Source organism: Eubalaena glacialis, chromosome 2, assembly GCF_028564815.1.
Source record: "Eubalaena glacialis isolate mEubGla1 chromosome 2, mEubGla1.1.hap2.+ XY, whole genome shotgun sequence".
Lineage (NCBI taxonomy): Eukaryota > Metazoa > Chordata > Mammalia > Artiodactyla > Balaenidae > Eubalaena > Eubalaena glacialis.
The window spans coordinates 166,704,004-166,826,005 of NC_083717.1; the positions used below are offsets into that span (position 1 = coordinate 166,704,004).

Consider the following 122,002-nt stretch of genomic DNA (forward strand, 5'->3'; position numbering starts at 1 on the left):
CCTCTGGGCATGTTCCCAGGTGTTTCCAGATTTGTGCACAGAAAGGCTCAAAGCAGAAGTTGCTGGGAAAGTTCTGTGAGGTTAAAGGAGAGGTGTATAGCAACATCAAGTTCCTCTTCCTGTCACTCTTGTCTCTTCTTCTTCTAACTCTGTGTTTCCTCTGTGTTTGAGAAAGGGGAGAATTATAAATAAGGCTCAGTACCGCTCAGCAGCCAGAGAAGATCTCTGTCTGCTGTTTTGCAGGATGGCCAATTATAGAAGGGAAAAAAGGGCTGAGGAGATGAGGACTTGCCCCCAGGAAGTCTGCCTACACAATAGGGATGGTGTGTTTATTTATTCAGCCTTTTCCTACAGGCAGCCAGAGCAACAGCCATTTCATTTTGCCCTCAGGAAGTGTATTTAGTGGTAGGCTTTCTTTCTTTTCCTGTTAGTTTCCTGCAAAAGGACATCAGTGTCTTCTCAGAGCAGCAGCTGATAAGAAGCATATTGTTGCTCAAGTGAAGGCAGACAAACATATTTCCTGAGGCAGACCCAGCTCATCCCAAGGGCACGGAGAACTGAGCCTGGGTGTGGAAATAGAAGAACCTGATTTTCACACCTATTTCCCTCGTGCCATCTTCCTCCCTGAAATAGTCTCTCTAATGGGATACAATAATTACATCTTCCACTTGTGTAGAATTTCACACTTTCCCAAAGTATCGTCACACTGTACAGAAGCAGACTCCGAGGCACTGTATTTGAAGGAGCCTGGGAGTTACTTTGGAGGGTTGATATAAGGAGGCAGCTTTGGGTTTAACTCCACATTCTGGGGAAATTATACCAATAGTATAGGTTTACCCTAAGTTAGATTCCATTTACTAGCTGCTACTCATCCTACAGATCTCACCTTCAAAGTCACTACTACAGTGGAGCCTGCTGACACCTCCTCTCCCAGCCACCACTGGGTTGGATGCCCCTCTTATACACACTGCACTTCTGTGTGGAATACACACATCCCATGTGTAAACTTGCATAGTGCCTATCTCTCCTGCAGCATTGTAATACCAGGAAACTCATCCATCCTGCTCACAGCTCCTAGCACGAGGCCTGACCCAAAGTAGCTCACTAAATGTTTAGTGAATGAATGAGTCAGGAGTTGTCTCTAGGAGCAGCCTTCCCACTCTACACCATCATTTATTTTGGGGTGGTGCTATGGGAATTATAAAAAAAGGCATGTGCTAATTATCATATAATGATCACTAGTGGTTACAGTAATTAGTAGGTAAAAGCACAGTGGGGGGATATGACTAAATAAAGCCTTCTACCAGTGTGTACAGGGCCTTCCCTGCATTATGAATTTGAAATCTCATTGCCTGTCTCTGTTGGACTCCCATAGAGAGACAGGGTCATTCCTTCAGTTGCCAACAGTGGGGAGAGGGAGAACTCAGTTTCCTCTGACTCAGTGAAACTGTTCTGGTCTGAAAATTAAATTAAAATGCTGGGCTGGTGGTGGCCCTCTGCTACTTCCCTCTCAGGCTCTGGGATGGATTTCCCCATCAAGGGTCTGCACTGAGTCATTCCTGCTCCAGATAAAAAACAAAAAAATTTAACTCCCTCAGGATGAGTGATGCAAGCAAAAACTCATCCTGCTAATCCTCCCGTTGGGGGTCATTGTTCATGGCCTCGGCCTCCTCCTTGGGAACAAGAGGATAAACTGAGAGAAAAGACAAAACTTTTCCTTCCCATTCCTTCCTACCTCAAAAGCTCTTGGTCTGTGGTTTCCTCTTCTTCTGCAGAGGGGAAGTGAGGATGGAAATAGAGAAGGAGGAAGGACACACCACAGGACACAGCACTCTGATGGCCCTGAGATTGTGGGGGAGTTGTGAATTGGGATGAAGGATGACAAGACATGAAGAATCCCTAGAGATCCTTCAACAGGTCTCACATTCCAAACAACCAAGGCACAGCCCACTTGCCAGGACACAGGGAATCAGAAATGCAGTCAGTGGGAAGTGATGACAGCAAAGAAGCAGGCAGATCTGACACACAGGCCCTATGAAGAACTATGCCCCATGGGAGCACAGATTGCTGCAGATTGGGTAGTAAAGAGAGGGAGTGAGTGTTGAGTGTGAGGTCTTGGATCAGGAGGCCCACACTCTATTTCCTGCTCAGCCATCAGTTGATGGAAGGACCCCACGCAAAAGATGATTGTCAGAGATGTGGCTTAATCAGCTACCCAAGGAATGGGCAGATGTTTGTGAAATGCTTTGAAATCTCTAGATGAAAAGAAATGCCAGGTAAAGTTATTATTATTTTGATTGTTGATTCATAGAGGACCCGGAGCATCTTTGAGCTCCTGTATTGGAATCAGAGGCCACAGTATTTTCATCTTGGGTGGACCAGTCCCTGGAGATCTGTTTTCTAATAACCTCAGTTGAGAACATGTTCATTGCCGAGGTCTGTAAGGAATACAACCAAAAATCCCCATCATTGGAGTATTACAAATTTCCAACCAAGCACCAGTAAGTTTTCTGTGCAACAGATCCTGGCCAGGCCTAATTTGTGTGGAGGGATGTGTAGGCTGTGACCTGGTAACACTTCTCCCTCTCTCTCTCTCTCCTAAGCCCTCTCTCTCCTCTCCTCTTTTTTACGTGTGTAAGGCTACTTAGAAACTTTGACTTATCAAAGGATATTTGGAGACTCCAAAATGATCACCCCAATTGTGGCTCTCCATCTCCCCCCACTTAGCCCTTTTTTTTTTTAAGGAAGTGGTTAAACCAGACCCTTTTTCATTCTATTTGACAGGTATGTGACCCTGGTATTCTACTTCTCTATTCACTCCCTTGTATACTTTGCTATAAATGCTCCTGCCCCACTACCTCTTCTGGTCTCTGTTCCACAAACCAACCAGATTGTCATTCCAAAGTGATATGTTAGTCATTGAGTTCTTAAGTGAAAGTATATTCCCCTTCCTGGTGTCTCCAAAGCTAACAGGCTGACTAGACTCATAACAGGACTTTAACCTGAGCCTACAACAAGTACTTACCTGTCCTGAATGACCTAAGCAGTAACAATCCCAGGTCACAATCATCACAGGAACAGATATTATTTTTCTGCTATTGCACAAAGTAGACAAAGGTTGTCTAACTGATGCAGAATGGATCACTTAATAAAGCCAGAGCTGCTTGTAAACCAAGAAAAATCTCAAGAATGGGCATGTGACTGCTAGGCATGCTTTAGGGGGAGAGCTGAGCTAACTCTATAGTATCACAAACAGCATGGGTAAGATCAACATGAACTCTGCTCTCAAATCCCCAAATCCTAGGATTATAACATCATTGACAAACTTCCAGTAGAGTTAAGATGAGAACTGGTAAAAAAAAAAAGAATACTTTAAGGTGTAGGTAATAAATGCATGGAACTCTTCATCCAGGGAGGGAATATAGTCAGAATACAGAAATGATTAGAGCAAATTTATGAATTGCAGAGCCATACATGAATGAACCAGTCATTTTTCAACCCCAGTCCTACTGCAGAGTCCCAGATCCCTTTCCTAGTTCCAGGGGTTCCACTTCATTAGGTTGGAGTAGGGTCCAGGGATCTGTACTTTATTTTTGCAAAGCTCCACCAAGTGATTCTGATTCATAACCAGGTTTAAGAACCACTACTTGAATAACCTTTCGTCCAAGGTAAGAGAATATTAAATGGACTATAGGTCTGTCTCAACCTGGTAATCCTTATGGTCCTAACTGTCAAACTGCTTGGTTAGTGAATGACAACTCAGAGACATAACAGCTGGTATCTTTGTGATATGGAACAAACTCCAGAGTAGCCATTAGACTCTGGATCCACTGGTCAAATGTAGTAATATAATAATTCTCTGGCCCCTGGCTCATTTAGAACCTTCTGCAAGATCTGTGAGACTTTCCCACCTCAGGGATGAATCAACTGGAGCTTTTTAGAACAACCTTTGGAAGGAAATATTCAAATCTGCTTACCAGAATACAGTGCAGACTTCTTTAAACATTTCCCTTGTGACTCTTCATGTGCAGTGCTTAGAATACTAGGCATTCACTCATTCAGTAAATATCCATTGACTAAAAATTAGACACTTACTCTATGCTAATAGTTTGCTGCTGAGGGTGTAAATAAGCAAATAAGACAGTGGTAAAACAGATGTGGTCCCTAGCTTCATAAGTAACTAATAGGCTCTCAAATTCTTTTTATTTTTTTATAATGGCTGGGTACAGTGGAACAGCCATCCCAGGAAATTCTATGAGGGCCATTCTACCCTCTTAGGGACATAGCATTTGAGTTCTAGATATAGCTCGCCTGAGGCCAAGAACAACTGTAAAATGAGATGCCCCCCCCTTTTTTTTCCAAATGTACCTACAAGTAAAGGATAAAATGTGCTTCCAGAAGATAAGAACTATACTTTGTTCACCTTTGGATCCACAATTCCATGTATAGTACCTTGTGCATAGTAAGGTTCAGTGTTTTTGAATGAGTGAATGAATGAATGAAGCTTGAATCTAAGTTCTGCTGCTTACTGTGCATCCTGTACAAGTCACGGAATCTTTCTGACCCTCTGCTTCCTCATGATAGAGGCAATAACTACCTTACCTACCTGTCATACGATTAGAAATCACATGGTCACTAGCACTGTAGCTGGCATAAGGCAGGCAGGTACTCAACAAATGGTTGTGGGGATGGCACATGGCTGTTACTGTGAGAACAGGTAAACAGAAGCTTCCAGGAACCAACTTGTATGGTCAGACTGACACCTGGTGGTGCAATCTTAGAACCTATGCCAAAAGTATAGTCAATTGCTGGATTGAAATTTAAGTTAGGGAGTAACTAGGAACTATAAGACGGGCTTTACCCAAGTAACAATTTTTTTTTTTTTACACAAGTAATATTATTTAATCCTCACCAGTGATTTTCAATCCTGACTGTATATTAGAATAATCTACAGAGCTTATATAATCTACTGCTATCTGGATCTCACCCTCAGAGATTCTGACTTAATTTGTAGAACAGGCTGCCACATTTTTTTTTTTAATTAAAAAAATTTTTTTTGATGTGGACCATTTTTAAAATTTTTATTGAATTTGTTTCTGTCTTTTTTTTTTTTTGGCTGTGCTGGGTCTTCGAGAAATGTGCGTGGGTTTCCTCTAGTTGTGGTGAGCGGGAGCTACTCTTTGTTGCGGTGCCCGGGCTTCTCATTGTCGTGGCTTCTCTTGTTGTGGAGCACGGGCTCTGGGCGTGCAGGCTTCAGTAGTTGTGGCATGTGGGTTCAGTAGCTGTGGCTTGTGGGCTCTAGAGCTCAGGCTAAGTAGTTGTGGTGCACGGGCTTAGTTGCTCCATGGCATGTGGAATCTTCCCAGACCAGGGCTCGAACCCATGTCCCCTGCATTGGCAGGTGGATTCTTAACCACTGCGCCACCAGAGAAGCCCACTTCTGTCTTATGTTTTGGTTTTTTTTTTTTGGCTGTGACGCCTGTGGGATCTTAGATCCCCAACCATGGATCAAACCTGCACCCTCTGCATTGGAAGGTGAAATCTCAACCACTGGACCACCAGGGAAGTCCCAGGCTGCCACATTTTAAAAAGCAATGTTAATGTGCAACCAGGTTGAGAACCACTGCAAAAGACCTGTGAGATAATTATCATTTTTCCCATTTTACAAATGATGAAAGTAAAACTCAGAATGATAAAGTACTTTTCACAGAGTCACATAGTTATTCGTAGCAGAAGGGAGTTTGAACGCGACTCTGCCATTTTTCTCTATATCACATTGTCTTTTTTTTTTTTAACATCTTTATTGGAGTATAATTGCTTTACAATGGTGTGTTAGTTTCTGCTTTATAACAAAATGAATCAACTATACGTATACATATATCCCCATATCTCCTCCCTGTTGCGTCTCCCTCCCACCCTCCCTATCCCACCGCTCTGGGTGGTCACAAAGCACCGAGCTGATCTCCCTGTGCTATGCGGCTGCTTCCCACTAGCTAGCTATTTTACATTTGGTAGTGTATATATGTCCATGCCACTCTCCCACTTTGTCACAGCTTACCCTTCCCCCTCCCCATATCCTCAAGTCCATTCTCTAGTAGGTCTGAGTCTTTATTCCCGTCTTGCCCCTAGGTTCTTCATGACCATTTTTTTGTTTTGTTTTTTAGATTCCATATATATGTGTTAGCATACGGTATTTGTTTTTCTCTTTCTGACTTACTTCACTCTGTATGACAGACTCTAGGTCCATCCACCTCACTACAAATAACTTAATTTCGTTTCTTTTCATGGCTGAGTAATATTCCAGTGTATATATGTGCCACATCTTCTTTATCCATTCATCTGTTGATGGACACTTAGGTTGCTTCCATGTCCTGGCCATTGTAAATAGAGCTGCAGTGAACATTGTGGTACGTGACTCTTTTTGAATTATGGTTTTCTCAGGGTATATGCCCAGTAGTGGGATTGCTGGGTCGTATGGTAGTTCTATTTTTAGTTTTTTAAGGAACCTCCATACTGTTATCCATAGTGGCTGTATCAATTTACATTCCCACCAACAGTGCAAGAGGGTTCCCTTTTCTCCACACCCTCTCCAGCATTTATTGTTTGTAGATTTTTTGATGATGGCCATTCTGACCGGTGTGAGATGATATCTCATTGTAGTTTTGATTTGCATTTCTCTAATGATGAATGATGTTGAGCATTCTTTCATGTGTTTGTTGGCAATCTGTATATCTTCTTTGGAGAAATGTCTATTTAGGTCTTCTGCCCATTTTTGGATTGGGTTGTTTGTTTTTTTGATATTGAGCTGCATGAGCTGCTCGTAAATTTTGGAGATTAATCCTTTGTCAGTTGCTTCATTTGCAGATATTTTCTCCCATTCTGAGGGTTGTCTTTTCATCTTGTTTATGGTTTCCTTTGCTGTGCAAAAGCTTTTAAGTTTCATTAGGTCCCATTTGTTTATTTTTGTCTTTATTTCCATTTCTCTAGGAGGTGGGTCAAAAAGGATCTTGCTGTGATTTATGTCAAGAGTGTTCTGCCTATGTTTTCCTCTAAGAGTTTTATAGTGTCTGGCCTTACATTTAGGTCTTTGATCCATTTTGAGTTTATTTTTGTGTATGGTGTTAGGGAGTGTTCTAATTTCATTCTTTTACTTGTAACTGTCCAGTTTTCCCAGCACCACTTATTGAAGAGGCTGTCTTTTCTCCACTGTATATTCTTACCTACTTTATCAAAGGTATGGTATCACATTGTCTTGGTAGAGGCTTTTGGAAGTCTGATGTGCTCCACCTAGCTTCTGCCTGTGAAAGTCTCAAACTCAGAGGCACTGGAGAATTCCATGACCCTATGGGGTGAAGTACTCCAAACAGCATTTTGGTGTTGAGAGGGTAATATGGCCTAATGAAGGCACTGACTTCCTGAATTCTCTCTATAGAATCCCTCTTCCCAGAGCTTTAAACTCTGCTGCTCTGTTGATGGATAAATGAGCAATGTAAATTTGTTCGACTCTGAATTGAATAGCTACAAGATATATTTAAAGCTTTTTTTTTTCTTTTCTGAGATCTGGGATATGTTAGAAAACTAAAACAGATTAATTAACCATTATTGAGTTCCAGGAAACAGCCTCCTATACAACTAGTGCACACTTATATGTTTGGCCAAAAACAATTGAGGTGACAGGTGTCAGCAGATAAAGAAGACTGAAAGGGCTAAATCCTAACATCTGAGACTGTGTCTTAAATTGGCCTCCCAAAGAGATTCTCAGAGGACAGATGATTTTGAAAGGCATGGGAAGCACAAGTGCCTTCCAAACCTACCCTGTAGAAAGTGCCAGCTCAGCCCAGGCATGGAAAATGAATGGTGCCTCATTGGGTCATTGAGGAAGCCTGCAGCATCTTATAGAGATGGGCCTGAGATCCAGGCCACTGCCTAGCTCAATTACTTGCTAGGACGATTTCCCTGAATTTTATGAGGAATTTTTCTTTGGTTGGTGCTGGGCAGCACATGGGAACAGGCTGAGGGTGCTGAGGTTCAGCCAAGTGAGCAATAGCCTAGAAACTCACCATCTGAAAAGCCTGTATCAGGGGTCACAAACTCTCAGCCCAAGGGCAAAATTTGGCTCACAGATGTATTTTGCACAGTGTTAGTTTTCAGTGTTTTTAATATTTTTAAAGTAATTGCCAATGTTTTACAGTGGACAAGTTTCATGTAAAACTCTAGATTTTTTTGCATGAGTTATAATGTAGAGAGCCTTGACTATCCTGGTCACTGCTGTATCCCAGAACCTAGAACAGTTCCTGGAATGTAATAACTCTTTAATAAATATTTTTTGAATCAATGTTTTAAAAAAAAAAACAAAAAACCCAGTCCTATGAAGTAGGAATTATTGTCACCATTTTACAGTGAATAAAAGAAATCTCAGGGCTTCCCTGGTGGCACAGTGGTTAATAATCTGCCTGCCAATTCAGGGGACACAGGTTCGAGCCCTGGTCCAGGAAGATCCCACATGCCGCGGAGTAACTAAGCCCGTGTGCCACAACTACTGAGCCTGCACTCTAGAGCCTGCAAGCCACAACTACGGAGCCCATGTGCCACAACTACTGAAGCCCGTGCACCTAGAGCCCATGCTCCACAACAAGAGAAGACACTGCAATGAGAAGCCCACGCACCACAACGAAGAATAGCCCTCACTTGCCGCAACTAGAGAAAGTCCGCACGCGACAACGAAGACCCAATGCAGCCAAAAATAAATAAATAAAATAAATTTATTTTTAAAAAAAAGAAATCTCAGAGAATTTAAGTCACTCACCTAAGGTCACATAATTAATAAGCAGCAAAATATTTGGACTCAAGCATGTTGACTTGCAAAGCCAGTGTTCTGTTCACTACTCCACACTGCACAGCATCCTACACTTGTGGGCCTTTCACAGTCACAAAAGCCTTTCGATTTAGATTTTTTTAAAACAGCTGAATTGAGGTACAGTTAACATACTATACAATTCACCCATTTAAAGTATATGATGCAATGTTTTTTCATTATATTCACAAGGTTGAACAATCATCACCACAATCTAATTTTAGAACATATCTGTTGCTCCAAAAGAAACCCCATTAACAGTCAATTCCTATTCCCCTCTCCAACTCTCCCTCCCCCATTCCCACCTCTCCCAGCCCTAAGCAGTCACTAATCTACTTTCTGTTTACATAAATTTGATATTCTGTAATCTACTGCAAAGGAGGCAAGAATATACAACGGAGAAAAGAGAGTCTCTTTAGCAAGTGGTGTTGGAAAAGCTGGACAGCTACATGTAAAATAATGAAATTAGAACACTCCCTCACACCATATACAAAAATAAACTCAAAATGGTTAAAATACCTAAATATAAGACATAACACCATAAACTCCTAGAAGAGAACATAGGCAAAACATTCTCTGACCTAAATCGTAGCAATATTTTTTTGGACCTGTCTCCTAAGGCAAAGGAAACAAAAGCAAAAATAAACAAATGGGACCTAATCAAACTTATAAGCTTTTGCATAGCAAAGGAAACTATCAACAAAATTAAAAGACAACCTATGGACTGGGAGAAAATATTTGTACATGATGCAATTGACAAGAGGTTAATATCCAAAATGTACAAACAGCTTATACAACTCAGTATCAAAAAAAAACCCAACCCAATCAAAAAATGGGCAGAAGACCTAAACAGACATTTCTCCAAAGAAGACATTCAGATGGCCAACAGGCACATGAAAAAAATGCTCAACACCACTAATTGTTAGAGAAATGCAAATCAAAACCACAATTGGGCATTACCTCATACCGATCAGAATGGCTATCATCAAAAAGTCTATATAAAGATGTTAAAAAAAGAAAAAGTCTATAAAAAACAAATGCTGGAGAGGGTGTCGAGAAAAGGGAACCCTCCTACACTGTTGATGGGAATGTAAATTGGTGCAGCCACTATGGAGAACAGTATGCAGGTTCCTCAAAAAACTAAAAATAGAGCTATCATATATCCAGCAATTCCACTCCTGGGCATATATCTGGAAAAGTTGAAAACTCCAATTTGAAAAGACACATGCGCTCCAATGTTCATAGCAGCACTATTTACAATAGCCAAGACGTGGAAATAACCCAAGTGCGCATCAACAGACGATTAGTTTAAGAAGGAACAGACAAATAAAAAAATTTGTCTATTCTGGAAATTTCATATAAATGAAGTCATACAATATGTGATCTTTGGTAACTGGCTTCCTTCACTTAGCATAGTGTTTTCAAGGTTCAGCCACGTTGTAGCATTTATCAGTACTTCAGTATATTGATTTATAATGTGTTAGTTTCATGTATACAGCAAAGTGATTCAGTTATACATATATATTCTTTTTCAGATTCTTTTCCATTATAGGTTATTACAAGATATTGAATATAGTTCCCTGTGCTATACAGTAGGTCTTTGTTGTTTATCTATTTTGTATGTAGTAGTGTGTATCTGCTAATCCCAAACTCCTAATTTATTCCTCCCCACCCCTTTTCCCCTTTGGTTACCATAAGTTTGTTTTCAACATCTGTGAGTCTATTTTGTAAATAAGTTCATTTGTACCATTTTTTTAGATTCTACATATAAGTGATATCATATAATATTTGTCTTTCTCTGTCTGACTTACTTCACTTAGTATGATAATCTCTAGGTCCACCCATGTTGCTGCAAAAGGCATTATTTCATTCTTTTTTATGGCTGAGTAGTATTTCCATTGTATATGTGGGTATACATGTATATGTGTGTATATGTATATACATGTATGTATATATATATATAAAATCACATTTTCTTTATCCTTTCATCTGTCGATGGACTAGTACTTCATTACTTTTTATTGACAAGTAGTATTTTATTGTATGGATACACCAAAGTTTATTTATCCATCCATCAGTTGATGGACATTTGGGTTGTTTCCACTTCTTGGCTATTATGAATAATATTGCTATGAACATTCATGTTAATTTAGATTTTTGACATTGTTTCAAAAGTTAGTCATTGTAATTTTTTGTGTTAAAAGCAATAATTTAAGTGTATACATTAAAAACCTACTGTATTTTTAAAAATTTCATTTTGGCACTTCGTTTTTAAAAATATAGCTGAAGTCTCAAAAAAGTCAGAGTATCCAGCTCACTCTTGACCTCTGAGAGGCCCTGATGCTGCTGCCTCCAACAAATGAGCCCCTTTTATCCAGTAAGAAAACAAACTCCTCAGAGTCAGAAAAACTGTCTTACACTTCCTGGCCCAGCCATGATGCCTAAATATAATACATGCATTTGGTAACTATTTGCTGACAGTATAGCTCTTCCAGAAAGGATGCGATGGAGTGGGAGGATTAAGTGATAACCAATGGGAGGTTGTGGGATGGGAGAGAATAAATTCTAATGCAGGTGTTTTCCTTCTGACCCACTGTCCCCTCTTTGCTGTTAGTCTGGTCAGGAAGATTTCTGTTCATGTAGTTCACTAAGGGATGCTAACTTAGATGGACTATGTAAACTAATAAGGACATGAATCTTTGTTGAAAATGGAAAATTTCTCTAGATCTCAACCAAGAGAAGGTCAGCATAGTGTTTCTCCCACAAGCTGGGCCAAACAGGAGCTTCCTTTTAAAGTAGGATAGACAGCAATCCCTTGTCTAATCAATGTGTGGAGTTAGCGAATGTCTGTGGCAGAAGAAAGGAGACGAAAAATGGAAAGAGGAGCAATGGCAAGGAGACAGCCGAAACATTCTGTGCGGGAAGACTCTCCTACAACTGCCTCAGTCTGGTAGGACAGGTAAGGATCTCTGGAATATTTTGTCATTATAACAGTTTATTAATATGAATAGATACAGCTAGAAAGCACAAGGGCAAGGAGAATGGATGACCTGCTTCTTTATTGTGAAGCAATAAGTGAACCGATATGAAAACACAAGAGGAAAATGGAGCTGTCGTGGAGCCCTGCTGAGTTCCGTCCTCCAGCTTTTCTCCTGTCCTTGCCCCCACCTGGAAGATCTTCCCTCCTCCCCTCACTCTATCTAAGGCTCGTGCTATCCCTGAGACCCATGACTACTCCAGCGCCCTTCTCCCCTGGACTCCTACAACACATCTGCTGTGTACCCCACAATTCCTACTAGATTAAGCGTACTGTCTTTCAAATGTTCTTATATGTGTGTTTTATAGAACCCTTTGTACACTCCTCAAAGACAAGGGCCATTTCTGCTGCTTCTGCTACATCTCCCAGAGTGCCGAAGGCCTAATAGACCCTCTGTTTGGCCTTGCTGACTGACTGAAGGGTTCCGTTCAGGCTTCTTGTTCCTGCCAGTGATGCAGAGAGCACAATAAAGTCCTTTCATTATGAAATGACAAAGTCAAAGATAGAGGGGCTGAGAAAGTACTCATACAGAATTATTTATTGTCTCAAATGTCTCATGGCAGCCAGATCTCAGAATCTTCAGACTTGATAGATGTGGAAATAATTTTGATGTATGTGATGGTGCTTTTTGGATTAGTATTTAACTTGGATGAAGTGTGTAAATTAATAAATTAAAACATGGGTTACATGAGTCAGGAAAAGGGAAGATTTTCTTTTACATACTTAACTGATATCCCTCAAAGTTCTTTTTTCCCCCATGTTCAATAGCTGCTAGGTGTTCATAGTGGAAATTATTGCTTTTTATATTTCTGATCATAACAGTGCAACCAGAAGAGAGGATCTGATTAGGGGGAGAAAAATGGAGAGAGATATTCATATTGGCTTTATTTTAATCACTGAATGTCCCAAAGCTATTTAGGGTGTAAACAGCAATTAATATTTAGGAAAGAAAGCTGGATGCACACTACTATGAGTTCTGGATCTTTCCTCTTCCATGGCAATTTTTTTGGTATTGTGTGCTCTTACAGGATCCCAGCTTAGGATAGAGATACAGTTGGTAACTCTCCCATGATGCCATAATCTTTTAAGCATTAAGTAACATTAACATTAAGGAGGCTCGTGAGAATTGCTAATCAGCCTTGTGAAACTGCAGCAATGCTTCCTAGGGATCTAAAAGTGTTCACACCCACCCACGCAGTACAAGGTGGAAAATACTGTACTAGCTCTGTTTTCTTGTAACAGTCCAGTGACTTGGCTTCCTTATTGCCTTCTGGGCTGCAGTTAAAGAACTTGCTCTAGAACAAGACTAGACTTGTAGATAGAAAACATCACTTAAGATTTTCTTTCCTAGACTAATGGGATTCTAGTTTGGGTTTCAAAGGGCTCTTTGTATAGCTTACAAAAGATTCTGGGTCTTTGAATATTTCTATTCTAGTAAACTTTGGAGTTCTGACCTATATTTAGTATATGACTTTTCTGGGTTATGGAAAAATATGGACTGTCACTTAATGTGATGTCAATTTTCTTTAACCCTCTGTGTAAATGGTGCACATTAAAGAGCCAGGTTTACTGTTAATCAGATTTTTCTTTATAAATATAATGACAAAGAGATTACACAACATCAGTTAAAGAGAAGAATGTGACTAGGTCCACGGCTGCCTGTGTCTTGGAGAAAGAGAAGGGCTCATCCTAGAAATAATTACCTTTCCTTCTAGGGGAAGAGGACATGACCCTGGAAAAAACTTGAGTTTTTACTTAGCTAGAGATCTTGGTTGTCAGATCCAAATGGTCCCATCGCAATCCTTTTTTCCCGGGCAGTGCGTAGATCTTTGACAAGTGATGAATGACCTTTGCTTCTTGTGTTTAGGCCCGGGACTGGACTCTGTGACCAGGGATTTGGTGTGCGGGGCCTCACAGGCTGCAGAGAGATATTAACATGTGAGCGCATGTGCAAAATGTTGTCTCATGTGACAGATCCAAAGAGAAAGCCTCTTCAGCCATGGTTTTATCAGAATAGCTCTGTGAACTACCATAATAAATAAGACAATAGAATCTATGAGTCCAAGACCTGCGTCTTTTGATTGCAGTCAGCAGCCTAATGTGGAGAATATGCCTGAATTTCCCACCCAAGGCTTGGACCTCCACATGGTGATCTTTGGGGTTAGCCTGTGTTTTCTATGTCTTTATTAATATGTAGTAGTAGCAGCAGCTATGGGAACTGTAGTAGCAATGACTAAAGAGCTTTATTCTTCATGTGTGCTAAGGTGGATTCACTCAGGGTGAACAGCCCCTGGGGACACAGCGCTGCTCTATTTTCACCTTATAAACCAAAGTAGTGATGGCCACGGTTGAGTTTGTACCTAGGTTAAAGTGTTCGCAGGAATCTAGGCTGTTCTAATGTTAATCTAGGTTTCTGTATTACTCTATGGAATAGTAAGAGAGTTATCTATCTCATTCCCAAATGTATTCTTAGCTTAGGGCCAAAGTACAAATGGAATCCCATTTACTTAACGTCTAAATATTTAAATGTTACAAATCAAGCTAGTGGGGATTTCCCTGGTGGTCCAGTGGCTAAGACTCCCAATGCAGGGGACCCGGTTTGATCCCTGGTCAGGGAACTAGATCCCACATGCCGCAACTAAAAGATCCCGCGTGCCGCAGGATCTTCTAAGACTGGGCGCGGCCAAATAAATAAATAAATATTTTTTAAAAATCAAGCTAACAAACTGTTTTTTTAAAAAAAATCTATATTTATTGACTTGGCCAAACCGGGTCTTAGTTGTGGCATGCGGGATCTATTTCCCTGACCAGGGATCGAACCGGGGATTCTTGCATTGGGAGCACGGAGTCTTAACCACTGGACCACCAGGGAAGTCCCCAAACTGTTAACTAAAATACATACTATCACCTACATTGACAAAAAGACCAGGTTTGAATTTGGAATTTTTGCAGTCTTTGGAGCTCCTTACCAGAATGTGGTGGTGCAGGAAAACTGCATTATAAATAAATGCACAATGTTTTTCTTTTGTGATAGGAATCAAGCAAAATAGAATACATCAGAATTGTGTATTTGCAGGGAGCAAACCTGTAGTGGTACTACAAATGGTGAATTTTTTAAAAATTTAATTTAATTAATTTATTTTGGGGCCATGCTGTGAAGCATGCAGGATCTTATTTCCCCAACAAGGGATGAAACCTGTGCCTCCTGCAGTGGAAGCATGGAGTCTTAACCACTGGACCACCAGGGAAGTCCCTTGTGTATGTATATATCTTCCTCCTTCATTAAATAAATAGGAAAAATTTTATTATGATGTCTAATGAATTTAATGGGATTATTTCTGATTTTTTATATCGGGTAGGCCAAAAAGTTCATTCGGGTTTTTCCCATAAGATGCTACAAAAACCCAAATGAACTTTTTGGCCAACCCATACTTGACTATTCTTTAATTAATCTCAAAAGCCTAACCCCAAAGTTTGATATATGCCCACTTACATATATGCAGAAAGAACACCACGCCTTGTATAATATTTCTTATTTCACAAATAACTTACAATTTCAGCTACATATTATATTGTACTTTTGCTATTTAAGTAATAAGAACCAACACATTATTTATTATCTTGTTTTTCATTGCTTAAAAAATTGAATAAATCAATTGTGACGGGCCATATCATTTTAACTTTTAATTTTGACTTTCAAGATGTATTTCTCTGTCAATTACTTGTATTATATTCTTTGAATATTATACTTGAAATGAAAAATGAAGTCATAATAAAAAGTAAGTCTCACCTGCACATGAATGTTTGTAGCAACTTTATTCATAATCATTAAAAACTAGAATCAACCTTCAGTAGGTGAAATGAAAAACAAACTGTGGTACATCCATACAATGAAATATTATTCACAGACAAGAAATAAGCTCTCAAGCCACAAAAGACTTGGGTGAACCTCCTTGAATATGTATTGCTAAGTGAAACAAGTTAGCCTGAAAAGGCTACATATGTATGATTTGAATTATATGACATTCTGGAAAAGGCAGAACTACAGAGATAATAAGATCATTGATTGTCAGTTGTTTGCGGGGAGGAAGAGAGGATGGAAAAGAGGAAGTACAGAAGATTTTTAGCGTGGTTAAACTATTCTGCATGATACTGAAATGGTGGATACATGGCATTATGCATTTGTGAAAACCTGTAGAACTATACAGCACAAGAATGAAACTTAATGAATACAAATAAAAAAAAAATCATTTAGGAGGTCAGGGAATCCCAGGAAAAACCCAGACTATGACAAGAGAATATAACTGTAACCTCAATTTAAATACATATTTTTGTTACAGACAGTGTTATGATGATGAAAAATATTTTCAAGCATAAACATATAGTATATTAGAATAAAATTCTGTCTGGAAGTTATTTCAAAATGGAAATGTAAGCTTAAAAAAAGATATTAAATTTTCAACTTCAAAGAAGAGCTTGTTTATTTTATAATTTTTTTAAATGGATGATGGTAGGTATCAAACTGTTATAGATTTTGTTGGATGCATTTTAAAGTGATGTAACAGTTTTAATTCAAACTATCAATATATATAAATGCTGGACTATGTAGATGTTAGAAATTAGACGCTTTGTGTCTATTTAAACTTAAAAAAATGTTTGATGTCAATGAAAAAAGGTGAAGAGGTGACATAGCTTTTCACAATTCTTTTAGAGGGTCCATGAGCAAAAGAGTTGGAAGTTCAACATCCTAGACAGCATCTTACATGACGTACTGCAGGACTTGGCAGACTTCTGTGAAGGGCCAAATATTAATAGTATATATTTTAGGCTTTGTGGGCCTGATGGCCTGTGTCAAAACTGCTCAGCTCTGCTATTGTAGTATGAGAGTAGCCACAGACAGTTTGTAATGAATGAGTGTGGTTGTATTCCAATAAAATTTATCTGTGGGCACTGAAATTTGAGTTTTGTACAAATTTTATTTCAGAAAATATTATTCTTCTTTTGATTTTTTTCAACCATTTAAAAATATGAAAATCATTCTTAGTCCACAGGGTGTGTAAAAACAGGAGTCAGGCCAGATTTGGCCTGAGAGTTATAATTTGTTGATCCCTAATTTACAGTAATTTGGTAAAACAGTTTTACAAATTAGTGAGTCAGTAGTCTCAAAGTTAGACTGTAATCTGTCTCACATTTGCCAAAGCAAAGTCCTATATCCTTGAGGTCTTAAGCAAAATTATTCAGAAATGCATAAAGTTAAACATGAAAGTTCTTCTATTGCCAATAATGCCATTCCCCAGGGGCAACCTCTGACTTCAGATATTCGACTGTGCAGTCACACACACAAATACAACATATGTGGTTTTAAAGAAACTATATATAAATGCATATGGATTTTTTAAAAAAGGGACAACATATATATTGTTCTGCAATTTGATTTTTCAGTTTACAATATATTTTCAACATTTTTCCTAGTTATTATTTTTAACAAGAATTCTTGAAACTTAGTCGACATTTGAGTCATTTCCAATTTTGAAATGATAAGCAATGAGCATCTGTATATATCTCTGTCTCTATCTCTCTCTCTATCTCTATATCTATATATGTTTGTACACATGGGTGAATATTTTTGTAGGATAGATTCCTAGAAGCAGTATTACTGGATCAAAGATATTCACATTTTTATGTTGATGAAGTCAACCAAAAGTTTATCCTAGGGTTTCTCAACCTTGGTACATTTAGGGCCGGATAATTCTTTGTTGTGGGGCTGTACTGCACATTGTAGGATGTTTAGCAGCATCTCTGGCCTCTACGCATTAGATGCCAGTAGCATCTCCCCTGTTGTGACAACCAAAACTGCCTCTTGATATTGCCAAATGTCCCCTGGAAGGGAGGGGGGGGCAAAATCATCTTGGGCTGAGAACCACTACCCTGGACACTTGTTTTCCTTTTTTCTTTAATTTCTTTTTCTCCCTATCCCCCTTTCAACAACTTATCATGTTATCCTTCCTTCAAAAAGGAAAAGTGGGGGCTTCCCTGGTGGCGCAGTGGTTGAGAATCTGCCTGCTAATGCAGGGGACACGGGTTCGAGCCCTGGTCTGGGAAGATCCCACATGCCACGGAGCAACTAGGCCCGTGAGCCACAACTACTGAGCCTGCGCGTCTGGAGCCTGTGCTCCGCAACAAGAGAGGCCGCGATAGTGAAGAGGCCCGCGCACCGCGATGAAGAGTGGCCCCCAGTTGCCGCAACTAGAGGAAGCCCTCGCACAGAAACGAAGACCCAACACAGCCAAAAATAAATATAATAAATAAATAAATAAAAGATTACTATTAAAAAAAAGAAATTCTTTAAAAAAAAAAGGAAAAGTGCTTAAAGGAATTTGTGACTTAGTATATATCACCCCTCTGTTATGGGATAAATTGTGTCTCCCAAAATTCATGTGTTGAAGTTCTAACCCCCAGTACCTCAGAATGTGACTGTATTTGAAGATAGGGTCTTTAAAGAGGTTATTAAGTTAAAATGAGATTGTAAGAATGGACCCTAATCTAATATGACTGATGTTCTTATAAAAAGGAGAAATTTTAACACAGAATTGTACAGAGGGAAGACCATATAAAGATTGGGAGAAGGCAGTCATCCACAAGCCAAGGAGAGAGGCCCCAGAAAACAGCCCTGCCAATACCTTGATCTCGGACTTCTAGCCTCCAGAAATTGTTGTCTGAAAATAAACTTCTGTTGTTCAAGTCAGCCAGTCTGTGGTACTTTGTTATGGCAGCCCTGGCAAATTAATACACCTTCCCAGTGTATTTGAATTTTAAATAAAGAATGAATGAAAAAGGCAATGACTTATCCAAAGGTATAACTATCTAACAACGGGATTTGGTGGGGGAGATAACTTTTCTGAGAGGATTCAGATCATTCTATGTAGATTTAAACATGGGATTGGCTCTATTCAACCTCTTTTCTACAGCAGCTTCTCTGATGAACAATTAGTAACTTCTATAATCTCAATGTCAAATTTCTTTCATTAAACAAAGATAATATCAATTCAAAAAAATAAGAGCAAGGCAAGCAATGATTAGCGATCAGAAGAAATGAAATGAATTAGGGAGAGTGAAGTTTGTTGTTTAAAAAAACACTATATATGTTTTTCTTTTTTTTTTGGCCATGCCCCGCAGCTTGCGGGATCTTAGTTCCCCAACCAGGGATGGAACCCATGCCCCTGCAGTGGAAGCACAGAGTCCTAACCACTGGATTGCTAGGGAATTTAAAAAAAAACACTATATTTTTAATTGCACAAATGATATGTACAATGTAGAAAACCCAGACCATGCAAATATGCAAAGAAGAAGAAAATAAAAATCACCTGGAATCCCACCATCCAAAGACGATCACTGTTAAATATTGTGGCATAAAAACTCCCAAACTTTTTTCAGTAGTACGTATATATGGATGGATGTATAGATAGATAGATAGAAATACACATACATATCGACACACACATATATATCTCCCAAATGGGATCCTACCGTAATACTTATTTTGTCTGCTTTTTTTTCTTATTCGATGATATATTGAGAACATTATTCCATGTCAGTAAATATTTTTCTTTTTCTTTTTCTTTATTTTTTTTGGCTGTGTTGGGTCTTCGTTGCTGTGCGCGGGCTTTCTCTAGTTGCAGCGAGGAGCGGGGGCTACTCTTTGATGCGGTGCGCAGGCTTCTCATTGCGGTGGCTTCTCTTGTTGCGGAGCACGGGCTCTAGGTGCGCAGGCTCAGTAGTTGTGGCTTGCGGGCTCTAGAGCGCAGGCTCAGTAGTTGTGGCGCTTGGGCTTAGTTGCCCTGTGGCATGTGGGATCTTCCTGGATAAGGGATCGAACCTGTGTCCCCTGCATTGGCAGGTGGATTCTTAACCACTGCGCCACCAGGGAAGTCCCAGTAAATATATTTCTGAAAATGGTTATTAATAGCTGCTTTTGTTGAACTAAGTAGAGCCACAGGAAAATGATGAAATTAAAAGTAAGTCAGTCTCCAAAAGGTGTCTCCAAGTCACAAGGGAAACTAGAAGACAGATAGCAACAACATTCTGTACTTGAGGAAATCACGAAATGTTGAAAAAAGAAAAGGATGAGGTCACAGGAAAGACTAAGAGGAGGAGATACTTGTACAGGATGTGGAAAAGACAAATTTACAGCTCTCGTCTAGCTAAGCCCAGTGTTTCCCAGCTTTGCCAGCAGAGAAGCATAGCTCATCCCCCCAGTTCACTACAGGATGTGTCCACTGTCTATTGAAAACCGCTCCCTTTGAAAAAGAAATGAAACCTCCCAGTGACATCCTTGACCTGCCCTTTGCAATATTTCCCTGGGGAATCTGATATCAGGGTCTGGCCAGCACACACAGCCTGTATGTCAATTAGGAAGAGGGCTCCCCCTCTGCTGGCCCTTCCTCCAGACACTGCAGCCCTAGAGTAGGGCACAGTACTTTCGAGGATAACATCGGTTGGTTTCAGACCCTACTCTGGCCCTTGGCCAGGTAACTTTGTGCAGAGCGATACCTCACACGATGGCCTTGTCTGAAACGGTCCCACTGACCCATTTAAACTTCCACAGGGCACAGGCAAAAATAATCTTAATCTTCCCATCCCATGCTGTCATCCTGGCCAATTTAAGAACTTCTCTGACTCCCCCACTCCTAGTTTCTCTGAACTAGGCCAGAGGCACAAAAGCCATCATACAGGTCCTTGCTCCATAATAATAAATTATAGCTACAATTTTTTAAGTGTTTAGATCTGTACCAGATCGTGTGCTAAGTGCCTTGCATGCATTATTTTATGCTCACAACAAAACATTATTTTCTCCATACATCTATGAAGAAGTATGTTCAATGACTATTCCTACTTTACAGATGAGATCACCGAGACCTGAGAGAGTAACTTGACTGAGCTAATGCCACAGATAATGAGTAGCAGGGACTCAGTTCTGGTTGGTCTGCTTCCCACAAACATTTCCTGTGCATCTTCTCTGTGAAGAGCAGTGTGCTAAAAGCAAGAGAAAGAGGCATACGGAAGTCCTTTGCTTGAAGGAGTTTACAGTTTAGGAAGTTTAAGAAGGAATCTGACAAATATATAATACACCAATACATGCACAATGTGCTAAAGCGATGTGAAAGGGCCAAAGTTCTCCTGTGACTAGGGAGATGGGAGAACCTTTGGGGAGGAGATGGAATGTGAAATGGGCTTTAATAAGGGTATTTTTTTATTTAAGATTTTTTTGATGTGGACCATTTTTTTTTTTTTAATCACAAACATTTATTACTTTCCCCAAAGCAGTTTGCAAAACATTTGGGAGGCAATGTAGAAGGCCCACTAGGTAGAATTAAAAGGCTTCTTTCTTTCCTTTTTTTTTTTTGAAATATAGTTGATTTACAAGGTTGTGCTAGTTTCTGGTGTACAGCAAAGTGATTCTGATATATACATATTCTTTTTCAGATTCTTTTCCATTATAGGTTATTACAGGTATTGAATATAATTCCCTAATTCCCTGTGCTAAACAGTAGGACTTTGGTGTTTGTCTATTTTATATACAGTAATGTGTATATTAATCTTAATCTCAAGATCCTAATTTATCCCTCTTCCCCCCTTTCCCCTTTGGTAACCATATGTTTGTTTTCTATGTCTGTGAGTCTATTTCTGTTTTGTAAATAAGTTCCTTTGTATCATTTTTTTTAGATTCCACATATAAGTGATATATGATATTTGTCTTTGTCTGACTTACTTCACTTAGTATGATAATCTCTAGGTCCATCCATGTTACTCCAAATGGCATAATTTCATTCTTTTTTATGGCATATATATATATATATATATATATATATATATACACACCACATATTCTTTATCCATTCATTTGTTTTTGGACACTTAGGTTGCTTCCATGTCTTGGCTATTGCAAATAGTGCTGCTATGAACATTGAGGTGAATGTATCTTTTCGAAATAGAGTTTTTGTCTTTTCTGGATATATGCCCAGGAGTGGGATTCCTGGATCATATGGTAGCTCTATTTTTAGGTTTTTAAGGACCCTCCATACTGTTCTCCATAGTGGCTGCACCAACTTATAGTCCCTCCTACAGTGTAGGAGGGTTCCCTTTTCTCCACACCCTCTCCAGCATTTATTATTCGTAGACTTTTTGATGATGGCCATTCTGACTGGTGTGAGGTGATACCTCATTGTAGTTTTGATTTGCATTTCTCTAATAATTAGTGATGTTGAACACCTGTTCATGTGCCTTTTGGCCATCTGTATGTCTTCTTTGGAGAAATATCTATTTAGGTGTTCTGCCCATTTTATTTTAAAGATTTATTTATTTTTATTTATTTATTTTGGCTGCACTGGGTCTTAGTTGCAGCACACGGGATCTTCGTTGCAGCATGTGGGATCTTTTAGTTGCGGCATGTGGACTTCTTAGTTGTGGCATGCATGCAGGATCTAGTTCCCCGACCAGGGATCGAACCCAGGCCCCCTGCATTGGGAGTGCTGAGTCTTACCCACTGGACGACTAGGGAAGTCCCTCTGCCCATTTTTTGATTGGGTTTTTTGTTTTTTTAATATTTAGCTGTATGAGCTGTTTGTATATTTTGGAAATTAAGCCCTTGTTGGTCACATCACTTGCAAATATTTTCTCCCATTCCGTAGGTTGTCTTTTCATTTTGTTTATGGTCTCCTTTGCTGTGCAAAAGCTTTTATACGTTTGATTAGGTCAAAAGGCTTCTTTCTTGAACTTAAGTTTCTCTCCTATTCTTGATCAGGTCTCTTGTTTTGAGTTCCAGAGAATACAGCAGGGGAAACCAGCAACATTGTTTCCCATCAAGGCCCAGTATAAGCCCATATGTTGAGCTGCCTGGAGAGTTTGCAATTTCTTTTTTTTTTTTTTCTCTTAATCATTATCGGAGTATAGTTGCTTTACAGTGTTGTGTTAGTTTTTACTGTACAGCAAAGTGAATCACCTATATGTATACATATATCCCCTCTTTTTTGGATTTCCTTCCCCTTTAGGTCACCACAGAGCATTGAGTAGAGTTCCCTGTGCTATACAGTAGGTTCTCATTAGTTATCTATTTTATACATAGTATCAGTAGTGTATATATGTCAATCCCAATCTCCCAGTTCATCCCAACCCCCCCCCCCATTTCCCCCTTGGTATCCATAGGTTTGTTCTCTATGTCTGTGTCTCTATGTCTGCTTTGTAAATAAGATCGTCTATACCAATTTTTTCAGATTCCACATATATGTGTTAACATACGATATTTCAAAGTGTTCCCTGGGGAGGCAAAATTGCCCCCACTTGAGGACCACTGTAATAGACCATATGAGAAATTAAAAGGGTAGATGTGACACCTGGGTAGGGGTAAAATCTAAATGCTTTCTCAAGGGTTTGGATAGGAATGTGAGGAAGAGGATTGAGAGATCAAACAGAACCACAGAAAAGGCCCTAGAGGCCATGTAGTCTAACCTGCTTATAATTGCTTGCAAGGTTGTAAACTCTTTGGGAGGGAGTTTGGTAAAACCTATAATAATCACAAAAATTATCTTGCCCTATAATAATCACAAAAATTATCTTGACCCAGCAATTCCATTCCTGGTAATCTATCATAAATGATTCAAATGAAGACAAGTAATCTTTATGTATAAAGCAACAATAGTTACATGGGGACAGTGACCACGTTCTCGACAGTTGCACCCTCATGCCTACCACAGTGCCTGTTAATGAGAGGCCCAGATTTAAGAAGTCGATTTAAGGTTCAGAGGAGGAGAGTTTGAAGATTCTGGAGAGGGAAGTTGTAGCTAATAAAACAAAATCCCAGAGGGGGTGGGAAGGGCAGTTATCAAGAATACAAGAATGGCCCCGATTCCCCTGAGGAGGCGCAGGTCAGCCCCCTCCCCACCCCTGCCGCCAGAGTGAACTGGCTTGACGAGGGACCAAAGTTCCCCTGGACCAAGACGCTGCACGCAGCTCTTCCTAAACAGCATGGGCAGCTCGGAGAGAACACGTGGGACTCAGAGTTGGTCTCCCGCAGCAGCTTGGGGACGCAGGAAATTTCTTGGATGGATGCTCAACTGCCACCAAAAACAGTGAGGATATCGCTCACCTCTGCATTCCCGGTGTCTACAAGAGCGCCTGGCATACGGTCACCTCTCAAGACCTTCTGAAGTAGGATAACACTAGACGTGGACTCTAAAAATAATCTTAGGCAGCCTGTCTGTATAGTGAAGCTCCTTTGAGTCACTTTGACTGGAGAAACTTGGGTCACTTGGTTAAGCACAAGCCAATCATTGTGGCCTTAGGATACGGGATTCCACTGATGCTCCAGGCCTTCCACAGTCTGGGAGCATTCACTGTGCTCCGCAGCACTTCTGGAGACCAAGTGGAGCCCCAGCACAGGATGGTTTTCCAAAGGAAATTCAGTGTCTTTCTTGGGGGTGGGGGCGGGGAGGGGATGGCCGGGATGGATGCTGGGCAGGTAGAGTCAGCATATGTTCATTGAATATGGAATTATTAAGTCAGAAAATATTCCTTTCCAGTTTAATTAAGAAGTAGCCTTGGAGATGAACTTGAAGTTTGAGCTGGATTGAACTAGCAAAGATGAAGGGAAGAAAAAGGAAAGTGTGCATTTCCTTGCAGGTTGATCGTGTCCTCTGAAACGTTAAGTCTCATGAAGGCAGGTGATAGTCTGTTTCGTTGTCTTGTTTATGATTGTTACCCCGATGCCATCGCAATGTCTGTCACTTAGTAGTCAGAAAACATTTGTTAAATTAAAAATAAAAATAAAAAAAGAATACAAGTAGAAAAGTCTGTAGCTTCATTTTCAGAGAGAGAGAGCAATGACTGAAAATTTGTAATGGAGAGAGGAGGAAGGGAAGTTACGGGGAGGAATTTAGGGCTTCAATCAGTCTGTAAAGAGACTCCGGTGGACCGAAGTTTGAACCTAGAACTTTGCCTGAGGACATTCCTTGAAACCAAGAATTGTGTGCTTCCTCATGCAAAGCTGCTGGGGAACGTGTTTTTCAGAAACGGGGACCTCCCGAGGAACACTGCAATTTGCAGACACTAGAAGGAAAAAGTTCAGTAGCTAACTTTCTTTCTCCTGGAGTCCCTGGCAACTTGATTTGTAAACTGCCCCCTAAATATGGAATCCGTGTTAATTTGGCAGGGACTCCGCCGCTCTAGGGGGAAGCCATGCATTGAATTAACATTTTCTAACGGGGCCAGCCGGAGGCGCCGGCGGAAGAATGGTGGGCGGGGACAACCCAGAGGCGGCTGGAGGCCCACCCCCTTCCCAGAGTACACTGCGGAAGCCGCCTGCCTGAGCCGGTTTCTCGCCATCTCCCGCTGGGCTCGGGAGAGGGTAGGACTATGGACGGGCTCCGGGCTAGCGCTGGGCTGCTGAGGCGCGGGCGGTTGAGGCGCCGGCGCCAGCCACAGCCACATAGCGGGTCGGTCCTGGCCCTGCCCCTGAGGCCCAGAAAGATCCGAAGGCAGCTGAGGAGAAGTGTCGCGTCCCGGATGGCCGCGCTGAGGTCCCAGGCGCTGCCGAGCGAGGACACGGAGGACTCGAAGGACTCGAGGGTGGAGTCGATGGTCGACGATCCCAGGGACCCGCTGGCTGGAGGGGCGGCGGCCCTCTCGGATGTGACCCGGCGGGAGCCGTACGGCCACCTTGGGCCCGCGGAGCTGTTAGAGGCCTCGCCCGCGTCCCGCTCCCTGCAGACTCCCCGCGCCCTGGTGGAGGCGCAGACCCCGCCGACGCGCCTGGTGGAGGCATCCGCCCTGCCGGCACGCCTGGTGCAGGCCTCGGGCCCCCCGCCGCGCTTGGTGGAGGCCTCGGCCGTGCTGTGCTCTGCCCAGCACTTGGCGGCCGCCCCGCCGTCCGTGGCTCCAGCGACGCTGTCGGGGCCGCAGGGGGAAAGCGCGGGCGGGGAGCTGCCCTGGGACTCCCCGCTGCAGCGCGTCTTGGCTGAGCTGAACCGCGTCCCCAGCAGCCGGCGGCGGGCGGCGCGCCTCTTCGAGTGGCTCATCGCGCCCATGCCGCCCGACCATTTCTACCGGCGCCTATGGGAGCGCGAGGCTGTGCTGGTGCGGCGGCAGGACCACACCTACTACCAGGGTCTTTTCTCTACCGCCGACCTGGACTCAATGCTGCGCAACGAGGAGGTGCAGTTCGGGCAGCACCTGGACGCCGCGCGCTACATCAGTGGGCGGCGCGAAACCCTGAACCCACCCGGCCGCGCCCTGCCCGCCGCCGCGTGGTCCCTGTACAGGGCCGGCTGCTCCCTGCGCCTCCTCTGTCCGCAGGCTTTCTCCACCACCGTGTGGCAGTTTTTGGCTGTGCTCCAGGAGCAGTTTGGAAGCATGGCAGGCTCCAACGTTTACCTCACGCCCCCCAACTCGCAGGGCTTTGCCCCCCACTACGACGATATCGAGGCTTTTGTGCTGCAGCTGGAAGGTAGGAAACTCTGGCGGGTCTACCGACCGCGGGTTCCGACCGAGGAACTAGCCCTGACATCCAGCCCCAACTTCAGTCAGGAAGACCTAGGAGAGCCGGTGCTACAGACAGTGCTGGAACCTGGAGATTTGCTCTATTTTCCCCGAGGCTTCATTCACCAAGCCGAATGCCAGGATGGAGTGCACTCTCTGCACCTGACCTTGTCCACATACCAGCGCAATACCTGGGGCGACTTCCTGGAGGCTGTACTGCCTCTGGCAGTGCAGGCTGCAATGGAGGAAAATGTGGAGTTTCGTAGGGGACTGCCCCGAGACTTTATGGATTACATGGGGGCCCAGCATTCGGAGTCTAAGGATCCGCGAAGAACTGCTTTCATGGAGAAAGTGCGGGTCTTGGTTGCCCGCTTGGGACACTTTGCCCCTGTCGATGCTGTGGCTGACCAGAGAGCCAAAGACTTCATCCACGATTCTCTGCCCCCTGTGTTGACTGATAGGGAGAGGGCACTAAGCGTTTATGGGCTCCCAATTCGCTGGGAGACTGGGGAACCTGTAAACGTGGGGGCCCAGTTGACAACAGAAACAGAAGTGCACATGCTTCAGGATGGTATAGCTCGGCTGGTGGGTGAGGGAGGCCATTTGTTTCTCTATTATACAGTGGAAAACTCCCGAGTTTATCATCTGGAAGAGCCCAAGTGCTTGGAGATATACCCCCAGCAAGCTGATGCCATGGAACTCCTGCTCCGCTCCTACCCAGAGTTTGTGAGGGTAGCGGACTTGCCCTGCGACAGTGTGGAGGACCAGCTTTCCTTGGCGACCATGTTATATGACAAGGGGCTGCTGCTCACCAAGATGCCTCTAACCTGAACTAGTTACTCCTTGATTGCCAGAAACAAGACAGTAGTGATTCTCTCCTACCACCACCACTTTTTTGGGGGGAAAAATTCGTTCTTACCTTAATAACTATCACTGTGCTTACATTTACCTTTATGACTGCTTCAATGTCACAGAACTCAGACGGTCTTCTAGGAAACACCACCTCATCTAGGCACAAAAGTAAAAGCAGAAGTTGGAGGTGGAAGAAGGAGCTTTTTCTGAAGTAACCTTGATTCCTGATCGTTTGAGAGTACCAACTTCATCATCACCCTCAGGCTTCCGTGTACTGTGTGGCATTTGCTGTGTTACTCTGCTTGAGACATTAGAAGTTTTTATTTGGAATTTGCATCCTTCATTTGAGTTCTCTTTCATCAGTCTGGGGGGAGGGTTGGGGTCAGTATCCTGTTTGTTACTGTGAGTTTGTGTGAATGTTAGAAAAGTTATTAAAGTGCCAGAGAATGTTTTCCTTTTTCTAGGGCTAAATTATTATGTGGCATGGTTTGAAGAAATGTGGGAGGAGGGAGGTCGATAGGGAAAATCAACAGCTGAGGTGAAAGGTAACTTGGGGCGGTTGTAGGATTGGGGCCAATTCTGCAACTTTGGGGGTAATTTATTCATTTTAATCATGTTACTTGAACCCCAAACAGCACAATCCTATTAGAAAAGTTATGAGTATATTATGTTTTTAAAAGTGTATTATGGTTTTGCTCAGTGTTTGCTTGCATCAGTGGCTGGCACTGCTCCCAGAGAGACAGAATGTCACCTAGTTGTGCTGTCATAGGCCTCAGTCAGCCAACTTGTAGCAAGCTGGCCAGGAGGGAAGGCTGGTGTTCAAGTTACTTTCCACTCTCATTTTTTTCTGGCAGTTGGAAGAAACTTCCCCAAATCTGGCAAGTGAATATTCTCATGGTTGGTGGAAAAGAGCCTGGTGTACCAGAGAGAGCACTGGACTTGGAACCAGAAGACCTGGGTTTGGGGTGGTGGCTGGTGGGCAGTTGGCTGAATGACCTGAGGCTGCTGCTACGCCTGGGCACACTGATTTTGTAAGTATGTTTTGGTACAGCTTGATGTCTACACCTCATCATTTAGGTTGTATCTGGAACTTTTAAGATCCTTTCACCGTAACTGATAGGTTGAGTTATATAAAGCTGAGAACTTTATGAAATCTTTTTTTTTTTAAGTTGCAAAAGCGTAGATGTACGTATAATCTCACTTTCCAGAGGTAATATTACTATTCAAGGTTAAGCTTCAAGGCTTTTTCTGAGTGCTTAACCAGACATACACACGGCAGTTTTTTGTTTTGTTTTTCTAAGGCGTCCTTTTTTTGACCTAACTTTTCAAATTGGTTCAGATCGAATTACATCATTCTTTTTTTAAGGGGCAGATAGCAAATCAGAGCCTGGGGGAGGGGGACAAGGAAAAGATAACCGAAGGACTGAGAGGATGGTGGCCAAGAAGAAAAGAAAGTGTCCTTTCCTGGCTCTCATCCTACAGGGCTCACAACTAAGTCCCCAAACATCCAATCCTGAAAAAGACTTGTTAAAGGAGTCAAGGCATAGGATTCACCCCTAGAAAACTTACCCTGAAAAGTTTCTTGGAGAAAAGTATGTAATTTCAGTGGTTTTTGCCCCTGTTTGGGTTGCATGTAAACACGTTTTGCTTCCTCCTTCACTTTTCCTATGACTGTCTCAATCTTGAATATTTTCTGTATCAACAGTTCCTTTTGGCTTAGTGTTTGAATCTGAATCAGAACAAATGTTGATAAAAACAACTATACTAGGCTGTAAATCATCAAAAAGCGTTAATAAAGTAGCATTGTATCATGCTTATTAGTATTAGGTGGTACGTAAATGCCTGAGAACATTGTTCCCTGGTGATATTGGTTGGACATGTTTCACATCTGTTATTGAAAAATTTACTTTAGCTTTTTGGGCATGATGAAAGGAATCTGCTAAGAAATGCTTGCTTGATGTGAAATTGGTTTTGTGAATTATATGAAGAATCTTTTGCCTTTTTAAAGTCTTTTTCCCTCTATTCATCTCTAACAGCTTTGAAAAATTAGAACCACCTGTTCAGCTAGAGTTCCTTTGGTGAAAGAGCCCAGATTAGGAATTAAGGAAAGTTTAGAAGGAAAAAGAAAATCTAGGGACTTCCCTGGTGGCGCAGTGGTTAAGAATCCGCCTGCCAATGCAGGGGACATGGGTTCGAGCCCTTGTCTGGGAATATCCCACACGCCGCGGAGCAACTAAGCCCGTGCGCCGCAACTAAGCCCGTGCGCCACAACTACTGAGCCTGTGCTCTAGAGCCGGCGAGCCACAACTACTGAAGCCCATGCGCCTAGAGCCCATGCTCCTCAACAAGAGAAGCCACTGCAATGAGAAGCCCGTGCGCCGCAACGAAGAGTAGCCCCCACTTGCAGCAACTAGAGAAAGCCTTGCGCAGCAATGAAGACCTAACGCAGCCAAAAAAAATTAATTAATTAAAAAAAAAAAAAAATCTAGGGGGCCAATTCCAGTCCCTCATTCCTTCTTTATGCCTATCTGCAAAAAAGAAAGAACTTGGGTTTAGAGGATGGTGGGGAAAAAAAGGGAAGGAAAGGAAACAATATTTCAGAAACAACTGATTTTGAGGACTAAGGGGATTTTTGCTTTGTTTTACTTTTTACTAGTAGGATTTTATAATCCTATCGCACACAGATGTATTTTGTATCTTCAAGTGAGATATTGTATCTGGGGCTGTAGAAAGTATTTCTGTGTTGGGGAAGAGGGTACGTACATGCTTAGGGGGGAAAAGGGCCTGAGAAACTCTTGAGAGCCCTGAATTTTTTCTTGAAAACATAGCTTGTACTTATCTACCCTGTTCTTGATCTCCTGAAGCATTTCTTGGTTTCCTTCATTTTCTAAGTTGAGTATCTTCATTGCATGGTGAATTTCTCTGAAAGGTAAGAAGAACTTCTTAGGTTGTTCTTCCTATCCTTAAAGCATGGAGGTGGAAAATACAGGACTTGGAATCAGACAAGAATCCTAAGTTCCAATCCTAACTGTGCAGTTTTGCTGAGCTTTATGTGCAAAAAATGGTATGATGCTTAGCTTGTAGGGATGTTCTGTAGTTTTTGAGATGATATACTTGAAGGTACTAGATATTATTTATTGAACACCTTTATGACAGGTACTAACATGTTATCTCATTAATCATCACCACAGACCCATAAGGCAGACTGCCGTCTGCATTTGATACATGAAAAAATGGGCTCAGAGAATTTAAGTAACTTACCCAGACTCACAGAGCTAGCACATGTCTGAGCTGGGGTTCAAATCCTGGTCTTTTTGACGCTAAAGCCTATTGTCACTAAGTAGGCACTTGATAAATGTTAGTTGAATAAAAAAACCCACCTGGGATGATGAACAAGTACGTAAACTACATGAGCTTGACTTTTAATCTAATTCAGGCCAGTTTTTCTGTTACCCACTTGCTAAGTAGATGAATGGCCCAGGTGAGCCTGTGCTTTTTACAGCCATTAAGCAGCCTGGAAAGGCAGGCACATACTCTGTTAACAAGGTTGGGAGAGTTGGCAGTACAAGAGGTCATGGCAGGAACCAGAGGGTTAGTGCTTACTTTAGGACAGCATCATGGTTCTCTAGGAGCAGCACGTCTAGGAAGGTGTCCCTGACTCGGTCTCCTTGAAGTTTGAGGGCTAGGATGCTACGGCAAGCCTCTAGTCGTACACCTGGTGATTCTTCGTAGTGGATAGCCCAGAGCAGGAGGTCTGTCAGTTGGGGACTCACGTGGCCAATTTGTCCCAAAGCTGCAGAGATTAGAGGGCAGTGTGTTCCACTGTCACTTAAGATTGAGTTTGCTATATCCTAGCATCCAGAAATGGCCTTATTAATAAATAATAATAATAATAAGGTATAGGCAACCACTTGCTAAATTAAATATTGCAAATGCTAAACTAAGTATTTTGTCTTTACCTTCCCTTTAGATGACAATTACCATTCGAATTTTAGGAATGGGTTAGAATAGGACATTATCCCCAGAGAATTCCCAGAAGGGGGGTATTCCATGCCATCCTTGTCCATTAGGATGTGAGAATATACTAATTTACCTATTTATCTAGGAATGAGATATGGGATAGATAACTCAGAAGACCAACCTAGTCAAGGCAGGGTAATGGGGAAAGAAGGCACAATTACTTCGCAGCTTAACCCAGGGCTGATTCTTAAAGGGACCTGCCAGACTGTCAGAGAGAAACAATGCCAAAAATCCCTAAAAAGAAACTCTAGGAAATTTGAGGGCAGGATTTTAGGTTTGTAGCAGTCTTGAATCTGGTCTGACTTTTACAGAGTCCTATGGTTGAAACCTACAGAGAAAGCAAGTATATCCAACAGTGGATACCTGCTTGGAACTCATACCTAATTCTGTTGGCAGGGATTGTCTTGTCAGCCCTTTGCCTTAACGCGTTTGACATAGACCTAGACTCCTTAACTAAAAATTAAAAAGAACAAGAAAATAATCTTTCATTTCTCAGGCAAGGAACTTCTGAGAAGCTGTGATTATCCCCTCCCTTACACTCTACTCTCTTCCTGAAGAGATTCTGGGGATCATCTATACTAAAATATGGGAAGGTATTAGAGGTTGAGGAGCTGGGGCCACTCCTGTAATACCTCGAATGGCAAAGGCCTTGATTTTCCAGCAGGGATCTCTCTGTATGAGATTCAGAAGGCATTCAAGGACCTGGGATGGATAAAAGGCAGTGCTGAGTAGAGAGAATCAGAGCAAGAATGAACCAGAGACAGGGACCCCTCTTGTCTAAATGTGCTTTAACTGGAAAAGTGGCCTTCTTATCAAACCTAGTGAAAAAATGAGCTGGAGCCAGAAGTACTGGCTTAGGCGCATAGTGTTCTTATCTCCTATCTGCAGATTGATTTTCCCAGCTCACAGATCTATGGCCATATAGGCTTCTTTTGAATACCTCCATCAGGTTTTCCACTATTAACTAGGGGATTATAACTCGATTCACTGGAGTTGATCCCTAAGCCTATCAGTACCCATGTAATGAGAAGCTAGTTAACTGAGGTAAGAACAGGATTCAGGGGTGCGCTCTAAAGTGAAGTCTAGGCTGGCTTGGAGCCTAAGTGTGGGCCTAACTGTTGGTGTGGCCTATATATCTCCTCACCTTCCTTGTTCTGATCTCTCATTCTGTGTCCCCACAGAATGGTGAGTATACTATGTACGAATGAAGCACAGGGTAATGCCCTCTTGGGTTAATCAGGTTAAGATGGTACATGTTTCCTTGACTCACCATATTATCATGGATCTGCAGGGCACCAGCAGCCAAACAAGCTGCCTGCCGAACTGCCATGAAGTCATCAGAGAAGGAGCTCAGAAAGCTTGGGAGAAGTTTGGCGGTCATGAGCTTGAGCCCACGAATCAGGGAGAGGGCTTCCACACGCTCCTGGAAGTTTCCTTGGCCCAGCTTGACTCTGTAAGGCACAGGTGCTTTTATTTTCCCTCCTTAAACTTTTGGTCCCTCTCCCTACGCCCACCCCCAGTGCCCTCAGGATAAAATCCAACTTCTGTAGGCTCTCCATTATCCATTCCCACCCTTTCCTACTTAGCCTTATGCACGTTAATTTAAGTTTCACCAGGTAGAGAGACCTCAACTGTTTTATTTACTTGAATCCCTATTACCTAGAGTATGCTAGGCGCTAAACTATGTTGAATGACTGAATAAAGGAAACTTTAAACATGGATCTCTTGCTACAGTCAAGTTCTCTTCCCCACTGCCCTCACATGTGCCATGTTCATTTCTGTATTTGGCTCCCAGTGTGGAAGGTCTTACCTTCTCTCTGCCTACGTAGTCTTACCCATCCTTCATGAAACTTGACTTTGCTAGGCATTTGTGTATCTTGCCTGTATAATCAGAATCATGTCATACATTTGAACTCTCAAACATCTAAAACAGTGCCTAACACCTAGTGGGCATTCAATTAATGATTCTTCCCTTAGCCACATTGTTAGTGTCTGTAGGGGCTGTTGATGTTTTATTTTATTAAAAAAAAAATCCTGCAATGGGATCTATACAATGCTGAGCAGACAGAGCAGCTCAACAGATGCTGGCTGGCTGGAGCCCAGGCTCCCTGAACCCTTTAAGAATAAAAAAGCTTCTTTCTCCATATTGACAAGGTCTTACCTGATTGTGTCATGCACCTCTTTCCCAAGGCTCATTTGCCCCAGAGCTTGGGCAGCTGCTTGTCTCACTTTCTTATTCCAGTCACTCAACATCAGCTGGATCAACTTATGTTTCATATCCTACACATAGGTGTAATAATTAGCTACCATTTATTACCAAGTCAATTTTGTACTTGGCACTGTGCTAATAAGTATTTTTACCCATCACGTAATCCTCCCAAACAATCCCATAAGGCAGATATTACCATTTATAGGTGACAGAATGGAGGCTTAGATTTCTTGCCCAAGGTTAACCTGTTGAGTGCTGGAGCCAGGACTCAGACCTGTGTCCCCTGCATCGGCAGGCAGATTCTCAACCGCTGTGCCACTAGGGAAGCCCCCCCAGACCTGGTTTTGAAGCTTATGCTTTATTTATTCATAAATTTATTTTTATTTATTTGTTTATTTATGGCGGCTCTGGGTCTTCGTAGCTGCACGCGGGCTTCAGTAGTTGTGGCTCGTGGGCTCTAGAGTGCAGGCTTAGTAGTTGTGGCGCACAGGCTTAGTTGCTCCGCAGCATGTGGGATATTCCCAGACCAGGACTCGAACCCGTGTCCCCTGCATTGGCAGGTGGATTCTTACCCACTGCGCCACCAGGGAAGCCCGAAGCTCATGCTTTAAACTACTATATTATATCAGGGCCAGCATAATCTGTACTTGAGACTCTTAAAATTTGAAAGTGATACATTAGTAGGGTGACCAACTCATCCCAATTTGCCTGGGACTTTTCCTGGGTTTAGTACTGAAAGTACTATGTACTGGACAAGCTAGGACAGTTGGCCACCCTATGTGTTAGTACATCTCTCAAAAGGGAAGGGACGAAGATTACTAGTTGGTGATTATGTAATGTGCCCAAAGCTATTCTCCCTGCCTGAAACATCTCCCTTTTCCACCCCTATCTGATACCTGATGTTTTCCTATTCTTTTAGGATTGAGCTCAAAAAGCATCTCCTCAGTGAACTCGCCTCTGCCTTCTGTAAGCAATAGGAAATCCCCATAATACTTTACAGCTACTTCTGTTATAGCTATTTACATGTAACATTTACCAAGACGTGTTATCTTTGCATCCCCAATGGTAGCATGCTGCCCAGCATGTAGGATGTGGTCAGAAACTGCTTGCTTACTGAATGAGTGAAAGGACTGATGGACATATTGCTTAACCTCAGCAGTCTGATGTGAAGTTCTCATCTTTACCCCGCCCCCTGCTTGCTCTGCATGGCTTTTTACTTTCAGTTGGCCATCCTGAATAACAAGTGCTGAGGAGGCGAATGTGCAAATTAATCAGATGTTGTTAAAATGGTATTGTTAAATGCAGGTTCTGATTGGATTGACCCGAGGTGAGATTTTTCACTTCCAGCAAACTCCCAGGTGATACCTATGCTGCTGGTCCAGGACTTTAGCAGGAGAGTACTACTATGGCAGTCGAGGCAGAATTAACCCAGACTAGAATTACACTGATTACACTGAATGGCCAGGTTTTGTGCTTCCCACATCAAAATGTGAGGGTCAAGATGGAGGGTGCTCACTTCTCGTGGGAATGGCAGTGTTCTGGGCCATTTTGGAGTTACTCAGTGTTATAAGGAAAAGATAGTGGCACATAGGAAGAAGGAAAAATCCCATTTGGATAGCTGAAGTTGATTTTAAAATAATGGCAAGAAGGAGGTCAGGTGAAAGCCTAAATGATGGTCAGGGTTTCCCATGCCTGGAAGTCTTTTTTTCAGTTCTGTCCCAAGTCTTGCTCAGCTAACCCACACTCCTTCCTTCACAGAACTTTAACTGATAGGTTCAGCCCACACTAATCTCTCTCTGAAAAGTTTTGAGTACATTACATTTATCACTTGTTCTTGAATCATTTGTGTATGTTAGTCTTGCTACTCTAACTCTAATGTCAGGTTTTTGAAAGTAGGGACAGTATTGACTGATACTTATAAAGTACCTTGATGTGGAGGCAATGTCAAGTTACTATAAATGTTTCTAAACTTTTCTGTTTTTTTTCTTGCTTACTTCATTGTAGGTAGGTTACAGTTTGTGGACTGCCACCAGGCTGAGAAGCAGTGGCTTAAGTAATAGAACGATATGCTGGCATTTGAAGATAATTCTGGGTTAGGAGTAAGAGGTAGCAATATGGGAACAGAGATCTGTTTGGCAAGAATGGGACACTAGATAGCAGCAAAAAGTGGCATTTTGCTTAGACTTTCTGTCCTGGAAACACAGGAAGAGAAGGCTTACCACACTGACATTTCCACCAATCTGGGAGAGAGCTCGGCAGGCTACAATCCGGTCTTTCCATTGATGACTATTCAGCTCCACGGCAAGCATGGTATGTATCAGGCTCTGAGGAAATGGAAGACGTGTATGGATATCCATGATCACTTTTAGAGATGCTGGAACCTTGGAGAAGTTATATCCTAACCTGGCATCCAGCATAGTTAATGTCACAAACACATGAGATGCCCGTTGCTAGCAAAGGAAAGAGTGGGTTTACAATGGGGCACTCTTACATCCAAGCCAACTGATTTCTGGGGAACAAATCAGGGAACAAAATACAGATTTAGTAATCTGAACAGAAAATTCCTGGGACCTTCTCTTCTTAATTTAACTATCTTTCCCCTAAAATGATTTGTATATGCCTCAATCTGTGAGTTTCACATTTCTACTGGAAGTAAACAGAATTGTAGGTCTGTGTGGTTTTCAATGGTAAACTTCTAGCAGAAGCAAATTCTGCATATCACAACTTTTCTTGCCTACACAGTTAGAAACCATCTGCAGCCTACTTTTCTCACCTTTCTCAGCTAGCTGTTGTCACTTTTCCTTGTATACACCCTGGTTCACCCACACTTAGTCCGGTTTTACCTGTGCTTGAGATTATCCCTACCCAACCACCTGCATTTTCAGTTCCTTACATGCACCGACCTCAAAGACCCAATTTTTCCCCCCAAACGTGGTTTCTTTCTCTGACCCTGTAATGGACACGTACTGTCTTCCCACTTAGATGGCTCAGGAGCATACAGGACTGTTGCTCAGTGTCCTCATTCTTCTTGTTAAACAGCTGATGGAGGATCCTCTTAATCACAGGGTAAGTGGCAGCACCTTCCAGAGCCAGGCACTGAGCTGCAGCCCAGCTGTCCACGCTATTACCTGCCACAGTGGGGTGAAAAAGGAGTCCAGAATGGCGATCTCTTCTCCCCACAGAGAGAGCAGCCTTTGGGTTGGTACACAAGGCTGCTACCTGCCTGATATCTCACTTCCCTCTGCCCCCTGTCTTGAAATTCAATCCCTTATTTAAATCACATTTAAATGGATTGTATCAAGGTTCTAAATATAGACTGAAAATCTTAACCTGAAAAGTCAAATCCTAATACGTTTTTGTTAGGTAACAGCAGGAAGGCACTTCTGGCCTGGGTGAGAGATACAGTTGTCCCTCTCACTAGAGATGGGGAAGTCTGGAGTGGAGGCTTTCTTAAGACAGATGAATTAAATTGTTGAGTATCTCCATGCCGAAGGCCAAACTGGTCAGCCAGTTGTCCTCCACCCCTGCTGCCACGCCAGGAGCAGGTACATCTTTCAGACAGAGCATTTCGGCACCTTGGGCCTATCGTCTGACAGAAGCTTTTTGCTTGTATTACTCCAGCAATGCTTGTGGACAGTGCCTGTAAGTTAATGTGCAAAAATGGAAGCAAGGTGTGTTCAAGTGGTGATTTAAAAAATGTTTAGAACGTATTCTTTAATATTATTACATTATCTTTTCAATTGAAAATCTGGTTGTATGAAAAGGGACATGGTTTCTGTTCAAATGCACCTATGAAACGTTTAGCCCAGGTACCACTAGGTGGCAGTGTACCTATTTTGTAAAGTACCTGGGAAGAACAAATCTCTGAGTATCTAATGGAAGCCCAGACCCAATACAGTAGACATCGTAGATAGAGCATGATGGTGGAGAGGAAAGGATTAGGAAAAGCTGATGGTGAGATGTCCTCTCTTTACCCCATATTTCCAGGTCAGAAGTAACAAAGAGTTACTCACCCTTCAAAAGGGCAGCCTGCATGATTTCCCGGGCAAGAAGATTATGTGACTGTATGGCATATTGGCATACCGCTGCTGCCATCCGCACATTGGCATTCTTGTCACAAAGAGCAGCCTTTAGGGGGGGCTGTAGAACCTCTGGCAAGTCCTGGATAGATGGAGCTTTGACAGTTTCCTTGTCTGTGATCAAAAGAAAGCCAGTAAGAGGGTGTTAGCTAGCCCCTTTGCTTTTCTCTGAAACACAGCTTTTTCCGTAGTCACATGGTGGCCAGCCTCAGTCTCAGTTGCAGATGCTTACTGCTTCTTAATATAATTAGAGTTTAGCTGAGCCCCTACAATGGGCAGGATTTTAAGGCTGACTTTTGTGCTGGGTATTCCTGTTCCCAATCCTTTATCATCTGGCCTCTACAGAGCTGTATTCGAGCCAAAGGAGAATGTTTCCAGCTAGGCTGTGGTGACCAGCACCATTAGTTTTAGTGATGAAAATCAACCTATTTATATATTTTTGTATTTTTAATAATAGCAAATATATTTAGGTAGTGCTTTGCTGCTTATATAGTGTTTCATATTCATTATCTCATTCAGTCTTCTAACCCTCATTGAAGTAGGCAAGGCAGGTATGACTGCAGAGCTCACCTGAAATATGTGTATTGCAGGAGTCCTTTTAGGTTTAACTAAATAGTCTCACAAGACTATCATAGCCACACATGGCACTAATCTTTGGAAGGAAATAGGATGGAAGCATAGTTTGCCAACAGGACAGCATCAGGCGTTCCTTTTGGCAAGAGTTCTTGAGGTGGTTTGTCTAGCATTCCATGGAGCCTTCTGGGGACAGCTCAGGAGCCCTGGAATCGATCCCCAGGTATGTGTCTTATGTTCCACCAGAGTTATTATCTCTTTTATATAACAACTCCATAGATATAATTCCAGAGTCCTCAAAGGGCATGCTTTGATAAGTTACAGCATTCATGGGAGCCCAAAGGATGGTGCCTCCTTCAGGCGTGTATATTTCACTTGCAGTTCTTCCCAGTCCAGATGTAATTTATCAGTCAGGGTTCATTTTTATCATAAGCAATGTTGCCTACAAAGATAGTTCCTATCCTTATCAGGTTATCGGGACAACAGGTGGGCATTTAACTAAAGCTCATTTCTCAAGTAGGAGGGGAAAGTGTTTTGTTAACCTTTTGTCCACAACTAGTTTCATTTTATAGATAAGGAATTTGAAGTTCAGAGAGGTTAACTGACTTCCCAAGATGTGGCAGAGCTAGTTCTATAGCTAAGGTTTTAGAATTTCTAATCTGTCCTTTTTGCTACTACTGTGGGCCACTGTGCCATCTGTTAAGAATGGGCTAGGTGGAAATATGTGCATTTCAGGGGAACAGATAGAAGTCAATTATTTCAAGAAATAATGAGTAAGATAATTTTCTTTGGGAAGGTGTGGGGAGGAAATAAGACAAATCAAAATCTAGACACCCAGGAAAGGGATCACATGAAAGGGAATGACAAAGGTATTCTCTAATGTATGTTGAAGATTTGGCAAGATAATCTCTTGCCACCTATTTAAGGTTTTCTCTATGTGCCAGGCACTAACACACATCATCCCATTTAATACCCAAGGAAATAAGCGTTTAAATTAAAGAATGTGTACATGTGGAAGCATATAGCAGGGACATCAAACCAAGTCTGGGTGGTGGGGCAGGGAAAACTCCTCAGAGGAAGTGATACCTTAGCTGAAAATTGAAGGGCATGTATAGAAGTTAATCAGGTAAAGAGGGAGAGGTAGAGTTTCCCAGCAGAGGGAGCAGCAAATTTGAAAACCTGGAGTTAAAATGCCCGTATCTGGAACTCAGAAGACAGGAAATAAGTGAAATGAAACTTTAAAAACCTGAAAACTTTGTAGAGATAAAATTAGTCCCCACCTCTAAGAAGTTCCTTGTTTGGTAGAGATGGCAGAAAAGTAAACAGACAATTATGACAGAATGATAAATGCTAGGGCAGAATAATATCAGGATGCTACCGGACTTCCCTGGTGGCGCAGTGGTTAAGAATCTGCCTGCCAGTGCAGGGGACACAGGTTCAATCCCTTGTCCGGGAAGATCCCACATGCCGTGGAGCAACTAAGCCACTGTGCCACAAGTACTGAGCCCACGCGCTGCAACTACTGAAGCCTGCGTGCTGCAACTACTGAAGCCCATGCGCCTAGAGCCCATGCTCCACGAGAGAAGCCACCGCAATGAGAAGCCTGCTCACCGTAGCAAAGAGTAGCCCCCGCTTGCTGCATCTACAGAAAGACCTCACGCAGCAATGAAGACCCAGCGCAGCCAAAAATAAAAAATAAAAATAAATAAAAATTTTTTTAAAAGGATGCTACCATCAGCAGAGAAGGAAGAAGTATCAGCCCAGGCTTCTCACAAAAGGTGGTTTCTGAGAGGGCACTTGGGAGTTAGTAAGAGTCAGTTGGTTTTATGTCCTTTCAGCAGCATTTTATAGTTTCTGTCATCTGGGTCCTGTGTCTTGTTAAGCCAGCTCCTTGGTAGATTACAGTTCTGGCTCTTGTAGATGGGAAATTTTCCTTTTTAACTGCTTATTGCTAGCAAAGAAAAAACTATTGACATTTCTTTTTCAAAAGATTACAGACCATTGGGAAAAATGGCCAAGTCCTTAATTCATTTTACAAGGCTAGTAAAAACTAAAACTTGATAAAGATAGTATAAATAAATACAAAATTACCGATTTCACTTACAAATGTAGTAAAACATTCTAAAATATTAACAAATCAAACCCAGTGGAGTAGTAAAAGAAAGATCCATTAGGATTTATTCTAAGAGTTTAACAACAGAATTCATTATATGCACAAATTAAAGGAGAAGAAACTAGAAAATGGCTGGTAAAATTCAACACTCATTTTTGTAATAAATAGAAAAGCTCACATGTATGTTGGCATATGTTTGTAAAAGCATAGGGAAAGTGCTGGAATGCCAAACTAAACATTCGTTACCCTGGGGAATGGCATGGGGGTGGGATTGGAACTGGGAAGTGAGTTGGGAGAAGGTAATCACCTCTTTTTTTTTTTTTTAATTTTTTTGGCTGCATTGGGTCTTCGTTGCTGCGTGCGGGCTTTCTCTAGTTGTGGCGAGCGGGGGCTACTCTTCGTTGCGGTGTGCGGACTTCTCATTGCGGTGGCTTCTCTTGTTGTGGAGCAGGGGCTCTAGGCACACGGGCTTCAGTAGTTGCGTGGGCTCAGTAATTGTGGCTTGCGGACTCTAGAGTGCAGGCTCAGTATTTGTGGTGCAGGGGCTTAGTTCCTCCGTGGCATGTGGGATCTTCCTGGACCAGGGATCGAACCCATGTCCCCTGCATTGGCAGGCAGATTCTTAAGATTCACTGAGCCACCAGGGAAGTCCCACCTCTTTTTATACTCCTCTGTGTTGACTGATAATGACACTTCATATTTCTTTTGTAATAAAATGTTTAGGAAGCAGAATCTGTAGAATTTATTGGTCGATTGGTTGTGGGAAGAGGAAGGATTTTGTCCAGGATGACTCCCAGCGTCCTAGTTCAGAAACTGCGTGGATTGTGGGGATGCTGATTGCGATGTGGAATGTGGGGAGGGGTCTATGGAGAGGGTGATGAGTTCAGTATGGGACATGTTGAGTTTGAGATGTGCTGTCAAAAGAAGAGCTAAAATGGAGTCGGGAGAAAAGTGTGTGCATTCACACACACATACGCATATACTTTTTGGCTATTGTGAATGGGATCTCTCAAGGTAGAACAATGTGAACTTACTTGTAAGCTACTGAGCATCAAAGGGTGATGAAATTCGTGCAAAAAGCACTAGACTAGAAGTCAGGAATTTTAAATTCATCTCTATTACTGATAAGTTGTGTATATTCAGGCCAGTCTCTGGGTCTTGGTTTCCATTTTGTGAAATGATCTCAGATAAGCTTCAGGGTCCCCACCAGTTCAAAATTTCTATGGCTCTGTGAATTGCTTATATTCTCAAGCAGTCCAGTTCTGGCTCTCACCTGAGTCCCCCTGGCTGATGGCAATACGGGGCCGTTCTAAAGCAGCTGTGGCACAAGTGATGATGGCTTGGATCCGGATGTCATCATGGATGTCCACCAAGCTCCGCAGCAGGCCCTCTATTGTTTTATGGTGCCACTCGATGACTATACCATGAGGAGGAAAATTAGAAGAGAACCACCTGGTTAGGGCTAAATATTGTGCTGCAGGCAGGTGACAAGAAGTCCCCTTCCCCTAGGACAATTCAAGCAAAACAGCTCAGAAGAATAAAGGGCTCCAGAGATGGAGTACTGTCCTGAGGGAAGTTATTTCTCTGATGATCCATGTACCCTCTTAGGTAGTTCCCAAACAAAACTCCTAATCCCATCCTATATCCTTTTTTTTTTTTTGGCTTAAATAAGTCTTTATTGTTATCACCTGGTAAATAGTTAGGTGCAATAAAACATAGTGGTTAAGGGTACTTTGTCGTCAGACATACCTGGTTTGGAATCACAATTACTAGCTATGTGGCCTTGGATAAGTTACTTAACCTCACTGGGCTTGAGATTTCTCATTTGTAAGATGAGAATAATGCTGGAACCCACTGTATTGAGTTACGTTGAGTGTTAAATGAGTTAACTGGACAAAGTGTTTAGCAAAATGCCTGCAAGATAATAAGGGCTCACATGTTAATGATTGTGGTTATCATTAGGTTTCCTTGACTTCGAGGGCTCTTCCATCTGGCTTTCAAGGGCTTCTTCCTTTTATTGCTAACTGCTCTCTTTATAGCTTTGGAGCTTTTATTTCAGTGCTCCCACCACCTGTAGGTGCTCCCTACTGGTAGCTTTTACTCAGAATCTCTTTTCCAACCCTGTTTTTGTTTACCTGAACCAGTTTATGTGATGGATCACCTCTCTTTTTCCTGCACTAACTAAACTAGTTTTTCGTGTTCTGAAAGCCAGCAGCCCTTGAGTCTTCAAATCTTGCAGCTTTCAACACTCCTTGCTGGACCCTTCCTCTGTCCCAGGCACTTAGCCTTCTATTCCCATATCGCTGAAGGCAAAGTAAATATATGATAATCCCAAATTTACAAATGAATTTTGGAAAAGGGTTGTATATGCCACAGCCAACTGAAGTTTCTTTTGATCACTGCATTTCCATTGCTTGAGCAGCACATTTCACCCTTTCTTTCATGCATCATTTATTGAGTGTAAAGTTTCAGAGGTCAGTGAGATAGGGTCTCTGCCTGTGAAGAGTTCTCAGCATAGTGAGTTTCCACAAATTACTGATGTAAAACCTGCCCATGCAAAAAGTATCTAGATAAATGCAACTGTCATTGTGTGAAAAGCTCTTATCTAGTCTAACCTTGATGAGGCAACCAGATTTTTATGTTTCACAAGAGAGGGATGGATTTTCAAAGATTGAGAAACACTAGTCCCAGGTGAGAACCTCCTCCTTCACAAATAACATGCTGATATGTCAGGACCCCCGCCCGCCCCACCCCCTTCACTCACTTAGAGCCCAGGCCATCTTCCATTCCTGCAGCATCCTCCGCAGGACCACCAGTTCCCAAGTCACATTCTCCTTCAGTGACTCTGCCTGCTTCTTCAGTCTCCTGGTCTTCATGGGCATGTCCTCCTCCCCCACCTGCAGCAGCAGATCCTTGGCTGGTATGGGCAAAGCTGTCCAGCGCATGGCTCCTTTCACAGGTCTGCAAGCTGTGCGGGGCAGCAGTATGAGGTGTTCTGCCCACTGCCCTAAGCGTGTGTTCCCAGCCAGCATCACATTCCTATTCCTGGCTAGCACTAAGGCAAAACGAAACTGTCAAGAGCCAACTTTCCTGTGATTATGTAGGAAACTGAGTACAAGTCCCATAGGGAGTTATGACAAGTCCTGACTACAAACATGATAAAGCCACGATGATGGGGCAGAGAAATTTGGGGAAGAAAAGTTGAGATACATATAAGCCTTTTTATAAGTTTAATAAATCTTTAGGAATAAAAATATGTTTATATGTAACAACGTTTGCTCATAAAATTCAATATTTGATATATTGCCATTTAAAGTAGAATGTAATTGGCCATTAATTCCTAATTTATTAAGTTTTCTTTTTAATGTTTTTAATTTGGGAGGAGGAATGGTGCTATAAGCTGCTAAGTGTTTACAAGTGCCTTGCTGTAGGAATGATTAGTGTCTCAGTTTTAATGAGGCAGCTGAAGCCCTGGAAGGTGACTTGCCAAGACCCAACCCAAGGCTTTGCTACATGCTTTCTTCACTGCTTTATAATGGTAGCCCTCAACAAAGGAGGAGGCTGTGTGAGTTTGGTGGAAGCTGCCCACACCTGCCGTCATTAGCACTTCCTCTGCTCTAGTGGCTATTGCCTCTAGAGCCAGGCAGCACTGGAGACAGAGGTTTGGGGCTGGTGGGAAAAAGAATGGTTCACTACTGCTGCTAGTTTCTGCACACCAGGGGGCCCATCTGAAAGGTGACATTGCAAAAGAGTCATGGGGAATGGAGACGTAGTCTCTGGAGGATGGGCACTTTTTGTTTCATAAGTTTATTTCTTGGTTAACTCCTTTCCCTCTGCCTTACCTAACTTACAGAATGAAGAATGATGTACTCATGAAACAGAAATTTGAAACACAGGTTGATTCTAGGGCCTGAAGCAGGTATGGGCCTGAGAATGGAGTGGGAGGGTAGAGCCAGCCCAAGGAAAAAGGGCAGAGTGCTAGATCAGGGGTTTGATGTACTTCCTTTGGAAGCATTAAGGTGGGATCTGTCTTATTAGTAATTACTGGCCCTAAACCACTTGGTTACAACTAAGTTCCGTCTCATTTCAGCTGTATGGGCCACAAAGGCTTTTCCTGTTACAATTAGTATTTTATAATTTTATGAGATGATTTTTAGTTAGTAGGAAGGGACTCCCCTAGATGCTGGTGGTGTCCCAGCCTATGAAACAGGGGCCTTAAAGAACTAACCCTACTTCCACCTTTACCCCCATTATCAGCTTCCTGCTTACATGGTTCAGGAACTGGCTGGGAAGTCCACCTTTCTGGGGTTTCAGGGAAGACCTTAGATAGCTGCTTGTTGTATCGATTGAGGTTTTCCAGGAAAATTTGGTCTCTCTTTGCACCAATCTGGTGGATGATCTGGACTTTATCTGTGAACAGATAAATAATGAGTCCCTAGAACCCGCCTCCTTCCTCTCTTCCTGGGTTTTTGGTCACCAGGATCAGACCCAATTTCCTTTTGCCCTACTTTAAGCCTCTAGGACTCATGACTGCCATGCTCTGGGGGCATCCCTTGAAGGTGACTGTTGCTTGGAAGTATGACCTGGTGGCCTCATAAAAGCCTGGAAGCCAAGTCAGAACCTAACTTACAGGCATTGTCCCCTATGAAAAGCTAGATACTAATGAAGGGTTACCTAATTCATCTCTTATCAGTCATAAATACCTTTGTCTGAATAATTTTGTTAAACATTTTAAGAAGACTTGCAGTTGAAAGCAGTTTCGGAACAAGATGGGGGTAGGGAAGAATAAACAGCTTGGAACGTGCAGTCCTAGATTGTGTATCCTGGAAGCCCAGGCATCTAAAGGATAGCAGGATGGAAGGGGAAGGTAGTGGACATTCATGGGTATTGGGCAAGAAGCACAATATTTCTTGTCTACTTAAAGTGCATTTTTGTTAATATTGTTTTACAAATAAGGTATGTAAGGCTCAGACGGCTTATATAATTTGCTGAAGGTTAGTAGGAAGGGGCTAAGCCAGGCTTTAAGCTCAGATCTCCAGAGCCTGTGATTGTTTTTTCCAACATAGCACCTCATTGGGGGAATTATCTCAGTGAGAGAAGGGAGAACAGAGAAGAGGTAGGTTGTTCCCAAAGCTGAATCTTGCTTACTTTGCAATCCTACCTCCACTACCTCTTTAGTAAACATAAAGGGATAGAGAGAGGGGAAGGAGGAAGAAGAGTTTCCTTCCTATCAGATACCTACCCCCTGTGCCCGGCCTCCACCCCACAAACCCAAAAAAAACCTCCTGTGCTAGTAACCAGGAGGTGTCAACATGAACACTTGGTTCATCCAGGGCCTCTTATCCACACCCATGACTGTTTTATCCCCCAGCTACCTTCCACCTCCCTGCTCCATGTCCCCCTCGGCCCCCACTACAGGGCCCCAGCTCCATTACCGAAGTAAATCTCCTGTTCAAAGGTGTTGTCTGTGGAGTAAGCAAACTTTCCAGCTTGGGGATTCACCTGTCGGAAGTGGCTCTGCCTTGGGGGCTGGTAGACGCTCCCCTTTCCATCGATGTCCTCAGCAGTCTTATTGATGCCAGGCATGCTTTCAACTGTCTGCACTTGCAGCAAGTAATTGGGCAATCTTGGAATGAGTGACATGGGGAGAAAAGGGGGGACAGGTAGCTTTAATACTGGTGCCCTTAGAGGGTGCATGGACTTGGGGAAGGGAACCCACCTCCTACATTACCTCACTTTACCTATTATGTGTGTGGTTATTTAGTGGACAGACTGTAAGCTCTTTAAAGGATAGATCCATGTCGGTTCATTTACATTGTATTTCCAGCACTTTGCAGAGTGCCTGGAAAGTGGTGGCAATGCAATTTATATTTGTCCAATAAATGAATAAATAAATGTTTCCACTTATCTTTAGTTCTCTTTTAGGAATCAGGGATGTTATAGCTCCAGTCTTCCTTCCAGTTATAAATGAAAAGGAAGCAATGTGAGAAACGTGCAGTAATCCTCTTCTCTAAGCTTGTTTATTTCTCCATCCTGCTGCCAGTCAGTTTTCGAGTCAGTTGACACACTGGCTCCTTATTCAGACTGAGGCAGGACCAAACCTCATGAGGTCTCTGCCTTCCTCACTCCCACCATGGATTCGTTTCTAGGAGCACCTGGATAGTACCTGGAACAGCAGAATGGCTCAGTCTGCTGGGAAAGGCTGAGAACCCATTCCTTTAAAGGCAGTGGTTCTCAGCTGGGAGCAGCTTTGTCCCTCAAAGGGACATGTGTCAATGTCTGGAGACATCTTTGGTTGTCACACCTGGAGAGTGCTACTGGCATGCAGTAGGCTGCTGCTAAACATCCTACAGTGCACAGGACCAGCCCCACAACAAAGAATTATCCAGCCCAACACGTCAGGAGTGCTGAGGTTGCGAAACCTTACTTTGTGGAAATCTTAGCAGATTGGTGGTGGAAAACACAAGAGGTTAATGTGACAGTGTGTTCTGAAGTAAGGAGTGTGAGGCCACCCAGGAGTCCTTGAAGGGGAGCCAGGGATTCTCAAAGGCGCGCCCGAGGCCCCAGCCAGTCTACCTATAATAGACAGGAAGCAGCAGCTCTGGCTTCTTTTCCTCCTGGGTGGGCAGAACGACACTTCGGTCCTCAAATTCTGCTGTCTCTTCTTCCTCCAGCTGTTTTAAGAGCTCCAGGTCGCTGGAGGAAGTGAGCTCATGCCGGATGTGGCCCCAGTCGTATTGCTGGTGCAAGAAGCTCTGCCACTTACTGGGGGACACCCCAGGCCTCAGAGGACGCTTGTTCTGGATCCATCGGGCAGTGCGCTTGTTAAGCTTTTCCAGCACAACAGCCTGCCATGCTCTGGCCTCCTTCTCAGGAGGTGGAAGCCAGGTTTCCCTCTCCTCCAGGTTCACATCTGGAGAAAGTGACAGATCCAGCACGTCCAGCTCCCTGCTTGGATGAAGATTGAGAGGACCAGATGCTTCCTGGACTGCGCTTGCTGGCTTTGATTTCTTCAGCTTCTTAAGATCGGCAGAGCTTTCCGTCTTCATAGCCTGGGAGGTGACCCTTGTTGAGGGACCTGAAAAATCCAAGAACTTGAAGCTGATGGGCTTCTCAGGTCGGGGCTTCCTGACTTGGGGAGGCTGGATGATGCTGTCTGCATTGTAGAGATGGTCAAAGCTGTATTGGCTGTAAGGAATGCTGGCCAGCCCTCGCTGCTGCACCACCTCCTGAGAAAAGGTGAGGTTTGCAGCTGCCTGTTTCAAATATAGGTTCTTGAGGTTTGCACAGTGCTGCGGGCTGGAGTGGAAGACTGGAGACACACTGGAAACGGAGGCGCACTCCTCCTTGTTTCTTGGTTTTAAGTAGGAGAAAATCATGCCCCATCCCAGCCGTGGGGAGAGTGACTGACGGAAATGCTGGGAGAGAAAGGTCTTTCCCTTCTCGGTCTTAGTCATTGTTTCCCAGCAAATGCTTCCTTCCACACTGCCTGGTCCAGTGGAGGACCTGGAGGCATGAGCAGGCACCTGTTAAGGGGATGGGAAGAACTGGTGAGAGCTCTAGGTCAGTAGAAATTGGTAGCCCATAGCAGTCAGTAAGAAAAGAACTTGGAGAACAGGTAGGGGAGGGGGGAAGCCATGGGCATTAGAAAGACAAAAGAAAGAAATGCTGCAACATTTGAAATGGTCCTTGTTCAGACCTTTGCTTCCAGTTCTCACATTTGTCCCAAAGCTCAGACCCTCATCTCCTTATGAGGGATTACTGCTTTTCAGCAGTATCCCAGGTTTCCAGTTTTTCCCCAAAAGTTGCTTTCTCCCTGTTCAAAGAACTTACAGCGTAAAGTTCAGACAACTCAGCCTGGCATTCAGGGTTCTCCCTGAGTATGACCCCAGTTTATGACCTTGTCCTGACATGTAACCTCTCCTCTCGACTCTGCTAGCTCTTCTCCGAGTATTCTTCCCTCCACAAGTAGATCTTCCTTCTGTGCCATGTGAAGCCTTTCTTCCATACTTGACACAAATTCTGTCCATTCTTCCAGGCCCAGCTCAATTCCTCCCTACTCCGTAACTCTTTCTTGACCTATCCAGGCCTCCGTGTCATACACAGATTTACAAATCACTCCTAGTCCATTCCAGTTATTTTAACTTTTAACCCTGTGACACCTCACATCGTTAAATATTTGGCTCCTTAACTGCACCGTAAGGACCACGTCTCCAGTCTGTTGTCCTTCAGAGTCACCCAGTACTTTTCCATATTGTTACATAGTCTTCATTGTTAAAATGTTTTACAGCTACAGAATATTTTATCAAATAGGTAAATCACCTTAGCTCTTAATTATCAGGCAAGTTGTTTCCAGGTTTTAGCTAGCATGGAAAACACTGTAGAGAACAAATGCCTAGAATTAGTGCTTTTAAAAAATTTTTCCTTCTGAAGCACTTCCTTGGCCTAATAATGATAATTGACAATTATGAGTACTTTGCTAAGGGCTTTACACTGGGATGATATTATGGTCTTTATTGCCTGTGGGAAGAAGCTGAGGCTCAGAGAGGTAGGTAAATTACTTCAGATCACATAGGCCATAAGTAGCAGAGTCAGGCTTCAAAGTCAGCTGCCAGATTCCACCCCAGAGCACTTAACTTCTGTGCCACACTGGCTTTGGCTCCCTACCACTCATTTTGTTGGCCTTGCCATTCCCAGGGGCAGGTGACACTGCCCCCCCCACCTCTGCCCCAAGCATGAAGGTGAGACCATTATTCTGTTGTGCTTAGTGCCAACTCCTGCCTTTCCTGCCCTATGCACAGCGTACCCCTTAGCCTGGATCTGACTCTTCTCTCTCTCTTTCACAACACCCAGCACTGTACCTTCTATTTTTAGGGCTTGATTTATTCCATTGTCTTCTGTGTATTAAATCTGTCCTCTTGGTGTGTCTTTTTGTTAAGGGTCAGCTTTTACCTAGATGTCACTAGGCCAGAATTAATGACCTAACTCACATTAAGTCACACATGATTAATGTGATGTCCCTCCAGGAATTTTTGCACATAAGATTAAATTTAGTTGTTCCATCTCTTCACAATCACGAAGGCAACATGGCTACCAGGCACTGAGTATTTTAAAAGTCAGACTAAAAAAATTAGGGCAAGGCTAGAGGGTGGTCACAAGGTGCTGTTTTTCTTTAAAGAGTGTCTACTCTCACTAGTTGAAAATGAACTGCGAAATGAACACAATATTAGTGTTCTCCTGCCTTGTGTATTGCCTAATAGAACATCTTATTCTTAACATATCAGTGTGTCAGTATCTTGCTCCTAAGTCAGGGGGCATTTTGAGCCTAAACACTTGAAAAACAGAATGAGGACTGGTTTCACCCTAAAATGACTACCTATATGGAATGATTTGGGATGTCCCCAGATATATGCCCTTTAGCCTGTGACATACAGAATCTTTGGTTACAATGCTATCATCACAGAAAGAATACCATGTTATCATTATCAGTTATTATAAATTCTCAAGGAATAGTTATCATCATCTAAGATACTGGCTTGTTGAAAAAGGATGAAACACATGATAGATACGTTTTTGTAAAGGAATTGGGACAGGACAAAATGTTCTAAGGTTTGGTCAAAAGAGGTCTGTCCTGGATGGACTTAGAGTCAGAAGACAAATGTCAGGCCAGGTTCTGCACTTCCCGGCCATGTTTAAATGATTTAATATCCCTTGTTTGCCTTAGTTTGCCAATCTGAAAATAGAGTCTGATACCTGTTCTAATTTAGTGTTGATATGAAGCTCAAAATTAGGGAACATGTAGGAAAGTTCTCTGCAAGCTGCAAAGTATTACATAACTGTGAGGAATTGTTATTGATTTAGAGCCTGGAGTATTGTCCTTAGAAGGCAACTCTCTGGGGCCCCACAGGTAGATGCACTGGGCACTTAGGGAAAAGTTTAGGAATACTGGGGCCCTAGGCAATTAAGAGAAGGAAGAAAAGACCTACAAACAGAGTTTGGAAGCTCCATATTATCCTAACTTAAATGTTACTTGGACTAACATTGAGGCAGGGTCCCCTCCCAACAAATAGCCCTTAAGAACCAAAAGCAGAGTGGCAGGTTCCAGGTGCTTTTGTGCACTGACAGCATGAGAAATTGAATAAATTACATCCTACAGTTATTCAAACCTGGCATAACTGCAGATCAGGCCCTGTAATCTGGTAAGTAGCAACCACCAGATTATCTCTTGCACTTCTAGGAACTTGGCTAGACAGGCAGGAGTGGGGCTGGAAGGTTTATGCCACATGTGCCCAGTTAAACCTGATATAAAAATCCAGACTCAAAATGGGTGCTATCTCAGAGGTTCCAAATTTAGTTCCACTCTTCTGTTCACCTTCCCAGTCCCCTACCCTCACCCACTGGTCTGTTGCCTTTATTCTGCAGAAATAGTTGAAGTGGGCTAAATAATGCATGCTGAAAGGAGTAATATCTTGCTTTTTTCCTTCTGTTACTAAAGCAGTGGAAACTGCCACAGAAGAAAAGGCTATAAACCTTAGCACAGTATCTTCTGAGAGGTTTTTCTAAAAAAAAAATTTATTTATTTATTTATTTAATTTATTTTGGCTGCGCCAGGTCTTAGTTGTGTCACGCGGGGTCTTCATCACAGCATGTGGGATCTTCTTAGTTGCAGCACTCGGGATTTTAGTTGCGGCACGTGGACTTACTAGTTGCGGCATGCGGGATCTAGTTCCCTGACCAGGGATGGAACCCGGGCCCCCTGCATTGGGAGTGCGGAGTCTTATTCACTGGACCACCAGGGAAGTCCCATCTTCTGAGAGTTTTAGACAAGTAATACACTCTGATCTACACCCACAGATTCTGAAGTTCTGAGGAAGGGCCCAAGAGGGGACAGTCAGCTTCTGTGACAGTGCTTGTTAGATACAGTTAAAGGACCTTCTGCATCAAGATCACCTGAGGAGTTTGTTAAAATGCAAATTCCTGTGTCCCACACTCTAGAATATTGATTCAGTAGGCTGCAAGTGAAGCCTAGAGATCTGCATTTTAACAAGCTCTCAGAGGTTTTTATACACATTAAATTTAGAGAAACCATAGCTCCAAAACGTATCTGTGGGATTTGTGAAGGAAGTTTGGTTAGTGGGGAGAGTGGGATCAGGGAACACAGCCTCTTAACCTGGCTTATTTCAAATACCCTCTCTCTGCTGCCTCTTTCTTTTTTTTTTTTTTTTTTAAGTAAAGTATTTTTTAAATTAATTAATTAATTTTTTGGCTGTGTTGGGTCTTCGTTGCTGCACATGGGCTTTCTCTAGTTGCGGCGAGCGGGGGCTACTCTTCGTTGCGGTGCGGTGGCTTCTCTTGTTGCGGAGCACGAGCTCTAGGTGCACAGTCTTCAGTAGTTGTGGCACGTGGGCTTCAGTAGTTGTGGCACGCAGGCTCAGTAGTTGCGGCGCGGGGGCTTAGTTGCTCTGCGGCATGTGGGATCCTCCCAGACCAGGGCTCGAACCCGTGTGCCCTGCATTGGCAGGTGGATTCTTAACCACTGTGCCACCAGGGGGGTCCCTGCTGCCTCTTTCTTAACAGAAAGTTCCCTTCATTTTTTTTTCCCCTCTACTTTCTTTTTCTTTTTTCTTTCTTTCTTTTTTTTTTTGGCATGCCAAGTGGCTTGGGGGATTTTAGTTCCCCTACCAGGGACTGAACCTGGGCCACAGCAGTGAAAGTCCTAACCACTGGACTGCCAGGGAATTCCCTCCCCTCTACTTTCTAATTCCCATTCTTTGCCATGCACTCATACAGATATACCGCTGTCTCATGAGATTACTCTGGAAATGCTGCCATAAAGATAATCTGTTACAACTCTTTTATATTAGGTTTCAAAACCAAGGTCTGGAGAGCAGACATGTGACTAAGATCACAGTACTGCTTAGTACCTGAAGCAACACACTGACACTTTGACACTTAATCCAAAATATTTTCAACTACTTCTGTCTGCCTCTCATCATTCATCTGATGCTAATAAGCTCCTTTCACATACTGATGAAGCAGCAGTGTTTTGAAACTACCTTCAAAGTGGCTTCCCACACACAGTCTTCAAAGGGAAGCAAGCTTCTTCCATCTTAAACCTTCCTTAGTTTTCGGTTCCAAAGCTGCTTATATTGGTTACTAGGCAACCACCTCTTAAAATTCCATGAGTCTACTCACAGAACCTGTGGGTTCAATCAGGGGTATCTTCAGCTATTTATTAAATTTCCTTCTTTGTAAATTGAGCTTTGGGAAGTTGCATTGTATTTACTGATTGGTGGCAAAATGGATTTCTTGGTCATCCTTTGAAAAATAAACCTCTAGGTCTATGCAGCTCAATGTCCCCTCCCCCCACCCCCATTCGTTCATAAGTCCTACTGAGAAAGAGACAAAGCAAGGGAACACATGAACACCCAGCTCTGGCATGCTTCAGACCACCAGGTTGATAGAACAAACAGTAAAGCAGAATGAGTGTCTTTGGGACCTTTCCCATTCCCCTTTCATCTCTGCCCCTGCTTAATCTCCTTCCTTCACACAGTTCAGTTCCATCTCCCCTGCTTCCCAAATTCTGGCTAGGTTGTCAGCCAATAACACTATTTTTTTTACAAGGGGACTCTTCAAGTCCTATATTTTTAATAATAAAATTCCAGGCCTACAGAATACTGGTTTTCAGCCTTCCCCTTGTGAAAAGAACTAATTTGTCCTGACAGTAAAGAAGATTTCTGGCCATACAGTTCTGTCTGTCTCGTTGATCTGGGGCTGTGCTATTCAGGTGGTCACCGTCTCTTGCTGACCAACCTGAGCACTAACTTTAGTGCTAGGGCTCAATTTGTGCTCAGACCCTGGGTCCCTCACAAAAGAGTGAAAGGACATGTTCTCTGAGATGAAATGAATGAAAGAATTAAAAAATTGAATATTAAAACACTGGTTAAGGTTCCTCAAGAAATTAAAATTACCATGTGATCCAGCAATTCCATTTCTGGGTATATACCCAAAGAATTGAAAGCAGAGGCTCATACAGATGTTTGTACGCCCATGCTCATAGCATATTCACAACAGCCAAAAGGTGGAAGCAACCTAAATGTCCATCGATGGATGAATGGATAAACAAAATGTGGTATATACATACAATAGAATATTATTCAGCTTTAAAAAGGAATAAAATGCCGATACATTCTACATATATGGGTGAACCTGGAAGACATTATGCAAAGTGAAATAAGCCAGACGCAAAAGGACAAATACTGTATGATTCCACTTATCTAAGGTACTTAGAATAGTCAAATAATAGCTACAGAAAGTGGAATAATGATGTCCAAGGGGCTGTGGTGGAGAGGGAGGAATGAGGAGTTGTTTAATAGGTACAGAATTTCAGTTTGGGTGATGAAAAAGGAGATAGGGTTAAAGGTTGCACAACAATGTGAATGTACTTAGGTAACTATGCATTTTAAAATGGTAAATTTTATCTTTGTATATTACCACAGTTTAAAAAAACCAACCCTGTTTAATTATAAAAGCCATGTGTTTTTTGGTGATAGAAATTCTGCACAAAGAAGAAAATTAAAACTACTCATGGGACTTCCCTGGTGGCGCAGTGGTTGAGAATCCGCCTGCCAATGCAGGGGACACTGGTTCGAGCCCTGGTCCGGGAGGATCCCACATGCCGCGGAGCAGCTAAGCCTGTGTGCCACAACTACTGAGCCTGTGCTCTAGAGCCCGTGAGCCACAACTACTGAGCCCGCGTGCCACAACTACTGAAGCCCGCGCGCCTAGAGCCCGTGCTCCACAACAAGAGAAGCCACCACAATGAGAAGCCCGCGCACCGCAATGAAGTGTAGCCCCCACTCGCTGCAACTAGAGAAAGCCCGCATGCAGCAACGAAGACCCAACATAACCAAAAATAAATAAAATAAAATAAAATAATTTATTAAAAAAAAAAAACTACTCATGATACCCCAAAGCCTAAGAGACAACAGTTTAGGGTAGCTTTCTACTAGTCTTTTTTTTTTTTCTTTTTTTATGTTTTTATATATATATATATATATATATATATATATATATATATATATATATACACTTAAGTTCTACAAACTATTCTCTACCTGCTTTCAATGTCATGAAAATTTCATCATATTCTTCTGCTATATCATTTTTAATGGCTACATCTCTTCTGTTGTATTACTGCATCACAATTAAATTGACTAAACCAAATTTATATCGCTAGTTTCTTTTTCCTCTATTAAAACAACGATATGGGGCCTTCCCTGGTGGCGCAGTGGTTGAGAATCTGCCTGCCAATGCAGGGGACACGGGTTCGAGCCCTGGTCTGGGAAGATCCCACATGCCGCGGAGCAACTAGGCCCGTGAGCCACAACTACTGAGCCTGCGCATCTGGAGCCTGTGCTCCGCAACAAGAGAGGCCGCGATAGTGAGAGGCCCGCGCACCGCGATGAGGAGTGGCCCCCGCTTGCCGCAACTAGAGAAAGCCCTTGCACAGAAACGAAGACCCAACACAGCCATAAATAAATAAAATTTAAAAAGAAAAAAAACAACGATATGGTAAACATTGTTATAGCCAAATATCTACACACATTTATGAATGTTTATTTAGGCAAAGTTTCTAGAAGTGGAATTGTGAGTCAAAGAGAATGCATCTTTTAAATATTTTTAAGCAGGTTGCTCTGAAAAGGTCATACCAGTGTATATATCCACCAACAGTATACGAATGTCTGTTTCCCAAATCTCAACTAGGACATCATGTGAGAGACAAAGCATAATGGTTCAGAGCACAGGCTCTGGAATTGGATTGCAAAGGTATAAATCCCAGCATTTACACTTTCTAGCTGTGTGATCTTCAGCAAATAAATTCACCTCTCTGGGCCTTAATTTTCTCATAAGGTTCTTGTAAGGATTAAGAGTTAGCTATTATTATTTACCGTATTTAGTTTGAGTCTCTTGTGCACAAAATACACTGTGAAGTATCCCACAGAACCAGTACAAAAGTAATCAGAGCTAAAGGGAGTTGCATGATTAATGACCAGCAGGACAGGAGAACATTTGAAACTAGGTAAAAAGTCTTGTCTGGGAAGTTCATGGGGGTGGCCTTATTAGGAGCAGAGGCAAACACAGGTTTTGTGGGCTTGAAGCTTATACAATTTGCAGGTTTCTCTAATAGAAAGGATATGAATTCATGAATGTAAAATCAAGTACAAGGCCTTGGAAAGGGCCTGCAGTTAAGTTTGATGAAAAATTCACCACTGGATGGAACCCATAGCTTATGAAATAGTGGGAAAAGGTGAGCAGTCCAGGGCGAGAGGGAGATAACGTTTGCCTAAATGGAGCAATATGAGTTCAGATAACAAAATAACAACTATTACCTCATTTGGCTGTTTTTACACCCATAAGGAATGAAAGGTCACACAGCTAGTAAGACACCAGGCCCCTTAGTTGTGGAATGGTGTGGAAAAATAATCATAATAGACAAATAACATACAAGCAAAACACCATGGTGCACATTTTATTTTTATTTTCAATTTTTTTTTGGCCGTGGCGCACAGCATGGAGAACTTCCCCTAACAGGGATCGAACTCATGCCCCCTGCATTGGAAGGGCAGTGTCTTAACCACTGGACCACCAGGGAGGTCCTTTTTTTTTTTTTTTTTAAAGATTTATTTATTGATTGATTGATTGATTGCTATGCTGGGTCTTCGTTTCTGTGCTAGGGCTTTCTCTAGTTGCGGCAAGTGGGGGCCACTCTTCATCGCGGTGCGCGGGCCTCTCACTATCGTGGCCTCTCCCGTTGCGGAACACAGGCTCCAGACGCGCAGGCTCAGTAGTTGTGGCTCACGGGCCTAGTTGCTCCGCGGCATGTGGGATCCTCCCAGACCAGGGCTCGAACCCGTGTCCCCTGCATTAGCAGGCAGATTCTCAACCACTGTGCCACCAGGGAAGCCCCCTTTTTTTTTTTTTTATGGTGCACATTTTAAAAGAAAAGACCTATGATTATTAGCCGATGTGAATTACTCAAAGTGACAAAACTCAATTCCAGTCCACTCCTCTGGCTATTAATGTTACCGAACATAAGTCCATGTGCCTGACGCACAGTGAGGCCAAACAATACCAAAACGTTGGAGTTTGGAACAGAGAAAGGTTTATTGCAAGGCCATGCAAGGAGATTGGTGGCTCATGCCTTAAAAACCCCAAACTCCCCTAAAGCTTTCAGCAAAGCGCTTTTATAGGAAAGGTGGAGAGGGCGTGGTTAGTTGTTGCAAACTTCTTGATGTTAGATCCTTTTAAAAAAAAAAAAATGTATGTATTTATTTAGTCTGCGCCGGGTCTTAGTTGCGGCATGCTTGCGGGATCTAGTTCCCCGACCAGGGATCGAACCCCGGGCCGCTGCATTGGGAGCGGGGAGTCTTACCCACTGGACCACCAGGGATGTTCCAGATCCTTTGTTCCTGAGGCCAGGTCAGGTCAAGGTCAGGTAACGATGTTCTCATAAATCTCCACCAGACAAATGTTATTCTCTGTTCCGGCCTGAAAGGGCAAGGTCCCAAGGCACAACTTTCACCCTCAGGGCCGGGTCCGCAGACCCTGCCCAGCCGTCATCACTGAGGGAGCAAGGTGTCCAGGACCCAACTGGCCCTCAGGGGTCCCTCAGGCTCCTCAGGCCGCCCAAAAGGCGGGGGTCAGGTCCCACAAACTGCGACCCAGGCAGACTACCGCTGCCATTAGGTCGCAGAGGCGGGCATGGGGGAGAGGTTCACCACTGCCTCAAGGCCTGGGCCCCGCCAGTGGGCAGCCTTGGCAAGGGCTCTGAAGCCCTACAGGACACAGCCCCCAGCCTGTCCTGGGGCTCCCCAGGGCACCTGCTGGCAGGAGGCTGCGGAGGGCCTGGAGGGCCCCAGGGAGAAGGCCGTGATCTGATCCACCTCTTACCTCACTCTCCGCTGGAGGACCACCGCCGGGCAAACAGTTGCCGGAGCAGGACCGCTAATCGCCTCTCTAACCTTCCCGCTTTGGAGTTCTCACGGTAACCGGTCGCCCAGGGTAACTGCGTGCAGCAACGGCTGCGCGCCAAGGGCTGCTCGCTGCCCTGCTCCACCACAGGATCCCGAGCAGGCTCAGGGGCTCGGTCCCGCCGAGGGGCCGGCGCTGCCTCAGCTGCCGTCTGCCTTAGCAGCTGGGCTGGGGGCGGGGGCGGGGGCGGGGGCAGAGACCGGGGTCGACCCGTTCGGCCTCGGGCCCGCGTCGGAGCCAATCGGGCGGCTGGCTGCAGGAGGCGGCAGCGGCCTCACGCTCCTACATCATGGAGGCTCCGGGGTCCGGCCGGCGCGCCCTGCCCTATTACATTAATTTTGGAGACTGGACACTTTGTTAAGTGCCGGGTTCCTTCAGGGGCAGCCCGGTCCAGCCCACACTGCACGAGCCAAAGAGCTTCTGAGAGGCAAAACTAGGAAAATTTTTCCCAACATAAAGTTCCTGTGTGTCTGCTTTCGCTTTTAAAGGTCGGCCACTGATTGGCAGGACTTCGCGGCCCTCCAAAGAGTTATAGCAGGCTGCTCGGCCCCATTAGGCCTTAGACTGCAGATAGGCAGCCTGTCGCTAGAGGGACTCTAGTTTCTAACTTTCTTCACAGCCCTCTTCAGTTGACCCGAGATCTGAAAAAGGCGCAAAATGGTGGTCGCATTTCCGGCTCTCCTGCGACCCTTCCGACTCTGTCGATGGGACCCGACACCCTGGGCGCGGTTGGCAGGGCCTACAAAGCTGAGGACCGGTGACCCAAACTCTTGGGCCCCTGCCAGGATGGCGGCGACAGTGACGCTGGAGCCCGCTGTCCGCTGCCGCTGGGACGAGCCGGTGCGCATCGCCGTGCACGGCCTGGCCCCGGGGCAGCCGGTCACGCTGCGCGCGTCCCTGCGCGACGAGAAGGACGCGCTCTTCCGAGCCCACGCGCGCTACTGCGCCGACGCCTACGGCCAGCTGGACCTGGAGCGCGCCCCCGCGCTGGGCGGCAGCTTCACGGGGCTCGAGCCCATGGGGCTCCTCTGGGCTCTGGAGCCCGAGAAGCCCTTGCTGCGGCTGGTGAAGCGGGACGTGCAGACGCCCTTCGCCGTGGAGCTGGAGGTGCTCGATGGCCACGACCCGGAGGCTGGAGGGCTCCTGGGCCGGGCGGTGCAGGAGCGCGACTTCCTGGCGCCAGGGGTGCGGCGCGAGCCCGTGCGCTCGGGCCGGGTGCGCGCCACGCTCTTCTTGCCGCCGGGTAAGTCCCCTGCTTCCCTAACTGTTTATCTTGTCTGTGAGAGAGAAAGGCAGTAAGTAGGTAGCTCCCAACATTCCGAAGCTCTGTGGGGCCTGAAAATTTCGAGGAGACAAGAATGGAACGTAAGGCTGGCTGGGGAGGTGGCTCTGCTGCTCCAAGACAGAGGTCAGAACGAAGACATCGCAAGGAAAGGGTAAAGATAGTTGTAATTTAAAAAAAAAAAAAAAGTATAAGGAGTTTCCAGTTTTTAAAGTTTTCTTTCTAAAGTTTCTCAGTTTTACAACGTTGCTTCTAACTCCCAGAGTATATTAAGATTTAAGAAAATTACCATGAAGGAAGAAGGCCTCTTGCTATCCACTGGAAATCTTCTGAATTATTGGTTAATTTTACCATTACATAAAAAGTAACAGGCCAATGAAAAAGTTAAAAGATGCTTTTCCTGATTAGGATCAGGGAAATGCAAAATAAAACTACACACTACATTAAACACCCTCAAAATTTAGAAGTCTAACATTACCAGTTTTTGACCAGTATGTGGAGGAAAAGGAACTCCCATACACTGCTATAAGGAACACAATTGGGGCTTCCCTGGTGGTGCAGTGGTTAAGAATCCGCCTGCCAATGCAGAGGACACGGGTTCAAGCCCTGGTCCGGGAAGATCCCACATGACACCGAGCAACTAAGCCTGTGCACCACAACTACTGAGCCTGCGCTCTAGAGCCTGTGAGCCACAACTACTGAAGTCCGTGCTCCACAACAAGAGAAGCCACCACATTGAGAAGCCCATGCACTGCAAAGAGTAGCCCCTGCTCACCGCAACTAGAGAAAGCCCGCCAGCAGCAACAAAGACCCAATGCAGCCAAAAATAAATAAATAAAATAAATAAAATTTTTTTAAAAAGGAACACAATTATTCATCTACCTGGAAAAAATTGCTTTTACTTAGAAAGTTGACTGTCATTCTACTCCTGGTGCACCAATAGATATTTATGTTTGTAAGAGCAAAAACAACTGGAAGCAGCCTAAATGTCCATCAGCAATAAAACTGATGAATAAATTGAGGTATATTTATAGCACAAAAGTGATTGAACTATAGTCACAAGAATCAAGGGACTTCCCTGGTGGTCCAGTGGTTAAGAATCTGCCTTCCAATGCAGGGGACGTGGGTTCCATCCCTGGTGAGGGAACTAAGATCCCACATGCCGCAGGGCAACTAAGCCCGCGTGCCACAGCAACTAAGACCCCACGCAGCCAAAAATAAGTAAATAAATATTTTTTAAAAACCAAGAATCAAGATGGATGAACCTCAAAAACAGTGTTGACGGAAACATCAAGTCCCCAAAGAACACATTCAGTATCATTACATTCAGATAAAATTCAAAAAATAGGCAAAATAAACAAAATGCCATTTAAGGTATACTTACAAGTAGTAAGACTGTAAAGAAAATCAAGAGATTGATAAAATTCAGAATAGTGGAAAGTGAGGGAAGGGGAACAGGTACTGACAGGGCTTTGACGGTTAGTACTGAATTATTAAAGTTCTGCTTGTAAAGTATTTGCCTTATAAATAGTCCTTAAAATTTGCACATTAAATGCAAACTTTTAATGTAAATAGTGAAAATGTGACATAACTAGACTTATACAAAGTAGGTAGCTTTTTGAGTCTAGCATAATGTATTTGAGATTCATTCCTGTTGCTCCATATATTGGTAGTTCCTTCTTCTTGTGTCTTAGAAGTTTCCCATTAGATGGATGTGGCACAGTTTGTTTATTCTTTCGCCAGTTGGAGGACATTTGGGTTTCAAGTCTTTGGGGATTAGGAATAAAGTCACTGGAAATGCTTGCATCCAAGTTTTTGTGTGAACACAAGTTTTCATTTTTCTTGGGTAAATACCAGGGAGTGAGATTGCTGGGTCATAACCTAAGTGTACGTTTAACTTTATAAGAAATTGTAAGCTGTTTTCCAAAGTGATTGTATCATTTTGCATCCCCACTGTTGCCCTTAAAAATAAAAGTTAGTTATTTGACTAACAAAAAATGGGTTAATTTGGGAATAGCAGAGAATTGCAAATTGGAACAAGCAAGCTACGGCAAAAGGCAAAAACCATAAGCAAGTGCAACAAAGCAAGGAGAAGAACGCTATTTTGTAGAGAAAAAGGAGGAAGCTGGGAGGGGTTGTTTTGAACAAAAGTCCATCAGAGAAAAGAGAGTTTGGGATAATGGTGATTTTTCATTGCTGAGTTGCTGGGGTAGTCAGTTTCTTGGAGGGGAGGCCATTTACATCTTTTGCTGTTGGGGCCTGTAGTTGATGATTCTTTCCTGTTGATGATCTTTCTGTTGTGATCTGTAATTGACAATTCTTCCTATAATTGACATGGAGTGGTACTGCAGGAGAGCTCCCCAATTCTGTCCTCCTGACTCCATTGTAGTGAGGTTTCCCTTTATTAGTTTTCACATTTCTCCCTTTTAATCACGATCTTTCTCCAAAAACATCAATGATCAAGAGTCAGTGGAGTGGCTTTTTGTCCTTCTGTGTCAGGAAGGACCTTTCCTGGCTGTCATGTCCCTTGTTAGAGGGAAACTGCACAGAGTGGAAACCTATTGAGGTCACATTTGAGTAACAAGGAGGGGTAGGAGGGAGAACTTTCAGGCACTTTCCATCTATAGTCCATATTTCTCAAGACCCTAAGAACTAGAGATCATCTCTTTTGGCGTATATCATTTTTACAGAGGTTTGACAGGAAACAAGTATAGAATCAAAAGTAACATGACAATTCCAAATTGTATGATGATTCTAAACCGGGATCCTAGGCCTGAAGATAGCCAACTGAATAAATATTTATTGGCACTTATTCTGATTTCGGGGAGAAAAGTTCTCCCTACTGAGGCGAACCCAGAGCCATGGATGCCTCCTGGAAATCCCTGTTTAAAGCAGCCAGGAAAGCAAAATAGACTAGCGAATACAACAAGAGCACACTCAATCTAAAACAATTAACCAAGTGCATTCAGGAAGGTACAGTGCAGGCATAAACATGAGGCAACAGCTAATGAACTCTTCATGAAGAAAGCAGAACTTCAAAGACATTTTAAAACAGTATTCTTACCTTAAAAGAACCGTTTGTAACCAAATGTGTTATTAGTGGCATAGCATATGAGGTTGCAAGTTCCGTTACCCTGAATTTGGATAAGAATCCAGAGTCAGTTAATAGTCCAGATGAAAAGACTAATGTGAATCCTGAACTTTCTAACAGTACTGGCCCTGACATCTTAGCAAAGCTGTTTGGTTAGATGTCGTGTGCTTCAATTCTGGGAAATCTTTACTTTCAGGTCATCCTATGATGTGAGGTCCAGTGAGGGTTTGGTGCTTTTTTTAGATGTGTCATGTGAAATGAAGAGTCTATTCCCTCGAGTTTGGCAGCACAAGGGTTGGTTAGCAGTACTTGAAAGGGGCCTTCCCAGTGGGGTTAAAAGAGTCTTTCTGGAGGTGTTTTTTTCAATAGAGGAAATCTCCAGAATACAAGGTATGATGCTTAAGGTCTTCATCTCCTGGGATTGCTCTGTGACAAGATTGCTCTACCAAAGCATGATTATTTTTAATGGAAGCAACTAGGTCTTTACAGTATGAAATATACCTCCTTTTATCAGCTGTGAATCAAAAGAGGCAGGGGCCAGGTGCATTGGATGTCTTGTGACTATCTCAAAGGGTTAGAGTTTATGAGTTCCAAAGGGGGTGGATCTGAGATTTAGAAGGACCAACAGCAATGCTTTTGGCCAAGTTATTTGGAGGGTTTGTACGAATTTTGCCAAATGAGTCTTTTTTTAAAAAAAAATTTAAATATTTATTTATTGGCTGCGCCGGGTCTTTAGTTGCGGCACTTGGGATCTTTGTTGCGGCATTCAGACTTCTTAGTTGCTGCATGCGGACTTCTTAGTTGCAGCATGTGGACTGTTAGTTGCGGCATGCATTCGGGATCTAGTTCCCCGACCAGGGATTGAATCCCGGCCCCCTGCATTGGGTACGCAGAGTCTTACCCACTGGGCCACCAGGGAAGTCCCACCAATTGAGTCTTTGTTGTTGTTTTTTTTTTTGGCTGCATTGGGTGTCCGTTGCGGGCTCTAGAGCACAGGCTCAGTAGTTGTGGTGCACGGGTTTAGTTGCTCTGCGGCATGTGGGATCTTCCTGGACCAGGGCTTGAACCCGTGTCCCCTGTATTGGCAGGTAGATTCTTAACCACTGCGCCACCAGGGACGTCCCCAGTTGACTCTTAATAGTGCCCTTAGTTTGTTTGACTTACCCTGAAGATCGAGTATGGTAAGTAAGCACAGTGAAAGTGTTGTAAAACCAGCCAAACAGCACAGACTTATTGAAGTACCTGCCCGGTAAAATGGGTTCCCCGATCGCTATGCAGTTCAGGAGGGGTTCCCCAGGTAGGGATAATTTTTTCTAACAGAATTTTAGCTATAGCAGAAGCAGTGACCTGTCTACAGGGGAAAGCTTCAGTCCAGTGAGAAAACATACAAACCGTGACCAAAACATATTTAGATTCATGAGAAAGAGGAGACTGTATGAAATCTATTTGCCAAAACTTGAATGGCCCGTTAGACAGTAAGTGTCCCGGAACAGTGTGAACAGGTTTTCCTGGATTCTAGCTTGAGCAGGTGGGGCAAGTGAGGTGTAGGCACTTTTTGTGACTTTATTTATATTTCCCCACCAATATTTGTTCGTGAATGCTATCATTTTGTCAGCAGACTAATGGCTTAATGCATGTACAGTGGTAAGTAGTGGGAATTTTAGAATTTCTGGTAAGACCAGATTGTTGTTTTATAGTAAAGTATATAGGGGCTGGGTCATATGAAAAAATTTGGAATCCAATTTTGACAGTTGACAGCTAGCCTGAGAAAACCTCATAATTGGCACTTAATTTTAGGTTTCGGGAAGTACAGGATGCCCCATCTACTTGGAACCAAATGTAGTCCTTCTTCCATAATCAGGTGTCCTAAATATCCAACTTGCATTAGAGCAAACTGCAATTTTTCTTTGGAGACTTTGTGTCCCTTGAAGGCCAAAAGTTTTAACAGGTGGATGTTGTCTTCCCATGAAGAGTTTTGAGGCGAGCAGAGAAGCAAATCATCTGTGTATTGTGACAAAGTAGAGCCTGCAGAAACGTTCATATCACCCCAATCAGCTTTCAAGACTTGTGAAAAGTAGGAGGGACTCTCTGTGAAAGCCTGGGGCATTACTGTCCAGGTGTATTGCCTTTCTTCTCAAGTGAAAGCAAACATGTATTGGCTAGGCTCGTCAATTAAAATGCTAAAGAATGCACTGTATAAATCAGTTACAGTGAAAAAGTTTCTGGGACTAGATGTCAGTAGTGTGTGTGGGTTAGGAACAGCAAGGTGTCAAGGGATGACAGTGTTTATTGCTTGTAAGTCCTGGACAAACCTCCTGGCTCAGCCATTGGGTTTTCTCACAGCTAAAATAGGGGTGTTCCAGGGACTAGTACAGGGGATAATGAAGCCCTGAGGATTGTAATCCTCTATTATGGGTTTGATACCTTGCAGGGTACTGATTAATTTTGGGAGAGGTTTTGAGAGATCTGTTTGAATGTTGATAGGAGTTGCACTGTGGATTCCTCCAATATCACTTGAAATTTTGCCTGTAAAGAGGATGATGGTAGCTGATCCAGTCAGGACAATTGATCAGTGTCTCCCAGATTCAGCTACAGTGCCGTCAGTAATGGAGCCAATAAAGGATGTCAAAGAGTCATTTAATTCACTTGGTTGGCTATTTTGATTGGTACTGTCAAATTCCAGAATTATTTCCCTGTTGTGGGAGAGAGAAATTCCAGTATAATCCTTTTCTGAGTCTCAGCCTAATAAATGAATAGGGACAGAGGAACTCAGGAGAAAAGGGCGTATATCTGTCAAGGGCCTAAACAAAAGGGAATAGGTTCAGAGACGAGAACTTCTTGAGAATCATTAGAGAGCCCCACTATTTGAACTATTTTAGAACTCCAAAGCAGGGGCTGCTTTACAGCAGTGGGGTTGAGCATGGAGAGTGTAGCTCTGGTGTGTCATTAAGGACAGAGAGAGCTTCATCCCCAATCTGGAGAAATGTTTCTCCAAGTGAATTAAGAAGGATTGGGAACAGTTCCTGTAGTTCCTCAGAGCCCCGTCATTGGAAATTAGGAGGACATTGGAAAGGCTGACTAGAGGCCTGAAGGCACCTGGAGCATTAAAATTTGTAAAAATCTTTTTCAATGTCCGGGCTCTTTGCAATAATAGGAAAAACTAGGAGGGATTTTGGCTCTGTTTAGGGGCCTTCATTTGCCAGAGTTGAAAATCAAGAAGTCTAGTGGTCTTTCTTTTAGGTGACTCATCTAGGGTGTGAGTGAGCTGATTTGCCAGATTAACTAAATCTGGAGTGGACATAGTTTCCCATTCCACCCTGCTTGTTTTAACTAAAAGAGGAAGATCCTGGCTCAGCACATAAATACACATAGAGTCAAAGGCTACCTGAGTGGATTCACCATATGAAGGAAGACCAGAATTTGCTTTGAAAACAATCTGAAATCAATTCTACTAGTCATGAACAGGTTCATCAGATTTTTGTGTGCAAGCCTGAATTTTGTTCCAATCAGTAGTTTTAGGAAAAGCTACTGTAATTGCTCGGTAGAGGTTTTCAGCAAGTATTCTAGCATTTTGCCAAAAGTTAGGGGTTTGTTTTTCTAAATCCTGTTCAGGATGTTCTCATCAGGGACGCCTCATCCAACGTTTGGGTTGACCTCACCAACAAGCAGGTGGACTAACTGATAGAAATCTAAGCAACCAGCTTGGTAAGTTTGAATAACTGTGTTAAACTCTTCAGCAAACCTATGAGGGTCCTCAGTTACTTTAAAAACTCTTCAACTATGGCTCCCAGTTTGGCTTTAGTCCAGGGAACATAAGAAATTTGGGGTTTATTTGGGTCCTCAGAAGACATAATTTTAGAGGGGCAGATTCTGATAGGTTCAGAGGAGGAGGGAGTAGAGAGAAGTTCAGGGAAAAAGGGAAACTCAGTGAGAGCATTAGAACGGGGAAACTGAGGCATAGAGGAGGTGGAGGCAGTGCAGCAGGGAAGGAGGGGGGTGGCATTAGAGGTGGGGCCTGAACACAGTAAGGTGGCTGCCATATGTCTGGAGACAAAGAAGGGGAGAGGGAAAGAGAGGCCTCAGAAGCCTTTTGACTTCTTTAGTTGTTTGTTTGCCTCAGTTACCTTAGAAATTGTAATTTGCAGAGAGGTAATTTTAGATTCCCGATATTGTTTGGAAGCCTCAAAATGCCAATTAAAATGGGTGTCCAATTCAGTTTTAAGAAAAGTAAGTAGAACTTCCCTGGTGGCGCAGTGGTTAAGAGTCCGCCTGCCAGTGCAGGGGACACGGGTTTGAGCCCTGGTCCGGGAAGATCCCACATACTGCAGAGCAACTAAGCCCATGCACCTCAACTACTGAGCCTGTGTTCTAGAGCCTGTGAGCCACAGCTACTGAGCCCATGCACCGCAACTACTGAAGCCCCGGCACCTAGAGCCCGTGCTCCGCAACAAGAGAAGCCACCGCAGTGAGAAACCTACGCACCACAACTGAAGAAAGCCCGCGTACAGCAATGAAGACCCAACACAGCCAAAAATAAATAAATAAACTTACTTAAAAAAAAGAAAAGTAAGTTTGGGGAGCTCAAAAGTTCCCCATCATGTCGATTGGTGTTCTAAATTATGTTTCTTAGGGCTGTCCATTTAGTTAGAAATGCACATGAGGAGGGACCAAAGTTTTTAAACATAAAACCGGCTGGAGTCCCAGAAGCGGGGGCATCGTCAAAGCATTTTGATGACTGGGATCCCATTTCTTAAAGGTTTTTCTCTAGAGCAAAAAGAAAAATTCCTAAACAGCACAGTTCCAATAGGAACATCCCAGTTCCTAAAGAAATCAGACCCAAGGCTAAAGGAATAAAGGACAAAGCCTTTTTTTTTAATTGGAGTATAATTGCTTTAAAATGTTGTGTTAGTTTCTGCTGTACAATGAAGTGAATCAGCTATATGTATACCTATATCCCCTCCATCTTGGACTTCCCTCCCACCCCCCCATCCCACCCATCTAGGTTGTCACAGAGCACCGAGCTGAGCTCCCTGTGCTCTACAGCAGGTTCCCACTAGCTAGCTATTTTACAAATGGTAGTGTATTTATGTCAAACCTAATCTCCCAATTCATCCCACCCTCCCCTTCCCCCCACCATGTCCACATGTCCTTTCTTTACGTCTACATCTCTATTCCTGCCCTGCAAATAGGTTCATCTGTACCATTTTTCAAGATTCCACATATATGTGTTAATATACAATATTTGTTTTTCTCTCTGGATTACTTCACTCTGTATGACAGACTCTAGGTCTATCCACATCTCTACAAATGACCCAGTTTCATTCCTTTTTATGGCTGAGTAATATTCCATTGTTTATATGTACCACATCTTCTTTATCCATTCATCTGTCATTGGACATTTAGATTGTTTCCATGTTTCCATGTCCTGGCTATTGTAAATAGTGCTGCAATTAACATTGGGGTACATGTGTCCTTTTGAATTATGGTTTTCTCAGGGTATATGCCCAGCAGTGGGATTGCTGGATCATATGGTAGTTCTATTTTTAGTTTTTTAAGGAACCTCCATACTGTTCTTCATAGTGGCTGTATCAATTTACATTCGCACCAACAGTGCAAAAGGGTTCCCTTTTCTCCACACCCTCTCCAGCATTTATTGTTTGTAGATTTTTTGATGATGGCTATTCTGACCTGTGTGAGGTGATACCTCACTGTAGTTTTGATTTGTGTTTCTCTAATAATTAGTGATGTTGAGCTTCTTTTCATGTGCCTCTTGGCCATCTGTATGTCTTCTTTGGTGAAATGTCTGTTTAGGTCTTCCACCCATTTTTTTAATTCGGTTGTTTGTTTTTTTGATATTGAGCTTCATGAGCTGTTTGTACGTTTTGGAGATTAATCTTTTGCCCGTTGCTTTATTTTCAAATATTTTCTCCCATTCTGAGGGTTGTCTTTTCATCTTGTTTATGGTTTCCTTTGCTGTGCAAAAGCTTTTAAGTTTAATTAGGTCCCATTTGTTTATTTTTGTTTTTATTTTCATTACGCTAGGAGGTGGGTCAGAAAAGATCTTGCTGTGGTTTATGTCAAAGAGTGTTTTTCCTATGTTTTTGTCTAAGAGTTTTATAGTGTCTGGTGTTACATTTAGGTCTTTAATTCATTTTGAGTTTATTTTTGTGTATGGTGTTAGGGAGTGTTCTAATTTCATTCTTTTACATGTAGCTGTCCAGTTTTCTCAGCACCACTTATTGAAGAGGCTGTCTTTTCTCCATTGTGTGTTCTTGCCTCCTTTGTCATAAATTAGGTGACCACGAGTGTGTGGGTTTATCTCTGGGCTTTCGATCCTGTACCATTGATCGATATTTCTGTTTTTGTGCCAGTACCATACTGTCTTGATTACTGTAGCTTTGTAGTATAGTTTGAAGTCAGGGAGCCTGATTCCTCCAGCTACATTTTTCTTTCTCAAGATTGCTTTGTCTATTTGGGGTCTTCAGTGTTTCCATACAAATTGTAAAAATTTTTTGTTCTATTTCTGTGAAGAATGCCATTGGTAGTTTGATAGGGATTGCATTGAATCTGTAGATTGCTTTGGGTAGTATAGTCATTTTCACAATATTGATTCTTCCAATCCAAGAACATGGTATATTTCTCCATCTGTTTATTTCATCTTTGATTTCTTTCATCAATATTTTATAGTTTTCTGAGTATAAGTCTTTTGCTCCTTAGGTATGTTTATTCCTAGGTATTTTATTCTTTTTGTTGTGGTGGTAAATGGGATTGTTTCCTTAATTTCTCTTTCTGATTTTTCATTGTTAGTGTATAGGAATGCAAGAGATTTCTGTGCATTAATTTTGGATACTGCAACCTTACCAAATTCATTGATTAGTTCTAGTAGTTATTCTGGTGGCATCTGTAGGATTTTCTATGTATAGTTCATGTCATCTGCAAACAGTGACAGTTTTACTTCTTTTCCAATTTGTTTTCCTTTTATTTCTTTTTCTTCTCTGATTGCCATGGCTAGGACTTCCAAAACTATGTTGAGTAAGAGTGGCGAGAGTGGACATCCTTGTCTTGTTCCTGATCTTAGTGGAAATGCTTTCAGTTTTTCACCATTGAGAATGATGTTTGCTGTGGGTTTGTCATATATGGCCTTTATTATGTTGAGGTATCTTCCCTCTCTGCCCATTTTCTGGAGAGTTTTTATCATAAATGAGTGTTGAATTTTGTCAAAAGCTTTTTCTGCATCTATTGAGATGACCATATGCTTTTTATTCCTTAATTTGTTACTATGGTGTATCACATTGACTGATTTGTGTATATTGAAGAATCCTTGCATCCCTGGGATAAATCCCACTTGATCATGGTGTATGATCCTTTTAATGTGCTGTTGAATTCTGTTTTCTAGTATTATGTTCAGTATTTTTGCATCTATGTTCATCAGTGATATTGGTCTGTAATTTTCTTTTTTTGTGGTATCTTTATCTGGTTTTGGTATCAGGGTGATGGTGGCCTTATAGAATGAATTTGGGAGTGTTCCTCCCTCTGCAGTTTTTTGGAAGAGTTTGAGAAGGATAGGTGTTAGCTCTTCTCTAAATGTTTGATAGAATTTGCCTGTGAAGATATCTGGTCCTGGGCTTTTGTTTGTTGGAAGATTTTTAATTACAGTTGCAATTTCATTATTTATGATAGGTCTGTTTATATTTTCTGGTTCTTCCTGGCTCAAATTGTACCTTTCCAAGAATTTGTCCATTTCTTCCAGGTTGTCCATTTTATTGGCATATAGTTGTTTGTAGTAGTCTCTTATAATCCTTTGTATTTCTGAGGTGGCAGTTGTGATTTCTCCTTTTTCATTTCTAATTGTATTGATTTGCTTCCTCTCCCTTTTTTTCTTGATGAGTCTGGCTAAAGGTTTATCAATTTTGTTTATCTTCTCAAAGAACCAGCTTTTAGTTTTATTGATCTTTGCTATTGTTTCCTTCATTTATTTTTCATTTACTTCTGATCTGATCTTTATGATTTCTCTCCTTCTACTGACTTTGGGTTTTCTTTGTTCTTCTTTCTTTAGTTGCTTTAGTTGTAAGGTTAGATTGTTTGAGATTTTTCTTGTTTCTTGAGGTGAGATTGAATTGCTATAAACTTCCCTTTAGAACTGCTTTTGCTGCATCCCATAGGTTTTGGGTCGTCGTGTCTTCATTGTCATTTGTTTCTATGTATTTTTTAATTTCTTCTTTGATTTCTTCAGTGATCTCTTGGTTATTTAGTAGCGCACTGTTTAGCCTCCATGTATTTGTGTTTTTTACAGTTTTTTTTCCTGTAATTGATTTCTAATCTCATAGTGTTGTGGTCAGAAAAGATGCTTGATATGATTTCAGTTTTCTTAAATTTTCCAAGGCTTGATTTGTTACCCAAGATGTGATCTATCCTGGAGAATGTTCCATGTGCTCTTGAGAAGAAAGTGTATTCTGCCACTTTCAGGTGGAATGTCCTATAAATATCAATTAAATCTATCTGGTCTAGGGACTTCCTTGGTGGCACAGTGGTTAAGAATCTGCCTGCCAATGCAGGGGACATGGGTTTGATCCCTCGTCCGGGAAGGTCCCACATGCCACGGAGCAACTAAGCCCCTGCACCACAACTACTGAGCCTGCGCTGTAGAGCCTGAGAGCCACAACTATTGAGCCCAGGTGCCACAACTACTGAAGACCGAGCGCCAAGAGCCCGTGCTCCGCAACAAGAGAAGCCACTGCAATGAGAAGCCCGCGCACTGCAATAAAGAGTAGCCCCCGATCGCCGCAACTAGAGAAAGCCCTCACGCAGCAACGAAGACCCAACGCAGCCAAAAATAACTAACTAACTAAATTAATTAATTTTTAAAAATCTATTTTGTCTATTGTGTCATTTAAAACTTGTGTTTACTTATTTGTTTTCTGTTTGGATGATCTGTCCATTGGTGTAAGAGGGGTGTTAAAGTCCCCTACTCTTATTGTGTTACTGTCGATTTGCCATTTTATGGTTGTTAGCATTTGCCTTATGTATTGAGGGGCTCCTATGTTGGGTGCATAAATATTTATAATTGTTATGTCTTCTTTTTGGATTGATCCCTTGATCATTATGTAGTGTCCTTCCTTATCTCTTGTAACAGTCTTTATTTTAAAGTCTATTTTATCTGAAGTGAGTATTGCTATTCCAGCTTTCTTTTGATTTCCATGTGCATGGAATATCTTTTTCCATCCCTTCACTTTCAGTCTATATGTGTCCCTAGGTCTGAAGTGGGTCTCTTGTAGCCATCATGTATTTGGGTCTTGTTTCTGTATCCATTGAACCAGTCTGTGTTGAGCCTGGTTGGAGCATTTAATCCATTTACATTCAAGGTTATTATCCATATGTATGCTCCTGTTACCATTTTCTTAATTGTTTTGGGTTTGTTTTTGTGGGTCTTTTTCTTCTTTTGTGTTTCCCACCTAGAGAAGTTCCTTTAGCATTTGTTGTAAAGCTGGTTTGGTGGTGCTGAATTCTCTTAGCTTTTGCTTGTCTGTAAAGCTTTTGATTTCTCTGTTGAATCTGAATGAGATCCTTGCTGGGTAATCTTGGTTGTAGGTTTTTTTCTTTCATCACTTTAAGTATATCCTGCCACTCCCTTCTGGCCTGCAGAGTTTCTGCTGAAAAATCAGCTGATAATCTTATGGGGATTCCTTTGTATGTTATTTGTTGCTTTTCCCTTGCTGCTTTTAATATTTTTTCTTTGAATTTAATTTTTGTTAGTTTGATTAGTATGTGTCTTGGTGTGTTTCTCCTAGGGTTTATCCTGTATGGGACTCTCTGTGCTTCCTGGACTTGGGTGACTATTTCCTTTCCCATATTAGGGAAATTTTCCATTATAATGTCTTCGAATATTATCTCAGACCCTTTCTTTTTCTCTTCTTCTTCTGGGACCCCTATAATTCAAATGTTGGTGTGTTTAGTGTTGTTCCAGAGGTCTTCGAGATTGTCTTCAATTCTTTTCAATCTTTTTTCTTCATTCTGCTCCTAGGCAGTTATTTCCACCGTTCTGTCTTACAGCTCACTTATTCATTCTTCTGCCTCAGTTATTCTGTTATTGATTCCTTCTAGTGTATTTTTCATTTTAGTTATTGTGTTGTTCATCTATGTTTGTTTGTTTAGTTCTTCTAGACCTTTGTTAAGCATTTCTTGTATTTTCTCAATCTGTGCCTCCATTCTATTTCCAAGACTCTGGATCATCTTTACTATCACTACTCTGCATTCTTTTTCAGGTAGGTTGCCTATTTCTTCTTCATTTATTTGGTTTTGTAGGTTTTTACCTTGCTTCTTCACCTGTGACATATTTTTTTGTTGTCTCATTTTGTTTTTTTTTTGTTTTTTTTTGATGGGTGGGATTGTGTTCCTGTCTTACTGGTTGTTTGGCCTGAGGCTTTCAGCACTGGAGTTTATAGGCTGTTGTGTAGAGCTGGGTCTTTGTGCCAAGATGAGGACCTCCGGGAGACCTCACTCTGGTGAATATTCCCTGGGGTCTGAGGTTCTCTGTTAGGCCAGTGGTTCGGACTTGGCGCTCCCACTGCAGGAGCTCAGGCCGGACCCCCGGCTCATGAACCAAAATCCTGCAAGCTGCGTGGGGTGGCAGAAAAAGAAAAAAAGGAGCAGAACAATAACAAAGAGTAAATAATAAAATTAGAAAACTAAAAGATATGTTAGAAAAAAATTAAAATATAGATGAAACAACAACCAGAAGGTAAAACAGAACCACAATAGCAAAAAAGAGAGAAAAAAAAAAAAGCCTTGGCTGGGGGAGGGGGGCGGGGCTTAAGCAGGAGTGGGGTTTAGGTGGTGGATGGGGCCTATGCTTAGGTCCCAAAGGGCTGGAAAAGGCCCTGCGGGGGTGGGGGGTAGGGCTTAGGCAGGAGGGGCCCAGCAGTGCCTCTGGCCTTGGAGGGTGGAGGACCACGTCCAGGACCCCACAGGCTCCCTGGACCTCAGTTGGGGGGGGGGAGTTAGGTGCGTTCCCCCCCATCCTCCAATCCCAGAGGGTCTGTCCCCCATTGGCCTCTCTTCTTCTTCCCCCCTCCCTCCCTCTTATGCCCCTAGGACCCACACAACCAGAGGGAGCCCCGGAAGGCAGGGTACCAGATGCAGAAGCCCAACAGGCTTCCCAGGGCTGAGTGAGTGGGGGAAACGCCTCCAGTGTTTCCCCTGATCCTCTGATCCTGGATGGCCCCTCCCCACCGTCAGTCTCTCCTCCTCTTCCCCTCTCCTCCCTCCCTCCCACACCCCTAGGACCCACCTGGCCAGAGGGGGCCCCAGAGAAGGAGGACCAGGCTTGGGAGTCCAGCAGGTTTTCCAGGGCCTGAGTGGGTGGGGGAAATGCCCTCCGTGCCTCCCCTGATTCTCTGATCCTGGAGGGCCCTTCCCTGTCTGCCTCTCCTCTTCTCTCTCCAACCCCCCCCCCACCTCCTGTGCCCCTAGGACCCACATGGCCTGGAGAGGGCCTCGGAGGGTGGAGGACACGGCCTGGGAGCCCAGCAGGCTTCCCAGGGCTGATTGGGCAGGGGAAACACAAGGCTCGCTCCCCCCATCTGAACCCCCAAGGGTCCCTCCAGGCGTGGGAACCCCTCCCCTCTCCCAGTCACCCCTCAGGGGCACTGGTCCTGTCGGGGCTCCACTTCTCCTCCCCCTCACTCCCCCCCAGTGTCCCAAAGCCTTTAAATAGATCCCGAATAAAGCTTGGAGAGCTCAAAATGCAGAGAGTGGAGCTTGAAATCCAGGAGAGACTTACCCTCAAACTCCAGGGTCAGCTAGAAGGCAGCAAGCTCAGTGGGCTCTGTGGGTACTGGCACCTGTGTCCTCACCAGCCTGGGAGTTTTGTGGGGTCCTTTTTGGATCCCACTTCTGAACACCAAGTCATGTTGACCTTAAAAATAAAACAGTGGTTTTACCAGCAAAAATGGGTTAATTCTACAATACCAGAGAATTGCAATTCAGGACAAGCAAGCCATAGCAAAAACCATAGGCAAGTCCAACAAAACAAGGAGAGGAATGTTGTTTTATACAGAAAAAGGAATTTGGTAGGGGTTGTTTTTAACAAAAGTCCACTGGAGAAAAGTGACAGTTTAGGGTGATGGTGATTTCTCATTAGCTGAGTTGCTGGGGTAGTTGATTTCTTGGAAGGGATGCAATGTACATCTTTTCTTTTGGGGGTCTGTGATTGATGATTCTTTCCTGTTGATGATTCTTCTGTTGGGATCTGTATTTGACAATTCTTCCTAAAAATGATGTGGAGTGGTACTGCTGAGAGCTCCCCTTCTGTCCTCTGGATCCATTGTTGAGGTTTCCCTTTATTAATTTCACATCACCAGCAGTGTATGAGGGATCCAGCTGTTCCACATCCTCGCTAGCATTTGGCATTGTTGATTTGGGGGCGGGGGGGGGGCGGGAGAGGGCAATGATTTGCTGTTTTCATTATCTGTAAATAATTACTATTTTTAAAAATAAATTTATTTTTTTTGGCTGCATTGGGTCTTCGATGTTGGGTCTTAGTTGCTGTGTGCGGGCTTTCTCTAGTTGCGGCGAGCGGGGGCTACTCTTCGTTGCTGTGCACAGGCTTCTCATTGCAGTGGCTTCTCTTGTTGCAGAGCTTGGGCTCTAGGCGCACGGGCTTCAGAAGTTGTGGCACGCGGGCTCAGTAGTTGTGGCTCATGGGCTCTAGAGCGCAGGCTCAATAGTTGTGGTGCATGGGCTTAGTTGCTCCGTGGCATGTGGGATCTTCCAGGACCAGGACTCAAACCCATGTCGCCTGCATTGGCAGGCAGATTCTCAACCACTGCGCCACCAGGGAAGTCCCTTTAAATTATTTTTAATCACAAAAATAGTACATGGGGCTTCCCTGGTGGCGCAGTGGTTAAGAATCCGCCTGCCAATGCAGGGGACACGGGTTCGTGCCCCGGTCCGGGAGGATCCCACATGCCGCGGAGCGGCTAGGCCCGTGAGCCACAACTACTGAGCCTGCGGGTCTGGAGCCTGTGCTCCGCAACGGGAGAGGCCGCGACAGTGAGAGGCCCGCGCACCGCGATGAAGAGTGGTCCCCGCTCGCTGCGACTGGAGAAAGCCCTCGCACAGAAACGAAGACCCAACACAGCCAAAAATAAATAAATAAATTTATTTTAAAAAAAAATAGTACATGCTTTTTGTAAAAATCTGTGGGGCCTTGAGGCCCCAGGTATAGCGGGGAATGTGGGTTTAGCCTACGCCACAGTCTGGATCTTTGAAGACCAGAGCCATTCAGCATTTCCGCAGTCTGGATCTTTGAAGACCAGAGCCGTTCAGCATTTCTGATTGTCAACAGAAAACTTTGACATCACCAAATAGGTAAAAATGGCTTTTGACGCCACTGCAAAGAGTTTCAAGTATAGTTTAGTCTTGTGTTTTGTTTCTTCCCAAGGACCTGCACCCTTTCCTGGGATTGTGGACATTTCTGGAACTGGACGTGGCCTTCCGGAATATCGAGCTAGTCTGCTGGCTGGGAAGGGTTTTGCTGTGATGGCTCTGGCTTATTATAACTATGAAGACCTCCCCAAGAGCATAGAGAACCTCCACCTGGAGTACTTTGAAGAAGCTATGAACTACCTGCTTAATCACCCTCAGGTTGGAACTTCCTCTAATTTTTATGTTCTACGTATCAGTTCTCCTTCTCTTAAATGCTCTTGGTTTTCACAGAACTTGACAAATTCATGACAGCCCTTCCCTGCCCCCAACACACACTACCTTTCATAGTCGCTTTTCCCAGACAGTTTCCATGCAATTAGATGTTACTGTAATAGATTTCCTGCTAGTAAAGATGTCCTAGTTGGAATTATGGAATTTTAAATTCCAGTATTTTATACTATTTCATTACAAGCGCAAACACATTGAGAACCCTGGGTTTGACTCAGGAAGTAGAGGAAAAGGGGAAGGAGATCAGTGTCTCTAGTTTAAATGTTTGTGTTTAATAAACCTCTCCTCCATGTGCCCCTCTGAGAGCAGAGGATTCAGTTTTAAAGAAGAACCTGGTGACAAAGAACCTAGGTAGTACGGAGTGTTTGGAGGGCTCAGGATATCAGAGGATTAGAAGATAGACCTTGCTCAGGGTATCAGAGGATTAGGAGATAAACCTTGCTTATTTTATAAGTCAATCAGAGCTCAAGGTGGATGGAAGTGCTGGAGCTCTTAGAAAATGTGATGGGGTGTAGTGGAACCAGCACAATATGTTTGATAGAGAAAAGTTAAATTTGAGGTTTGATTTTGCCACTTAACTAGCTTCATGACCTTGGGGCCTCTGTTTCTTCCTCTCAAAAGTTGGGATGACAGTAATATCCCATTCCGAGTATCTTTATGAGAAATAAGTGGCTGAAAACAGTTAAGGGTGCTCTTGTAGAAACCATGACAAAAAAAAAAAAAAAGTGCTGTTGAGAGGTCAATAAAAAGGCATTTGTAACAGAAGAGTTTGGTAATTGACAAGAAGAGTCCTTATGGAATAGGGCAAACCCAAATTACCCTGGAGGGGATTGAGTAGAAAATGAAGAAAGAAAATAACTACAAAGTTTCCCACAAGTTTTGCTGTGAAAGGGAGTAGAAAACTGGGGCAGAGTGGATTTAAGCTCAAAGGATTGTTATTAAAATGTAAGAGGTACTAGAGCTTGGGGTACACTGATGGGGATGAGCCAGTAGAGAAGAAAGTTATGAAGGAGAGAGAGAAGGAGGAAGTAATTGCAGGAGCAAAGTCCCTGAGGATGAGAATAGATGGGGTCCCAAGCACAAGCAGAGGGTGGCCTTGAATTAGAGATACTTTGGAAACAGGAGGGAAGGAGGAGAGCTTGATTCATGTAGAACTAAGTAGACTTGGAAGGGAAAATTGAGAACAAGTTCCTACCTGATAGCTTCTATTTTTAGTGAAGGCGAATAGGGGTTAAAGGGGCTTACAGAGGTAGGAGACAAGGTGGAATGGCCTTTTGGAGAAGTGAAAAGCAAACATCAGGGAAGCAGGATTGAGGGGCAATATGGATGCTTATTTGAAATTTGTGGTCATGACATGAAAGTAAGATCTGTCCGCACAAGCATGTATTTTTTTTTTAATTAATTAATTTATTTTTGGCTGCGTTGGGGCTTCGTTGCTGTGTGCAGGCTTTCTCTAGTTGTGGCAAGTGGGGCTACTCCATTGTGGTGCGCAGGCTTCTCATTGTGGTGGCTTCTCTTGTTGAGGTGCATGGGCTCTAGGCACGCGGGCTCAGTAGTTGTGGCTCACGGGCTCTAGAGCACAGGTTCATTAGTTGTGGTGCATGGGCTTAGTTGCTCCACGGCATGTGGGATCTTCCTGGACCAGGGCTCGAACCCACGTCTCCTGCATTGGCAGGCGGATTCTTAACCACTGCACCACCAGGGAAGCCCGACAAGCATGTATTTTTTTCTCCAGCAGTGTTCATTTGCACAAATGCAGGCCTGGAGGAAGTGAATAACAGGTGTTTTTAACTGAGGTTAGCACTTTTCTAGGCAAGTAGGACCAAAGGGAGAGAGGTATTAAGGGAGTTAGGAGTGTTTGCAGGGGAGCAATAATAATGATGAAGCTTGAAATCTAAGCTGGATGAGGTGGGAAGTGAGAAAATGAGAGAGGTACTGATGGGGAAAAAATGGTAGTCAGGGTCTCAAAGAGGTGGGAGTGGGCAGTACTAAAATGGCTAAACTGGAGGTAAATAAGATGGTGATTAGAGAGTAGAATGCTTGAAGCTGAGATTTTGGAGATGATGTACTTATTGATGACTCGGTTTAGGTTATGACAATGGAAGTGTGTGTCTGAGGTCGGGGAGAAAAAAAGATCATGGGAGGTTTGGAGGTCAAGGAACTGAGAGGCCAAAGTATTTAGTTGTCATCCACATGGTTGAAGACACCAGGAATGGTGATGGAGAAATTGTGGAAAGCAAGGTAAAGAGGAAGGATAAGTCAGTATCCCAAGGCTGCAAACCCTGATAAGTGGGAGAGCCCAGATCCACGCTCAGTTCTAACCGACTCTCAAGTCCAGGCGCTACTCGCCACACTGCACTGTTCATGGACTCATTCTCCTTTTCCCTTTGGCCTTTTCTCAGGTAAAGGGCCCAGGGGTCGGGCTGCTTGGGATTTCCAAAGGAGGCGAACTCTGCCTCTCCATGGCCTCGTTCCTGAAGGGCATCACCGCGGCTGTCATAATCAATGGCTCTGTGGCCAGTGTCGGCGGAACCTTACACTACAAGGGTGAGACACTGCCGCCTGTGGGTGTCAGCCGAAGTCGATTCAAGGTGACCAAAGATGGCCTAGCAGACATTTTGGATGTCCTGAACAGCCCTTTGGAAGGACCTGACCAGAAGAGCTTCATTCCTGTGGAAAGGGCTGAGTGCGCCTTCCTGTTCCTTGTGGGTCAGGATGACCACAACTGGAAGAGTGAATTCTATGCTAATGAGGCCTCTAAACGCTTGCAGGCCCATAGTAAGGCGAAGCCCCAGATCATCTGCTACCCAGGGGCAGGACACTACATTGAGCCTCCTTACTTCCCCATGTGCCGGGCTTCCCTGCACACCTTGGTGGGCAGTCCTGTCATCTGGGGAGGGGAGCCCAGGGCTCATGCCAGGGCCCAGGTGGATGCTTGGCAGCAGCTCCAGACTTTCTTCCACAAACACTTGGGTGGGGAAAAGGGGACAATCCCAGGAATGCTGTAATCATTTATCCTGGGAACAGCTGCCACAATTAGTGTATATGTGTAGTTTTTTTCTTTTTAATAATTACTTCAGTGTTAAAGTGAACGTACCAAGAAATTTTCAAGATATTTATAAATTACATACTTTTTCAGTTGTTTGGGAGGAGAGTGATTCTACAGAAAACACAACAGATGGAGAAAGCATGCCCTTTAGTATCTAACAACACATAACTGACAAGGCTTTAGCTCTGAAAGGAAAAGAGTAATACCTGGTACACAATTGGTGCTCAGTAATTATTTAAATAATTTATTATTGATTTTGTTTAATAATTAATTTATAAATAAATGATTACCTGTGGAAGAAAAGCATATAAAATATCAAAAATATTATCAGATCTGAGTTTCTAATTTAGGAATGGAAGTGAACATCTTAACTGTAAATTACTATACTAGTTACAGAACTACTTAGATGAAAAAAAATTACTAAAAATTTTCAAAGCAAGTATGTTTTTAGTTCTTTGATATCTTCTCCTTGAATGAGTAAGGATTCTCCTCATGCAAGTATATTTTAAGTTATTTTTGTATCTTCACATATGGACCTTTGTGATCTAGTTATTTTGAAAGCTGGTAAAACATTATTTAGATGAATTTCATAAGTGACTTTAATAATCATTAGCATGCAAATAAATGATTCAGTTTTGCACCACTTGATATAAATAGTTCCATATTAAACTTACTAAACTTTTCTAAAGCTTAATGTGTTTAAAATAAAAAACACGTTAATTTGTGATATGGTGTTCCAGTTCCTCAACTTTCTTTTTCAGTAAAGCAATTCCTGACAGGTGTTTTTTCCCGAAATTCAAAAACAGTACAGAACTCTTTTTGTTTTGCCATCTGTTTTTTTCTTCTATACCATTGTGAGGCAGGTGTCATCTTCATTTTACAGATGAGGAAACTGAGACTCAGTACCTGCATGGTACCTCTAGAGCTGGGGCCCCGGCTCCCCACATCAAGTTTCTTCTCTCTTGAGCCCGTCCATGCCCTGTGCAGGGCAGCAGCCCCAGCCACAGGCAAAGGAAGTGGCTCGTCTTTCTCCTGCCTAAGTTCTCAGGGGAGTTCCTGGACTTGCAGTGTGAGGGTAGGGGTATTTCAGGGCATTGATGTTGAAAGAGTAGATCTGGAACCGTGTTTAAACCCTTGACATAGTAGTATGGTTTTGCGGGAGTTGACAGGCAACTCAAAATGCCTACACTCCTTCCCTTGATTGTTAACAATGTGTATGTGATTTGCCCTCCTCTTCCTCTTTCCTCTCTTTGTATGTCTCTTTCCGCTACTTTCTGTAAACAGCGTCTTCCGTGACACTTGAAGGAATCTCGCCACCTATCAAGCTGGAGTGTCAGGCTTCTCTAGAGGCTGATAATGAGTGATAAAAGGCAGAAGCAGCAGAAATTTGGGGGCCAATTAATGATGAAGTTAAATTGTATACCATGTATTTCAAAAGACACAAAGATGATTTCCTCTTTAAATTCTCTTGAGTAGGAGGATCTAAGAAAAGGGGAAATAGAGACACCACAGGCACGTGTTCAGGAGGGGAGAGTGAAACTGCATACTATGATGTGAAGATTAGAAAAGAATTCAGAGTGATAGTGGCTTTTGATATGGATCTTAACTGATAGGATCTCTTTTTCTCTGAATCTAGAGTAATAAAAATTCATAGAAAACTTGGAAAATAGAGAAAATTATTCACTAGAAAAGGAGTTGCATATAATCCATTCACTAGAAACTAGCACACTTAACATTTTAGAATATTTCCATTTTCCTCTAGGCTTGTTGTTGTGTGTATTGAGTTTTTACTCAAGTAAGTGTACATCCGTTTTACCTCAGTACTGTATGAAGTTTTTCTTACCATGTTATTATATTCTTCAAATACATGACTTTTTAAAAACAGTGATGTGTATTCCATTGATTGGTGCTACTACCCTTCATTTAATCAATCCCCTGTTGTTAGCCCTTGACATTGTTGATAGTTTTTCTTTATAAAGTCCGTTCCTATGGTGAAGGGACATATACATGTATAAGTCTTTGTGTGTCACTGATTATTTCTTTAAGAGAGATTCTTTGAAAGGAAATTACTGGGTCAAACTTCTGAACAGTATTATGATCCTTTACTATGCATACCAGAAACAATCAACTACACCATCAAAGACACTGTATGAGACAGCCATGTTGTCAATACTGGTGTAATGTGTGTGTATAGGTGTGTGTGTGTCTAATTTTTATAATTTTATAAATTTTATAGGTTGAAAAGAATCTCATATTGTTGTGCTTTTTTGTTTTTGTTTTTGTTGTTAGTGAGGTTGAATATTTCCCTCTCTTATTGGGAAAATATTCGTATTCCTTTTAATCTACATTTCCCATTCCTTTAGAATGTTCACCTGTTTCTTCATGACCTAGAGCAGCATTTCATTATGTATTTCAGAAGTAGATATATTAGATAATTCTAATATATGTTGGCAACATTATATTACCTTGTTATTTGCCATTTAAACTATGTATATGTGTGTGAATATATATGTGTCAGGTTTTGCAAGATGGACTTGATGACGGAAGGTGGAAATGATAAGAAATATGTGTACTGGTCTCTGCCTGTACCTTTCTCCCAACTTCCAGCACAGAGCTCCTAAACCCTTGTAAATTCCTAAGTGATAAAAGCGCTAGTAGCATCTTTTGTTCTATCGAGGCGACTCTGGGTGGGCTCCTGGATGGCTCCTGGATGGGGACTGGTAACCAGAAAGACCAATCCATGATTAGAAGCTTGGAATTTTCAGCCGTCTTGCCCCATTCTCCAGAGGAAAGCGGGGCCAGAAACTGAGTTAATAATTGATCATGCCTATGTGAGGAAGCCGCCAGAAAATCCCAATAGTATGGGGTTTGGAGAGCTTCCAGGTTGGCAAACACTACCACACAGGCAGGGTGATGCACCCCAACTCCACAGGGACAGAAGTTCCTGTAGTCGGGACCCTCTCAGACTTCGCCCCATGCATCTCTTCATCTGGCTGTTTCTCTATATCCTTTGTGATTTCCTTTAATAAGGTAGTTGATGTAAGGGTTTCCCTGAGTTCTGCGAGCTGCTCTAGCAAATTAGTTGAACCTGAGGAGGGGGTTGTGGAAACCTCGGATTTATTGCCAAATCACACAGAAGTTGTGGGTACCCTGGGGACCTACTACTTGCAACTGGCAGCTGAGGAGGGGTGAGAGCAGTTTTGTGGGACTGAGCCTTTAACCTCAGGCAACTGACACCATCTCCAGGTAGATAGTGTTAGGACTGAATTAAATTGTAGGACATCCAGATGGTTGTCTCAGAGATTTGCCTGGTGTGGAGAAAAAAACCTCCGCACATGTGGTAACCAGCAGTGTCAGAAGTGCAGTGTTCTGTGTGAGTAGTAAAGGAGACACAGAGAAAAGAAAGACACAGGAGGAGAACTGTAGGTTTTTCCTTATATACAGAAGACATTTTAGGAAGTCAAAATAACAGGCTCAGTGGTGGAAAACTCAAGTGTGTTCAAGTATAGTTGTCCATGTTAGAGTATAGGGTACACATAAAATAGCAGTGTGTAAACACTACAAAAGGAGGAGAATGCTATGTGATAGACAGTCTTAAATGTGTTTAATTGTACAGGCAAAGGGAGACCTTAAAGATTGGTAAGAAAGAGGGTGATATAGTTGCCACTGTACTTTAGAAAAAGAATATGGTGTGAAGTACCCACATGGACACTATTGCAATAGTGAAGGATTCTATTGCAATGGTTTATGGGAAGAGTGACCCTTTCTATCTTACACACTTTATAGGATCTCAAAATTTCTTGATACTTTCTAGTTAAACCTAGAAGCTGCAGGGAGGGAGGAGGACTGTTCCTTTTCCTAAAAGAGGTTTCATTCTGAACAGTTCGTGGACACCAGTTCTGCATGGACATCAGTTTGGATCTGGAGAAGCCCCAGGGGTAGGAACTAATCAAACCTCATTTTAGGAGAGGGCAGTGCTCTTCAGGCTTCTTCATCCCTTTAGTGGCCATTGACTGGACCACATCTAGCTAATCAGAGCCCCTTGACATCATCTGTTACCTCAACAGTATCCCTTTGTGCTCTATTTCAATACTTGTTACTATTCGAATATCAACAAAATTTCTACTAGGAATGCATGTGGTTTTACCTTCTCTCACCTGTATAGGGGAGGAAAAATTTTACCTATACTCTTTTGGAGTTTCTGACTAGGCTTGAGAATAAAATTAACATAAGACAGATTAACAAGAGAAAAGAATACTTTTTTTTTTTACATGTACATCAAGGTCTCAACAAGGAAATGAAGACCCGAAGAAGTGGAAAAACCGAAGTATTTATACAGTAGTTTGAAGAAAGTGCAAACTGGGGAAAAGTAAAATATACGGGGAAACTAAAGGAAGAGAAATGATTGTGACAGTCATGTGCAGAACTCTCTCAGCCTTGACTCCTATTTCTGGTGATAAGACTGAACTTTCCTCCTGTATAGGGAAGGCACTGCTCACATGGGAGTCTCCTCTTCTGCTTTCAAGGAAAAAACGGGGGATAAGTGCCCTTCTGGCGCCTGCTGTTTTTCAAGTGCCTTTAGCTCTAGTCAGTATGCCAAAGTGACATATTTTGGGGTGGCATCCACTGAACCCTTCACCTGAATTGTTTCCACAGTGTCTATCATCCCCACTTGACTTTGAGAACTGAAGATAAACTGAGGGAGAATTTTCATCTTGCTGTGAAATACTGTGTGCTTAATTTCTTCTTGTTTCCTAATATGTTTTTTTCTAATGGCAAATTCTGAGTTCAAATCTAAAACACAAGAGTCTTCTAAAAGTTAACCTCTAAATTCCTTAATTGGTCCCACTAATAGTCATAATTCTTATTAGTCCCATATTTTCCTTCTGTAAATTCTAAAAAATTCCTTTCTCGTTCTAACTTCTAGAAAGCCACCAATACCGTAATGGGTCTCCTCCACTGCTCTCAGGGATGTTGTCAAGTGCTTATCCAGCAAACATTACCCTTCCTCCTGGTATAAGACTTCCTGATTTTCATTCAGGAATTGGCCATCCTCTGCAGCTATGGGCATCAGGGAAAGCTAACTCCACCCTGATGGTAAGGGTAATGATGGTCATCCCTGTTGGGTTTAAGTCAATCTCAACATTCCATCCAGGGGAAAGTATGTAATTTAGGTGACATACTTGGAATTCTGGATTTTTTCCCTCCCATTAAACATGAACGAAGATGCCGGAAGCCCCAGTTATTCCAGCAGTCACCATGTGACACTGTGATTGTCAGAGCAGACAGAAGGAAATCGTTCTTGGTGTCATCATTGAGCTATCGGATCAATCAAATATGAAGCCAGACCTATTCCTGACTTTCTATCAAATAAATTGCCTTATATTTTTAAAGGCTTTATTTTTTTGAGCATGTTTAGGTTCACACTAAATTGAGAAGAAGGACAGAAATTTCCCATACACCCCCTTCCCCCACATATGCACAACCTCCCTCACCATCAACATCCCACACCAGAACGCTACATTTATTACAATTGATGATGCCACATTGACCCATTATTATTACCCAAAGTCCCTAGTTTACATTAGGGTTACCTCTTGGTGGTGTACACTCTATGGGTTTGGACAAATGTATCATAACATGAATCTACCCTTATTGTACCATACAAAATAGTTTCACTGCCCTAAAAATCCTCTGTGCTTCACCTATTCAACCCTCCCTCCCTCCAACCTCTGGCAACCACTGATCTTTTTACTGTCTCCATGTTTTACCTTTTCCAGAATGTCACAGAGTTGGAATCATACAGAATGCAGCCTTTTTAGATTGGTGTCTTTCACTTAGTAATATGCATTTAAGGCTCCTCCATGTCTTTTCATAGCTTGATAGCTCATTTTCTTTTTACTGCTGAATAATATTCCACTGTCTGGAAGTACCAAAGCTTGTTTATCCATTCACCTACTGAAGGATATCTTGGTTGCACCCAAGTTTTGTCACTCTCCTCACATTTTGAAGCAAGTTAGGCACCAGTCTTCACTAGCTCTTATTTAAGCCTTGACTTATGGATCCAGGCTTTTCTCTATGATGTAGCTTTGCCAACTGGAACATCTGCAGTGGCTTCCAAAATTAGCATGGAAAGGAAAGAATATAGGGAATCATGTTTTATGACCAGCCCAGGGGGTATCATTTTTGTCCTCACCCCACTGGTAGAACTTAGTCATCTAAACCTACAGAACTACAAAGGAGGCTGGGAAATATTATCCTGTTTTCCAGGAAAGAGAAATAAACTGGTAGTGTTAATTAATTTAAAAGTGCATTCAGGATGGTTGTGGCATTCGGAACCAGTCAGACTCTTCTGCAAACACATCCTAACTAGCTACAGGCCCCTGGGACACTTAGCCCCAGCTAATACTTGAGACCACACTCAATAAAATGTGAAGAATCTGGTTAGGGAAGCTTTCTACTGGTAAGTATATAGGCTTAAAACCTCCACAATAGACAGGGGATGGGGGTGGGGGGGAGGTGGACAGGAGGAAAGGCAGCTCTGGCCAGGGAGGGGACTATACTAAATAAATATCTCCAGTTTAAGGAAAAAGGAATAAAGTCCTCCTTTTTTAATAGGACAGGGAGGTTGTCCCCAGTGAGTCAGCATGTTCAGTGACCTGAAATTAAGCCTGATAGTGACATTCACACACCCCACACATTTATATAGAACCTACAGTCACTTCCCATTCAGGAGGAGGCTGCTGGGGCAAAAAACTTGTACAACTGCAGAAGAAACATGCAAGCTATGTAAATCAGTGAGTCTAACCCTTCATTTGTGAATATAAATGGACCATGAGGAAAAACCAACAGCATGAACCATAAGGACCACATTGAGCAAACAGAACCACTGACCCAAGAATAAACACAGATTATCCAGGGAACCATATACAACTTAGAAAAAACTCTCACTGACATCCTCAGATATGATATTTGAGAATATTTTATCAGAAAAGAAGAAAAAGTTGCAAGTTTTAAAAATCAGAGAAAAAGAATTTATTGGAAATTACAAATATGATTGCTGAGATACACAATTCAGTAGATGAGCTGAAAAACAAAATGGACACGACTAATAGCCAAATTAGGGATTCGGAAGGAAGACTTAAAATGTCTCACAATTTGCTGAAGCCAGAGGTGGGAAATGTGTGAGAAAAAATTAAGGTATAGAAGATTGTAACACACACTCTGCTCTACTAGCAGCAATAGTCTTGGTTTTGGATTAACAAATTTACAAAACAGAATAGGCTTCACCCAGCACCAAGTTTACTTAGATTTAAGAATTCAGAATAAGAGAAGACACAGCCACAGTATAAAGTCATTATGCACTCAGGATGCATGTGGTCACACAAGATGAGGCTGAGTATATGTAGACAACTTCTGGCTTCAGATTAAAAGGCTCTATACAGAAATGAAGAGAAAGCCGTTAAAAATGTCCAATTGTGTACTGAAGAATTAACACTACCAAACAAGAGGGCTGGTCATTACCCTTGGCTACTAGAAGGTGATCTCTAGGCTTCTGGAATGTTATGCCTGAAAGCAGTATCTTTGCTCGGGGGCCTTGGGTCACACTGGATGATTTAGGGTGGGGGCTGCCCACACCTTTGGGTAGGGACTGGCCACACCAGAAAGACCAATAGTGTGATTTAGAGCGGGGGCTTTGAGTGTCAGTCCACCTGCAGACTGAAGACTGAGATCAACCATGTGGACAATCAATCAATCATGCCTACGTAATGGAGCCCCAATAAAACTGAACAGTGCAGTTCAGGTGAACCTCCTGGTTGTGCAAATTACTGCACATCGAGGCCAGGAGAGTAACACGTCTTGACCTCACAAGAGAAAACATAAGCTCCATGTTAGGAACATGCCTGGACTCTGCCCTGTACACATCTTCCCTTGGCTGATTTTCATATGTATCTTTTCTTGTAGTAAGTCATAACCAGGGATATGGTAGCTTTCATTGTGTTCTGTGAGTCCTTCTAGGAAAATTATTGAAACTGTGGGTAGTTTTGGGAACCCTTGCCTCACCCAAACTTACTACTGGTGTCAAAAGTGAGGGTGATCTTTTTAAAGAACTGTTCCCTCTAACTTTGTAGTTCATCCCAAACTCCTTGCACCAATCATAATGAAGTGGATAATTTATCTTTTCTTTGGCTGCCTAGCATCTGAACCCCCTTTCTAAGTTAGTCCAGTTTCCTTAGTCTTATGAGACTTGCTGGGATACAGAGCTGAACTATCACAACAGAATTTAGAAACAGCATTAAGGTTAGAGATGGTTGGTAGTGACAGAAAATCCCCCCAAAAGTGGGTTAAACAAGATAGAATTAATTTCTCCTTCACAAAAATTGCAGGTAAGGGGCACAGGGCAAGGATTATTTTCTACAGTGTCAGGCACCCAAGCTCTGCTGTCCTTACTAAGTAGCTTCCACATCATGGCATAAGGAAAGCTAGCTGCTCCAGCTCCAGCTATCATGTATGATTCCAGCCAACAGGAAGAAGAAAGGGGAAGGGGAAGGGCACACTATCTCCCTTGAGAATACTTTCCCAAACTTTCACATTCTACTTCTGCCTCTATGCTATTGGTCAGAACTTTGTTACATGACCACATCAAGCTGCAAGGGAGGTAGGGAAATATAGTCTTTATTCCTGGTAGTCACGTACTCATAAAATATGCAATCCAGCAAGACGTCAGAATAGTCACAGACATTTATATACCTAACAATATAGTTTTAAATACATAAAGCAAACATTTTAGATATACGATAAGAAACTTAAAGTTCTACAATAATCATATACGTATTTAAACTCTCAGGAACTGACAGATGTAAGGTAAGCAATAAGTAAATCTCTATATATAATATGAACTACATAAATAATAAATTTGATTAGATAAGATAGAGTAAGAAAGAGAGTAGGGAACTTTGCTCCCAACAGACAGATAATACATATTCTTTTCAAATACTATTGGAATATTTATAGAAGTTGACAATGTACAAAACATTAAAAAATTCAACAAAGTCTCAATAGTAGAAATGATGCAGACTTTATTCTCTAAATACTACAAAAGGAAATCAGAAATAAACAAAAAGTTACAATCCACTTGGAGCATTAACACCTTTCTGGGAGAGATGAAAAGTGGAAGTTTAAGCACTTGGGAAAACACAGGGGTTGCTAATACCTCTATCTTCTAAAGTCATAGATTTAATTGAAAGGTGATGAAACAAGAAATAAAGACAAATATATTATTTAAAATTATAAATGAAACCAAAAGAAGAGCCAAAAATACTAATACATTTATCAAAAACTGGGAGGAAGAAGAAAGAGTAAGTAGAATGTTCATGAGACAGTGAACAATTCTAAAATGAAAAAATTAAGAAATAGAGAAAGAGGGCTTCCCTGGTGGCACAGTGTTTAAGAACCCGCCTGCCAATGCAAGGAACACGGGTTTGAGCCCTGGTCCGGGAAGATCCCACATGCCGCAGAGCAACTAAGCCTGTGCGCCACAACTACTGGGCCTGTGCTCTAGAGCCCACAAGCCACAACTAGTGAGCCCGCATGCCACAATACTGAAACCCGTGCACCTAGAGCCCATGCTCCACAACAAGAGAAGCCACCCAATGAGAAGCTTGTGCACCACAACAAAGAGTAGCCCCCGCTCTCCGCAACCAGGGAAAGCCCGTGCACAGCAACAAAGACCCAATGCAACCATAAATACATAAATAAATAAATAAATAAATAAATAAATAAATAAATAAATAAATGAAATAGAGAAAGAGGCATAGTGTCTAATATAATGGAGGTAACCATAAAAAGAAGTGAAAACAGAAAATAGAGATAGTTAAAAGAGGTTGCTCAATGAACATGAGACTTTGTGACAGAGGAGGGGAGGAAAAGAAGACTTCTGATTTGCATCTTAAGTTCTTTCCTATGCTTATACTTATTACAATGTGGAAATTACTTCAGAAAAATTAAAAATTTCAATTTATACAAAAGCTGCTTCTAAATAACTTGGATTAAAAAGGAGCTAAAGGAAGCTAAAAACTATCTTTAAGTTATGATGAAACAATAATGAAAATACAGTTAACCCTTGAATATCAAGAGTTTGAACTGCATGGGTCCATTTATACATGGCATTTTTCAATAAACCCACTCTTGGTTGAATCTGTGGATGCAGAACCACAGACAAAGATGGAAAGCTATAAAGTTATACTCAGATTTTTGACTGCATGGGGGGTTGGTACCCCTAAACCCTGAGGTGTTCAAGGGTCAACAGTACTGCATATAAAACCATCACACATGTAGCCATATTGGTGTTCAGAGGAAAAGTATAGCCCTAAATAAACTTATTAGTATAAAACAAAAACAAAACAGAAGAACTAATCATTCAACTCAATAAATTTTTCAAAATGTAACCTTATCAATGAAAGAAAGAAGGCACTGATAAAAAATAAAAGCAGATGGGGCGGCGGCGGCGGCGTCGCCGGGTGGACCCGGCGAACGCGGCCCGGGCCCTGCCCGAGGCCATCGCCGCGTTGAGTCAGACGCTGCCCGCCGGACCCAGCCCCGAGACCTTCCGCCGCGCCAAGTTCGACCGTCCGGAGGCGGCCCCCGCGCTCTGGCGGCTGCTCTTTTGCGTGCTCTCGCCGCAGCTGCCCGACGACGCCTCGGCCTCATTCTCCCCGGAGGCCCAGGTCCGCTCTGTGAAGTTGGCGCTGCGCGCCCAGGGCTACCCTAGGCGGGCCCTGGCACAGCTCCCGGACGACGGCTCCCAGGGCGGCCGCGAGCTGCTGCTGGCCCTGGCCTGGCTCCTGGCCCGCGGGCCCCTGCCCGAGCGGCTGCTGGCCCAGAACCGCGTGCAGCTGGGCGACGAGATGCACGTGTGCGAGTGCGAGGCCCTGGCCAGCCCTGGCCCTCCTGCCCCCAGTGTGGAAGCAGACGGCTGTGTGGACATCCGCCACCTGCAGTGGCTGATGGGAAAGCTGCGGTTCCGGTGGCGAAACCTGATGGCCAGTCAGCAGGAGCAGTGCGCCCTCCTGGGCAAGATCCACTCATATACCCGTGGCTGCCACAGCGACTGCAGCCTTGGCCACCTGTCTGTCACCGAAACGGAGCTGCTCAGAGACCCGGAGGGTGGCCGGCAGCTGCTGCGGAGGCTGGAGAGGGAGAACGCTCGGCTGCAGGCGGCCCTCGAGTGGCGGCGCCGGGAGCTGGTCTTCTGGCAGTGGATGGTCAGGAAGCGTGCCACCCACCTCCTGCCCCTCCCCTCCCCTCCCCTCCCCTGCCCTCCCCTCCCCTCCCCTGGTCTGACCACAGCAGCCCTGGGGTGGTGGTGGGGTCTTCCCATTTTCCACACAGGAAGAGAAGTCTCAGGGAAGCCCCCCACACCCAGCCCTGAAGCCGGTTTCACACCCGGGCCTGTGGGTTTTGTGTGTGTGTCTCTTTCCAGATGTCTGTCTGTCCCATCACCACCCTTCCCAGCTCCTGGGGAGGCCCAGACTTCTCAGGGGCCTTGGCCTTCCGGAAGCCTGGCCTTTGTGCCTCCCTGGCTTCCAGGCCCACCGGGGTGAGGGCCACTGTCCAGCTCGCGCTGCGACCCGGGGGCGAGAAGTGACCCTGGGCCTCTGTCCCTACCGGCTGGGGAGCTGGGCCTCTGGTTGTGAGGCCCGGGCCTGCCGCCCACCCTCTCACTTGGGGTCCCTCTCTGCAGGACACGGTCCTGGACGCCTGCCCCCCTGAGGCCTCACAGCCCACGTTTCTGCCCAGGATCCCCACGCCAGGGGCTGGAGCATTGGAGCCCCTGGTGCGGGAGCTGCAGGCCCTGCAGGGAGAGCTGCGAGAGGCGGTGGAGGCCCGGCGGGCGGCCTGGGAGGCCGGAGGCAGTTTTGGTGTCGTCCCTGCTGGCTTCCGCTCACACCCTGTGGCCTTTTGAACCTGCTGGTGGACACGTGGGTCCCCCAACCCCACCTGGGCGCCACCCTCCTCTCTCCATGAGCAGGACTGGGCGAGCGCCGGGTTTGTGGCTGTGAACAGTGGGCCACGTGCGCTGCATTGATTTCCTTTTTCTGAAGCATCTTAGAGTAAACTGCAGGCGTGGTTTTCCCCTCAGATACCCCTGGGGAGCATGGGTGTTTCCTGGGGGCCTGCAGCGTGGCTCGTTCAGGCCCTGTACGGCCGTGTCCCCTCCGGCCGGGCCAAGCTGGAGCCCCCTGCCCTCTTGGGCAGTGACAGCGGAAGCATCGGTGACGTTTGCAGGCAGTTTCTCAAAAGAAGTGGGGCTGGTGCTTGTCCGGGCTCAGGGCTCTTCATGCTTCCTTGTTGCGAACCACAGAGCAGTGCCCACTGAGGGGTGGGGTCAGGGGCAGGGCAGTTCCCTGGGGACACCGAGGGCACAGCATCTTGGCGCTCCCTGCTGCCTGCAGGGTCTCTGGGATGGGCCTGCCCTGCGGGCCAGAGGTGTCCTCACCAGGTCGTGTCCTCGGCCTGGCGTCCCCTTAGCCTGGCGTCCCCTTGGGTCAGGGCCACCCCATGCCACCTCTCTGCGAGGGCGGTGGGAAAGTGGGAAGCCGATAGAGCAGAGGACATGCTGACCCCGCCTGGAGTGGTGGGTGGGATTGGGGGTGGGTGCCCCGAGGGTCTGCACTCTGGGCTCTGAGCAGACCCTGCAGGACTTGGCCTGCTGGGGGCAGCCAGGCCCACTCCCCCTGCAGTACCGCGGTGAAAGAGCTGGGCCTGCAGCTGGGTGGTCCTGAGGGCTCAGGTCCTGCAGGGCTGTCGGGGGTGATCAGGCTGCTGGCCCTGTCCCCGGGGCCCCACGGCCCCTGGCTTAGGGCTCAGATGCTCGGTGAGGGTGACAGAGCCTGGAGGGGCCAGGCCTTAGAGCTGGCGCTGGAGTTGGTCCCCCATTCCTGGGAGCAGTGGGTTCTGGGCACTGGGAGGGGCCGCAGGACTGCTGGAGGCTGGGGTCAGGGCTCAGGGAGAGCCGAGGGCCCTGAGCCAGGGTCCTGGTGAGACTGGGCACCCTCGGCTCACTTGCCATGTCCCCTGTGCAGGTTGGAGGCCGTGGGCCCGAGTGGAGCGCCGCGAGGACGGCCTTGCGGGAGGCCGTGGGGCAGGACCTGGCAGCTCTGCGGCGGGCCTGCGAGCGAGGCGGCAGCCTGGTCCAGCCCCACGGGCCCCGCCGGCTGGTGAGGACTGAGGCTGGGGCGCCTGGGGGCCCAGGCCTGCGGGCCCCTGAGGTGATTGAGGCGCTGAGGAGCCGGGAGGCCCACCTGGAGGTGGTGCTGCGCCAGCTCCAGGGCCAGTGTCGGCAGGAGCTGGCCAGGCTGGTGGGAGCCCTGCCCGGCCTCGTCTGGATCCTGCCACCTGGACGCTGACGCTCCCTTCTCCAGGGGGCACCCCCCCTCAGCCTGGCTGGGCCTTGGAGGGGCAGATTCCAGGCCGGGTAGCTGCAGGGGTGACACAGACACAGCCCCGGTGGTACAGGCACGCTGGGCCCCGGGCCCCGGGCCCCGGGTCCCCACTTGGGGCAGTACCCAGCCCCGCAGCCTGCAGTGCTGGGGGCAGGCCCATTGTGGTGGCCTTGGGCATTCAGGATCTGGAGAAGACCCGGAAGTGGAGGGTCTTCTTGCAGGGCTGAGGCTCCAGCTCTCCCTCCGCCACCCTTCCAGGTCTCTGTCTGGTGAGGCGGTGCTCCCCTCAGGCCCAGGGCGAGGGGTCCCTGGGCAGTGGTGGCTGAGGCTGGGCTGGTCCAGGGCTGCCCAGGTGCTGGACGGACAGGCATGGCCTGCAGCACAGGGTGGGCGTCAGGGCCCCGGGGGATGCAGTGTCCTGGATGCACCCTTGGAGCCCTCATCCTGGGCTCCCTTTGTACACCCCACCTGGGCCACGCCTGTGCCTGGTGTGCGTGTGGGTGTGCGTGTGGGTGTGTGTGCGTGTCTGTGTTGGGCAGGGACGCCTGATGGGAACCTTGGGTGGGGGGGACTCTGCTCCATTCCTGGGGGTGGTGCCTGCGGGGGGAGGGGGAGGCCACTGTGGACAGAGCGGGCTTTGTTCCCGAGACTGCTCGGGGAGCTGGGCTCCGCCCTGACAAAGAGCCATCTGTGTCCGGAGGATGTGCCCCCAGCCTGCCGGAGCAGGCCCCTCTCCTTCCCAGGAGGCTTGGCTTCTTGGCACCTGCCCCGTCCCCCTCCCGCCAGCAGACATGGCCTCAGCCCGGCCTCCCTTGCCGGGCTCCCCTCTCCCCCAGGGTGCTCCACCCCGACCTGCTGCCGGCCAGCTTAGGCCCCAGGGCCCAGCCACAACGCCTTCTCATTGGCCTTTGCTGTCCGCTTGGGGAGTGCTGGCTCATGCCCAGGGGCACCGGCTCCTCTGGGCCATTCTGGACCTCCTTTGTCTCGGGTTGGGGCACACCTGTGGCGCCTCTGCACTGGCCTCGGGAGCACTGACCAGACCGGGGGGCGAGCCAGCTCCCCCTTCAGGAGTCCCCCCCTGACCCTCTCCTCACAGGCTGGCCCTAGAGAGCCTCTGGCCCGAGCCCCTCCCTCCAAGGCCTGGCCCCCTTCTCCTAGCCCCTCTATGGGCTCCCTGCTTGCTCCAGTCGGGTCCAGGGCACACGGGACTTAGGCCCGCGCCTGCGGCCCTCGCGTGTTTAAAGGCACTTCTGGACCCCCTGCTGCTGTCCTCCTGACTGCCCCACGGGGCAAGTCCACTGAAAACTCCCTGCCTTCTGTGGACTCCCTGAAGCCGGGATGGCCACTGGCCCTCAGGAACTTAAGTTTTAGAAACTCAAATGTAAACTCTGCGTTACGGAGCTGTCACTTCTCAGACTGATCTGTAGATTCAGTACAATTCAATCAAAACCAAAAAAAAAATAAAAAAATAAAAGCAGACACTAAAGCCATAGAAACAGGAAGCAACAATAATATGAAAAATGAAAAGGGTGATCAGAGTTAAAGTACAATCAGCCCTCTAAATACATGAGTTCTGCATCTGTGGATTCAACCAACTGCAGATCAAAACTATTCAGGAAAAAAAAATTCCAGAAAGTTCCCAAAAGCTAAACTTGAATTTGCCATGTGCAGGTAATTATTTACATAGTTTTCACATTGTATTTACAACTATTTGTATTATATTAAGTATTATAAATAATCTAGAGATGATTTAAACTATATGGGAGAATATTCATAGGTTATATGCAAATACTATTCCATTTTATATAAGGGCTTGAGCATCTGCAGATTTGGGTATCCTTGGGGGTCCTGAAACCAACTGGATACTGAGGGACAAGTGTATTCTATGGTCTTTGTCATATTTGAGAGAAAGATAAAGATACTAACTGTCCACTCTGTTAACATTTCAAGAGTAGTCATTAAAATAACAGTTACCTTTTCAAAAATTCAAAAGTAACTACTAAGAGAAAAGAATGTTTAATTACAAATGAATAGAAGAGAATCCAATAAAAAAAGGAAAACCTCATCAAATCCAAAAGAGGGCAAGAAAGAAATACAAAAGAACCATAGAGAAAGTACACAATAAAATGGTAGAAATATCTGAATATATCAGTAATCACAATAATTATCTATGGATCAAACTTCCCTGTTAACATAAGTGGATTGTGAGACTGGATTTTTTAAAAAATTAGCTGTGGCCATTACTTGGAGATATACCAACTACTTAAAAATATTTTTTAAAAAATTAAAAAGGGAAAACAGAAAAGGCACATCAGGCAAATACTAACAAAAAATAAAACTTGTGTTGCTGTATTAACATCAGTCCAAATGAGCCCAAAGCAAACAAGTATTATTATAGGTAAAGGAGACCATGATGATTTTTCAAAAGTTCAATTCACCAAAAAGATATAGCAACTCTAAACTTGTTGCACTTAATAAGATCACTTCAAAATATAAAGGATAAAAGTATTCGAAGAAAATACAGGAAATTTATCTTCTAAATCTGAGAGCATTTATGTTTGGGTTTTCTCAAAAGCAGATTCTAAAACTACCAAACATTGCTGAATAAAAATAATGAAGACCTAAGAAACGGAAAGACATCCCATTTCATGGATCAAAAGACTTAATATTAAGTCTGAGTTAACTTAGTCTATGTTAAGATGGCAGTACTCGCTATTATGGGCTGAATTGTGGCTCCCCAAAATTCATATGTTGAAGTTCAAATCCCTAGTACCACAGAATGTGACTGTATTTGAAAATAAGGCCTTTAAAGAGGTAATTAAGGTAAATGAGGTCATATGCGTGGGCCATAGTCCAATATGACTGGTGTCCTTATAATAAGAGGAGATTAGGATACAAATATGTATGAGAAAACACCATGTGCAGATACAAGGAGAAGATGGTCATCCACAAGCCAAGGAGAGAGTCCTGGAACAGACTCTTCCCTCATGACCCCCAGGAAAAAAGAAACTGCTGACACCTTGATCTTGATTTCTAGCCTCCAAAATTGTGAGAAAATAAATTTCTGTTGTTATAGCCACCCTATCTGTGGCTGGCAGACCTGGCAAACTAACATGCTCTGCAAATTGATCTACAGATTCAATGCAATCTCCATCAAAATTCCAGCTGGCTTCTTTGCATAAACTGATAAGTTGATCTTAAAATTCCTATGGAAACTCAAGAAACCCATAATCTTGACAAAAAAGAATAAAACCGGAAGACTCACAATTCCCAATTTTAAAACTTACTAGAAAGCAACAGTAATTAAAACAATGTGATACATACATAAGGACAGACGAAAAGATCAATGGAATAGACATGAGATTCCAGAAATAAATCCTTACATTTACAGTCAGTTGGTTTTTGACAAGAAAATTCAAGGGAGAAAGAATGGTCTGTTCAACAAATTGTGTTGACACAACAGGATATCCATATGTAAAGAATGAATTTCAATCCTACCTCACAGCAAACACAAAAATTAACTCAAAATGGATCAAAGACATAAATGTAAGAGCTAAAACTACAGAATTCTTAGAAGAAAATATAGAAGTAAATCTCTGTAACCTTGGATTAGATAATGGTTTGACATCAAAGTATAAGCAACAAAAGAAAAAATAAATGAATTGGACATCAAAATTGAAAACCTTTATGCATCAAACGATACCATTAAAAAATTGAAAAGACAGCTCACAGAATGGTAAGAAATATTTCCAAATCACATATATGTTAGTGACTTGTATCTAGAATATATAAAGAACTTTTAAAATTCAGTACTAAAAAGCAGCAAGGGAAAAGCAACTAGTAACATACAAGAGAACTCCCATAAAAATGTCAGCTGACTTTTCAGCAGAAATATGCAGACCAGAAGGGAACAGCATGATATATTTAAAATGATGAAAGGAAAAAACCTACAATCAAGAATACCCAGCAAGGCCATCACTCAGATTTGAAGGAGAGATAAAGAGTTTTAAAGACAAGAAAAAACTATAAAAGTTCAGGACCACTAAACTACTTTAGAAAATAATGTTAAAAAAAACTTCTCTAAGTAGAAAAGAATAGGCCACAACTAGAAACGTTAAAAGTATGAAAGAAAAAATGTCATTTGTAAAGGCACAGTAAAGGTACAAGTTCAACCACTAATAAAGCAAGGTTAAAAGACAAAGTAGTCAAATCACCTAATATATCCACAATAAGTAGTTAAGATACACACAAAACAAAAGGATATAAAATATGATGTCACAAACAGTAAACAGTGGGGTGAGGTGGGGAGAGTAAAAATGCAGAGTGGTTAAAATGTGTCTGAAATTAAGAGATCAGAAACTTAAAATAATCACATATATATGTAGATTTCTATAAATAAACCTCCTGGCCCACACAAACAAAATTCTATAAGAGATACACACATGCAAAAAAGAAAGGAATCTAAACATAACACTAAATATAGTCATCAAATCACAAGGGAAGAGAGAAAGAAGAAACAAAAAACAACTACAAAAACCAACCAGAATACAATTAACAAAATGGCAATACGTACACACCTATCAATAATTACTTTAAATGTAAATGGACTAAATGCTCCAATCAGAATACATAGAGCAGCTGAATGGGTAAAAAACAAGGATACAAAGGATCATACAAGATAACTACAATTATATGCCAATAAAATGGGCAACCTATAAGAACTGGATATATTCCTAGGAAATATAATCTCCCAAGGCTGAATCAGGAAGAAATAGAATATATAAACAGACTGATTACCAATAATGAAATAGAGTCAGTAATAAAAATTTTACCAAATAGTAAACAAAAGTTAACACCTATCATTCTCAAACTATTCCAAAAAATTGAAAAGTTCAAAGTAAAGGTTTCCAAACACATTCTACAGGCCAGTATCACCCTGTTAAAACCAGACAAAGACACCACCAAAAAAAAAGAAAAAGACAAGCCACTATGGCTGATAAAATAGATGTAAATATCCCAAACAAAATATTAGCAGGCTGAAGTCAATGACACATTAAAAAGATCATACACCACAATCAAGTGGGATTTATCCTAGGGATGCAAGGACAGGTCAGTATCAACAAATCAATCAATGTGATATCCCACATTAATAAATTGAAATAAAAATGACATGATCATCTCAATATATGCAGGAAAACCTTTTCTCTCAACATCCATTTATGATAAAAACTCTCAACAATGTAGGTATAGAGGGAACATACCTCAGCATAACAAAAACCATATATGACAAGCTGCAGCTAATGCTGCATCATACTCATGTATGATGCAACATCATACTCATGTACAATGCAACATCATACTCATGTATAATGTAACATCATACTCAATGTTCAAAAGCTGAAAGCTTTTCTTCTAAAATCAGGAAACAAGACAAGGATGCCAACTCTTTCCACTTTTATTCAACACAGTATTGGAATTCCTAGCTACAACAATCAGACAAGAAAAAGAAATAAAAGGCATCCAAACTGGAAAGAAAGAAGTAAAACTCACTGTTTGCAGATGACATGATACTATATACAGAAAACCGTAAAGACACCACCAAAAAAACTATTAGAACTTATAATTAAATTCAGTAAAAAAAGTTTCAGGATACAAAATAATTTGGGGATTGACATGTACACACTGCTGTATTTAAAATAGATAACCAGGACTTCCGTGGTGGCACAGTGGTTAAGAATCCACCTGCCGATGCAGGGGACACGGGTTCAAGCCCTGGTCAGGGAAGATTCCACATGCCACGGAGAAACTAAGCCCTTGCGCCACAACTACTGAGCCTGCGCTCTACAGCCCACGAGCCACAACTACTGAGCCCACGTGCCACAACTACTGAAGCCCGTGGCCTAGTGTCTGTACTCCGAAACAAGAGAAGCCACCACAAGGAGAAGCCCGTGCACCACAACAAAGAGCAGCCCCTGCTCACTGCAACTAGAGAAAGCCCACATGCAGCAATGAAGACCCAACGCAGCTAAAAATAAATAAATAAATAGATAGATACATAGATAACCAACAAGGACCTACTGTATAGCACAGGGAACTCTGCTCAATATTCTTTAACAACCTAAATGGGAAAAGAATTTGAAAAAGAATAGATATATGTATACGTATAACTGAATCACTTTGCTGTACACCTGAAACTAACACAACATTGTTGATCAACTATACTCCAACATAAAATAAAAATTTAAAAATTAATATACAGAAATCTGTTGCTGGGCTTCCCTGGTGGCGCAGTGGTTGAGAATCCACCTGCCAATGCAGGGGACACAGGTTCGATCCCTGGTCCGGGAAGATCCCACATGCCGCGGAGCAACTAAGCCCGTGCGCCACAACTTCTGAGCCTGTTCTCTAGAGCCTGTGAGCCACAACTACTGAGCCCGCGTGCCACGCACTGTAACAAAGAGTAGCTCCCACTCACCGCAACTAGAGAAAGCCTGTGTGCAGCAATGAAGACCCAACACAGCCAAAAATAAATAAATAAAATTTTAAAACAAAGAAATCTGTTGCTTTTCTATACACTAACAACAAACTATTAGAAAGAGAAATGTAAAAACAATCCCAGTTACAACTGCATCAAAAAGAATAAAATACATGGTAATAAATTTAATCAATGACATGAAAGACCTATACTCTGAAAACCATAAGACAATGAGGAAATAAACTGAAAATGATAAAAATAAATACAAATAAATACAGTGCTCATGGATTGGAAGAATTAATATCTTCATTTTTAAAAATTTTTATTGGAGTACAGTTGATTTACAATGTTGTGTTAGTTTCAGATACTTTTTAAAAATAATTAATATCCTTAAAATGTCCATACTACCCAAAACAATCTACAGATGCACTGCAATCTATCAAAATATCAATGGCATTTTTCACAAAACTAGAACAAATAATCCTAAACTTTTTATGGAAATACAAAAGACCCTAAATAGCCAAAGCAATGTTGAACAAGTAGAACAAAGGTGGAGGTATCATGCTCCCTGATTTTAAACTAAACTACAAAGCTACAGTCATCAAAACAGCATGGTACTGGCATAAAAATACACACATAGATCAATGAAACAGAAGAGAAAGCCCAGGAATAAACTCATGCTTATGTGGTCAATTTACCTATGACAGAGGATGCAAGAATATACAGTGGGAAAAGACAATCTATTCAATAAATGGTATTGGAAAAACTGGTCAGCTACCTGCAGAAGAATCAAACTGGACTACTTTCTCACACCATATACAATAATAAACTCAAAATGGATTAAAGACTTAAACATAATACCTGAAACCATAAAACTCCTGGAAGAAAACATAGACAGTATGCTCTTTGTCATTGGTCCTAGCAATTTTTTTTTTATATGTCTCTTCACACAAGGGAAACAGCAAAAATAAACAAATGGAACTATATCAAATTAAAAAGCTTTTGCACAGAAAAGGAAACTATCAACAAAATGAAAAGGCACCCTATTGAATGGGAGAAGATATTTGCACACAATATATCTGATAAGGGGTTAACAGCCAAAATAGACAAAGAACTCATACAACACAACATGACAAAAACAAACAGCCTGATTAAAAAAAAAATGGGCAGAGGACTTGCACAGACATTTTTCCAAAGAAGACATACAGATACCCACCAGGCACATAAAAAAGATGCTCAACATCACTAGCCATCAGGGAAATGAAAATCAAACCCACAATGAGATACCACCTCACACTTGCAGAATGGCCATTATCAAAAAGACAACAAATAACAAGTGCTGGCTTGAATGTAGAGAAAGTGAATCCTCATGTACCATTGGTGGGAATATAAGTTAGTGCAGCTGCTCTGGAAAACAGTATGGAGGTTCCTCAAAAATAAAAACAGAACACCCATATGATCCAGCAATTCCACTGCTGGGTGTTTTTTCCAAAGAAAACAAAAACACTAATTCAAAAAGATATATGCACCCCGATGTTCATTGTAGCAGGATTTATAATAAACAAGATATGGAAGCAACCTAAGCGCCCATAAATAGATGAATGGATAAAGAAGATGTGATATATGCATGTATATATGTATATGTATATATATATACACACACACACACACACACACATATTACTGAGCCATAAAAAAGATTGAAATCTTGCTACTTACAATACATGGATGGACCTAGAGGGTATTTTACTAAGTGAAATATATCAGACAGAGAAAGACAAATACCATATGATTTCACTTATATGTGGAATCTAAAAAACAAAACAAAACAAGACAGAAACAGACTCACAGATACAGAGAAGAAACAGGTGGTTGCCAAGGGGGAGGGGGTAGGTGGTTCAGTGAAAGAGGCGAGGGACATTAAGGTACACACTTTCATTACAAAATACTTGAGTCACAGGGATGAAATGTACAGCATGGGGAATATAGTCAATAATATTGTAATAACTTTGTATGGTGAGAGATGATAACTAGACCTATGTACATTCTGTAACGTACAGAAATACTGAGTGCCTATGTTGTGCACCTGGCACTAACATAATGTTGTAGGTCAATTATTCTTCAATGTTTAAAAAATGGGCAAAAGATATGGATACCTCACCAAAGAAGATATACGGATGACAAGCATATGAAAAGATTCTCAACATCATATGTCATTACAGAACTGCAAATTAAAATTAACAATGAGATACGACTACATACCTATTAAAATGACTGAACTCTAAAATACTGACAAAATTAAATGCTGGAGAGAATATGGAGCAAGAGGAACTCTTATTTGTTGCTGGTGAAAATGCAAAATGGTACAGCCACTTCGGAAGACAGTTACCTATTTTTAACAAAGCTAAACATAGCTTCAGCATATGATCCAGCAATCACTCTATTGTATAATACATCCATACAATAGAATGTTATTCAGCAATAAAAAGAAATGACATATCAGGCTTCAGAAAAACATGGAAGAGGCTTAGATGCATATTGCTAAGTGAAAGAAGCTAATATGAAAATGCTACATACTGTATGACTCCAACTATATGATGTTCTGGCAAAACTACACCTAAAAATATCAGTGGTTACCTGGGGATGGGAGGAGGGGACGAACAGGTGAAGCACACAGAATTTTTAGGTCAATGAAATTATTCTGTATGATACTGTAGTGATGGATACATGACATTATGCATTTGTCAGTTTTTACAGGCATACCTCCGAGATACTGCAGGTTTGGTTTCAGACCACTACAATAAAGCAAATCACACAAATTTTTATGTTTCCCAGGGCATATAAAAGCTATGTCTACACTGTACTGTAGTCTATTAAAGGTGCAATAGCATTATGTCTTAAAAAAACAATGTATACACCTTAATTAAAAAATAATGCTGTTGAGAAAATAACGTTGATAGACTTGCTGGATGAAGGGTTGCCACAATCCTTCAATTTGTAAAATACTCAGTATCTGCAAAGAGCAATAAAAGGAGGTATGCCTATATAACCTAACTTAGACTTCGGTTAATAATAATGTATCAATATTGGTCCATCCACTGTAACAAATATGCCACACTAATGCAAAATATTAATAATAGGGAAAATTGTGTGGGAAGGGAAAGTGGGGATATGGGAATTCTCTATACTTTCTGTTGAATTTTACTGAAAAGTTAAAACTTTTTCAAAAATAATGCCTATTAGTATTTTAAAAATCAAAATTTATCTTAAACAAGTGGTTGAAGTGGGAAAATAATACAAAGTATACAACTTTTTTATTTAAAAAAGCAAACAAACAACAACAAAAAGAATAGTACTGTAGCGTGTTCACACTCCCCTATATGTACCTACTTTAAACGTTCAGAATCAAAATCTAGTTGGATGCACTCATCTTTGGGGGAAAGCAGCAAATGAACAGAGAAGACTCTATCATTCACACTGTAAACGTTTCAGTATTGTTTACATCTGCTTTGGAAAATATGTTTTTTCCTTTAAAAAGAATTTAAAAAGCAGGATGCAAACCTATGGCAAATATCTCATGAGAAACAAAACACTGCATGGGCTCAATCTCTGCCTCTACGAAATCAAACATGACATTTTGCTTCCCAATATTCTTCTAAGACTTTCACATACACTATCACCTTTTATCTCCATACAGGAGACTTTCATCACGTTACACACAAGAACTCTTAAACCCCAAAAGATATAAACTTACTTAAGACTTCAGAACTAGTCAGTGCTGAACTCAGAGGTAGAATTCTAATATATTTCACTGCAATGTTGCTGCTCACTGTTGAGTTCCACGTTTGGAGTTAAGTCGTGGTTCTGACAGTTATTAGAGGCTAATCCTCAGCAGCTTAACATTTTCCAAGCCTCAGGTTCCTGCTTTCCAATATTTGAAAAATACTCCCAGTGTTTTATAAACTTGTTAAATTTTGTATGTATAACAGGTGGGACATTGCTAAAGAGGAGCCATTACTATACTACATATAAAATGCTGGGCATCCCTGAACATTATACCTATATTGCTTCTAACGTGACATTCAAAAGCTTGACATTTAGTATCTACTAAGGCCGAACATTCTTATTCTCTATAATACAGCAATTCCACTCCTAGGTATTCACTCCACTGAAACGCACATACATGTCCATCAAAATGGACACACGTTCACTGAATGCTCAGAGCACTATTCTTAAGAGTCCTAAACTGAGAACTACCAAATGTCCATAGGCAATAAAATCGTCAAATACATTTACGATCACAAAATGAAATACTATTTGGCAGTTATAATGAACAATCTACAACTACACCCAACAAAACGATGAATCTCACAAACGTAATGAATGCTGAGCGAAAGCAGACACTAAAAAAGGCACACTGAAGGATTCATCACCATAAAATGCAGAGTTGGGAAAAACTAGCCTATTTTGTTGGACTCGGAAAGAGCACCTTGGGGAAGGGAAAGTGACTGGAGCAGAAATGAGGGTGGCTTCTGGAGAAGTAATGATGTTTCTGGATCCCTGTGCTTGGTTACCCCAAGTATGTTCGGGTTGAGAAATTCATTAAAATACACACTTAGAATTTATGCACTTTTTGTGTGTGTATAACTCATTAAAAGTTAGGGGAAAAAAAGGTTGTCCTTTTCCATGGAGAGGCTGGAATTCTTGGTATTCTGCCTAAAGTCATTCAGCTCTGGTTTCACCACGAATCCATACCCAACAAGTTTCACTCCCACGAGGGAGAGGTTTGAGAAGAGGCGTATACGCGGGCGGGCTGGGCGCCACAGCCGGACAGCAGGACATCCCGGTACGCCCCGCCCTGGGCCTAGAGAACGACCTGGCGCTTTTACCTCAGACGAGTCGGGGACGCGGGGTCCACGGACCTGAAGCCCCAGGACGCCTCCTGAGACGGCTTAGCCACGGGCCTCTCTCGGCGCCAGGCGACGCCTGACCCCGTCGGGCCTCACGGCGCGATCCAACAGGCCCGAAGCAAAACTCCGCCAGCCGCCTGCGCTTTCACGCTGAGGGTCGGGACCGCGGCCGTGCGCCGGGGATGGCGGTGACAGTGACGCTGGAGCCGGCGGGCCGCTGCCGCTGGGACGAGCCGGTGCGCATCGCCGTGCGCGGCTTGGCCCCGGGGCAGCCGGTCACGCTGCGCGCGTCCCTGCGCGACGAGAAGGACGCGCTCTTCCGAGCCCACGCGCGCTACTGCGCCGACGCCCACGGCCAGCTGGACCTGGAGCGCGCGCCCGCGCTGGGCGGCAGCTTCGCGGGGCTCGAGCCCATGGGGCTTCTCTGGGCTCTGGAGCCCGAGAAGCCTTTTTGGCGGTTTCTGAAGCGGGACGTGCAGACGCCCTTCGCCGTGGACCTGGAGGTGCTCGATGGCCACGACCCTGACGCCCAGCGGCTCCTGGGCCGCGCGGTGCACGAGCGCGACTTCCTGGCGCCCGGGGTGCGGCGCGAGCCCGTGCGCGCGGGCCGGGTGCGCGCCACGCTCTTCCTGCCGCCGGGTAAGGCTGGGGTGCTGGGACCTCGACAGCATGTTCCCTGGGCTGCCTTGGTTTCTGATACCGCCTCCCAGGGAGTTTGGCTTGGGAGCACGGTCAGAGAAGCGGATGTTGACTAAATCAGCGACCTGACAGCCACATTGGAGGCTTTTGATATGTTCCGCACTGTGCTACGCGTTTTGCTTGCATTATCTTTTTTAATCTCTATACTATCCCAATGAGGTGGATACTGTTATTACGCAGATAAAAACAAAAAGACTGGATGGGGTCGGTACGTTCACTCTGCTATTAATAACTACGCTACAGATCTCTACAGGCATCGGCTGATCGCTTTTACACTAAATGATGACGGTCAAGGAATCTATTGCCATGTCTCCCTTCTGTAGTGTCCTGGGTACACTGGGCCCCTTACCCACTTTTTCATGTTCCTTTCTACCACAGATCACTTTTCAGACTTCACTGCCTTTCTCACCTGTAGCCTCGCCAGGTATTTCTTTTTCTTTCCTCTACGTAGACATCTGAACCAAAAATAACGCCAAGGGTTGGTGCAACACAATATGAAGCTTTGTTTTCTTAACTCTGTGTCCAATCCTGTAACAGAACACTGCAATTCAACACTGTCTAAAAGGTGAAATTCCTCCTTCCATGATGCAGTCATTAGACTTTGTTACCCTCCCTTACAACTAAAGATTCTTAGAACCTTGGAGATAATTTGGAACTTGTATCCCTTGTCAATGATGACTCAGGAAGCCGTTTCCTTTGATTCACGGGAACCCACTAAATACTTTAGAAAGCTCTCTAAAAGGAAAGAATTTCTTTAAATTATATAATATCTTCTGTTTATAATATTACCTTCTCTAGGACCAGGACCTTTCCCAGGGATCATTGACATCTTTGGTGTTGGAGGAGCCCTGTTGGAATATCGGGCCAGCCTTCTGGCTGGCCATGGCTTTGCCACGTTGGCTCTAGCTTATTGTGATTTTGAAGATCTTCCCAAGAAATTCGACACCATACACCTGGACTACTTTGAAGAAGCCCTGTGCTACATGCTTCAACACACCCAGGTTCTCCTAATTTCCTTTATCATTCTCTCTAGAACTACCTCCAGAGAGGGTGTCACTTTGCACTCACCTGTGCCAGGTGCATTGATGCTGCTCTATTCTTCTTTCACAGAGATTTATTCTACTCCACTTTCTCTGTCAGATGGATTAATATTGCAGAATTCACTGTAAAATTCATGTGATATTTTATTTTAGGGAATTATGTAATAAAATTTCTTTTGCAAGTGGAGTTTCTAAATTTTTAGCTTTGTATGCTTTTTAATCTTTATTTTTCTGATAGCAGAGTATGTTCTCAGATTTTGATCAAAACTTGTCCACCCATTTCATAAGCTTAGAACCACTCAGTTGGACTCTGAAGTTTTACTTTGTTTCTATAAAGTTAATCATTTGTCAGTATATATTTAGATGGGGTCTGATGAAAGATTCACTTCTTGGAACAGAATTTGGTTCCACACAGATGCCCAGGAACATTGATGCTTTAATTCAACCTGAATGAAGCTCTGAAATTGACAGGCTCCAATGACTCAGCATTCTCTAGTGGATGACTCTCTGGAAGTTTGCAACCAATTCCCAAATTTGCCAGTGAGTTTAAGATTTGTTTGCCATGTGTCCAGCAAGATAGTCTCTACATGGAAAGAAACTCTGTAAGCTGAGGTTGAGTCTCTTGTGGCCAATTCACAAATTAAAGCTAGCAGCATCTCTAGTTGCATTTAGAAAAACATTTTTCTGTTGGGTAGGTTCTTGACTTTTGACTCTTGTCCCTTCTTTTCTTCCAGGTAAAGGGCCCTGGCATTGGACTTCTGGGCATTTCTTTAGGGGCTGATATTTGTCTCTCCATGGCCTCATTTTTGAAGAACATCTCAGCCACAGTTTCCATCAATGGATCTGGCTTCAATGGAAACAAAGCCATATACTACAAGGAGAATAGCATTCCACCACTGGGCCATGACCTGAGGAGAATGAAGGTAGCTTTTTCAGGCCTCCTGGACATTGTGGATATAAGGAATGATATTGTAGGGGGATGTGAGAACCCCTGCATGATTCCAATAGAGAAGGCCCAGGGGCCCATCCTCTTCATTGTTGGTCAGGATGACCATAACTGGAGGAGTGAGTTATACGCCCAGATAGCCTCTGAACGGTTACAGGCCCATGGAAAGGAAAAACCCCAGATCATCTCTTACCCTGGGACTGGGCATTACATTGAGCCTCCTTACTTCCCCATGTGCCCAGCTTCCCTACACAAATTATTGGACAAACCTGTGATCTGGGGTGGGGAGCCCAGGGCTCATTCTAAGGCCCAGGTAGATGCTTGGAAGCAAATTCTAACCTTCTTCACCAAACACCTTGGAGCTTGTCCCAAATTGTAATGCCCCAAATTGTAATTGGTCTGTTATTGACAGGAGAGATTCAAGGTCAGATTTTAGTGTTTAATAATCTTATGTGAATCACTTGTCCCCTGGATAACATTAAATTCATGTCATTGGTATTAATGCTATATTTTAGGTAACTTTTTTGAGATTAATTTTGTCATTAATTTTTCTAATGTAACACATGCCTATTGTAGAAGATTCAATTAGAAGTATACAATACTAAAAAGTATCACCACTATTAAAATTTGTGTTTTCATCTAGATTTTTTTACTTAACACTTTGAGGCACAGATGAAATTTAAAGCTGAACAAATACTGGGCTGCTTTTTCCATCACTGGGAGAGAATGGCCATTCAGTGTTTGCTACTGGTTCAACTACTGGTAGCAGGGTAGAATTTTCATTGGCTAAAATATACAGAGAGGTGTTGATAGAAGGAAAGCCAGACTGACCTTTTTCTCATGGAGATTAGAGAAGAATCCTCTGAGAGGAGTTACGGTAAGAAGGGGAGCATCTGGCTCTAGATGGTTAAGTCAAAACTCTGTTCCAAAGGTGATTGACTATGAGCTATTTTCCTTTTTGCTTCCTGGCTCTAAGAACAGACTTTGGAAAATCATACTGTGACATTCTTACAGGCATCATCATCACTTTCTTTGACATCAAGGCTACAAAGTATTGTGTAGGTGTATCTGAAGAGATAATGGCTGAGAATTTTCTAAAGCTGACAAAGACATCAGCCACATATTCCAACAGCACTATGTCTTAGTCACCTTAGGCTTCTATAACAAAATACCATAGATGGGGTGGCTTAAACAACAGACATTTATTTCTCACAGTTCTGGAGGCTGGGAAGTCCAAGATCAAGATTCTGGCAGATTCAGTTCCTGGTGGGGCCTCTTCCTGGCTTATAGACGGCTGCCTTCTTCCTGTGTCCTTACCTGGCAGGGAGAGAGAGGGAGCTCCAGTTTCTCTTCCTCATTTCATAAGGATACTAATCCCATCATGGGGGCTTCACTCTCATGACCTCATTTAAACCTAACAACCTCCCAAAGGTTCTACCTTCAAATACCATCACATTGGGGTTTCGGATTTCAACATATGAGTTTTGAGGGGACACATTCAGTTCATAACAACCATAAACCTCAAGCAAGTTAACCATATTTAACACATCACAGAAAAATTGTTTGTGGCAGTTTTATAACATAGAATTTATAACATAAATTCTTTGACGCTTCTGCCACCAAGAGGTGGGAGATCTATGTCCCCTCCCCTCAAATCTGGATGGGTTTCTGACTGCCTCAATTAGTAGAGTACAGCAGAATTGATGCTTTATGATTTCAGAAGGTAGGTCGTAAAGGCCATAAAGGTGATCCCACCTTGTTTGCTGGGAACACCTGCTCTTGGAGCCCTGAGCCACCCTAAGAAGTTTTACAACTTTGAGGCTGTGATACTGTGAGGAAGCCCCAAATACACGGAGAGGCCAACTGTAAGCTCTTCCTGTAATAGTCCCAAATGAGCTCAACCTTTGAGTCATCTCAGCCCAAGTACAGGGATGTGACTGAAAAAACCTCAAGATGATTCTAGCCCCCAGCCATTTGAATCTTCCCAGTGAAGGCTTTAGATATCCTGAAACAGAGAAGAGTTGTCCCAGTCAAGCACTGTCCAAATTGTGGATCTGTGAACAAAATATTTTTTTATGTGACTGTGTTTTGGGGGGCATTTCAGTTATCTATTGCTTTGTAACAAACCACCCCAAAACACAGTGGCTTAAAACATTAACCATTCTCGGACTTCCCTGGTGGCACAGTGGTTAAGAATCCACCTGCCAGTGCAGGGGACACGGGTTCAAGCCCTGGTCCAGGAAGATCGCACATGCTGCGGAGCAACTAAGCCCGTGCGCCACAACTACTGAGCCTGCGCTCTAGAGCCCGCGTGCCACAACTACTGAAACCTGCGCCTAGAGCCCGTGCTCCACAAGAAGAGAAGCCACCACATTGAGAAGCCTGCGCACCACAACAAAGAGTAGCCCCCGCTCTCTGCAACTAGAGAAAAGCCCACGCACAGCAAAGAAGACCCAATGCAGCCAAAAATAAATAAATAAATTTATTTTTAAAAAAAATTAACCATTAATTTTTCTCACTCACATGGCAGGCAAGTTGGTATTGGCTGTCAGCTAAGATCTCAGGCAGGGCTATGGTTCACAGGGTCTCAGTTCTCTCCATGTGGGCCTTTACAATGGCTAATTGGGCTGGGTTCCAAGAGTGAGCATCCCAACATAGCAAAGTTGAATTGTATGGCATGTTTTTGACCTAGTCTTGGAAGCTACATAGCATCACTCTTGCTGTACACTACTGGTCAAGGCAATCACAAAGACCCACCAAGTTCAAGGAGAACATAGAGTCCACCTCTCAAAAGGAGAGTGGAAATATTCTAGAAGAGCAGGTGGAATGGGAAACATTGTAACCACCTTTGGAAAATCTGCCTTCTAGCCACAATGGTTCACATTCCTCCCACGTGTAAAATATGGTCATCCCTCCTTTAAAGCCCACCCCCGCCCAAAGTCTCATTCCATTATAGCATCATGCTCAGGCTCAAAGTCTAAGATTGTATCATTTATATCAGGTCCAGGTGCAGATGAAGTTCTTCAGGTATAATTCCTTGGGTATAGCTCCTTGAGTATCTTTCTTCTCAATCTGAAGATCTGTGAACTTCAGAGACAAGAGACAAGTTAGCTGTCCACACACACAGACATCCAGAATACGATGGTAGGCAGGTATAAGATAATTCTTACAGATATTCCTGTTCAAAAATGGGGAATATGGGAGGCACACGACAGTCACTGGCCCCTAGCCATTCTGAAATCCAGCTGAGAAGATGTTGCCAATTCTTCCATTGGTGCTCGGTTTACTCTCTGTGAGTTGTTCTCTGTAGCTCTTGGTTCCACCCTCTGAGTTGAAACCTATATTTCCCATAAGAAAATTAAATTAGCAAAAAAGCCTCCTGGATCTGCTTCCTGGATGAAAAAGATGAGGCATCCAAAGATCTCTTTTTATTTTGCACTGTCTCTATCTCTTTTAGTTCAAACTCATTGTGCTTCCACCAGAACCATTCTCTTAAGAATTATGTAGGTTTTCTAAAAAATATCAGTGGGGTTCACTTCCTTAGACAATACACCACTACAAATCTGTTTGAGATAGGAACTTTTCTGTGTGGGGCTCCTTGGGAGAATGCTGCAGGCAAACATCCTTAAGATTCCCATAAATTCTGTTATTTAATAGACAGGCTCTGTTAGGTACACCTTAAAATCTTTAGAGGACCTTTGTCATTCTGAAATGTTCTATGAAGCACTACCTTGAATCTTTGAGGTCTTTACAAAGTCTCTCCCACAGACCCACCCTAGGTTTGACTTTGCTTTGAGGTCCTGTCTTAATTACAGAATAATTTACCATCTGGAGAAGCTGGAAAGGAGAAACAGTATTATTGTCAAGCTTGGCAAGTCCTGGTTGCTTCCTATTTAGCAGTTCATTCTTAGCTCACCTCTTCCTCTTGTATATTTTGTCATAGGCAGCAAGGAGAAGCCAGGTGGCACTGTCAGTACTCTGCTGGGAAATCACTTTAGCTAGATCATTGAATTCACTAGGTATATTTACCCTTTTTCACATTACTGCAGGTGTCAGTGTTGCCTCTAGCTTCCAATAAATTTATTTTACTTTCCTTTAGGTCATCAATAATGGCCTTCATGAGTTCCTTTAGGTTTTCACTAATAGTCTCCCTGGAGCCCTTCCAATTTCTACCTGCCACCTAGTCCTAAAGCCAGTTGTGATTCCTGTGCACATGAATTTCTCCACAGGCTGCTTGAGCTTCCTCACAGCATGATATCTGGGTTTCAAAAATGAATGGTCCAAGAGAGGAAGGCAGAAATACATGGCCTTTTTATGACTTAGCTTTGGAAGTCACATATCATTGCTTCAGCTGTACTCTACTGGTTGAGGCAGACACAGAGACATTAGGTGCAAGGAAAATGTGTATAGACTATCACCTGATAGGGGAATGGCAAGTTTCTAGAAGGGCATGTGAGATGGGAGTTATTTGTCACAATCATCTTTGGAAAATGCAGTCTGTCCACAGAATTGTTTGTTACGTAGCAAAAGGCAATGGAACACTGCAGAAAAGAAAGACAAAGATTAAAAAATCTTACCAGCAACCACAGAAAACAGTCAACCTTCAAAGAAGCAGCAGTAAGTCTAACAACTGACTTCTCAACAGCTATGATGGAAATCAGGAACCATTGAAAAACCTTTAAAGTGTCGAAAGAAAACATCTGACAACCTCGAAGCCTATTCTAGCAAAATAGATTCTTAAATACGAAAGTATATATTGTTCATAAAATTGATTGAAAAAAATTTAACAGAATCAAAATAGTCATTTTTAGAAAAATAGAAATTGAGAGAATTAATATAGCATACCTGCAATAAAGGAAGAACTAGGGTGTTCTTCAAGCAGAATGAAGATGACTCAAGGTGGAAATATGGAAATGAAGGAAGAAATGGAATATAATGAAAAAGGTTAAATATGCATGTAAATATAAATATTTACAAATAACATATTGCGGGGTTTAAAATACACATAGAAAAAATGCTTGATACAATTTCTGTCCTCTTAAATTTGTTGAGACTTGTTTTCTGGCCTAGCATGTGACCTATCCTGGAGAATGTTCCATGTGCACTTGAAAAGAATGTGTACTGTGCTGTTTTGGGGTGTAATATCCTATCTATTAGGTCCAACAGGTCCACTGTCTCTTGGACCCTGTGGCTTGTGAAATCCCAGTTCCCCAACCAGGGATTAAACCTGGGCACCCGGCAGTGAAAGCGCTGAGTCCTGGACCATCAGGGAATACCCCCATTGTCTCATTTAAGACCACTGTTGCCTTATTGATTTTCTATCTGGATGATCTGTCCATTGATGTAAGTGGGGTGTTAAAGTCCCCAACTATTATTATTGTAAATTTCTCTCTTTATATCTGTAAATATAGCTTTGTATATTTAAGTACCCCTGTATTGGTTGCATATACGTTAACAAGTGTAATATCCTCTTCTTGTATTGATCCCTTTATCTTTGTCTTTTGTTACAGCCTTTATTTTAAGGTCTAGTTTGTGTGGTATGTGTATCACTACCCCAACTTTCTGGTCGTTTCCATTTGCATTTGCATGAAATATCTTTTTCCATCCTCTTACCCTCAGTCTGTGTGTGTCTTTAGTTCTGAAGTGAGTCTCTTGTAGACAGCGTATAGATGGGTCTTGTTTTTCTTTTTAATCCAATCAGCTATGTCTTATGATAGGAGCATTTAGTCAATTGACATTTAAAGTAACTATTGATAGGTATGTACTTATTGTCATTTTGTTTCTTGTTTTCCAGTTGTTTTTGTATTTCTTCTCTGTTTATTTCTTCTTCTTTTTCTTTCTTTCCTTGTGGTTTGATGATTTTCTTTAGTAGTGTGCTTGTGTTCCTTTCTCTTTAGTTTTTGTGTATCTATTGTAGGTTTTCTCTTAATATGTATTTTAAAATTTATTTATTTTATTCATTTTTTTTTTGGCTGTGTTGGGTCTTCGTTGCTGCGTGCAGACTTTCTCTAGTTGAGGTGAGCAGGGTCTGCTCTTCATTGCAGTGCACAGTCTTCTCGTTGCAGTGTCTTCTCTTGTTGCAGTTGCTAAGCATGGGCTACAGGCGCGCGGGCTTCAGTAGTTGTGGTGTGTGGGCTCAGTAGTTGTGGCTTGCGGGCTCTAGAGTGCAGGCTCAGTAGTTGTGGCGCATGGGCTTAGTTGCTCTATGGCATGTGAGATCTTCCCAGACCAGGGCTCGAACCCATGTCCCCTGTATTGGCAGGCGGATTCCCAACCACTGTGCTACCAGGGAAGCCCCTCTATTGTAGGTTTTTGATTTGTGTTTACCACAGGTTTCATATATGATGAACTATATCTAAATCTACTTGTTTTGAACTGGCAGTCATTTAAGTTCAAACACATTCTAAAAGATCTACATTTTTTATTCCCCTAACCCATATTGTGTTTTTGATGTCATGTTTTACATTTTCATGTTTATCCCTTAACTGTTCATTGTAGTTATAGTTGATTTTACAGTTTATTGTCTTTGAATCTTCATACTAGCTTCTTTAAGTAGTTAATCTTCAGCTCTACTTCATACTTTCCTTTCCTAGTGGGATTTTTCCTTTCCTATGGAATCTTACTTCTTTTCCACTTAGAGAGGACCCTTTAACATTTCTTTTAGGGTAGATTTATTATTGATGAACTCTTTTTCTTTTTGCTTTTCTGAAAATTTCTTTATTTCTCTAATTCTAAACAATAATCTTGCTGGGTAGAGTATCCTAGGATGAAGATTTTTCCCTTCTGGCATTTTAAATATATCATGTCAATCTCTTCTGGCCTGCAGAAAAAATCAGCTGATGGCCTTATGCAGTTTCCCTTATATATGACTCTTTGTTTTTTTTCTTGCTGACTTTAGAATTCTCTCTTTAAGTTTTTCCATTTTAATTATGATATGTCTTAGTGTGGGTCTGTTTAGGTTCATCCCTCTGTGCTTCCTGTACCCAAATATCTGTTTCCTTCTTCAGGTTTGGGGATTTTTCTGCAATAATTTCATCAAATACATTCTAGATCCCCTTCTCTCTCTCTCTCTTCTCCTTCTGGAACTCCTATAATGCAAATTTTGGTATGCTTGATGTTATCCCAAAGATCTCTTAAACTATTTTCATTTTTTTAAATTTTTTTTTTTAATGTTAGAGCTGGGATTTTATTTTGGCCACACTGCACGGCTTGAGGGATCTCAGTTCCCTGACCAGGGGTTGAACCTGGGCCACGGCAGTGAAAGCCCAGAATCCTAACCATTAGGCCACCAGGGAACACCCATTAAATTTGTTTTTCTATTTGCTGTTCGTCTTTGGTGATTTCCACTATTCTATCTATCTTCTCAATCACTTATATGTTTTCTGTATCACTTAAACTGTTATTCATTCCTTCTTGTGTGTTTTTTATTCCAGTTAATGAACTCTTCATTTCTGATTGGGTCTTTTTTATATATTCTAGTTCCTTGTTAAAATTCTCATTGTGTTCATCTATCCTTTTCCCTAATTCAGGTAGAATTTTTATTTGACTTTGATTTTTTTATCTGGTAAACACAACTTTCCAAAATCTATGGGATTCAGCAAAAGCAGTTCTAGGAGGGAAGTTTATAGTGATACAGGCCTTCCTGGAGAAACATGAAAAATCTAAAATAAACAACCTAATGTAAAGGAATTAGAAGAAGAACAAACACAGCCCACAGTCAGCAGAAGGAATAAAATGATGAAGATCACAGAGAAAATAAATAAAATAGAGAACAAAAAAATTAGAAAAGATCAATGAAATGAACTAAGAGCTATTTTTTTGAAAAGATAAACAAAATTAATAATCCTTTAGCCAGGCTCATCAAGAAGAAAAGAGAGAGCATCCAAATAAACAAAATAAGAAATGAAAGAGGAGAAATAACAACCAATAACCACAAGACAATACCATAAACGGTTATAAGCCAACAAACAGAACAACCTAGAAGGAATGGACAAATGTCTAGAAACGTACACTATGCCAAGACTGAATCAGGAAGAAAAAGACAACTTGAAAAGACCAATCACTAGTAGTGAAATTGAATTTGTAATTTTAAAAACTCCCAGCAGGGGGGCTTCCCTGGTGGCGCAGTGGTTGAGAATCTGCCTGCCAATGCAGGGGACACACGGGTTCGAGCCCTGGTCTGGGAAGATCCCACATGCTGTGGAGCAACTGGGCCCGTGAGCCACAGTTACTGAGCCTGCGCGTCTGGAGCCTGTGCTCCGCAACAAGAGAGGCCGCGATAGTGAGAGGCCTGCGCACTGCGATGAAGAGTGGCCCCTGCTTGCCACAACTAGAGAAAGCCCTTGCACAGAAACAAAGACCCAACACAGCCATAAATAAATAAATAAATAAATTTAAATTAAAAAAAACAAAACAAGACTCCCAGCAAACAAAAGTCCAGGACCAGATGGCTTCACAGGGGACTTCTATCAAACATATAAAGAACAGTTTATACCTATCCTTCTCAAACTATTCCAAATAATTGAAGAGGACAAAACACTCCCAAAATCATTCTACAGGGCCACCATTACCCTGATTCCAAAACCAGACAATGACAGTACAAAAAAAAGAGAATTACAGGCCAATATCTTAGATGAATATAGACGCAAAAATCCTCAATGAAATGTTAGCAAATTGAATCCAACAATATATAAAAGGATCATATATCCCAGTAAGTGGGATTTATTTTAGGGATGCCAGGATTGTTAAATATTTGCAAATCATCAGTGTGATATACTACATTAACAATAAGAAGGATAAAAATCATATGACCATCACAATAGATGCAGAAAAATCATTTGACAAAATTCAATATCCATTCATGACAAAAACTCTCATCAGTGTTGGTACAGAAGGAACATTTCAGAAAATAATAAAGACCATTTATGACAAACCCACAGTTATCATCATACGCAACAGTGAAAACCTGAAAGCCTTTCTTCTGAATTCAGGAACAAGACAAGGATGCCCACTCTCGCCACTTCTATTTAACATTATGTTGGAAGTCCTAGCCACAGCATCAAAAAAGAAAGAGAAATAAAAGCATCCAAATTGGAAGGGAAGAAGTAAAACTGTCACTATTTGCAGATGACATGATACTATATATAGAAAACTCTTAAAACTACTGAAAATTATTAGAATTAATAAATGAATTCTGTAAAGTTGCAGGATACAAGATTAATGTACAGAAATATGTTGCTTTTCTATACTCTAATAATGAACAATCAGAAAGAGAAACAAACAAAAAAAACCCTGCTTAAAATTACATTGAAAAGAATAAATTGCCTAGGAATAAACTTAACCAAGAAGGTGAAGGACCTATACACTAAAAACTATGAAACATTGATGAAGAAAATTGAAGATGATACAAAGAAATGGAAAGGTATCTTGTGTTCTTGAACTGGAAGAATTAATAGTTAAAATGGCCATACTCCCCAAAGCAATCTACAGGTTTAATGCAATCCCTATCAAAATACCCAAGACATTTTTCACAGAAGTAGAATAATCCTAAAATTTATATGGAAAAGCAAAAGGTCCTGAATTGCCAAAACAATCTTGAGAAAAAAGAACAAACTTGGAGGTATCATGCTCCCTGTCTTCATACTATACTATCAAGGTACAGTCATCAAAACAGCATGGTACTGGCACAAAAACAGATATACAGATCAATGGAACTGAATAGGGAGCCCAGAAATAAACCTACACACCTATGGCCAATTAACCTATGACAAAGGAAGCAAAAATATAAAATGACAAAAAGACAGTCTCTTCAATAAGTGATGCTGGGAAAATTGGACAGCTACATGTAAAACAATGGAATTAGAACATTTCCTCACACAATATTAAAAAAAACCCTGAAAATAGATTAAAGACTGAAATATAAGACCTGAAACCATAAAACTACTAGAAGAAAACACAGGCAGAACACTCTTTGACATAAATCATAGCAATATTTTTTTGGATCTGTTCCCTAAGGGAAAAGAAATAAGAGCAAAAAGAAGCAAATGGGACCTACCCTAAACTTGGGTTTGCACAGCAAAGGAAACCATCAACAAAATGAAAAGGCAACCTACTGAATGGGAGAATATATTTGCAAATGATATAACCAACAAGGGGGTTATATCCAAAATACATAAACAACTCATACAACTAAATATCAAAAAGAACAAAACAACCCAATTAAAAAATGGTCAGAAGACCTGAATAGACATTTTTCCAAAGATGATGTATAGATGGCTAACAGGCATATGAAAAGATGCTTGACATTGCTAATCACCAGAGAAATGCAAATCAAAACCACAATGAGATATCACCTCACACTTGTCAGAATGGCCATCATAAAAAGACTACAAATAAGAAATGTTTGTGAGGATGTGGAGGAAAGGGAACCCCTGTACACTGTTGGTGGGAATGTAAATTGGTGCAGCCACTATGGAAAACAGTATGGAGATTCCTCAAAAAATTAAAAATAGTTCTATCAGATGATCCAGCAATTCCACTCTGGGGTATATATCCAGAAAATATGAAAAAACTATGGTCCAGGGTCTATGTTGCATGTCAGTCCAATCTAAAGTCAGATGAGTTGGACTTGCATTTGAAATTGTGACCGCTCACAACACCCAGACTGCCTGAGGTTGGGGGGTTTTACGCTACTCTCATTTAAAGGTGAAAATTAGATACTATGGCATTAATATTAATGAGATACATTACTAAGAATCTGTGGAGCATGCTGAGAGTTATAACTGTGGTTTTCTGGTTTTCTGGTTTGATTTTCTTTTTCCTCAGAGTAACATCAAAGCCAAGAAAGATAGTTTTACCTGTACTGAGAGAGAAAGGGCCAGAAAAAGTATTTGAAGAAATAATGGCTGAAAATTTCCTCATCTGGGAAGGAAAGAGACATCCAGGTCCAGGAAGCCTAGAGAATTCCAAGTAAGATGACCTCAAAGAGAATCACACCAAGATACATTATAATTAAAATGGTAAAAGTTAAGGAGAAAGAATCTTAAAAGCAGCCAGAGAAAAGCAACCTATTATGTACAAAGGAAACACCATAGGCCTATGAACAGACTTTTCAGCAGAAACTTTATAGGCCAGAAAAGAGTAGCATGATATACTCAAAGGGCTGAAAGGAAAAAACTGCCAACTGAAAATTCTCTACCCAGCAAGGTTATCATTCAGAATTGAAGGACACATTAAGAGTATTCCAGGTAAGCAAAAGTAAAGGAGTTCATCACCACTAAACTGGCCTTTCAGCAAATGCAGCAAATGTTAAAGGAACTCCCCTAAGCTAAAAAGAAGAGGCACTAATTAATAAAAAGAAAACATATGAAAGTAAATATCTCACTGGAATATGTAAATAAATAATAAAGGTAGTGGATCAATCACTTATAAAGGGCAAAAGACAAAAGTATTAAAATTAATGAAAATACCATAGTTAAGGGATACATTAAAAAGTTGTAAAATGTGTCATCAAAAATATAAAGCATAGGGGGGAGTAAAAATATAAAGCTTTGGAATGTGTTCAAAATTAAGTTACTATCAACTTAAATAAAGACTGTTATATACTAAGGTGTTATATGTGAATTCATGGTAACCATAAAGAGAAAACTTATAGTAAATACATAAAGGAAAATGAGAAAGGAATCTAAACATAACACTAAGAAAACAGTCAAACCACAAGGGAAGAGAGAAAGAGAAAAAAGGAACAGAGAGGAACTACAAAAAGAACCAGAAGACAGTTAACAAAATGGCAATAAGTATATAACTATCAATAATTACTTTAAATGTAATGTAAATTTGCCAATCAAAAGATATAAGGTGGCTGAATAAAAAAGCAAGACCCTTCTATATGCTGCCTACAAGTGACTCACTTCAAACACAAAGACACTTAACAGACTGATAGTGAAAGGATGTAAAAAGATGCAATGGAAAATAAAAGAAAGCTGGGGTGGCAATACTTATATCACACAAAAGAGACTTTAAAACAAAGAGTGTAACAAAACAAAGAACAGTATATGATGATAAAAGTGTCAATCCAAAAAGAGGACATAACATTTGTAAACATTTGTGTACCCAAAATAGGAGCACGTTATATATTGGGTTAGCCAAAAAGTTTGTTCGTTTTTTCCCATAAGATGGCTCTAGGAGTGCTTAGTTGTCTTTAACTTCATTCGAAACAATTTTGTTAGATTGTATTATGATAGCTGACATATCAGCGTGCATTAAAAAAAACTTACCAAAACTGGTGAATTTTTGTGTAGCCATTTTAATATTGAAGATGGAAGAAAAAAAGCAACATTTTCAGCATATTATGCTTTATTATTTCAAGAACGGTAAAAACGCAACTGAAACACACAAAAAAGATTTGTGCAGTGTATGGAGAAGGTGCTGTGACTGATTGAACGTGTCAAAAGTGGTTTGTGAAGTTTTGTGCTGGAGATTTCTTGCTGGACGATGCTCCACGGTCGGGTAGACCAGTTGAAGTTGATAGCAATCACATCAAGACATTAATTGAGAACAATCAACGTTATATTACGCAGGAGATAGCCAACATACTCAAAATATCCAAATCAAGCGTTGAAAATCATTTGCTCCAGTTTGGTTATGTGAATTGCTTTGATGGTTGGGTTCCACATAAATTAAGCGAAAAATCCCTTCTTGACCGTATTTCCACATGCAATTCTCTACTTAAACGTAACAAAAACATTCCATTTTTAAAACAAATTGTGATGGGCGATGAAAAGTGGATACTGTACAATAATGTGGAACGGAAGAGATGGTGGGACTAGCGAAATGAACCACCACCAACCACACCAAAGGCCGGTCTTCATCCAAAGAAGGTGATGTTGTGTATATGGTGGGATTGGAAGGGAGTCCTCTATTATGGGCTCCTTCTGGAAAACCAAACGATTAATTCCAACAAGTACTGCTCTCAATTAGACCAATTGAAAGCACCACTTGACGAAAAGTGTCCAGAATTAGTCAACAGAATATGCATAATCCTCCATTAGGATAAGGCAAGACCCCATGTTTCTTTGATGACCAGGCAAAAACTGTTACAACCTGGCTGGGAAGTTCTGATTTATCCACTGTATTCACCAGACATTGCACCTTCGGAATTCCATTTATTTCAGTCTTCACAAAATTCTCTTAATGGAAGAAATTTCAATTCCCTGGAAAACTGTAAAAGGCACCTGGGACAGTTCTTTGCTCAAAAAGATAAAAAGTTTTGGGAAGATGGAATCATGAAGTTGCCTGAAAAATGGCAGAAGGTAGTGGAACAAAAGGGTGAATATGTTGTTCAACAAAGTTTTTGGTGAAAATGAAAAATGTGTCTTTTATTTTTACTTAAAAACCAAAGGCAAGGGATTTTGGATACAGGATCAGACATAATGCAAATTCCTGGAAACTTCAATCAAATGGGAAAGACTAGTGTTCAAGGATATGGAAGAGCAAGGATCTGACTGAGGTGGGCAGGTTTTACTAACCCTACAAGTTGGACACAGAGGACCAAAGGAATCCTCTAGGGTGGTTTTATGACTCCCTGGTATTTTAACTTTTTATTTTGCAATAATTTTAGACTTACAAAAATGTTGCAAAAATAGCCCAGCTATACTCTTCATCTTGATTTCCCTTAATGTTAACTTCTTACATAACCATAGTACAAATATCAAAATCAGGAAGTTAACATTGATACAATACTGTTAACCATGAGATGATTATTGAAATTAAGTTATTGCAATCTTGGAGAAAGAATGTACTCAAATGGATAGATACTGGTTGCTAAAAGCAGAAACGTGGAGCTCTCTTGTCCTACCAAATGGTAATAGGAAATAGTACCAGGCCCAGGATCATCAGTGAAACCACACCTATGATACCGGAATAACTGGGAGTCTGTTCCCACCTCCTGCCTCTTTCCCCTTTAACTCTCACTTGGGGTTATCAGAAAAGCAGATGGATCTGGGTGTTGACTGAGAATTACAGAAAACAATGAATTTTGTGTTAACTATGGCTGACACTGTTTCTCTATAGGAAGAGCTTTCTAAATCACCCCTGACTGAAATCCTTTTATTGATTTTACAAGCATTGTTTTCAATCCCAATACGTTTTAAATATCAACAGCAGTTTGCTCTCACTCGGCAGCCAGTGATTTACCTTTACAGTCTTGCCTCCAAGATATTTCAATTCTCTAACATTTGTCATAATCTGTGAAGGTGGGGTTTAAACAGGTGTCCTAAACCTAATTCAGATAGTAAAATTACTCATTATATTGCTGGCATACTGGTCAGAGGTGACTCAGAAGCAATTGTTTCTGAAACTCAGCCTTTCCATACTGAATTTATAACTGAAAGGCAGTGTGCTATTAAACACAGAAAAATTCAGGAGCCCTCTCAGAGAGGAACCTTTCTGGGAGTGTACTTATCTGGGATAACCACAGAAATTCTACCCTAGATCAAGCAAAAGCTTTCATCCGTGCATGAAGTCCCTACCCCTAAAATAGAGGCACAGAAATTAATTTTTATGTTTAATACTGAAGATAGCACGTCACTACAGCCACTTCATCAAGTCACTAGACAAGCACGGGAATTTGTAAGAAGCCACTCCTCTCTTATGAAAGCAAAGTGTATTCCTTTTTTTTTTTAATTAATTTATTTATTTTTGGCTGCGTTGGGTCTTCATTGCCGTGCGCAGGCTTTCTCTAGTTGCAGCAAGCGGGGGCTACTCTTGACTGCGGTGCGTGGGCTTCTCATTGCGGTGGCTTCTCTTGTTGCAGAGCACAGGCTCTAGGTGTGCAGGCTTCAGTAGTTGTGGCACGTGGGCTTAGTAGTTGTGGCTCACGGGCTCTAGAGTGCAGGCTCAGTAGTTGTGGCGCATGGGCTTAGTTGCTCTGTGGCATGTGGGATCTTCCCGGACCAGGGCTTGAACCCGTGTCGCCTGCACTGGCAGGCGGATTCTTAACCACTGCGCCACCAGGGAAGCCCGCAAAGTATATTCTTATAGCAGCTGATTCTTTTGCAGATTATGGGTATCCCCTGGCGGTTAGCCTGCATAGTACCTACTTCTTCCATTGGAGTTCCTATGGAATTCCCCAAAGTAGGGCAGTTTTGAATGGCCCAGCTTAGGCCTCCTCCTTAGCTGCTTTTCCCTCATGTGCCTGGGAGCCATTTCTGTGCCTCTTCACAGCAACCAGGGCATCAGGGAAGGGGAAGGAAGAAGCCATCTTTCTCCCTGCCTTTCTGAAATCTGAGGGCAATTGTGCTGGTGGCTGTAGCAGCCCAGGTCAATTTTTGTAAGCTGAGTGTTCCTAGACTGAGGAAAGTCTGTAACACTTGAAACCACAGGTATTTAAAATATACTGCCGTAGTTACTTCAGGAGATAGAATGGGGAAAATTCATGGAACTCTGTGATCTGGGGCCTAGTCTGATGTCTTTTTCTTCAGTTTATTAGTATTTATTGAGCTTCCATTTCCTGGACATCTTCTACGTGGTCCATCCACTCCCCTCTGTACACAGGTAGGCTGAGCTGAATGGCTGTGTTCAGCCAAAGAGAGGCACTCGCAAGACACTGAAGGGCCGGAGGAGAGTGAGGTCAGGTGTTTATTCCTCCCACTCTTGCCACCTCACCACAGGTTGCCTGCCTCCCTCCATGAAGGCTACAGCTCCTGCAGGCAGCCCTCTCTCCTTCAGCCTTCAGGCCCAAGGTTCTGCACCAAACCGTGCTGCGTTTTGTTTTGGTTTTTATCCTTGCCTATGCCTTTGCAAATAGTCCCTTTATGAAACTCTGTTCCAATTGCCCAGTTTGAAAGTGCCACTTGTTTCCTGCCAGAACCCCAATACAACTCAACACTGACACTGGGACTTCCCTGTTGGCGCAGTGGTTAAGAATCCGCCTGCCAATGCAGGGGAAACGGGTTCAAGCCCTGGTCCGGAAAGATCCCACATGCCGCAGAAGAGGTAAGCCCGCGCGCCACAACTACTGAGCCTGCGCTCTAGAGCTCGCGAGCCACAACTAC

The 122,002-nt window shown here is 42.7% G+C and overlaps 5 protein-coding genes across 9 annotated transcripts; 4 read left to right on the forward strand and 1 right to left on the reverse strand.

Moving 5' to 3' along the window:
• Positions 1-13,456: 13,456 nt before the first annotated feature.
• On the reverse strand, positions 13,457-103,792 carry HEATR4 (HEAT repeat containing 4). Of its 4 annotated transcripts, none has more exons than XM_061181012.1 (18): positions 103,245-103,792; positions 73,453-73,587; positions 46,843-47,792; positions 45,702-45,892; positions 44,536-44,676; positions 43,031-43,234; positions 41,540-41,683; positions 37,515-37,694; positions 36,469-36,629; positions 35,721-35,825; positions 33,454-33,572; positions 32,563-32,743; positions 31,925-31,994; positions 30,876-31,065; positions 30,116-30,194; positions 28,842-29,001; positions 27,370-27,428; positions 13,457-13,809 (listed from the first exon to the last, which is right to left on the reverse strand). In XM_061181012.1, the coding sequence occupies exons 3-18, from the start codon at positions 47,721-47,723 to the stop codon at positions 13,651-13,653; spliced, it is 3,024 nt and encodes a 1,007-aa protein (XP_061036995.1). In that variant the 5' UTR covers positions 47,724-47,792; positions 73,453-73,587; positions 103,245-103,792; the 3' UTR covers positions 13,457-13,650. The 4 variants fall into 4 exon arrangements, with proteins under 4 accessions (XP_061036995.1, XP_061036994.1, XP_061036997.1 ...); XM_061181011.1 differs by lacking the exons at positions 73,453-73,587; positions 103,245-103,792 and adding exons at positions 56,702-56,817; positions 57,220-58,218; XM_061181014.1 differs by lacking the exons at positions 13,457-13,809; positions 28,842-29,001; positions 30,116-30,194; positions 73,453-73,587; positions 103,245-103,792 and adding exons at positions 56,702-56,817; positions 57,220-58,218 and having other exon boundaries at positions 27,358-27,428.
• On the forward strand, positions 25,276-35,621 carry RIOX1 (ribosomal oxygenase 1). 2 transcript variants are annotated; one of them, XM_061181017.1, is made up of 3 exons: positions 25,276-27,653; positions 28,127-28,303; positions 35,506-35,621. In XM_061181017.1, the coding sequence occupies exon 1, from the start codon at positions 25,299-25,301 to the stop codon at positions 27,249-27,251; it is 1,953 nt and encodes a 650-aa protein (XP_061037000.1). In that variant the 5' UTR covers positions 25,276-25,298; the 3' UTR covers positions 27,252-27,653; positions 28,127-28,303; positions 35,506-35,621. The 2 variants fall into 2 exon arrangements, with proteins under 2 accessions (XP_061037000.1, XP_061036998.1); XM_061181015.1 differs by lacking the exon at positions 35,506-35,621 and adding an exon at positions 32,584-32,879.
• On the forward strand, positions 57,863-79,035 carry LOC133084427 (acyl-coenzyme A thioesterase 1-like). The gene is made up of 3 exons (XM_061181018.1): positions 57,863-58,543; positions 75,115-75,317; positions 77,789-79,035. Exons 1-3 carry the CDS (start codon positions 57,958-57,960, stop codon positions 78,392-78,394), a joined length of 1,395 nt encoding a protein of 464 aa, XP_061037001.1. The 5' UTR covers positions 57,863-57,957; the 3' UTR covers positions 78,395-79,035.
• Positions 88,929-91,958, forward strand: LOC133085586 (tubulin epsilon and delta complex protein 1-like). The gene is made up of 3 exons (XM_061182711.1): positions 88,929-89,699; positions 90,179-90,358; positions 91,521-91,958. The coding sequence occupies exons 1-3, from the start codon at positions 88,929-88,931 to the stop codon at positions 91,842-91,844; spliced, it is 1,275 nt and encodes a 424-aa protein (XP_061038694.1). The 3' UTR covers positions 91,845-91,958.
• ACOT4 (acyl-CoA thioesterase 4) lies at positions 103,220-106,512 on the forward strand. The gene is made up of 3 exons (XM_061181019.1): positions 103,220-103,904; positions 104,763-104,965; positions 105,739-106,512. Exons 1-3 carry the CDS (start codon positions 103,448-103,450, stop codon positions 106,327-106,329), a joined length of 1,251 nt encoding a protein of 416 aa, XP_061037002.1. The 5' UTR covers positions 103,220-103,447; the 3' UTR covers positions 106,330-106,512.
• Positions 106,513-122,002: the final 15,490 nt, after the last annotated feature.

Coding starts and splice junctions, on each gene's coding strand:
- HEATR4 (XM_061181012.1), bottom strand. CDS start 47,723: ATGACTAAGACCGAGAAGGGAAAGACCTTTCTCTCCCAGCATTTCCGT. Junction 43,235..44,535: donor CCAGCCAGTTCCTGAACCAT/GTAAGCAGGAAG, acceptor TGCCCCGCACAG/CTTGCAGACCTGTGAAAGGA. Junction 31,995..32,562: donor TGCAGATCCATGATAATATG/GTGAGTCAAGGA, acceptor TATCCATCCCAG/GTCCTTGAATGCCTTCTGAA.
- LOC133085586 (XM_061182711.1), top strand. CDS start 88,929: ATGGGGCGGCGGCGGCGGCGTCGCCGGGTGGACCCGGCGAACGCGGCC. Junction 89,700..90,178: donor TGGTCTTCTGGCAGTGGATG/GTCAGGAAGCGT, acceptor CCCTCTCTGCAG/GACACGGTCCTGGACGCCTG. Junction 90,359..91,520: donor AGGCCGGAGGCAGTTTTGGT/GTCGTCCCTGCT, acceptor TCCCCTGTGCAG/GTTGGAGGCCGTGGGCCCGA.
- RIOX1 (XM_061181017.1), top strand. CDS start 25,299: ATGGACGGGCTCCGGGCTAGCGCTGGGCTGCTGAGGCGCGGGCGGTTG.
- ACOT4 (XM_061181019.1), top strand. CDS start 103,448: ATGGCGGTGACAGTGACGCTGGAGCCGGCGGGCCGCTGCCGCTGGGAC. Junction 103,905..104,762: donor CACGCTCTTCCTGCCGCCGG/GTAAGGCTGGGG, acceptor TACCTTCTCTAG/GACCAGGACCTTTCCCAGGG. Junction 104,966..105,738: donor ACATGCTTCAACACACCCAG/GTTCTCCTAATT, acceptor CTTTTCTTCCAG/GTAAAGGGCCCTGGCATTGG.
- LOC133084427 (XM_061181018.1), top strand. CDS start 57,958: ATGGTGGTCGCATTTCCGGCTCTCCTGCGACCCTTCCGACTCTGTCGA. Junction 58,544..75,114: donor CACGCTCTTCTTGCCGCCGG/GTAAGTCCCCTG, acceptor TTTCTTCCCAAG/GACCTGCACCCTTTCCTGGG. Junction 75,318..77,788: donor ACCTGCTTAATCACCCTCAG/GTTGGAACTTCC, acceptor GCCTTTTCTCAG/GTAAAGGGCCCAGGGGTCGG.